The 144,179-nt window shown below is 42.3% G+C and overlaps 8 protein-coding genes across 20 annotated transcripts; 3 read left to right on the forward strand and 5 right to left on the reverse strand.

Annotated features, from left to right (window-relative positions):
• The first annotated feature begins 6,769 nt into the window (after positions 1-6,769).
• LOC123749648 (hexosaminidase D) lies at positions 6,770-33,893 on the forward strand. 4 transcript variants are annotated; one of them, XM_069334512.1, is made up of 12 exons: positions 6,770-6,825; positions 20,674-20,722; positions 22,228-22,282; positions 23,048-23,245; positions 23,738-23,902; positions 25,376-25,559; positions 27,717-27,788; positions 27,977-28,172; positions 29,083-29,247; positions 30,181-30,291; positions 30,561-30,647; positions 31,053-33,893. In XM_069334512.1, exons 2-12 carry the CDS (start codon positions 20,694-20,696, stop codon positions 31,249-31,251), a joined length of 1,461 nt encoding a protein of 486 aa, XP_069190613.1. In that variant the 5' UTR covers positions 6,770-6,825; positions 20,674-20,693; the 3' UTR covers positions 31,252-33,893. The 4 variants fall into 4 exon arrangements, with proteins under 4 accessions (XP_069190613.1, XP_045587727.1, XP_045587742.1 ...); XM_045731771.2 differs by lacking the exon at positions 6,770-6,825 and adding an exon at positions 19,767-20,295; XM_045731786.2 differs by lacking the exon at positions 6,770-6,825 and adding an exon at positions 19,767-19,900.
• Positions 13,253-18,567, reverse strand: LOC138370318 (calcipressin-1-like). Its single transcript, XM_069334503.1, has 4 exons — positions 18,231-18,567; positions 15,794-15,967; positions 15,170-15,344; positions 13,253-14,191 (listed from the first exon to the last, which is right to left on the reverse strand). The coding sequence occupies exons 1-4, from the start codon at positions 18,435-18,437 to the stop codon at positions 14,034-14,036; spliced, it is 714 nt and encodes a 237-aa protein (XP_069190604.1). The 5' UTR covers positions 18,438-18,567; the 3' UTR covers positions 13,253-14,033.
• Positions 33,894-35,513: 1,620 nt separating the features above from the next.
• Positions 35,514-38,505, reverse strand: LOC123749675 (U6 snRNA-associated Sm-like protein LSm6). 2 transcript variants are annotated; one of them, XM_045731804.2, is made up of 3 exons: positions 38,378-38,505; positions 37,235-37,369; positions 35,514-36,547 (listed from the first exon to the last, which is right to left on the reverse strand). In XM_045731804.2, exons 1-3 carry the CDS (start codon positions 38,415-38,417, stop codon positions 36,399-36,401), a joined length of 324 nt encoding a protein of 107 aa, XP_045587760.1. In that variant the 5' UTR covers positions 38,418-38,505; the 3' UTR covers positions 35,514-36,398. The 2 variants fall into 2 exon arrangements, with proteins under 2 accessions (XP_045587760.1, XP_069190633.1); XM_069334532.1 differs by lacking the exon at positions 38,378-38,505 and adding an exon at positions 38,347-38,368.
• A 1,355-nt stretch (positions 38,506-39,860) lies between these two features.
• Positions 39,861-48,712, forward strand: LOC138370323 (probable RNA-binding protein CG14230). Of its 2 annotated transcripts, none has more exons than XM_069334542.1 (8): positions 39,861-39,949; positions 41,567-41,771; positions 42,803-43,458; positions 43,787-43,926; positions 44,887-44,947; positions 45,731-45,860; positions 47,513-47,641; positions 48,300-48,712. In XM_069334542.1, the coding sequence occupies exons 2-8, from the start codon at positions 41,582-41,584 to the stop codon at positions 48,554-48,556; spliced, it is 1,563 nt and encodes a 520-aa protein (XP_069190643.1). In that variant the 5' UTR covers positions 39,861-39,949; positions 41,567-41,581; the 3' UTR covers positions 48,557-48,712. The 2 variants fall into 2 exon arrangements, with proteins under 2 accessions (XP_069190643.1, XP_069190646.1); XM_069334545.1 differs by lacking the exon at positions 39,861-39,949 and adding an exon at positions 40,029-40,306.
• An 872-nt stretch (positions 48,713-49,584) lies between these two features.
• On the forward strand, positions 49,585-61,772 carry LOC138370326 (uncharacterized). The gene is made up of 13 exons (XM_069334553.1): positions 49,585-50,302; positions 50,643-50,741; positions 51,690-51,794; positions 52,074-52,147; positions 52,874-52,995; positions 54,717-54,909; positions 55,033-55,145; positions 56,360-56,490; positions 57,581-57,714; positions 57,986-58,142; positions 59,715-59,829; positions 60,075-60,176; positions 61,511-61,772. Exons 2-13 carry the CDS (start codon positions 50,663-50,665, stop codon positions 61,524-61,526), a joined length of 1,341 nt encoding a protein of 446 aa, XP_069190654.1. The 5' UTR covers positions 49,585-50,302; positions 50,643-50,662; the 3' UTR covers positions 61,527-61,772.
• Positions 59,675-74,314, reverse strand: LOC138370328 (uncharacterized). Of its 3 annotated transcripts, none has more exons than XM_069334559.1 (3): positions 74,181-74,314; positions 62,991-63,798; positions 59,675-62,388 (listed from the first exon to the last, which is right to left on the reverse strand). In XM_069334559.1, exons 1-3 carry the CDS (start codon positions 74,239-74,241, stop codon positions 61,935-61,937), a joined length of 1,323 nt encoding a protein of 440 aa, XP_069190660.1. In that variant the 5' UTR covers positions 74,242-74,314; the 3' UTR covers positions 59,675-61,934. The 3 variants fall into 3 exon arrangements, with proteins under 3 accessions (XP_069190660.1, XP_069190663.1, XP_069190672.1); XM_069334562.1 differs by lacking the exon at positions 74,181-74,314 and adding an exon at positions 64,352-65,389; XM_069334571.1 differs by lacking the exon at positions 74,181-74,314 and adding an exon at positions 64,057-64,299.
• LOC138349569 (apolipoprotein D-like) lies at positions 73,611-120,986 on the reverse strand. 6 transcript variants are annotated; one of them, XM_069334585.1, is made up of 8 exons: positions 120,889-120,962; positions 117,392-117,470; positions 112,495-112,592; positions 76,221-76,356; positions 75,776-75,900; positions 75,522-75,610; positions 74,864-74,974; positions 73,611-74,586 (listed from the first exon to the last, which is right to left on the reverse strand). In XM_069334585.1, exons 1-8 carry the CDS (start codon positions 120,945-120,947, stop codon positions 74,441-74,443), a joined length of 843 nt encoding a protein of 280 aa, XP_069190686.1. In that variant the 5' UTR covers positions 120,948-120,962; the 3' UTR covers positions 73,611-74,440. The 6 variants fall into 6 exon arrangements, with proteins under 6 accessions (XP_069190686.1, XP_069190681.1, XP_069190699.1 ...); XM_069334580.1 differs by having other exon boundaries at positions 76,221-76,359; XM_069334598.1 differs by lacking the exon at positions 117,392-117,470 and having other exon boundaries at positions 120,855-120,986.
• A 19,465-nt stretch (positions 120,987-140,451) lies between these two features.
• Positions 140,452-141,482, reverse strand: LOC138371543 (S-antigen protein-like). The gene is made up of 2 exons (XM_069336423.1): positions 140,939-141,482; positions 140,452-140,576 (listed from the first exon to the last, which is right to left on the reverse strand). Exons 1-2 carry the CDS (start codon positions 141,480-141,482, stop codon positions 140,452-140,454), a joined length of 669 nt encoding a protein of 222 aa, XP_069192524.1.
• Positions 141,483-144,179: the final 2,697 nt, after the last annotated feature.

Here is a 144,179-nt window from a genome sequence, read left to right on the forward strand (position 1 = left end):
GGCGTCCCTAGTAAGCGGAGGCGGACGCCCCTAGTAAGCGGAGGCTGGCGTCCCTAGTAAGCGGAGACTGGCGTCCCTAGTAACCGAAGGCTGGCGTCCCTAGTAAGCGGAGGCTGGCGTCCCTAGTAAGCGGAGGCTGGCGTCCCTAGTATGCGGAGGCTGGCGTCCCTAGTAAGCGGAGGCGGGCCTAGTTGCATACCGGCCAGGGTAACCCTAGCCACTTGCCCTTGACTTTGGTGGTGACCGCTGCCTCCCGCGTCCTTTCTGGCGCTGTTGGGGGGGGGGACGGTCTCCAGGAGGGATAGGTCTGGGAGAGGCAGACCCATCCCAGGGAAGACCCATTAGAGGGTGACCCGTGGTGGGGGGGGGGGATGACCAGGATAGGGAGAGGCCGAGGAGGAAAGGAGAGACCGAGGGTGGAGGACGAACATGGAAAGAAGGGGGGATACCGGGCTAGGGAATAGAAGACCTATTGAACAAATCCACAAGGGCCGTGACGAGGATTCGAACCTACGTCCGAGAGCATTACACACGTGTGTAAAGAAGACCTATTGGTCTAAGACTTCGTCATCTGGTAAGAAATGTGTGGAAAAAAAACACTATGAACGATACCTGATCAACGAGGCTACGATTCATACGTTAGACTGCGAACAGCGGCATCTATAACAACCTGGTTGACCAGACCACCTATCAGAAGGCTTGGATGGTGGTCTGGTCAAGCGAACCGGGCCGCACGGACATTGATTCGCGGAACTATGACAAGATAGTCACAAAATAGGATGCAGTAAGTTATATTTGCAGGATAGAATAGTGTAAGGCTCTCTCCCGACCCTCCACTCCCTGCAGCAGCACAACAAAAGGCTTCTCACCAATATGCATTCCCTCTGGTAGCACTTTTTTGCCGTAAAAACGTTAAATATAATTAGATTAAAACCGTCATTGAAAAGTAAATAGAATATTATATAATTATAAATGGTACTGTAGAGGATTTTTGGCGCCGATTTTTTTATGGAAGAATGCCAGTTTCCAAACGTCAAGTTCAGATTTAGGAACTTAATAACCCTCCAGAGGTTAGTTTAGTTTAGTTCATTTATTATGCACCCCATACCCATCTTGTGAGCGGTAGTGGAAAGGGTTACAGAGGCACATAATGGGCTCAGGGACACCAGAGGTTGATAAGCCTTAAGCCCCATACTATGTGCTGAACCGTTTTCTGTTCACTGATAACAGTTTCTATGAGAGTGTGGGAGAACTTGCAGGTATGACTAAGCTGAGTCGTGTTTGAGTCAGTACTTCTTCCTGCGCTGATGCTCCCTGACAGTGTCTCTCCACTCCCGGCGATCATAAATAATCCACTGACTTTTGCAAATTAAATGTGTCAAGATAAGCACATTTGGGAATTGATTTCGTATGTTAATTTAGTCAGTTGACTGAGTGGATATCCATTTACCTACTGACCTGGCCATTGTGAGACTAAAGTTTTGAAGGGTAAACTACGCTAACTTGTTGATGTTCCATTTAAAGCTTGATACAGTCAAGTACTCATAGCCACACAATGTAATTTATTAAAGCCTCACAATTATTATTTATGAAAGCATTAAAGCATCACAATCGACTTGAGAATGGTCCAGGACGGACCGAAACGTCGTCGTCCCTTCACTTTCTAGTGTGTGGTCTGGTCAACATATTTCAGCCACGTTATTGTGACTCCTCGTCTGCTTATCAAAGCCATTCATATTCAGTGTGTTTCGAGCATAACTTAGGTCGACACGGCATTAACATTGAAAGTTTACATTTAGGAACTTAATAACCCTCCAGAAGTTGATAAGCCTTAAACCCCACACTATGTGCTGAACCGTTTTCTGTTCACTGATGGTAACAGTTTCTATGAGAGTTTGGGAGAAAAGAAAGGAGTAGAAAAAGCCTTCTTTTTATTTGAATAATCAAGGTGGGCATCTCGGAGCATATTGATCATTGGTCTTGACCGTCAGCAATTCTCGCAACACCTCGAAGCTGCCGCACCCAAACTGAACCTATACGAGAGTGTCTGAGGGGTGAGGTAAGAGTGGGGGTGGATAGAAGAGGAGAAATAGGGGAGGGTAAGAGGGGCAGATGGGGAATGGGTGAAGCGTGGAGAGGAGGGAGGCGGTGGGGGGTAGGAGGATATGGAGAGAGGAGGGAAGCTGAGGAGAGAAGGTTTGAAGGAGGTGGTGGTGAAAGACGCGGATAAAGGGGGGAAAAAGGGAAGAGGATGATGAATGGGGAAAGACAAAGAGGGGGATAGTCATTTTGTGCCCCATGTTGTCCTTTTGTTCCTCCATGTAGTCCTTTTATGCCCCAATGTAGATTCTTTTGTGTCCTCTGTTTTTCTACTCCTCACAGAATGTAGCCCGTTCTCCTAAGGTCTCACTACGTCAAGAAACTGTCGTACTAAAGTGCCCTTAACCTAACCTACCAGAGGACCCAAAACAGAAAATGGGACAGAATGCCAATTTCGAGAGCCACATTCATTTTCTAGTACGACGATTATTGCCCTTAGGTAGAGTATACGTCAAAATGCGACGCTCTATCAGCGTCAGGACAGGTTGCAACGGGGGGCACCTTGATAAGCCAAACAGGCTTCTTGTGCCCAAAACCAGGAAGCCGAACCCATAAATAATCCTTAAGGACACTATCGCGAAGGCAGTCTCTACCCCCGTACACCCAGCAGTAATTTGTTACCTGGAAGTAAAACCTATTGACGGGTAAGGTTCCAGGGTAAAATAGTAGGATAAAGCATGACTACTTCTACACACTACACACAGAAATCACAATAACGTGACGCATCAAATGAACTGAGCTACCATGTTGTAGCTTAGTCGATTAAGGCAGCGTCTGGGATGCTCTTGGACGCAGGTTCGAATCCTCGTCACAGCCCTTGTGGATTTGTTCATGACTACTTCTATCATCGTCATTTTTATATATATATATATATATATATATATATATATATATATATATATATATATATATATATACAAGAGTTGTTACATTCTTGTAGAGCCACTAGTACGCGTAGCGTTTCGGGCAGGTCCCTGGAATACGATCCCCGCCGCGAAGAATCGTTGTTACAACCAAGTACACATTTTACTGTTGAGTTAAACAGAGGCTACAGTTAAGGATTTGCGCCCAGTAAATCCTCCCCGGCCAGGATACGAACCCATGACAAAGCGCTCGCGGAACGCCAGGCGAGTGTCTTACCACTGCACCACGGAGACTAGGATCACTCGTCTACAGTGTGGTGGTGGCAATGGTATTGAACCAATTATGAGAGCAAAATTCTCCCAGAAGCACAATCCCAGTGTTTCAGTGTTACCAATGCTAACACTGAAACACAGGTCAAACTTTACCCTTCGGGATACCAGAAATTACAAAACCCGTTTTATTGAATCTGATTATTACAATTTTAATTCAGTATTTGGAAGTAAACATTGGCAAAATATTTTAATCTAGATTATTCTGATGATACGTCAGTCATTGATAATTTTTATATTTTACCTCGAATTGTTTCTGTCAGTTGGCAGTAATGTTGTTCACTAACAACGTACCCTTCCCGTGGGTGGCAGTGGACAGTGTTAGAGGCACATAATGGGCTCAGGGACTGAACCCCACAATTCATTTAGCTAAGCAAGTTACAACCTTGATGAGCTAGTTACAAAATTCAATACACATCATTACATCAACAATGGGCTCGAGACCGATCACAAGTACAGTTTCTAAATTAAGCAACTGACATATGTGGAGAGCTAGTGTCACAATTGATATGTTTGTCCTGCACACCGCCCCCCGTCCAGTGACCAGCGGTGGATAAGTTACACCCTCCCGCCATCCAGTGGGCAGCGGTGGATAGGTTACAATCACTGAAATGAATGGAATCTTTGTTGAAATAATAATAGATACTATATTCAGGCGATGAGTCACAATAACGTGGCTGAATTATGTTGACCAGACCACACACTAGAAAATGAAGGGACGACGATGTTTCGGTCCGTCCTGGACAATGGACTTAAAAATGGTCAAGGACGGACCGAAACGTCGTCGTCCCTTCACTTTCTAGTGTGTGGTCTGGTCAACAATAATAGAGACTAAAAAAAACGAAAGCACACGTACAGGACACAAGATAACACACACACATGGACACGTACAAGATACAAGATAACACATAGGGACGCGTCCATGTCATATGGTAACATATAAGGACACGTATACAATTTCCATCAAACATGGTCAACGAACCTGAAACTTCAACATAGTCAACATTTCTGTTGCCGGAAGAGATCTCTCTACGCCAGTGATTATCGACGAAGTTTGATTATATGTTTTTTTTATTTTATTTTATTTATATATACAAGAGTTGTTACATTCTTGTAAAGCCACTAACATGCATAGCGTGTCGGACAGGTCATTAATTCTAATTTTCCCTGGAATACGACCCGCCAAATCGTTTAACAACCAGGTACCCATTCACTTGGTTGAATGGGTACTTGGTGAATGGTACCATACCATATAGTGAATGGTACCATACTTGGTGAATAGTACCATGGAATGGTACTATTCCATTCACCATTGAATGGAATGGTGAATGTCTCCTTCCCCGTAAATTCACCATTCACCATTCGGGGAATGGTGAATGGTGACAAACATCTTCGAACTTTGTTATCGAATAATATTAAAGTCATCCATGATAAAGTTTTTTATGAAAGCCATTTCATTTTTGAGATATTTTAATGGTAAACTCTTTTAAAAGCTTACATTGCAATACTGTTATATAATAATAATAATAATAATAATAATAATAATAATCTTTTATTTAAGCAAGAGTACACATATACATAGATGCATACATAAGATACATAGTAAGTGGAGGATTTCGCGGCCGACAAGCCACTATTAATTAATTTAAGACGCAGCTTCTATTTATAGAATCAGTCAAGACAAAATTTCCACGTAGCGTTTTAGGAATCTTTACGCGAGTTTACCTGAGAGCCACTAACACTAGTAGCCTCGACGGGGACAGGAAGCTGGCGGCTTGTCGAAGGGCCTCTACCATTTGCCTTGATCTTTTCCAGTTGTACTGTAAATCTGATGAGCAATTTCGGGTTTCAATTTTTTTTAAGCTGACCACGAAATATGGGGTAAAGGCTTCTACATTGAAGTTCTTCCACAGGTTTAGTACATTTTCATGGCTACAAAAGAGAAACTAAATTAATGTAACTATATATATATATAAATTCCTCAAGTGTTACCACACGTGAAGACTGGCAAATGCTTTTCAATGTCAAAAAATGCAAGACCATAAAAATATGCATAACAATGCACATCGCAACTCAGCCCGTCCACCTAAGGTTCCCCAACGTCAAGAAACTGTTGTACTAAAGTGCCCTTATCCTAACCTACCGGAGGACCCAAAACAGAAAACGAGACAGAATGTCAATTTCAGGAGCCGCTACCATTTTCTCGTACAACGATGTTTGCTCTTAGATAAAGTGTATGTCAAAATGCGACGCTCTGTTAGGAGGACGGGTTGCACAACTACCAAATTAACAATATTACTTTGCAGCAGATTGATGAAGAAAAGAACAAATCCACAAGGGCCGTGACGAGGATTCGAAACTGCGTCCGGGAGCGTCCCAGACACTGTTCGAAGGTTCGAGTCCTTGTCACAGCCCTTGTGGATTTGTTCATTTGATGCATCACGTTATTGTGATCTCTGTGTGTGATGAAGAAAAGAAGCTTGGAGTCAGACTTCACCAATCACTGAAAGTTGCACAAGTCAGTTATCACCGCCTCTCCCACTTGTTGTACAAAGCAATCTAAATCCTAGGAATATTCAAAAGAATCTTAGACTTCAAGGAAAAGAAGGTAGTGATTCAACTCTATAAATCTCTGGTGCGTCCCCACTTAGATTATTGTGTCTAAGCATGGAGACCTCATCTTCAGAAAGACATGGCAGCTTTAGAGAAAGTTCAACACCGTATGACGAAAATCATTCCAGAACTACGTCAACTCTCATACAGGACAGGTTGAGGGCCACAGGCCTAACAACACGGCAAACTGGACATGATAGGGTTAATCTCATCGAAACTTTTATAATACTAAGCAATTTGGATGATGATAATCCAGACAACTGCTCCAAAACGTCAGATGCAACACAAACAAGGAGCAATGGTGTCAATTGTTGTTGTTAAAGATTCGCTACCTGGAACAAAGTTCCAAATAGCACGGGCTATGGTGAGCCCGTAGTGCCTTTTAACGGTGTCAAGCTCAACACGCCACAATGTAGGACAGAAAAGAGATGCTTTTCCACCCACAGGGTTATTAACCCATGGAACTGTTTACCCGCCGAAGCCGTAAATGCTCAAACTCTTTTAAATTTTAAAGTACAACTGGAAAAGATCATCAAGGCAAATGTGAGGGACCATCGACAAGCCGCCGACTTCCTGTCCTCATCGAGGCCACTAGTGTTAGTGGCCCTCAATTAAATTCAGCTTGAACTACTGTACTGACCCTTCCCAGGATACAGCCCCACAACAAGCTAACACCTGTGTTCCTATTTAGAACTAGGTGGACAGAGGTATTAGATGACAGAAAATGCGCCCAACTATTTCTGCCTCACCCAGAATTCCGGGATTCGCAACCCAGAACAAACCCACAAACCCACCAGTTTGTTCTCGGGGTTGTCGCCGAGAACTTGGGTTGTTTGAAAGATTTTCCCACAGTTCAGCAAGGAGGAGGCCTGGTCGAGGACCGGGCCGCGAGGACGCTATGCCCCAAAATCATGGCAAGGTAAGGTAACCCTACTGGTGCTACCAAGCTTTCCAACAAGTCCACAAAATATTATTGTACTAGTTACCTGCACTGATGATATCCTTGTACATAACCAAATCCACTATGATATTCAGACAATCTTAATTAAATTGCATACACACAGCTTCATTGCTTGTCTTCAAGATGTTTTTGATCAGTTGCCCTTCATTCAAGAAAGTTTACCTAAGACAAAATTCAGGTAAATTTTGACATTTTCTGTCATTTCTGAACACTTCTGCCATTCGTTTTGCTCCATTTAGGGGCATTCTTTCCCTTCTCATACATACCCATTCTGTAATCGGATACATTTTCTATAATAAGGCCTTTCACTATACAATACAACATTCTCTAGTCTGTTCTTCTGTGACCCCTCTTTATCCTTCTTATTATTTCCGTCTCTTTACATCCAATTATTGTTAGGAGTGTCAATCGACCAAATTTTTTCCTATTTTTGTTTTTAACCAATTCCTTACTATGCTAAGTACCACCTCAATTGAGTCCTTTTATCTGTCCACTAATTTATGTTAGTCTCATTAAGTTAGTTTCCTTGCATTCCTTTATCCCTCTTGAGTGCATGCATGCTTACTTGTGTCATGGGAAGCGAGCGCCACCTCTAGTTTTTCCACATAGCATCTAAAATCTCCTTCCCCCTGTGTGTGTTTGTAGGTGGTGGGGGTTATTGTGGTGGGTGTTTATTTATCAGTGTCTATATGGAGGGGAGGTCTAAGTTTTTATGGCCCGCCTGCTAGACTTCTCGTACCTGGTGTATTTTAATTTTAATAGTCTGACGTTTGAATTCTTTGTTGAATTGGCTCTAAAGTATTGGATGGAGGTGTCTGTGTTTGTGTAGGTCAAGCTAAATTGCAACAAAAATAATATTTAAACAAATGATTTTTTATTAAAAAATGTTAAGTGTGTACATTGCTGGTATTCATATTTTCCATGAAGCTGCTAATCCCATGCAGCTTTTTAGGCCAGCAGGAATAGATTGTGTATGAGCCACTGGCTCCTGTAGTGATGGTCACGGCCCTGAGCACATGCATAAACATTTAAAACGTGGGGAAGGGGCAAAACATGCAAGGGATCAGCGGCACAGCTTTACCTTGGCACTAATGAAATAATTCACTCTAGCAGGGTAACAAGACATAATCCAATATAATGAGTCTTTTAATGTAGTTAAGTAAACCAAGAGCATTGAAAAATAAAATTTGCATAATTTATATTTGACAATAGATGCAATTAAAATACAGAAACCTAACTAGGTAAAAAGGCAGCAACAAACAAAATTAAATTATATTTCTACAAAATGTATGATACAGCATCATCGTTACCAGTTATTCATAATGCAATGTTGGTATTGGTAGTCAATGGTGATGTAGCATCATTGTTACAGACCAGTTACTCATGGTGCAACAGTGGCGTTGATAGTTAATGATGATGCAATGTCAGTTATCATAGAAAATCTTAAAATAAGAACCATTTCAACAAATGTTCTTTTTGAAAAGGCACAACAAAGAAAATTAAATCTTGAAAACAAAAACATGTTTGGCTCCATCAACTCAGTTTGAAGATAAGTAATTTTTTGTAAAAGTTGTCTTGTAAAAAATCTTGTCGTCTTGTAAAAGATCACAAGACGACAGTACATAACAAGGAAAAAATCTTCAACATGCTCAACTTCAAACCAAACTAAAATATTAAAAAAAATAGGCCATTAAAATTACTACCAAATTGGTACAAACTTTTTCTCATAAAGTTCAGTTTTATAGGATTTGAAAATACCTGCTCAGGCTCCTTATTGTGGGCACCCTTAAGCACTCTGGGGCTCCTTATTGTGGGCACTCTGTCTTTTACAGTGCGAGTCTGATCAAATTATATATTTTTGTTTAATGCTATTCATTGATTTATCCCTTAGATTGCTCAATTATTTCACCCTATACACATAATTATTTTTAAAATTCAAACAAACATCTTTTTATGAGTTCACATAAGAATCAAGTAATGAATGAAATGTGATTCCCTCTTCTGGTAGGTTCTTCAGTAATGCAGTGCTGGTCCAGTAGTGCATTAGGGAGTTGCATTAGGCCCCTGAGATTACACTTGCTTACTGGCAGCCAAAGGAAGAGAACTATTAGGAAAAAGTATCAAGGCATTACGACTATATAGAACTTGGAAGGGATCAGGATAAGGATTTGCGATAGGGGAAAGAAATGGTGCCCAACCACTTAAAAACAGGTATTGCATGCACCGACCTGCATGAAGCCAGTCCGTTGCTCTACTGTCCAGCTCAAGTGGTTGGGCTGGAGCCAAGAGCAGAATCTGGCTCTCTACGAGTTGAGGGGAGCTTGGGGATCAGAGATCAACCTAAAACCAAGAAAGAAACCCACCAGAAAGCATTAGCACAACAAAACAACCAAATGTTTGAATAAAATTTGGTACCATAAGATAAAAAGTTGAGTATATCCTGCTGTAATGTAAGTGCTCCATCTGTGTTGCACCTGACCACCCAAGTCTTCCAGAGTTTCTGCCATCTCTCTCTCACAAAAGAGCCACCCAAACCCCAAGGAAAAGAGGGGGCTTACATTAATTAAAAGAACCAATTAGTAAATAGAAAAATACAGCCATGGTTTACCCATGGAATAAGATGGCAGAAGAGAGCAAACATAAGTTTCATGCTAAATGCCCGTGCACAACACAAGTGCAAAGAGGCTGAAGTACATCCAATAAATAGCATAAGGCCAATACCCTGTTGGTGCACCCAAAGCTCAAGCCCTGATATTGTTGTGCACATACTATTGGCAAAGAAAACATCAGAACAACAAACTTCTTGACATCATGAGAATGTGGAAACACAGCTGGCTGGAACCACCTTATAGAAAATCAGCAAGACTCTTGCTTAACAACATGGTAAATACAGATTTTGTAATCCAGGTCTCAAACCTAAGAGCATGAGGAGCATGCAAATGACTCTGTATCACAACAGGATAGAGTATATGGTGAATTCCAGACCCCCTCCTCTGGAAAGTAGAATGATAGAGAATGCTGGAGGCATAGAAATGAATTACAGGGCATAAGACACAAAACCCAAAATTAGTCAAAAAGCACGAAGCTTCCCATCCGAGAGCCACAAGTCGGAAGAAAATTTGTGTTGATAAATGAGTCTTCAATAGAAGACACTACATGAATTTTGAGACCATTTTTGGTATTTTTCTTCATTCACCCACACTTATTTCTGTATTCCCTTAATTGTTCAAGGAATTAAAACAAAAATTTTGATGTAACTTTTTATCCAAATTTCAGGAGCAGGTATCAATATCAGAATTTAATTTGAAATTCTGTATATCCAGGGAAGTAAGCTATACAGTACTGTATATAGAATTTACTTTAATTGTAATTTTTGTTTAAATACCTGTAGTAACTTATCTACAAAAAAATTCAGTTTAACAATATTTTGTTTCTAATATTTATGAGCATTATGGTGATCAAGAGCTGAAAGAATTACAAACTTCAAGGGTAAATACTGCTCTACATGTTGGAAAGATGTTTAATCAATTTAAAGCAAAATTTTATGGTTCATCGTCATTTTGAAAGTAAAATTCTGATATGTACCAAACCTATGATACATATCAGGATGCAAATGCACATAAAATTTGACTTGGCAATGTTAAACCCGGTTCCGATTTCTGTAAGAGAAAATGGTGTTACAGGCTTCTCTTTTTCTGGCTCATCCTAGCTTCCTCATGTCTAGGTATTTGTCACTATTTATATCATGACCTCAGCAGTCATGCTATGTGCCATAGGCGCATCTGTATCACATTCAACAATCTTGGCCATCCTTAAAATTGAAGATAAACTGTTGTTTAATCTTGGCAGTCTTTATTGTTTAAATGTAGGCAAGACATCTCGCTCTTAAGAGATTTGCTTTCACCCTAACTTTTTGTCATGAGAAACTTTCAAAATCAGTGTTCTTGTCATCTGAATTAAACAGATCATCTGAAGTTGAGGGACAACAGTCCATGCAAAACACTCCTTTATGTAGCTGTTTTGGCTAGGCCCCAAGTCACTGAAAGTTCAGTTATTTTTATTAGGTTGAGCTTAAATCTTTTATAAAGACCTAGATCCATGGATTGGCCTGAAGAAGTGGTGCAAGCACAAAGGCAAGCAGCAAAAATCAGGTCGAGTATATATATGTAAGGTTCCTTTTTTAATAGATCACTTGAATGTTCCTTAGATGAGGTCTTGCTGGTCCCATGAATTGAATCACATACAGTCAAGTTAGGTTGACATTCTGCACAAGCGCAAAACGATCTTTTGGAAACCTTCCTATTGAATCGTACTGCAGAAAACTTGATCTGGCCTGGAATAATATTTGAAGAACCTTTCTAGAATAAACTCCAAACTCCTTAATATCTATTTGCCAAGAAACATTCTTGATAATTGCTAGTTGGTCTGTGTGATCATTACCCGACTGCCACCAGATGGCATCGCTACACAATTTCCTGACTATGCGCCTCACATTCTACCTTATACAAAGCCCCTACAAAAAGGTTAGCAGGGACAGATAGAAGGAAACAGTAACAACTAAATGTTCTATTTGGCAAAGAGCTAGTTATATACTGTACAATCAAAGTATGATTTCAGAGCTATGTCATTTGATTGCTCCCTTAGGCAAGAGTTAAACTGGAAGGCCAGTGATTACAAAATATAGAGGGGGATTAGTTCATCTGTGCTGTAGTTTATAACCAGATGGAGCTGCAGGGAAAGAAAGCAACTTGCATTTCAGGAAGGCCAAACATCACGAAACCTAGACCCTTTAATTGTTTAGGTGACAAAAATGCCATCCAAGAACAACACAATGTTGGTGGAAATGTGGAACCTTAAGTAGGTGCCAGGATGCAAGCATACAATTCAACCAACAAACCCTTCAAGCATTGATGTCAGAACAGGATGAATGCCTACTGGATAGTGAAATCAACAGATTAAAAGGATAAGGAAAACATTCATTACCTTGGCTACTGAGCTTAACCTCTCTGTACAGATTACAACCAAACCTTCATACAAGACACCATAGTATGAAGAATTTTATGTGGAATTCAGGAAAAGTGAATCTGAGAAATGATGGGGAACCTAAAATGCAAAATATAAGCCCACAACTAAAATGAGATGATACACAGATGGAATAACAAACCCAACCCAAACCAAGATTTGGCCTCTCTCAACTGAATTTCAGTCTTATGTTTAGCCAAAAATTAGGGATTAGGTGCACAAAAGTGTCCATTCAGACCAAACATGATGAAAGCCAAACTTAAGAGAAGAGCATGAAGCTCAATGACCGCAGTGACAATATATATATATATATTTTTAAGATTGACACATGTTAACTTCCATCTCTAAGTGTTATTAAATTTTAGGATAATATTTAACTAAACACACATTAATTTTAAGGTTTGTCCAAAATGCTGCATATTACTGTATTAGTGGCTTATGTAAAATATAAGTACGTATCTAAGCACTGTAATCAGATCCTATATAATATTTGTTTAAATAAATTATTATTACTGAGAAATACACCCTTAAGCATGAGATCCATGGATGAGGGACGAAGCCACAACAAATGCAGGCAGATAAATTCCAACCTCCTATTGAGAGGCCAGTTGGGCTCCTGGAGGAAATTAGAAGGTGTTGAGGAATGCCTTACCAAATTTCATAAAAAAGAAAGTTACAGAACTAGAAAACAAATGAAGCAGCTCTACAAGAGCCCCATAGAGAAAGTGTCCAGTTAGCAGTGAGCTTCCACTCGGAGAAGAGCTAAGAAAGAAAACGCATAAGAGGAACGGACGAACATAAAGAAACACAGACAAAGCTTGGCAGAGTGCAAGATACCATTGTAAACAGTGACTAGCAGGTAACTGACAACTGGAGTACCACATGAGCCAGTCATTGAGGCAAGCACACACACCAGGAACCAAAATTTCCAAGGAACCACTATGATGAATTTTGAGAAAATCTTGGGAGCCAGATTCAGCCCAGGGACACAAACCATGACTCTGCCACCTGACAAACCAAATAAAATCACAAACATTTTTGGTTATCCAAGATTAAAAAAAAATTCTTAGTCATACTCTCATTCCAATAAATTGAAGATTCTTAAGCAGATGAAGTCATAATAACGTGGCTGAAAAATGTTGACCAAACCACACACTAGAAGTTGAGGAGACGACGACGTTTCGGTCCGTCCTGGACCGTTATCAAGTTAAGATTCTTAAGTAATGTAGAGTATTATTTTCTTCATGAGAACTTTTTAAACTTAAAATGCTCTCCCTCCATTTCTTAGTATCTTATGATGAAAAAACGGGTTTTCAAAACCTGTTATAATTTTCAGTTTTTCTCAGAATATGATAAACTTGAGGACTCATAAATATATATTATTTATATTTACAGCTTTATCTTAAGAACTAGCACATAATACACATTTCTTTACAGCCACACTTACACTTCACATTAAATAAAACAATAGAATTCTAGTAAAAATTATATTGCACTACATATATATTATCTGATATAAATTTAAATAATTTAAACAATTTACAGAATGATAATCATAATAAATATTACAACTATTGCTTCATTAAACTAAAAAATATACTGAGGAGCGAGAAACCCTCACTACTGAAGAGCTCCACATCAGGCACTGATATTGTCAGAGTGATTTGATTCCGGTATTCTACTGTACAGTGCATCAATAACATAAACAGCAAAACTATAGTGATGATAATCCTACTTTGAGTTGACTAATATCCACACAAGCTATATAATATTTATTCAGTTTATTTAGTGGGAAAATATGCCTCTGAATAAAGTTGATTAGTTCATATTTGCAGTAAAAAGCTCTGAGAAATTCATAACACTGAGAGCCCCAAGAAGCCATGGAACAGTGATGAATACAAAATTAAATGCTACATAACCAACAAATAATGAAACAGTCAAGAGGTCAAAGTGATTCAAGCAAGTAACTAATCAAAGTAACAGTCACTTAACAGCCAGCATTGACACTCAACCTACTACAGGACAAAAACAAGTTGGGATTCTATAGACACCACGTGAAGATCCAGAGAGCCAGCCACAGGATTTCATTGTTTTATATGAATCCAGACTAAATGGGATTCAAATGTACCTATACTTCACAGGAATCACTTTTTGCATGTGGGACATGGAGTAGGCCGACGAGATGGTGAAATGCGTCGTCTTGCACCTCCCTGTTCCTCGTCATTGGCTAGACTCTCCTCACAGACATGCACAATAATTCCAGGCTTATCTTCCATGGCTGGATGCAGTTCGTGGGCTTCCCCTAGAAAACATGGAAAGAAATATACAAATTTGTAAGGTGACATCATGGATCACATGCCGAGATTTAACATACATGGGATCTAAGTTGACATACACATAGAGATCACACTAACGTGATCTATCAAATGAACAAATCCACAAGGGCCGTGACGAGGATTCGAACGTCCGATTCGAATCGGACGCAGGTTTGAATCCTCGTCACGGCCCTTGTGGATTTGTACACATGCATCACCTGTGACTATGAAGATCAAGTTTGTCGTGTATCACAAGAACACCATCTTTCCATATCTCCTCCTGTCCATGATAACAATATGTGAAAATGAAGTGTGCAATAAAATGGTGGAGGAAGAAAGGGTAATTGTATAATCTTACATGTGAAATTTAACACAATATGAAAAAAAGTTTCTACATTTGAAAAACTAGACTTTCAACCCAAATAATAAATATAAGGACAACTGGATTATCTATATTACTTTGAACCAGCTCATTGATATTACAAATTGTGTATCTGAAATACAGTAATGTAATAACTAGTTAAAAATAATTACCAGTATGAGTAAAATTGTAATACCTGTATATACATCATATAACAGGATTAATTCCGAAACTATTTAACACTTTCAAAGTATTTTAATTTATAAATCAAAGTGTACTAACATTTAATATTATTTCTACTGATAGACTAGTGAAAAGTATTCAATCTAGAAAATGCAGTACAGGATGTACGCTAATTGTGACAATATAGTTAGCTGAACACATTGTCTATAGCATTTTTTAATAGTCAATACCTGGTGGTTATACACCTGTTATCAGTAGGCTGTAGAGGAAGGCTCAGTCTCCAAACAGTTATGGTATGATCCAGCTAACATTAGGCAACCATTTTGATACACAAATAGCTTATCTCATCATTCTTAAATAAAATACAGAAAACTGCATGGAATTAATTACTATGGAAAGTTCAAACACTTTAAACAATTACCTGGAACAAGTTGGGCCACTGCTGAAATCAGATCATAATTTATGAGAGGTTCAGCCTCATCGATGGGTTCCCAACCCACAGGTGGCGATGCAGGAGGGGATATCAGGAACTGTTTTTCCCGTTTTGGTGGTTTGAGGTGAGGTCCACCTTCTCGATTGCCTCCAAGAATTATTGGCTAATGGAGTGGGAATCACCTTGTTATTGTAGTAACAAATAAATTTTAAAATGCTTCATGAATATTATGGGTAATATTTTGGTTTAAATATTTCAGTATACCAGAACAGTAATGAGATTCCACAAAATCAAAAGACAAGATAAACAATACCTTGTAAATAATACTTTGTTAACAGGGATAATATGCTGAGAATAAGTTGCAATAATGTGGTAACACAACCCACACATATGCGATGAAAGGATAGTGACAGACTGAAACGCTGTCACTTTCCTTTCATGTGTGTTGGTTGGAGTGTCAGAGATGATAATTGTCACTAATATTCACTAGACTTGCATTAAATCTCCATCAATCAATATATCTAAAATCCAAAGAAAGGTGAAAATAAAAATATTTTCTGGCCATTTACATTTAATACTGATTACCTTCCGATGCTAAAGAAGTGATCTCACCTGGGTGAAGTAGCACTTGATGACTTCCCCATTAAACTCTGTCATGTGGAGGTTATCACGTGCGGTAGAAGCTTGTGCATGTGAAGCAAAGTTTACTCTCACTCTTCTGAAGCTCCTGAAGTATTGAAATGTGACACTTTTGTCTACATCATGAAACAACGACTCAAATATAACCTGTGGAATGCAAAAAATGATTTGATCACGTACAAAGAGCAGCATTTTTAGGACATGCAAATAGATATCACATATGGATGTATTTAAAATTTCTGCTTATACAAAATACAATAGATGATTTTAATCGTGCTGAGCACAGACAATTACAGACTGGTGAAGTAGATGTAAAGTATTAAAGAGTTAATCTGTGGGTCGGAAGCACAGTAGAAGACTAGGTGATGAGTGGCAGACTTTGTAAGAAAGTAAAGTTGCAGTGATTACAGTCATGAGGAGTGGTGAGAAACATGGCCACATTGCAGCAGTTTGTGAAGGTAAAGTCAAATATTGACTCATTTGAACTGTAGAATAAATATGCAATCCCTCAGCAACTTTAACTACTTTTATTTAGTTTTTAAAAAGAATAAAAAATAAGTTAAACCATAGATTTTTCTGTAAGTTTAAGTATAAAATAATACCACAATCTAGTCTGCATGTGCAATATTTAGCGAGATTTAAATCAAAGTATGTCAGCCACTGAAGTTACAAGACACACACCTGTCAAGAACGCTGGTTCTGGCAAGAACGCTGGTTCTGGCAAGAACCGGCACTTCAGCTCTAGTGGCACCTTTCTACATGTCTACCATTACAGTATTTCATTCTACAACCCAAAGACCATACACATAAAACATACACCAAGAACTTGCATTAGAAAATAGTTTAATATTATTCCTTCGGCTGAACAAATCTACATTTGTAGTGAAGAGGACAGGTTATTAAACAATTAGAAAAATTAAAGCCAAGCAAGTTCCTAGGGCTAGATGAAGGATTTTATACATAATTCTTTAAACTTGCTGAACAATTTATATATGTTACCTTATTTCTCATTTTGCATCAATTTTTACTCCATTAGACTTAACATTAAATTAACTAAATTATTATAAGTTATGCTCAAAACTCTGTGCATTAGTTTATATATAATATACAAGTTATATACCCAATAATCAACCTTAACATGCTCTATGTATATTTTCTAAGTACAATTATTAAAATTTTATAAATTTTGCCCCGAGGAGCGAGTTTATTGGGCAGCGTCACTCATCCTGTGAGTGGACACACCGCCATAGTGACAGTATTGGGCAGCGTCACTCATCCTGTGAGTGGACACACCACCATAGTGACAGTATTGGGCAGCATCACTCATCCTGTGAGTGGACACACCGCCATAGTGACAGTATTGGGCAGCGTCACTCATCCTGTGAGTGGACACACCGCCATAGTGACAGTATTGGGCAGCGTCACTCATCCTGTGAGTGGACACACCACCATAGTGACAGTATTGGGCAGCATCACTCATCCTGTGAGTGGATACACCGCCATAGTGACAGTATTGGGCAGCGTCACTCATCCTGTGAGTGGACATACCGCCATAGTGACAGTATTGGGCAGCGTCACTCATCCTGTGAGTGGACACACCGCCATAGTGACAGTATTGGGCAGCGTCACTCATCCTGTGAGTGAACACACCGCCATAGTGACAGTATTGGGTAGCACCACTCATCCTGTGAGTGGACACACCGCCATAGCAGCATGTACAACACTCCCCAATAGGAAGAAAACCCGCTGGGTTGTTCATCCTGTGGAGTACAATTATTGTAAATGTAAAGTGGTCATGTTTCTTGGGTAAATATTTCCCACCTTGTTAACAAGCGTGTGGTTCCTACTCCCTGGCTGTAGAGTCTCGTTGCTGTTTAAGATTCAGCTTCTAGGAACAAAAAGTTCCAAGTAGCACGGACTATGGTGAGTCCCTAGTGGACTTACCTGGCACAGGAGTGGGGCAAGTAGCACTGGCTATGGTGAGCCCGTAGTGGACTTACCTGGCACAGGAGCGGGGCAAGTAGCACGGGCTATGGTGAGCCCGTAGTGGACTTACCTGGCACAGGAGCGGGGCAAGTAGCACGGGCTATGGTGAGCCCGTAGTGGACTTACCTGGCACAGGAGCGGGGCAAGTAGCACGGGCTATGGTGAGCCCGTAGTGGACTTACCTGGCACAGGAGCGGGGCAAGTAGCACGGGCTATGGTGAGCGAGCCCGTAGTGGACTTACCTGGCACAGGAGCGGGGCAAGTAGCACGGGCTATGGTGAGCCCGTAGTGGACTTACCTGGCACAGGAGCGGGGCAAGTAGCACGGGCTATGGTGAGCCCGTAGTGGACTTACCTGGCACAGGAGTGGTGAGAGTCTCCTGCAGCAATAATAATAATATAGGCCATGTGTGAGGTGGACTTACTCGGGCTTGAGGGTCGTCGAAGGTGTTGGGGAGGAGGTTGGTGACGATGATGGCGGTAGGAGGCTCCTGTGTGGCCGCCGCCGCCTCCTCCTCCTCCGTCACCGGGTCCTCCACGTTGTATCCGGCTGCCTCACCTCCTTCCTCGTCCTCCTCTTCCTCACACTTGCTCCCCGCCGTGCCTATGTCCTCGATCAACATGTCTTCCATACACTGGTAGGTTCAGCAAGGCACAACAACAACTGGCAGGTGGGAAGGGTCGCTTTCTTCACTACTCCGGCCTCGCCACTCATCACCCCTCACAGAGAACTTCTGCACTAACTATTTCATTTTAGCTTATATGCTTTTTAAATTCTATATTTTACTTTTACCCGAATGTGACCCGTCATTGAGAACTTCTTCTGCACTATTTTATTTTAGCTTATTTGATTTTAAATTCTATATTTTACTTTTACCCGAATTTACCTGAGGTTCACCTCAGGTAACTTCATAAATTTGTCACTAATTCGTCCCCCCTAGAGGTAAATTTACTTCTACTGACCTCGACGGGGGCTTTTCCTTAAACTAAGTCAAGATCCCTTCATGAGATACCATCTCTAATTTACAAAAAAGCCTCCAGATATCTAGCTCCTGCCATTGCATTGCTCTTCAACAAATCACTTGATCTCCAAATCTTTCCGGATATTCTAAAAAAGCGAGAGTAACCCCAGTTCACAAATGTGGTCATCTTACTGATGTCAACAATTACAGATCTATATCAATTCTGCCAACCTTGTCAAAAATATTTGAAAAGCTAATCTACAATCAGCTTTACTCATATCTAGCCAAACTCAATATACTTAACTCTTGCCAATATGGTTTCAGACCCAATAATAGCACTAACGATACACTTATTAGTATGATTAACTTGATACATACAGCTCTTAATAAAAATGAGTTCCCTGTTGGGATATTTGTGGACCTACGTAAGGCTTTTGACACTGTCAACCACCAAAACCTTCTTCTTAAATTACATCATTATGGAGTCAGAGGTCACTCCCTGCAATATCTTCAGTCTTAGCTTACTGACAGGCTCCAGTATGTTTCTGTGAATAATTCCATTTATCCTACACTACCCATAAACATTGGTGTTGCACATGGCAGCATACTTGGTCCTCTCCTCTTTCTCATCTACATTAATGACCTTCCAAATGCCTCTCAACACCTCAAACCAATCATATTTGCTGATGACACAACTTTCATTCTCTCTAGTCCTGACCCTCTTCCTCTAAATGTCACTGTGAATACTGAACTAAATAAAGTCCATCTTTGGCTAACTGCTAAATAAGGATTAGCATGTTCTTTTCATGTTTCCTTTTGCTTCTTTAAATGTACTCTCATAAAAGGAAAGTTTAGCTCTTCATATTATACTGGTAAACATTGATGGGTATCTTTTCACTAGGTCTGACTCTCGGGTAAAATTAGGCCATTCATATTACCATGACAACGAACCACAGAAAACGTCAAGCTTGATATAAAGGAATATAAGCGATCAGCAGACGCCATCAACACAACACCCCCAGAGGGCCAGGCAGGTCTCAGCGGCAAGTGCTCGCTGTAGTGCACTATATTATGGTCCTGTGAGTGACACTGGCAGCCGTAAGTGAGGTGACGGTCCTGTGTCACTGGCAGCAGTAAGTGAGGTGACAGTCCTGTGAGTGACATTGGCATCAGTAAGGGATGTGACGGTCCTGTGAGTGACACTGGCAGCAGTAAGTGAGGTGACAGTCCTGTGAGTGACATTGGCATCAGTAAGGGATGTGACGGTCCTGTGAGTGACACTGGCAGCAGTAAGTGAGGTGACAGTCCTGTGAGTGATATTGGCATCAGTAAGGGATGTGACGGTCCTGTGAGTGACACTGGCAGCAGTGAGGTGATAGTCCTGTGAGTGACACTGGCAGCAGTAAGTGAGGTGACAGTCCTGTGAGTGTCACTGGCAGCTGCAAGTGAGGCGAGTCCTGTGAGTGTCAGGCAGCCACAAGTGAGGTGACGGTCTTGTGAGCAATACTGACTGGCATCTATAAATAAGGTGAAAACGCTTGAGTAATTACCAGACACATTAAGTTCCTCTTTTGGCTAAGGATAGGAGACAAACTATAAAAGTGGCTTATCCCTTGAATTATGCCCTATGGTTCTGTTGGGTTACAGAGCTTTGTCCCCTCCAGTTTGACTGATTTTTGGGAGTCTAATTAAGTGGCAGTCCTAACTCAAATTTTTTTTTTTACAGATGGGGTACTGGAGTAAATGATTTTTGACTCGTATTAGCAGGCTTAGTTTTCCTTTCCATTATTTCATGCTAGATTTGCCTAGTTTTTCCATTGATCGTGAATTGTGTGATTTCAAAGAATGAATAATTTTGAGCATACATTTTCAGAGGATAGTACTATAATTATCTTGTGTTTTCCAGACGGTATACGTCTTTATAAAATGGAGGATCCAGTTGAAAAAACACACAGGTGAGAGCCAATCAATCAGAAATATTGAATTTTAATATTATTCTTTGATTTAAGATTTGTAATACTCTTACTACTTAATACAGCAAAGCTACTTGATACATTACTTCTAGACTCCTTGGCAATGCATTATCATACTTGAATATGTATAAGACATACCTTTGCTTTGCTTAATTTCCACTCCATACTACTGAACTATCATTATTTGTCTTAAGGCCATAGTTAAGTTTAATTGTCAGTATCTATCGTATATATTTTATCTTTTCTGTTATTGAGTCCAGATCTAAACTATATTTTTGTTTCCATCAATTATAGTTATGGATTTTTGTTCTCAGATAACTTTGTGTACAATATTGTCTTAAATTGTTTACCTTCATTATAAGTTGTTTTCGTATCAGTAAATACTTTAGTACAGTACTTTTATTCACTAGAATTCATCTGTTAAGTCCTTTATTTGAGTAAGGCAGCCAGTCTGATGAAGTGGTGCAATGTGAATATTCCAGGGAATTGTGAATGACTTGTAGAGGTTTTGTATCATTCTTTTCTCAAGAACACCACCACATTTTAAAATGTTCCCAGAATTATTGCAGGTGCTTTTTATATCTACAATATTCATTCACAGTACTGTAGTATCTTACTGTGTCAAAGGAAAAATTTACTTTTTGGGTTACACATTAGTATTTGATAAGTGTGAAGTTTCATACAAAACAGTGTATGGCTTTGTCATTATTTAAGTTGATTCGGAACAAAATGCAAATTTGTCATCACTTATCTTCCTGATGAGGTGCATGAGTGATGGACCAGCACATCATCTCTAATCATGTTAGTTTACATACTTAGAGACATCATTGCCAATGGTTGTCGTGCAGTTATCTGTTTGATGCACTTTACCTCACTGGAGGTTTTCTTTTGGGTACCGTGGGTGGCTCTAGATCCCTAGGCTTTCCTGCCTCTGTTAAGGGAGCCAGATTCTTGTTCTGGTCTTCAATAGGCACTTTGGAATCAATGGCACCAGGTGTAGTTCTTAAGTGTGTCAGTTGCCTTGGTAGCTAGGACAGTTACATAGGAATCCACCAGAAAAAAGGAATTTCATTAAGTACACATATTCAAAAGAATATATGTACAAAGAACATAGGAGTAATGTTCAAATTGTAGGGATATCATCATCATATAACCCCATCCACTCTTAAATGATCATGTCACCTTAGCGCGCACATTCAGTCTTGCTAGTTAGCATGTGTATTTCTCAATCAAGTTAGTCATGTTGACCAGACCACACACTAGAAGGTGAAGGGACGACGACGTTTCGGTCCGTCCTGGACCATTCTCAAGTCGATCGGCTTGAGAATGGTCCAGGGCGGACTGAAACGTCGTTGTCCCTTCACCTTCTAGTGTGTGGTCTGGTCAACATACTTCAGCCGCGTTATTGCGACTCATCTTCTGCACATGTTATTCATACACACATTCACTTCACATCTTTCCATAAGAACTCTAATTTCTTATTACAGCTTGGTTCATCTCGACTTGAAAGGAGCTCCACCAAGACTTGGCTACTTTGAACAAGTAAGATGATGTTGATGTTTTTTGCCAGTTATATGCTCAATAAATGGTTTACTATGTATTCACTGTGACGAGTTAAAATTTGTTTGTGGGATGAACTCGCTATTACAAGTTCATCTAAATAGCAAATTCAATAGAAAATAGAATTTGCTATTACAAAGCTATATCTGAGAATGTATTAAATACAAGGTTTCAGCCTTTGTCAGAATTATAAAAAATGAGGTACAGAGGAAACTCGTGAAAAGCTGATTTGCTCTAATAGAACTTAGTTTCTTCTAAATCCTACCTATCTCAAATCCCTTTCCCCGTTTCCACTTGTGCCGGTGGGCCCTAGTGTGTGACCAAGGCATCAGACTGTGTGCCTGGCTGTGCAGGGTTGTGGTGGTAGTGGCATTTTGCCTGTCAGTTCAGTTGCATGGGGTTCTTCTGACCTGGTGCATCTTCCTAAGGCTTTACTGAACCAGCACTAAGCTGCGGAACATTACTGAGGATCCACGAAAAACAACGTTTCATTACAGTCAATGCTTGGTTTTTGTGAAGCAATGATATTATTTGTTTTAAAGAGCTTGTGGATGTTATTAATATGTAAACTGTCACCATAGGGAACAAAGAGCTTGTTTTTCTTGATAAAGAGTTTTAAAGAGTTCTAAATCTGAGCCAGGGGTATATTTTCAATTGCATAATGTTCAGTGGGCTTTGTATAGGGACTACACATTGAAAATGTTTTGATGTTTCAGTTGCTGATGTAGTTCTCTCATCTATTTTCAGCTGTTTCCACTTCTGTCGTCATTTGGTGCCACTGGTTTACTGGTGGAGTATGAAGACATGTTCCCTTACCATGGCCAGCTGGCACACTTAAGAGCACCTCATGCCTACTTCCCTGATGACATTGTTCAGCTACACACCCTCGCAGCAAGAAATAACCTCATTATCATCCCATTGATTCAGACATTTGGACATTTTGAGGTGAGATTTTTTACCCTATGGTTCAGAATTATGGTAATAGATATTGCCAGTAGATGTATACTGTATGGTATTAATTTGTATTTTTAAATGTACAGTCAAGTTTTTAATTAAAAATGTTTGGGATCCAGGACTTCCTGGCACTGGGTTGAGGAGATTCTTTGGCTTAAGGAGCAACTTGGCAACTTGTTCAGAAAATTGCTTTTCCTAATTTTTGTATTGTAGAAAATATAATGGAGTAGAAGGCCAGAGATGCCTTCTTCAATCATTCTGATGTTTTTTATTATTTTGTAGTAGTTTTTATTATTTTGAATCTGTAGCATGTGACTTTCACTCTGAAGCCTATTTATAATAATTAATCTATTAGTAGAGATAGAACCAGTATTGCAGTTCTATTAAATTACTATATCTCGGTTATATTAAAACTTAAATAGTTATTAATGCTCTGAGTGTTAATGCACTTAATTATATTAGCTTTTTGTTGATGTTTTGCAGTTTGTGCTAAAACACGACGAGAACCGAGCTGTTCGGGAAATAGAGCGCTACCCTAATGCTCTTTGTCCAACCCATCCAGATGCTTTCCCATTGGTTTCCAGACTAATTACACAGGTGGTTGAGTTACATCCTAATGATCAATTTTTTCACATAGGAGCTGATGAGGTATGTAATTTAAATACAGTCTTGTTCTTGTATTAATGATTCATTATATTTAAATTTGATTTTGTTTTGTATTTTTATGTTTTGTTTAAATGGCATAAAATAACTAGTTTGTCTGTTAAGTAAATGAGTTTAACTAATATCCCCCACCTTCCCTCATCCTCAAACCACTCTTCCTATGCTATTGCTTGACCTCACAACTGTTTTGGTATTAATGAGTTACTGTGAGTGACTGCTGGAGTGTACTCACCTAGTTGTACTCATCTAGTTGTGTTTGCGGGGGTTGAGCTCTGGCTCTTTGGTCCCGCCTCTCAACCGTCAATCAACTGATGTACAGATTCCTGAGCCTACTGGGCTCTGTCATATATACATTTGAAGCTGTGTATGGAGTCAGCCTCCACCACATCACTTCCTAGTGCATTCTATATACTAACTACTCTGACACGGAAAAAGTTCTTTCTAATGTCTCTGTGGCTTATTTGGGTACTCAGCTTCCACCTGTGTCCCCTTGTGCGTGTGCCACCCGTGTTAAATAATCCATCCTTGTCCACCCTGTCAATTCCGCTTGCTTTTGTGTGGTGGTGCTTGCTTATCTATACTCTATTGCCATATACAGTACAGGTGATTTGCATGCTATTGGATAACAAAAGATTCTGTGGTATATGGGTAAGCAGTTTTATACCAAATTAACAAATTTGAGGATGATTTTTGGCAGTACTGTATACCAATTGAACACGGATAACATGGTTTAACAGATTATCTGCTAGCCTTCTGGGGCCGGATTCAGCAGTTACGCAAGCACTTACGAACGTGTACATCTTTCCTCAATCTTTGACGGCTTTGGTTACATTTATTAAACAGTTTACAAGCATGAAAACTTCCCAATCAACTGTTGTTATTGTTATAAACAGCCTCCTGGTGCTTCGGAGCTCATTAACTGTTTAATAATTGTAAACAAAGCCGCTAAAGATTGAGAAAAGATCGACAGGTTCGTAAGTGCTTGCGTAACTGCTTCATGAATCTGGCCTCTGGTCTGCTGTGTGTTTTATTAAACTACTTAAATTGGCAGTGTTTTTGACTCTCACACACATTATAACTCTTGTATATATATATATATATATATATATATATATATATATATATATATATATATATATATATATATATATATATATATATATATATATATATATATATATATATAAAGAAATAAATACAAAAAGTTTCACTACAATTGGTGCAGTAATAAAGCCAACATGAGGAGGCAGGTGAGACTTAGATACCTTAGTAATTAAGATTATTGGTCTTGACTAATGTCCTCGAGGAAAGAGGCCATGCTGCTACAAAGATGTTTTAATATTAAAAATGTTCATTCCAGAATTAAATCATGTTACATACCATAATAGAATCACAAATGTTCAGATATGCTTATTTTAATGTAATATTAATGGTAGTTACTGAATTTTTACTTCTCAGGTGTGGCATGTTGGTAAGTGCCCAAGGTGCCAGGAGGAGATGGAAACCAGAAAAATGTCCAGCAGTGATTTATTCCTAGCTTGGGTATTCAAAGTGGCTTGCTGGATCAAAAAGGAATACCCGCATCTCACCATTGTTATGTGGGACGACATGATGCGAAACATGCCTCTAGAGAAACTTAAAAGTTAGTGCAGTACACTATTGATTTTTTATGTTATTTGAAGCTTTGCTCAATAGTATTGTTTGCATTTTTTGGAGTGTTTGTATCCTGTGGCCCCCTGAAGTAAGGATTTGGTGTATGGGGCAGGATTCATAAGCAGTAAAGCAGGTTAACATGCTAGGCACTGTGTCACAGGGACCTTTAGAAACATCCCTTCAGGGATTAGGGTGGTGCTAGAGGACAAATTAATCCTGCCCAGGATGACTGTCATAGGGACATCTATAAAGATTCAAAGCCCAATTGTATCCTCACTTGGCATCACAAAGGACTGTCAAGCGAGGCTTTTTAACTGCTTGCTCTGCTTGACCAAACCAGCTGAGAACCCCGGCAATGCCTTGCTCAGAGGTTTGAACAATGCCTTTCTTATGCCTTTGTGTTTGGGCATTGATGGTACTAGAGCTTTCATTCTTCGATCTGCCTCTGTGCCAGGTAAGCATACTGAAACCTACTTCCTTTGGTTTTGTTTATAGCTTCTACTTCCTTGTTCTTGACTCGAGGGCATTTGTTTCCAATACTTAATGTAGGGAATAGCCAGGTGTAATGGCTCAGAAATAGTTTTCATTAATAATTCAAAGTACCTCTCTGAGTATAGTCATCTGGTTGCTTTAAGTGCCACCCAGTATCTTGATTTTCTTCTTGGAGTTGATTTTGTGTTTGCATCGGGAAAAAGATGTGATTTGGGTTTGGGAACCTTGGGTAGACATCAGTGTTGTGTACCAGGGGATTTGGCAAGGCTTGCAAGTGAGCAGTTGTGAAGCCTCGCTTAGGAGTCACTTGTGATGCTAAGTGATGAGTCAGAATAGCTTTGAATCTTTAAAGATGTACCTTTAATGGCCATTCTTGGCTAGATTGTGATTTCTTCTAAAGCTTCCTAACATCTTAACCATTATTTGGCTCTGACTACTTTCTGCAATTTCATCCTGCGATGAAATCGCAATTGGATGTTTAAATAAATATATATATATATATATATATATATATATATATATATATATATATATATATATATATATATATATATATATATATATATATATATATATATATATATATATATATGTATGTATATATATATGTATGTATATATATATGTCGTACCTAGTAGCCAGAACTCACTTTTCAGCCTACTATGCAAGGCCCGATTTGCCTAATAAGCCAAGTTTTCCTGAATTAATATATTTTCTCTATTTTTTTTCTTATGAAATGATAAAGCTACCCATTTCATTATGTATGAGGTCAATTTTTTTTTTATTAGAGTTAAAATTAACGTAGATATATGACCGAACCTAACCAACCCTACCTAACCTAACCTAACCTATCTTTATAGGTTAGGTTGGGTTAGGTAGCGGAAAAAGTTAGGTTAGGTTAGGTTAGGTAGGTTAGGTAGTCGAAAAACCATTAATTCATGAAAACTTGGCTTATTAGGCAAATCGGGCCTTGCATAGTAGGCCAAGAAGTGAGTTCTGGCTATTAGGTACGACATATATATATATATATATATATATATATATACATACATACATATATACATACATACATACATACATACATACATACATACATACACACACACACACACACATACATACATACATACATACATACATACATACATACATACATACAGTACATACATACAGTACATGTGTATGTAATAGTAACAATTGTATAACTAACTTCAAAAGATTGTCACTTGCTTAGCTAAACGAAGTATGGGGTTCAGTTCTTGAACTGATTATGTGCCTCTGTTACCCTTTCCACCACCGTCCATGGGATGGGTATGGGGTGCATAATAAAGAAAGAAATTGAACTAAATCGTGATTGATCCTTACAATGTAGGCCTGTAGAACCTAGAATGTTTTTCTGCCTGACTGCTCATAAATCCTGTTTCTTGAGAACACTTACTCTTACCGTAGGGAGCAACCAGAAGCTATGCTTAAAAAGTGCTTTTCATATCGATTCAAAGTATTATTTATTAATCTCTCCTTATTATACATTAATTTATTGTTTTAACATCTATACAGTATTTCCTTTTGGGAAGTGTAATCTTTATACATTAATCCTTTAAAAACCATTATTACACTGATGATGGCTTTAAATAATTAGCGTGTCCTTCAACAGGCAGTGGGCTCGGTGAGCTTGTTGAGCCCATGGTGTGGCAGTATCAGGCCAAGAGGTTTGATCTACCTTCAGGTATGTGTATGAAGCTCTGGAGGACATATAGTCCTTAATTCATTATGCATCATGCATACTGTGTGATAATCAGATAATCTAGAATGATATCTCCCTGACAAGTGATGCTTCATGAAGGGATGCAGTTTATGATTTTCTCATGATTTCTTGCATTTAATATACAGTACTTAAAAGCTCATTCCTTGCAGATGTATTTAATCGGTATTCAGCGGTGTTTGATGGCATATGGGTGGCTAGTGCATTCAAGGGTGCAACTGGCAGCACTCAGTTCCTACCCCCAATCCAGCACCATATCAACAATCAGCTTACCTGGATCAGTGTTTTATCCGAGTTCAAACATCAGTTTAAGATTTACCGAGGTATAGCTCTCACTGGCTGGCAGAGGTTAGTGATGTACAGTATTAAGACTCATCATTATCACCATCAACCAAGTTTCCATATTCATGTTGTAAGAAAACTTGACAAACTCAAAGTATAAATATTCTATATATTTGGTATGCCTCACATTTTCTGGGCGAAACGTCTCAGTAATTCCATTGATCTTAAACTCTGGTTATCACTGGTTAGAGTAGACAATGTCAAGTACTGTACTTGTAAGACACTGTCTTCTGGGGGATAAGTACCCCTGTAATTGTCCATTGCCCTGTACAAAGCTGGGGGCATATGAAAATCAAAGATAAATGCTATACTGAGACAGACTACCCTGAATGCAGTGAAATACCACAAGACTGTTTTGGTAAAGTACCAAAACCTAGGACTTGACTGAAATAAAGTGCAGGCCTCGGATGATTACGATACAACCTAGTCCCATGCTCTTGTGTTAAGGCCGAGTGAGCATCAAGAAATTCATGCTGCAAATATTCAAATAGTGAATGTTGAAGTGAAGTTTAGGCATATACGAAAGAGACTGGTTGGATATAAATAGAAGTTGCCTCATAAAGGCCAAACTGCCTTCTTTGGTTGTACCATATTTTGTAGTATGTTTATATGTTAAACTCATTATATTCACTGTAATCATTATAACACCATTTACTCAAAACTTCACCCTGAACTCGCTCTCATACCTCATAACTATTACACCTCCTGTACTTATTGCACCAAAGTTTGTATCCTGAGATATGCCTGCTTGAGGAGTTATACATCTCTTATTTGGCTAGGATGAAAACATGTAATTCTCTTTAGTTTAATCTTCCACAGCAATATTATGAAATGATCGTGCTAAGTTTCTGTTAATAGCTATTTATCATTTATTTCACCTTCACCAGGTATAGTAAGATCTCTTGTACACCAACAGATATGATCATTATGCTGTACTGTGCGAGTTATTACCTGTAGCCATACCCTGCTTGTGTTTATGCCTGAGAGTACACACCCATGGATCATTCACAGAGTCTGATCATGACTTTGTCTCCCAGTCGTTGGGTTTTTCCCATCGCATCAATGTCGTGCCATTTCCTAGGTAAGTGGTATTATATTTGGTATTGTGAAATCCCGTGTTTTATTTAAGCACAGCTGGAGGAGAAGTAAAGGGGGTTCTTTTTGTTGTGTTGTGTGTAATATATATTCCAGTACTTGGCCTGGGAGTTTAAACTATATTTTACATATCTTTTGTTGACTTGACAGTTCTTTCATGACAGTTCATATAGCAGCATCGCCGTAGACTTTCACGTGTTTTCAGACTTGACATCTTTCTTTCAATGTTTGCTTTAAACTATTGTGCTTCACTGTTTCTTATTCTTGCACCTTTCTTCCAATTTGTATTAATTTCGTCTTTTCTGCTGTATGTGCTAGTAAAGGAACCCTCGGTCTTACTGCTGACTCATGTTCTGAATGGAAGCAAGAGGGAACAGCAGTGATATGTTAGAGACTAATGTATAAATTTCCTCAATAGCCATTTGCAAAGTGAACTGAAAACCTGGTAACCCCTGTCCCTCCCCTCAAAACTTTATTCTTTAAATGAAGGCCTATAATATTAAAACATTTACATTTGGTTGAATTGCAGGTGGCATAATATTCTGTATATATACGTACATTATCACTACCCCCCTTTTCCACTTCTCTTGACATGGGGAGGCACCTACCCGTAGTAAAAATGAACAGTAATATAGTGGAAATAGGTTATAGATATTAAAGCAAATACAGTATGTATTGCTTGTCCATTCATTATATCATTCACTCTGTAATACTATACCATCACGAATAAACAATATGGAAGACAATAAGGGAAGGAATGTCAATCCCTTTAACATTGGTGACTTGTGTCAAAAACCTATTTTGTAATATATTGAGTAGAAGGTAAAAATAAAACAACACAAGATAAAATAAATCTAATGAGAAATGTTTCTGGTGAAAGAGTGAGCTTCATTTTGTTTTCATATTGTATTTTGTACAGGCCTCAAGTTATAGAGCAGAGTGTGTCCTTCCCCGGTCACAAGATCTTTGTTGGGATACAGATGTGGTCAAACTTCGTGTGCAAGTACCAGGCAATAAGCAACTCTGAAGGGTAAACATTACAAAAATTGTGTTCATAGTCATGCTTATTTAATTTTTCTACTTTGAAATAGCTGTTTTGTTTTTCCCAGATGTCTCAATTACTGTGCTGCCAATTTTCATAATTTATAATGTTTAAATGCTTTGTTATAATTCATAATCCATGATACTTTATTGCTGGATCTGTAGGGGTTTTTCCAGTGTCCCAGACAGCTTTAAAGTGACATTCATGTGTGTGATCAAACTTTATTCCCTATCATGATCAGATCATTTTGATTTCAGAATGCTGGGCTGGTTCAGTGATTATCTGAGAGCCAGGAATTTCACAAATCCTGTCCAAGTGGAAAACATAATGAACTCAATTAACGAGTAAGTTTGTTAAGTACATTGACTGTGTTTAATTTGTTATATTTTAGTTAATAGATGTGTTTTATAAAAAAAAAAATTGTCTTGATTTAGTTCCTTTGGAGTTCTTGTAGATTACATTGAGAAGCATGTGTGTGTCTGTTTATAAGACATATCTAATTTTAAATCCTTTTGCCTAATTTTGGCTCTTGTCAGCATGTTCATTTTTCTTTTTTTCAATTTTCCCTTCTGATATAATACTATTGTAGCATTGTTGTTTTGTGTGTCTTCCAAGTTCTCAATAATGGAAAAACAAAGTCGTGATAATATTTGAAATAAATAAGACAAATCTTTGCAAACGTTTCCCCAAAATGTGACCATATTAAAACACCAACTCAAACCTGAACTTCAAAGTTTTATTTATTTTAGGGTTTATGAAAATCTGAGTGAACTGAGGACTCACCTCATTCCTTGGTTGATGGAAGTGTTTTACAAGGACACGGTGGACGAGTGGATTGGCTCGTTTGTCGACCCGATCCTTGAGAAGCTCAAGAGCGTGATAGACGAGTGCAAGAAGCAAATTATGATTGGTGGCCGAGTCAGAGATTACAAGAAGATTGAATATTAACTGAAAAGCATGTGCTGCTGAATAAGTTTACTTCACGTCTTATATTTACAGTACTGTATTTGCACAAGCAATTACTTAGAAAAACTGCAGTTGGCCATTTAATGCCTGTAACCTTTGATGTAAATGCTTCAATTTTATAATGTAGTTATATCAGGGAGGTGATAGGGATATAGATTGGGAGAAGTATTAGGGATAGGGATATCGGGAAATAAATGTTATTTGATTATAAGGTAATAACTTCATTATTACGGCAGCATTACATGTGTGTGGACCGCACTTGTTAGTGCCATAACATTTGGGTCACTGTGGGTAAAGTGTGCAAATGTTTGGTTAGTGTGACCACCAGTGTTTGGGGGATAGAGTGGCCTTGATCGGAGCAACATTGGAACGAGTCAGTGCCCACTACGACCCTGGATGTTCATATTTATTGAATTTTATGTATTATAATTTAAATACTTGTATTTACAGTAGGGCCTCCCTGAATTAATTTGTGTACTGTACATAATAATAATGTTTACTCAGGTAAAAGTACATACATATAAGATGAGTTACAAACAGAATGTTGGATTTCTAGATAGAGCTAGTATATACTATGCCTAAAGCCACTAGTATGCACATCGTTTCGGGCAAAAATGGTATGACAGTGAGTGGTAGGAAATACATTCCTTGGGAGCTGACGTGTGCATACAGGAACAGGATAGGTTGATCACCCCTTCACAAGTGTGTGTACATACCAAGTATTGCAGCTAGATTGGCTTTCATTATTGTTCCCTTATTCTACATTTGTTCTACTATATTTTCATCAAAATTAAAATAAATGTAATTTTCTAAATGCACTATACAGTACTAGATTTGTTTTGGTCTTTGAGGCACTCAAAGATAAATCCACTTTTCAGGGCTTACCAAAGCACTCAACACTTTTTACTTATTTTTATTGAACTCTCCATCATTTTGTCTAAACATTTATAAGATAAAATTGTTTAATTTTATAATAATAATAATAAAAAAGCACATCCATTGGAAACAGCTCTTTTTATAAATGCTGCAACAGAAGTGTTAATGGAACACAGATCTGCACTTTACTATCAGAATTGTGTTGTTCCATGTTGGATATCCTGATTTCCAGGATGATACAAGATTGTGCAATTACCATTGTTCCTATGTCCCTCAATAAAATCATCGGTGAATTCAACTTTAACATTACAGTACTGTACTGTATAGTGTAGATGATTCAACTAGACTCTTTACAATACTGACAGAAGGACAGTACTGTAGATACAACATAGCAAACAACATATATTTGATATAAATCACACTACATGAAGTATGGCGAGATGGTGTTAAGAGATGTCTGTATGGCCAAGTTGGGGGGGGCAGAGTTGAGAGACAATATGCTAGGTCAGGCTTGGCTCTGTTTACCAGCTAGTCCCCCACTTGCTGATTGATCGAGAAGCAGCAGCAGTTTAAGCCCTGGAAAGTGTGCGGACGTAAGGGTAGTGTTATGGATGCCGATATAGTTGCTACAACATTGATCATATCACATCTGTCTTCACTTGTATTGGCACCCTGAACTCTTGAATATTCTGAATTGAATATATGAATAGGAACTCTTGAATATTCTGTGACACTACATAGCTTTTCAGGGCTTAGCACTTTTTGATAATTACTTATTGTTGTACTGTACCAGTATTTATTTGCTTATCTTTTTGCTTTGCTTGATGGTAAATATTGAAAATTATGAAAATTATGAAGTGTGTGTATTATATATATTTGGTCTGTGTAATATTAAGAATGTAATACAATCAGTGGTTTAATACAGTGCTTAACTAAGGTTGCTTTTAATTAGCTGAATACTTGAATAGGAAAGACATGAGTTCAGTTTACTGCAAACCACTATTCGGGATAAGAAGTATACATGTTTCTTCATTAGCATGTAATTGTGATAAATTCCAGATATGCAAAGGTTCTAGGGCCAAACTAAATAACTTTTGGAGCGAGATGAAAGGATATCGGACAAATAATGACTAAATTTAAAGTTTTTATTCACAGTATTATTAAAGAACCTGATACAAATGAGCATTGACCAACAATGGTGATAGTGATTCATGGTAAGGGTGGATGTAAGTGTAGTGTTAACAAGAAGGGCGAGTGTTGAGAGATGACTCTATTAACAAACAAGATTAAACAGCAGGTTGACGTAGTAGTTGTGTGTGAAAAGCAAATATATCTGGTGACACAAAGGGAAGGTTTTACTGGTATTAGTTTCCCTGCTCTGGGCAGGTTATGCGTGAGTATCTACTGGAAATGTAGCAAACAGAAAACAAAATACTGTACTGTAAATAACATAAAAAGTAGCAAAATTTTAATTTAAGTGCAAAGTGTGGTAATGAAACTAGTTCTGTAACATAATTTGTTCAATAATAGTTATTAATTGTGTATTAAATGTTATATTTATTATATTTAACTTAAACATATTATGTTTAATTATACAGTACATGTATATTAATTGTATTGTACAGGAAAATACTGGTTTGTAAACCGTATGCTTCCTGCCGGTATGAAGATTGTTTTAGTCCACTTTATAAGTGAAGCTCTATAGTATTTCTATTGTTTCACACTGGAACATAAATGTGAATGTGACATTATTTGTTTTATTTTGCCATAGTCTTCCAGGAAGTACCAGACCGACCTGGTTGTAATGGGTGCGAGAGCCTGCAGCCCGCACCAACAAACAGCTATTTAGATAAGTTGTCACAAGACTGACTTGATCCCAGGCATTAATTAATCTTGGGAATTAAAACTCTTGGAAACCCACTTCAGGTACAATATGGTGAAAGTTACAACACAAATTGTGACTGTCAGGTTTCTTAGTGTCATACACAAGTTTCAATATGGTCAGGTAACCTGTCTTGCATCACAGGAACCTCCTGCATGGCATGTTCAGATACCTTAAGCCAAGGGGCGCAGCTATGTCTATTGTTGTCACCAGCCAAATCCAGCAGTGCTTAACCCAACTGTGGGACTATTTCCAGTGACGGATGCATGGTCCTAGGTCTTTTCAGAAAATTATTAACAGAGAAACATTAGTCTCTGAAATTGTTTGATTCAGTCTAGCACCAAAGGCTCCTAGGATACAAATTTGAGAACAAAGCTGGTATAACTGGAGAAGGGCAAGGGTGGGTAATCTCTCTCTTGAGAGGGAGTAGCCAATCTACCTCTTGTATGTAGAAAGTAGTGGATAATGGTGAAAGCAGAAAAATCAGTGATGGTAAGTCACAAATGAGGTACCACAGGAGTTGGTACTGGTACTCATTGTTTGATATACTGTGTGTAAATTATCTGACAAAGGATAGAGGATTATTCATATCCATTTGTAGATGCTGCAAAGCTTAGAGAGAGTTGGAAGCAAGGAAGACAGACTACAGGAAGACCTTGTGTACTGCAGCATTGGTCAAAAAGATGGTAAATAGACTTCACCCTGGACAAATGCAAAGTATTAAGGATAGGGGAGTACAGGCTAAAAAGGAGACAACTACTGGAAACTACAAAAGGAGAAAGATTTGAGTTTATATTGCACTCTAACTCTAAACCTGGTATCTGTGGAACACATCAGTTGAGTAACTCTGTATTTTTATGAACAGTATTGTACCTAGATAAGGCCTTTGGAACATTTATATATCATTCAACTCTGTGACTCCTCCATTTATATATAATTTTTTTTAAAAGTTTTATGTACCGACTCCACAACCCTAAGTGTTACAATTTTATGCAGTTTAAGAATCGGGCAAATATATCTATTGTGACTCGGTGTTGCAACCCAAGAGAGGTGCAATACCTCTGCCCCAGATGTGGAAGTGGAAAGATCAAAAGGTCAGGTTTCTTAGATAGATGGTTAAAATTTGTACTGAATGGGTTGATAAAATAATGTTTTCACTGTATTACACAATCACAGGATGGTAATCAAACTCCTCCAGCTGCATGGTACCAGGCCTATTAAGGTGAGGGTTCTGAAGCTTGGCTACTAACTGTACAGTACTATCAACATTCATCATAATCTGGATAGGTGAGTATATTTCATATAGTACCTATTTGTTGGGCACAAGATGGACTTTATAAGCCACACCTGACTGCCCTTGGAGTTAAAGAGGGCTCGAGCCGCCATGTGGGGAAGGGAGGTGTAAATAATAACATGTAAATTACTATTGGAAATGAGAGGCTATATATGATAAATGCTAATTTAGTATAAAAATTAAAAGGTCAAATAATGCAGCAGTTTATTTCAAACAAATTAAGGTGAGCAAGTGATTCAGTTTTTATCCATTATAGCTTTTAATTACAAAATCATTTTGTAACCACTTGTATCTCAAATGTTACAATAAACAAGTAGCCGAGTTGGGGATTATTGTAAATACAGTATTACAATACTTACTTTCTCACAACTATTACATTTTAAGGTTTCCATATAAATCAAGATGTACAGAACCACTGCTCTATCCTCAATCATTATAACAAAATATGTATGACAGTCTGGTATTATTGTAATATTACAATGATCATTTTTATTTCAAACAAAAATAAATGCTTTTGCATAATGTAAGTAACTCAAGATACAAATGCATGACTTCTTTGGCAATGCATGTACAGTATTCTGATATATACTCAAAAGTATTTTGATTTTCATCAACAACAATGCTGTAACATATATACTGTACAGTATGCTACATTATTCTATAATCAAAATCCTGCAGCCATGACAAAAAATCTCTGAACATGGTTGAGCTGATAATGTCAGATCCTTGATGGAATAATACAATATAGCCAAGGTATAATACAACATCACCAGTGTGTGTGTTGGAAAATGCCAGGAGTACATACTCCAGTATATTAGCAGCCTTTCAGGTCATCAAAAGTAAATAATAATGCTTAATGTAGCTTTAAGCTAAACAACGTTTTAGTTTATTTGGACAAAATACAAATTAAATCCTGAACAAAATGCTTTGATACAAATTTTTTTTTTACTGCCCTTACAGAAAGAGATACTGTAAGCCTGTTTCATTATTTAACATCAAACTTGTGGCTACAAATAAAACACCATTTTGTACCTGTCAAAGTCCATTACAAGCAATGTGAAAATTCTACTCCAATAATCAGCCTCTTCTCTTCTGAGTGGAGATATAAAGGACATTATTGCCTCTAATAAATGCATCACCATACTTGTTCTTCAGTTGACCATTCAGGTATTCTTCACTCTGTTCCAGTGCTATATTCATGTAGCCATCCAGACATGCCAGTACACCTAAATAATGAACAATTAATTATTAGACAGTGTAGAATTACAGCATATATATAATAATATGAGGAGAAAGTGCTAGGCCAATATAACTATACAGCATACCTGAAATCTCTCAGTGAGCATGAAACTCAAGAACAATTTTATTTTCCCCTTGCTCTTTGGATGCAAATGTATCATAAGAATTTTTTTTTTATCATGGCTGCATTTCTGGAATTGTGCCGTACTGTCGATTACTGGTAACCATCTGAGTATGACAACTTTATCCTACCTACAACTTACATGGGTACTAGTCGGGAAAGAATATGGGGGCTCTCGGGAAAATCTGCTGTGGCATGGGTACTGTCACCTTGTGACAATCAAGGGACATGATCAAATGGGTCATCAAGTAATTAAAGATGCCAAGTAGGGTTTGGAAGCACTGTTTATATACAGTATTAATCTTTTATAGGTCATTCCGGCCATGATTGATCATTCTTTACCATCTCCCTGGTACCGGCAGGTATATCTGAAAAGTTTCCTATTGCTCTGATCTGACATGATGACTTGTCATGACAGAGCATGACCCTTCCAATGGGACCAGTAGCATCTTGCTTCACAAAGTAAAACACCGAGTGTGGTTGGAAACAAAAATGTAAATGTTCAATATACATAAATATGAAATCTTCAGTGAAATGCAGTACAATACAGTACCTCGATAATCAACTCCAGAGTTGAGCTTCACTACAACAGGACGGCCAATAATTTGCTGAAGAAATTCATTGGGGGTCTGCCGACGACTCATTATGGCTAGCAGCAAAATTTTCTTTAAACAGAAAATAGTTGTATCTGAAAGAATAAAATTGAAAAATATTTTAACTTAAAGATGTGAAATGATTTTTTTTTTTTTTACTGCAGCTCCAACTTGTGCAACTTTCAACAACTGGTGGATCCTAATTCCTATTTTCTTCACCAATCTGCTGCTTGATACTGTTGTTGATATAAGATGTGTATTGTTATGCCTCGTCTTGCACAATGCAAGACTTGCCTTGTTCAATACTGAACAATGCCAAGTCTTGCAGTGTTCAATGTTGAAAAGCCTTTTCTAGTCTTCTGATCACTCGTGGAGTTCATGTAGAAGGCTTTGCAAGGTCTGATTAATTTTTGCATTATCTGTGAATTTTAATATAATAGGTACAGGGTCTGGAATTTTTAAAGCAGCATTTCTCAAACGTCTTGTACTTTGAAATTATTCAGTTGTACTTTAGATAAACACACTGATTCCATTGCCAGCTGAAAGACGTTTTCTAACTTTGCTCTTGATACTGGTTAAATGAGAACAAAATTATATGCAAAAAGACTCAAAAATAATTTGCATATGGTTAGAATTAGCCTATTTATCACTACCTCTTGCGGAACCTCTAGTTACCTCAGGGGTTCTGGGGAACCCCGGAAGAGAAACGCGGCTCTAAAGTGTTACTTAAATAACTATACCAGGTGAAAGGAAGTAATTAATTATCAATAGATGGCACGAAGCCGTGGAGGCTATGTAGCACCCCAGGTTATCTTGAGATGATTTCGGGGCTTAATGTCCCACTAAGACTACAGTTAAGGATTGGAGCCTAGTCAATCTTCCCCCAACCAGGATACGAACCCCAAGCCAAAGCGCTCGTGAAACACCAGGCGAGTGCTTTACCACTGCGCCACGTGAGTTTGTCTTCCCGCCTCCCAGGGTATGTAAGGGACCCCAGCCATCACCAGAACATACTAACTACTAAACAACAATCAACTAGCCCCGGACACGGACATAACGAGCCAGGCCTAACAGGCACACTTGAGGACACCACCAACACGCACCCAACAGCCACGGAGGTGTAAGCGTTGTAAACAACACCATTCACCACCGGATTTTTGAAACCTTCTTAACCCAACTCAACCTAACTTAACCCAACTAGCCCAATACAGCTTAATCTAAGTTATTACAGCCTAACCTAAGCTAATGGGGCCTAGCATAACAACATATACGGTTTTAACAAACGGAAAACGAGCTACGACGAATCATATCGTGCCCGAAACGACCAATTTAAAGTCCATAATGATAATAATAATACTAAAATTAATAATAATAATAATAATAATGATAATAATAATAATAATAATTTATTTGCAAGAAGGTACAATGAGTTGGCGAGATTACATATGATTGGTATTTTTACATTCGAACAGGAAACGGTCCCTTTTAAAGTAACTAGTCCCGAGAAACTCCACTAATGTCGCTGCAGATCACTTATACACATACACTTAATTCAGTGTATATATCTATACAAGTATAGCCTATAATTCCAGCAAAATATGGCAATTGCCATAAGCCTTATATGTGTATTAAGGCAACATTGTGAAACGTGTATCTATTGTAATATTTGCAATGAATTGTATTAAAATATGAAAGTCATTTGAAATAACAGGATTGTAAACGCGGTCTTTTTTAATATTGTTATGTACTAAATAAATATTTATTTTGAAACGCTGCATCATGTTGATGACGTCACGCTGCCTCCCGCCGTTCAAATTGGGCTACAAGTCGCCCAAATGGGTTTCTTATAGCCGAAATGGGCTCTTTATAGACCAAATGGGCTCATTATAGCCCAAATGGGCTTATTATAGCCCAAATTCGCTCTTTATAGCCCAAATTCGCTCTTTATAGCCCAAATTCGCTCTTTATAGCCCAAATTCGCTCTTTATAGCCCAAATTCGCTCTTTATAGCCCAAATTCGCTCTTTATAGCTTAAATTCGCTCTTTATAGCACAAATTCGCTCTTTATAGCCCAAATGGACTGCTTTGGCCCACTGAAAAAAGCCAGCTGTTTGTCCCTATATGCAATTGCTGGCTTACTTTTAAAACAAGCTGGGTTATGTACTCTATAAAAGCGTATCAACCGCTGAAAAACATATGTGACTACGTTTATTATAAATGATGTACTTTTAGTCCTTAAGCTGGCTATCTTCAGCAATACGGACTGTGCCAACTATAACGTGTGATGCAGAGATATATATGATGCTTAATATTGTAAATATGTGGCCACATTTGTGCTAGAAAATAATAATAATAAAATAAAAAAGTACATAGATCACAGATTGGGCTACTTGTAGCCCAATAGAGTTACCAGATAGAATAATTGTATTGCAATTGAAAAGACTAGAATGTATGTCGCTACTTACTACTCTTTTTCGGCTACTGATAGAATAAGCTGTGTAGTATATTTTGAAAATTGAATCAATCGAAAAAATATATATTTGGTTACTTTTATAGTCAAGTTTGTGACTTTTAGTTCTTCAGCTCGCGATTTGCGGCAACTCAACCCTGGGATCCTTTGGGCTACTGTTGTGGTAGTGAAGCGAGGTGTCCCCTGGTGTGTCCCCTGGTGTGAGGTGTGTCCATCTGGCCCTGTGTCCTCTAGTGTGTTCCCCTGGCCCTGTGTCTCCCTGGCCCTGTGTCCCTCTGGTGTGTCCCCCTGGCAGTGTCCCACCACTGTCCCGTACTCCCCGAGGACATAAGCAAGAAGAAGGACACCAATAACTGTACCAGACAAGAGCGTACACACCTGAAGTGTTGAGGCACATGTGTGGACACGTGTGTGGACACGTGTGTGTGGCCATACAACAGCAACAACAACACTACTCGTGTTGTATTTTGACGGCTTAGTTTTATAAAATATTAGGATAATTTTGTTGTTTTTGGCCAAAGCCAATTGAGGAGCGACTTGTCTTAAAAACATAAGAACAAAGGTAACTGCAGAAGGCCTATTGGCCCATACGAGGCAGCTCCTATTTATAACCACCCAATCCCACTCATAAACATGTCCAACCCGCGCTTGAAACAATCGAGGGACCCCACCTCCACCACGTTACGCAGTAATTGGTTCCACAAATCAACAACCCTGTTACCGAACCAGTATTTACCTAAGTCTTTCCTAAATCTAAACTTATCCAATTTATACCCATTGTTTTGTGTTCTGTCTTGAGTTGATACTTTTAATACCCTATTAATATCCCCTTTGTTATGTCCATTCATCTACTTGTAAACTTCTATCATGTCACCCCTAACTCTTCGTCTTGACAGTGAATGCAATTTAAGCTTTATTAATCTTTCTTCATATGAAAGACTTCTAATTTGGGGAATTAACTTTGTCATCCTACGCTGGACACGTTCAAGTGAATTTATATCCATTCTATAGTACGGCGACATCTTGACATCAAATATCTTCGAGTCATTTCACAAACTTGAATTTGGGTTAGATATGAGTGTATAATTCATTTATTATACACCAAATACAGTATACTCTTCCCTTAAAGCATACGCCATCCTATGGTGTGGTGGTGGACCCCATACTCCATCCTGTGGGGTGGTGGTGGACCCCATACTCCATCCTGTGGGGTGGTGGTGGACCCCATGCCCCATCCTGTGGGTGGTAGTGGTCCCCATACCCCATCCTGTGGGTGGTAGTGGACCCCATACCCCATCCTGTGGGCCAGTAGTGGACCCCATACCTCGTCCTGTGGGTGGTGGTGGACCCCATACCCTATCCTGTGGGCAGTAGTGGACCCCATACCCTATGCTGTGGGCGGTAGTGGACCCCATCCTGTGGGCGGTAGTGGAATGGGTTCGAGGCACACAATGGGCTCAGGGACTGAACCCCATAATTCATTTAGACATGGGGAGAGCTAGTGTCACAATTCAATAAATAAATATTTTTCATCTAGGTGAAAGTAGATACATATTAAGTTACAAGCAAAATGTTGGATTTTTAGATAGTTGCTAGTATATACTATGCTTAAAGCCACTAATACGCACAGCATTTCGGGCAAGATTATTCGGGTAATTGATGCGTTTATCCTGCACTCCCCCCCCCCCGTCCCCTGCCCTTTAATCTGCAAATACTCTACACATGTTGATTGCCCATATGGGATCGAACCATATCTAAAGCAGTTGTAATATGGTGCATGTGAAATATATTATTCATGGGCTAAATTTTGTTTTTGTTGTAGGTACAGAACTTTACGATGCCAAAGACACGTTTGTTTGTCGGAGGTCTGAGTGAGAAAGTTGACGAAGATGCCCTTGGGTCGAGGCTGTCCCGATTTGGCACCGTGTCGGGCATTGATCTAAAGGAGAGAACTGATGCTGATGGAAATGTTATGTTGAAATTTTCATATGTTAATATAGATGCACCTTCATCGAAGATTGATGAATGTAAGTAATACTGCAGCTTTGTTCCTGCTCCTACAACGTAAAGTATTGTGGGTTTTTTCTTGATTTAACTTAATTTTAATATTTCTTATAAAAATACTATGATGGGTACCGTCTTTCTGCCCCTAATCTCCACCTCCTCTCATATCTTTTTCTTCCTATCTCTCTTCCCTTCTCATCTCTTGCTATCTCCTTCCCTGCCCCTCTCTTTTCTACTGTAATGTGGCATTCTTCTCTTCTATGTTGCCTCTATCGGCAAGGGGTACCTAGTCATACATGGAAGTACAGTAGTCACACATCCATCCTTGTCCCCCACGAGGAGTGGGAGAAGACCAACAATTCCCTGTACTGCAATCTCCTCTCAGCACTGCTCAGGGCTCAATACTACTGGCCTAGTCCCCACTAATAATACTCCTCCTGTAAGGCCCACTAATACTACTACGCCTGAAAGGTCGCCAATCTGACAGGCTCACCTGCTGCTGCCACCAGGTAATCTTCTATCGTTCTGTGGTCTAGAGTTTGAGTTCAAGATTAATTGGTTGTACGTATTCATATTCATTCATGATCCTAGGCAAACACTTTAGTAAGTGAAGGTAGGCTAACCAAACACATTGATAAAATATCCAAACATTTACTGAAACAAATGCATACTTGCTAGAGGCCAACAAAATTGAATGACTCAAATTCTTGGAAAACTCGGTGAAATTTGAATGCAAATGACAACACTGCTTGAAGCGCACTCTACTGCACAGTTATACCTTCCTCTAGCAACACATAGATGGTAAACCAAGTTAACACAGGATACTAATTAGTAACTGTGATATAAACACACACATAACTCGTCTCCCAGGCAAGTACTCGAGCAACAAATAACACCAATTTAACGTTATTTTCTGTTTATTTTCCTTATTTTCTTAGTTATAATCCTCATGGTTCCTACTGATTTTCACAAATCATTAAATGATGACAGTATTGTATATTTTGTTTATTAAATTGATATAATTTTTGAAGTACACTACTGTATCTGCTTCCAGGTATAAGGCAGCTGAATGGGTGCTCATGGCTAGGGTCTCAACTAAGAGTAGAACCAGCCAAAGAAAGTTTCTTAGATCGCCTCAGCAGAGAGAGAGCTTCCATTAAACAGCAACAACAAGAGTCTGGTCATAAGGAAAAGATAGATAAATCACCTGCCATCACATTCACAAAGCCGGTTAAGAAAGATGATAGTATTAATGTGAAGAGATCACTAAAAGATTGTGAGGTCGAGAATGATGCATCTTTGGAGGAGGGAATTAAAAAGAAGAAGAAACATAAAACGTCGAATAGGGAAAGTAATGCAAGTGAAATATCGGTGTCGGAAGATGCCGTACCTACCGTTGATGCTCAGGAGGAGAAGAGGAAGAAAAAGAGACGAAGCACAGATCACAGTTCAGCTGCTGAACCTGAGCAGCCAATGTCAGCAAAATGTAAGTCAAAAAAGAAACATAAAGCTGAAGAGGAAATGATGTCCAGCTTTAAAAAGTTTAGCTCGGTGTGGGCCGATTCTGATGACGACACAAATGACCAGAACAAAAGTAACGCTGATGTTGGGGACGTGATGGCTGGCAGTGATGAAGGCTTCTTCATTGATCTGGAACCTGACAAGTTGGAACCAGTTGCATCTGCCAGCAAGAAAGCCAGAAAGAAAGAGGTTAGGCCAGGTTGTACTTAATTTCTTACTTTAAGCATAAAAATGTATTGAAAGTGTAGTTCGTTCTGCTAGAGATTTATCAAGAGATGGTGATTTATGAAAAATATGAACCGCTTGGATTTAACAAAATCCAAGTGTTTCATATTTTTTGTTTATAGTTCTATACTGTATTGCCCATTTTTTATAGCCCTGTAAGCTTCATGTTTTTATGCTGTTCATAGACTATGTAATAGAATTTTCAGTTCGTTTTTTCTGTATTATCACCAGGTACTGTATTTTGGCTTATAATTTTGTCACTAAATTGTCTGCATGCTTGAATTGTTTTCAGAAAAAAGACGAGACCAATATGAGGGTTGGTGAACATGTGAATGATGGCCATAATACAGGGACTGTCCGAGATGATCAACAGGCTCAGGTAGAGAGCTTGGCTGATTTAAAAGCCTCAGATGGTTGCTTCACCAACCTCAAGTAAGTCCTTCACAGCAGTTGGGAAATATACTGTATTTGTATGAGTATAAGCTGCAGCTTTTATTAAAAACAAAATTGGGTTATACTCAGCTCATGAAAATTGTTTAAGCTCTCCCACAACTCCTCAGTAGCCACTTAAAAACGGAAGACCTACACTAACCCACCAGCTCCATAACTTGTACAGCCAGCCCTCCGAGGCTGAAATCCACCATGAAGACCTCCATCCATCCCAGATCTCTAGTATCAGCTATTGGCTCTAGTAATTGCTCGAAAGAGTCTCTACTTACGGGCTATTCATGCCCATACCACCTTTAGGGTGGCTTAATCTTTATCAGTCAATTAATCAATCAATCAGTAGCCACTACTATCAAAATCATTACACCCCCCGCTCATTACCACTTTACAGTAAGTCATCACCTCACCATAAGAACCTGAATCTTGAATTACCACCGCGACGAAAGTTATTTCTTGTTTTGATGTAACTGAACTGATCATTTTTAATAGCTTTTATTCTTTTTTAATTATCCATAAGCTCATTCAAAATATTCACGTTGAATATAGAGCAGGAAGCCTCCTGCCATTGTTTGACCAAGGGCCCCCTCAATTGCTTCCCTGAGCAATTGTACCTTGGTACTATGATACCAATTGGCCTGACAGCTGAGTGGACAGTGTTTCGGATTCTTAGTCCTGAGGTCTCGGGTTCGATCCCCGGTGGAGGCGGAAACAAATGGGCAGGGTTTCTTTCACCCTGATGCTCCTGGGTGTGTGACTTATACTGTAAATGTGACTAATACCTCATAATTTTCAAAGTTTATGATAAAACCTTAAAAAATAATTGCATAAGAAAAATAAACCAAATTTATTTTGATTTAAAATGGACTACTTTTGTAAATACTATATACTGTACTGTATTACTTTATAAGCTGATATTGACATGGCTAAATATTTGAATACTTCCAGACATGATGGTGCTGAGGGCTCTATACCCAATAAACTACTTCCATCATCACAAGAGCAAGAGGTGAGGACTGTTCAGTATGCTATATTATATTTGCTATTCAGTATACGTGATAAATTGTTTATTTAATGATACTTTATGAGCAGATATTGTTTATCGACACTTTTGAAGTTATGCAAGCTAATGCATATATGAGTCAGATGTTACAAGCAAATTTGTGACATTCATAAAATGTGTGTGAGCCAACGCTGATGATATTTATAGACAAATGTACTTTTTAACACTCATACAAGGCTGGAAAATTCTGCAGTTTCTTTTTCATATATTATCGCTTGTAAATACTGTAACTACTGTACATTGTAAATACGATATTTTTCAAACTGTGTTTTTCCTGTGAAAGATTAAAGTTGACAGAAACGCCTTTTGGATAGAAAAATATAGTTAATCTCAAATCATCTCCCATTTTTGTTGTCCCAAAAATATTGGTTTTGTGAGGATTTTTGGTTGTCTGGGAATGCAGGCAACGTTTATAGTATTTAGCCTGTGAAAAATCTTGCTTTGCATTCCGAACAACTGCTTTACGATCGTGCTCTTAGAACGTAACTTGTTTGTCATAAAGGAACTGTCTACACCGTAGTTGTAGATCCACACAACCGCTGCTGGTCCATACCATTGTAGACAAGTGATGCTTTACCATGTCTTGCATTTATGCACATTTCGTATTTACCTATTTTGTCCTGCAAATCGATGCAACTCAGGATTGACTTTAACATTATTTGCAAATTTTATCTTCTGTTTTTCCTGCACATTATTAAAAATCCTTAATGCCTTCATTGAAATTTACAGGCAAAACAAACCATGATAAGTGAAAGAGAGGAAGGGAAAAAGTATGTAAAAGTGGATAAAGATCTCAACTTTGGCAAGAGTTCTTCAGGGTTCAGCTTACTGGCTCAGTTCTCTCAACACATAAGTGAAGGTAAGTTAGCAGAATTAATTGCTTTAAAAATTGCTTCCTCTACAGATTGCTTACTCTTTGATAATTAATTGCTCTATTACTTTAAGCAAACGTTTACAAATGATAACTTTAAGCAAACGTTTACAAATTATAATACTGTATATATGTACAACTTAATTTGTTAGTAAACAAAATAAAAAGTAGAGATACATAGAACATGTATAGATTGTACAGTATATGATAGTAAAAATATATTGACTGGCTGAGTGGGTATAGCTGAAGAATATCTAGGGGAGAGGGATTGCAATCAGTAGAAGAGACAACAGGGCTTGACCCAGCTTGCACGGCGATTCTTGAATTGATTGGCGGTTCAGTGAGCTTGGAGATGTTCAGGGGGCAGTAGTGTAAGTATGCTTCCCTTGTTCTTGTTCAATTGTTCATGCTGCTGCTGCTGCTGCTATCTTCTTTCTTGCTGGTGGAGGTGTCTTTCCGTTCTTCCTCATTGTTGTCCTCCAGGATTGGCTTCTGTATGCTGTAGGCCTCGTTGGCTCTGCCATGAGAGAACTGGTAGTATGCAGGGTCTGTCAGGTCAGGATGTAGTGTGTCGGTGTCGCAATAGTCAAAAACTTGTCTTGGCTGAAACAACTGCATGTTTGGTCGGGTCTTCTAGGATTTTGCAGTGCTGTGGTTATTGTTGCAGGAGCAGTGGGTGGAAGTCTCGGGAGCCTGAGGTGCTGCAGGTTCAATAGGTGCTGTTGCAGAGGTAGTCGGTAAAGTTGGAAAGAAGCTGTAGGTGCGTCTATTGTTTGCAGACCAGTGTGGGCAGTGTACTGCTCTTGCCTGGGGTGGCTGTGGTGGTGCAGTTGGTTGCTGGGTGAGGTCTCTGCTCTGGTCAGTAGGGCAGGGAGTGCTGTCTTTTGGATGTTAAACTTTGGCACTAGTTGTGGTCTGGAGAAGACTTTTCTGACCTCTTCCATTTTCTTGAATTCCTCTTGTCAGAGAGGGCAGTCAGGCAAAATTACAGCATGAGCTTCTTCACAAAGTATGCATCGTTTGTAGTTCGCTGTGCATTCTCTGAAGTTTCTCATGGCATCCTCCCCTCCACTTGAGACTGTGTGTCGAGGGTATGTGATGTTGTCCTCCATCACACTCGGTCATGTTTTTCTGCTATTTACATTAACACTTAAATTACCAAAGATGATTGCTTTGTAAATATGTTTACTATTCTTTTAAAATTATCTACTGGAAAAGTATGAAAGTTATGGTGGTTTTCTTTTTATTGTGATATGCACCGATAATATGTGCAAAGTGTCATGTTTTTTTTACCTTTATTCCGCCTTGACTCCGCCCCTTTTCTAAATCATAATGACATAAAAATGTGAGACAAGTCATTTCCCTTTCCCACCCAAACAATCACCTGACCTGAGCTAATCTTACATGCCACCTCCACCACCACCTCCCTTACACATTCATTCATTTGCCCCATCTACTCACCCTACTACCTCCCTTACACATTCATTCATTTGCCCCATCTCACTCTACTACCTCCCTTACACATTCATTCATCTGCCCCATCTGCTCACCCTACCACCTTCCTTACACTTTCATCTACCCACCACATGCAAGCCCCTTGCTGCCAAGATACAGAACATAAGTTTCATTTTTCTTTTTAGAGAGAGATGAAAGTGAAAGGGAAGAATTACTAGCACCAGTAGTAGTACCCCCTCGACCCAAGATTGTTGCACAACCTCGAGTAAAGACGAAACCTTTCTTCTTGCAACCTGGTGATCGACAGATTGAAGGTTTGTCTTGTTTATTTGATCCTTGTTGTTATTACCTCCGTTTTTAACTTCAATGGAGAGGGGGGGGGGAGCGCATCAACAGCAGCATCTCCACTGTTTCATACAACAGGTGTAAAATGTTTCCAAAGTTGTAATTGAAAAATGTCAGACATTCACTACAGTATCTCAACTTTCCTATAGTTTTATTTGCTAACATTTCTCATGTGTTGTTCACACTTGATTCCTGCTTTCTCTCACATTCACTCACCATCTCTGTCTTGATCTGTCCTATCTTCAACATGCATTACTTCCATATATTTGCCCCTGCATCAGTCAGCAAGATATCTTCATTCTTGTCTGGAGAGCTCTGACCTAATTTTCTAGCTGTGTGATGGGTGTGTTTGTGTTGGTGTGGGCAGAGTGCAGGGGAAATTTTGGTGTAGAATGGGAAATGTGGTGTGGTCTGTGTATGAATGTATGGAGTGTATTAGTGTGATGTGTGAAGAGGTGAATAAGCTGGATACCAAAAGTGAGAAACCTGTTATCTCCATCACTGGACACGGTAGTGTTAATATGAAATGTATTGGTATAAATTCTTGTACAATAACATGAAATATACTTTTATGTATTTAATTTCTGACATGTTCTCTTACATATTCTTTTTATATTACTCTTTTAGCTGCAATAGTCTGGATGGCTCAGTCACTTACAAATGAAGTAGAAAATGAGTTTGCAGAAGTACTACCTCAACTCAGGTCCCTTTACAAGACCAGATCCATTAGAGCTATGAGGGAAGAGAGAAATTTGAGAAGTCGTGGTCGTGGTCGTGGCCGTGGTGTAAAGAGAGGTCGCGGTAGAAGTACGGGGGCAAGAGTCCCATACCGTGATCTCAGGTGGAGGGAGAAAAGACCTAGTGAGAGAATTGTACAAAATTAATGCTTGACATGTACAATACTGTGTTTTTATCAAGCTAATTGTATACAAATTATACTTGCTTTATATGTATATGTTTACTCATAATTTTTTTTCAAGAAAGAGTATTCCAGATTACAATGTTATTGATTTTGACAATAAAACTAAATATTAACAACATTTACGGAAGATTCTTTTTAACTCTCTGGCTATGATAAATGATTGATTATACATCGTAGAATGCAATAAGCATCGTGAAAACACACTAGTGAACTCGATAAGCTTCCTGAGTCCACATACCTAGAAAAATGTTTCTAAATCATGATGTAATTGACCTGGACCTCTGACCTTCAAAAAACCCCACTTGAAATTGGTAAACCCTACCCGGGGCCAGTTTCACAAAGCAGTTACTCAAGTACTTACGAACGTTTACATCTTTCCTCAATCTTTGACGGCTTTGGTTACATTTATTAAACAGTTTACAAGCATGAAAACTTGCCAATCAACTGTTGTTATCATTATAAACAGCCTCCTGGTGCTTTGGAGCTCATTAACTGTAATAATTGTAAACAAAGTGGCTAAAGATTGAGAAAGATGTACAGGTTCGCAAGTGCTTGCGTAACCGCTTCGTGAATTTAGCCCCAAGAGTTGGTGACAAAATCTGGAACTGGTAAACCCTACCAGTAGTTGGTGACAGAATGTAAATTGGTAACTGTTTCTATTAATCCCTCACCACTACACCTCACACCATTGTCTGTGATATATTTTTACACAAGTATAGTATGTTAGGCAAACTTTTGAATGCTGTAATATGCCAAGATCCATATAGGCCAGGGGCTATGCTTAGTTCAGATTGATTGGATATATGCCTAGAGAGGGTATTTAAGTTTCTTTTTTAGCTTCATTTTTTCTAACTATAAAGTGAATAGTACAAAGTTCTACTATTTAATTGCTTAGAATGGCAATCTTTGTACTACGGTGCACATTGTTACGAAAACTATCTGAACAGGAGAATGGGTTGGATCTTGAGAGGGGATGGGAGGGCGGGGTGGTCTACCATGGAGCCTACAAAATTGACTGGGCTGAGGAAGCAGTTGATAAAGGTAATTGTCTGAGTTCCCTGTACAATTAGTAGTCTATTACGATGCCTCTTAAGGATAGCATGTCACTAGCTTAGAGATTGATTAATTTGCATCAGTGAGTCAAGTTACTGTAAATTATTCTCCTGATATTTTATATATTTTCCCTTAATTAATTCTGAGAGTTGGATCTTAAATTGTTTATAAGTAACCTTATCTTCCATCTGGTTTGTAAGAATTGTAAAGATATTTTTAACATCTTGGTCATTTCTCCCCCTCCTCCCCCCTGTTAACTGGATGAGCATTTTCTGCTGCAAGGGCAGACTCTTCCAGTTATTTGGGGTTATATCAGTGCAATTATTGCAGTCTAAAGAGTTACATAAAAGTTAAAGCAACCATTACAGTGAGTGTTACCATAGTTGTACAATAACAACAGTACTTTGTTATCATAAAGGTTACAGTGGTAGCTGCAGTGTTTGTGGCAAATGTTACAATGGCAACATTTCCCTCCAGTGTTACAATGCATACAAACATTATTACACACACTCCTGGAAGTATACACTATAAATTTAAATATGTCATCCAAATGACGTAGTGCCAAGTCCTTATTTGGTGGTGCGTCACACATTATCTCAGTGCCGCTTCAGCTGCTCTCCAAGCAGCACTCGTGCTCCCTCGCTCCACACATTAGGTAAGATAATGAGAATGATTTATATGATACAAATAATTTCACTGTTGATAAATATGTTGGCTCAATAATATCTCATTACTCCAAAGACATTAACATGGTGGAAAATATATATATGTATATACTGTATGTATATTTTTGAGGAATATGACTAGAATTATCCAAGTGCTTAATGAAATAAGATAGCTTCCATAGAATTCCATCCAAAGCAGCATAATATGCTACACTTTGTTTTGTGGTAATTAAATTCAACAAATAGGCCTTCAAATATTAAAATTTTGAGATAGAACAAGTAGCTGCAATTTGGCTTCTCAGTGTGATACATTGCTTAATTTTCCCTCAGACACTTTGGAAATTTGCTCAATGTCAGCAAGGTGGCTGCTGTACCTCTCACTCTTGTGGGCTCTCGATGCATCTAGTGTTACTCAGCAGCCCAAGAAACGTAAGTACTGTACATGTATTATGTATGGTGGGTATTGCTCGATGAATTTTGTTTTTTTGAAAAGCGGAGGAACGTGTTTAGAGAGGAGTAAACCAGATGTTCAGGAGAGAGAGATACATTCCTGAGACACATTATAGACCTTGGGGAGCAGGGTCAGAAGCCACTGTGGTGGGAGGCCGGGTCAGAAGTTACTGTGGTGGGAGGCCGGGTCAGAAGTCACTGTGGTGGGAGGCCGGGTCAGAAGTCACTGTGGTGGGAGGCCGGGTCAAGTCACTGTGGTGGGAGGCCGGGTCAGAAGTCACTGTGGTGGGAGGCCGGGTCAGAAGTCACTGTGGTGGGAGGCCGGGTCAGAAGTTACTGTGGTGGGAGGCCGGGACCAAAGCCACTGTGGTAGACAGCGAGCTAAATTAAGTGTTTGTTTCCATCTCGGGCTTCAATTTTTAACGATTTTTGCTTGATTTTATTTCATAATATAAAATCTTACAGCTCAATATCAAGACTGTTGATATTGAATCTTCCTGTGCCGAGTACTGGATCAGATAAGAAGCTACAGTAAAAATTATAAAATTCTAATATTGTGTGAACTTCCTGTTGAGTGCCACAAGGATGCCGATCTTGTTTCCACACTTCCTGACAACAGGATCATGAGATAAATATATATTTTTTTAGTGCCTGGTAATAAAACTATGGGTGCATTAGTTAATATTTGTTTTCTTTATATGGCATATTGTGTTGTCAACTGGAAGCCACCTTAGAACCTTCATATGTTAACATTGTCTCAATATTCCAATATTTGACATCTTGACGCTAAGAAAGTTTGGAGCCTAGGTTTCTCAGATTCTTTTAGGGGTTAACGTCTTCATATTTTATGACTGTCAATTCCTGAGAAGCGGCTGGTATTAGGGCCGTAATTTGATGCCATTTGGAACACCAGTATCTGTGTTTCAGGGAAGTCTTGCGTGAAGGAGATCAGCATCACAGAGAACAACAGTACCTTCACCTCTGGCTTCTGGTACAGGTTGCACCTACTGGAGGAGCCGAGATGTTCCTTAGGTCTGTTATGTGTCTTGCTTCTATGGTCAAACCAACAACAATAATGCCCTTGCAAAGAAAGCATGCAGTATGGTAAAATTCTAGTCCAGTACTGCATTTAGCAAGCTAAAATTGTGTTTTATATTACTTGCTTGACTCATTAAGTGGGAAATGTTTTACTAGATATTATTATTACTGTTATCATTAATATGTATATATTTTTTAGTTTAATTTCTAGTATTAATAACAGCATTATCATCATTTAAATAAGTGTATAATTAGACATGTTTTATATTTCAGAAAACAAGACATGGAAGGCAAGACTTTTGAGCTGCAAAGATAATAAAGAAGTTGGAACATTCAAATTGAAGGAGGTAGTCTGTAATCCATCTTAATTATGTCTATCATGTCTCCTCTGTCACTCTCCTATTTTCTAGTAATGTTAGCTCTATCATTCTTTATACCCCCATTTATGTAATTCTGGGCAAAATCATGGTGGAAACCTCTGTAACTTCATAATTTTTCTTGTGTGCTTTTTGAGGTGGGGTCCACTGTAGGCGTGGACTCGTGTAGGTGGTGTACAGTGGTCTGAAGGCCTCCTTATTTACCATCCTGAATGACAATCTGACTTGTCAGCATAGAGTATGCTTCTGATCTTATCCTATTTATATGTACCTCCGAAGTTTGCTTTAGTACAAATCCACAGGAGCCTTGATCAATGTTCGAACCTCTGCACCGAGTGTTCTCAGACGCACTCTAGTCAACTGTACCACGACACGACACTTGACCGTGTCGTGGGACAGTTGACTACGGCGCATCTGGGAACACTTGGTGCATAGGTTCGAACCCTCATCAAGGCTCCTGTGGATTTGTTCTTTGATACATTACGTTAATGTGATTTCTCTGTGTAGGTTTGGTATTATATTAACTAGTGGTCTTTTTCTAATTACTGTACCACAGAAAGATAGTTTCCATTCACTGTGTTCCATCCTGATTTGTGTATGGGGTTTGGAGTTGGGTTGGTGAGGATGTGTGGATATGTGAGTGTTCTGTTTGTCTTTCCTCCTGATTTTTATTACTTGGTTGCTGTTGTATTTCAGGTCTCGGGTTTCTTGTGTGCAGTAGCAGGGTGTCAGGTGCTGGAGGTCAGACACACCTTGTCCAAGCAGGTCCTGGGACACGATGACCACATCTCGGTAGAAGTCTTCTTCGATTTATTTGAGTAAGTGTTGCACTGGTTCCAATCTCACCTTGAGCAGTTGGTATGCTTGTTTGAAATTTAGAAATGTAGCATTGTATTCCCTATATTTTTGTCATATTTTGCATTACTGCATCATTAACTGATAATAGGAAACTGAATGGTTCATTTAGATTTGCTTTATGATTGATTTGGAAATCGTGGATCTCTTGTGTGTGAGGATGCAGTAGCTCTGTCGAGTGATCTATTGAGTAGTCTTAATATTTTAATTTTTTATCTTTACTAATTAAAGTAGTTAGGTTATGCTGGCATTCTGTGGCAACAATTCTAAGGAAATTTACGCGTATGAGTCTTTTTAGGCCTGAACTTTACCCGAGTGTGATGAAAGTTTAACCATTGCTTAACGATAAGATTCATAGTTGCCGACCTGATTTTGCCACAAAGTCTGGCAAAAGAAAATGGGAGTCTACCAAGAAGATAACTTATATTTTTATAAGGTTTATCAATACCCGTTGAATAAAATTAGCAGAAAGTTGTGTATAGGTAGGCTAATTAAGATGCTGGAGAAGCAAGCCCATCCCTTGCAGGTAATTCCCAGACCAGGCCTCTTTACAGCTCATTCGAGTACTGTATATTTGTTAGTAAGAATTAAATATCTTCTTTGAGTTTATTAAAAGTCAGTTTGACATGTTGAAGCACCTGATATACACTTGGACACTTGTACACACTAGGATAATGATTAAGATTCACACTAGGACATTATGGGTTACGTTGTGCACTTGGACATTAGCTGCTACAATACACACTTGGACATTGATGGTCACAATACTCTAGGACACTAGCTGTTACAATTCACACTTGGACATTGATGGTCACAATACTCTAGGACATTAGCTGTTACAATACACACTAGGACATTGATGGTCACAATACTCTAGGACATTAGCTGTTACAATACACACTTGGACATTGACGGTCACAATACTCTAGGACATTAGCTGTTACAATTCACACTTGGACATTGACGGTCACAATACTCTAGGACATTAGCTGTTACAATACACACTTGGACATTGACGGTCACAATACTCTAGGACATTAGCTGTTACAATACACACTAGGACATTGATGGTCACAATACTCTAGGACACTAGCTGTTACAATTCATACTTGGACATTGACGGTCACAATACTCTAGGACATTAGCTGTTACAATACACACTTGGACATTGACGGTCACAATACTCTAGGACATTGATGGTCACAATACTCTAGGACATTAGCTGTTACAGTACACACTTGGACATTGACGGACACAATACTCTAGGACATTGATGGTCACAATACTCTAGGACATTAGCTGTTACAATACACACTTGGACATTGACGGTCACAATACTCTAGGACATTAGGGGGGTTAGCATACTCTGGAAAGAATATTAGTTCATAAATTACAGGTGTGTAAACTTATTAATAATAAGTGCAAATAAATGTAAATAATCCCATTACAGTATATTTACTTTGGGTATAGAAGAAGAATTAATTATAACTTAATCAATATGAGCTCTGTTCAACCAGCTTACATTAAGGAGCAGTCCCTTTCATTTAACAGTGATTTAGAACAATGCAAATTTAAATGTATTATACAAGTTGTGTCTGTGCATATTTCTACAATTAAAACCTTTTTCTTATTATGATTACAGGAATATTCTTGAACTAAAACTGATGTAATAATTAACTTTCAGTGTCACAGGTTTGAAACTTGCTCTGAGATCAGACTCCCGAGTACGATCTTGGGATGTGACTATACTACAGTGCCGCTCTGAAGATGAATTCAATCTTCAGCAGTGTAAAGAGACGATTAAGACAGATATTGGGAACAGCACATTTTTGGAGCTTCAAGAGCAGTTCCTTGCTAACAAATGTTACTACTTTCATGTGAGTACTGCCTGAACATGTGTCTTTAGTTCACACTTATCCTCTAAAATGTCATTATTCATTCTGAAACTTTCACCTTTGCAAGAGTGAATTTATCTAAGGTGTTCATTTCTCGTATGGCAGCTCCGCCCCAATGGCTATAATTGCACGCTGCTGGCTGGAGTGAATCTTATTCAAGCTCCGAATGGATGTCATCCAAGTATCATCAACCCAACTGAACTTGCTCATCCAATACGGTGAGTGAAGGTGCAGATCTAACAGCCAGTGTCACGCTGCTACCTCCAAAAATGGTGCTTAGATCTGTCAAATAATACCAGTGTGTAGAAGTGTCGGTCACACAAGCTCATGTGTGGAAGGCTGTATAGTTAGACCAAGTATCCAAATTTGAATGTCCAACCATTTTACAGATATAACCCAGGGTTGAACATATATATCTGTAACTGTGGGTTACACTAGAAATGTGTAGTGTATCCCACTACACTGTGTTCCAGGGGTCCATTGTTCCAGGACAGACCCACTATGTTCCAGGGGTCTGTCCTGGAACATTTACTCATCAAATATATCAAGTTTTAGCTTGGGAAAAAAAATTAGAACTCAAAATTAGCTCAATGAATGACATGTTAAATAGTAGCATGTTATTATTTACATGTTATGTAAGGTACATGTTAGTTTATTCTCTAGCTATCCGAGTCTACATAATACAGTAAAGTAAATGCAATGTTTTTATTTCATGTAGTTTTGCAAATAATGTATAGCAATATAAATAGAAATACAGACTTTCATATTACAAATTTCCATTGATCTGGAAAGCATTTGCTTTTGTAGTTTGCACTTTTGGCCACTATTTATAGAATGGAGATAAATCATCTAGACAAGGATGTCTTAAGATTTTTCCCAGCATCGGGACTCTTCTTTAAGAAGATGAGAGCATTCAGGTTACACTCTCGAGAGGCTAAGAATGAGAGGTGATACGACAGTGTCCAATTGAATGAAAAGCATGGAAACAAAATACACATAAGGTATTAAAAATGTCAAGTTGAGAAATATAGCAATGATTCAAATTTGGTGTCATTGTGGTCATCGTTAGAAATAATACTGAAATAGTGCAGTTTTACCAACTATTGCCTCCAATTTCAGAGTCAGAATCATAGCAATAATTCAAGCCTTGCAAATCAAACAAAAAACACAGTTTTGTCCTGTACACATACACTAAAAGTGTAACCAGAGTGTAAATCAATAAGTTCCAATACACACACACATTAGTACACAAATTCCAGTTCTGTAATGGATTTGTTATACTGGATGTTGTATCTTGGCAATGAAAATACAGTTAATTTCTGCTGTGGTTTCTGCTCATGTGGCTGTTGAGGTAAGAAATCAATATATAATTGTAATTGCACTAAACTTGGTAAACTGTTGACATATTATTGAAGTGAAACAACTGTTGCAGTGAGAACGCACTGGAGGGAATGGTGGTGGTGATGCCGCTGGTGACGGTGGTGGTTGTGGTGGCAGCAGTGGTGATGGCGGGTGTCACCTCTGTTGTTTACAAGAGACGATGCTGGCATTCTGCTTCTGTAGGTGAGTGTGGAAAATGCTTCTCTAATAGTTTATAAGGATATTTGGCCAGGTTTGAAGTGGCCATTTACCATTTACATTTCTGGTGTATAATGGCGGGTGTTGAAACTCATATTTATCTCTGGAGATAGACACAACACACTGGCAGCACTGCTGGTGTATAGTAGTGTTGAATGCACCATGGTGGGCCTGCTGCTGTCATATACCACAGTGTCAGACACAACACCTTGTATGTTTAAGATTCGAAACACATAATGGATTTTGGTGCTGGACCCCATTGATCTTCAAAGTAAACAATTTATATTTGTGGCGATATAATTTTAATTTGCCTATGATGCACCTCGCCTCAATCCAGCAGTATAAAGAACTGTACTGTTCTGCTAACAGTCGATCACCTCCTTGCAAAATGTTGAGATTTTCAGGTTGATCAGATATTTTGCTTTCTCACTGTTCCTTAAAGTTTTATGTCCTTGGATAACATTTTGTGTGGATCCAATTCCTTTGACATCACTCATCTTGTATCTTTATGCTCTTGTTTTGGCAACTCGATTGATATCTAGGAACTTGAATATTCTATAAAATGCACAGTGCTATATAGGCTTCTTGGCTTGGCAAATATTTTCTAGTGTCTTTGTTACTCATCCAGTAGGAAGTGGTGTAAATGGTAGTTATTAGCCTGTTATTATTGAAGAGCAGTTAGACAGCTGCTATGGGCTGCTTCCTGGGGGTTGTAACAAAAAGGAGGCATGGTCGAGGACCGGACCGTGGGGATGCTTAGCCCCCAAATCATCTCTAGATAACCTCAAGATAGATGCTGATGGTTTTAAAAGGTGGTAGTGGAGAGTTAATTCTGAGTGGCGCATTTCCCCATGTGTAATCGTGGAGTGTTGGGCAAGCTAACCCAAGCTTCCTACTTCCTACTTTAGACACTGTCTATTTTCTAGATATAGGTACAGTATTTAGCATCTTACTATGTATTCTAATAGTGTTTAAAACTAAAAAAAATAGTTATTTATTTTATTGAACTTTTGTTATGATAGTAAAAGATATATGAATGTAAATTCTATACGAATGCCATATCATTTCCCGACAGGTATTGGAGGAGTTGTGAGAGGTGGGGCAGAGCATAAGCCACAAGTGCTTGTGTTACGAGCCAGGGACTCGACACCTTCCACACACGATGGTTCAGACTTCGTTACACAGCTGAGAGCACGTCTCCAGTGTCAGGTGAAGGAACTTAAATGTTACAAGTAACTGGAAGCTTAAAAGCTATGTAGAGTGCAACATTAATTATCCTAGCAGCAAAAAGTCATAATACCACACCAAATTTTATAAGAAAAGTTAAATACTTGTATGATGTTGCTCATTAATAGGAAGAAAAGTGATTAGGCATAGATCATCACAGTAGATGATCTTCACGTGGCCTACTTGCAATTGAAGATGGTGTTTATATTACTACTAGTATTGTCTTTGGTTAATAATTTTATTAATATAACAGGTATATGATGTCTTGGAAGGAAATGGCACGGAAATGATAGCCGACCCGAGCCAGTGGCTGCTGCAGGCAATGTCGACCTCCTCCAAAGTGAAAGTGGTACTGCTATTATCCCCAGCAGTATTAGACCTATTTCACACATTATTGGAAGATGAGGCAGGTATGTTTTGGTATTCAGTATATATACAGTATATTTTATTTAATCTGTATAGTATCTATATTCCCAATGCCTTCCCTCAATCATCTTCAGTTTATTGCTCCATCTCTTTGGTTGCTTTATCTTTTCAAGTTAAGACTAGGCATTAACAAGGGTAGTGATGTCCATATTTAAACACTGTTATTTTAACATCAGCTCTTCTGAAGCTTGACTGTAGAAATTTATAATTTTATGATATTAGTGTTTCATTAGGAATAAAACTGGTTTGTTGTTAAATTTGTTGTGTATGGGATGAATCAGGGGTCAGCTGTGTGCCGGAGCCTTCATATGGTTTGTTGACTTGATTCATACATGTCTGCATGTTGAGAGAACATTTTACAAATGCAAGTCAGCCAAGGAATGAATGAATGCTGGAGTGATGTGTTCGAGAATTGCACAGCTGTCGGAATGAGGCTGTTAAAGAGTGAATGCCTCGTGTTGTGGTTACCAACTTCTGGTTGTCCATGAGGTTGGGCCAGGTGTCCACCATAAGAACATTGTTTGAAGGATGAGTTTGGTGAAGAAACAACATTAGGTAATTACATTAGGTAATTACAAGAAGCACAAAGCAATTATGACTATATAGCGCTTGGAAGGTATATGAGGACTAAGATTTAGGGTACCTTGTGGCGATTCCAAGAATTAACGTTCCAGCGGCCCAGTTCTAACCAGGTCTCCTGGTCAACCTGGCTGTTGGATGTGGCAGCCATCTGGCCTGGTTGATCATATATCCTTTGGGGTGTTCATCAAATTCTTTTGAGTACCATGAGAAGCCAGCGAGTTATGTGCAGTGTGTGTTGAAAAGTGTTGGGCTCTTCTTGTTGATAGTTGTGTGTGTACCTATTGCACCTGTGTCTTTCAGTGGGGGGCTGTTTAGCACATGCTGCCATGCCTCCTGGTCTTGTGTGATGTTATAGAGTGGAATCTAACAGTAAAGAATCTTTGTACATTCAGCAATTTCTCTAGCTTTGAATGGGGTTATTATTATGCAACAATTCTCAGCCCTAGAGAGCACTGGTGTCTGCTGAAAGGTGCTCGTTTTCCAACCTGTTTTAATTGTAGTCATGATAGCTACTTTATTGTCTACTTTAATTACTCCCAGATCCTTTATATTTTTTGTTGTTGTATAGTGTTATTTGGCTATTTTGTGGTTTCCATTATAATTTCATGTCTTCCCCAGTGCAGGAGCTGAAAGTTATCTTAATCATAAATGTCTGTCATTGGAAGACATGATTTACATGAGATTGTAGGGTCTTCTATATTGTCTACTCTCATGAAAGTCATAGTGTCAAACAAGGACTGTATCATCCTTTGCATAAGAGAATGGAGTAAAGGATGGTGCTTGACCACTTGAACAGTTTGGGATTGCATGTTGATGTGCAAGAAATGAGGCAGTCGGTCTATACCAGTCCAAGTGGTTGGGGGGGGTGTGTGTGCAGAAGCATGAGTCAGGTGAAGGTGTGTGTATCAAGTAGAATGGTTATGAAATCACAAAGTAATGGACAGGTTTATTTATTTTTATTCTTGCTTCAACAGCACTGGAGGTGAGCAGTGTGGACACAGACTTCAGGACGAGACTTGTAGTTGCAGGACTAAAGCGTCTGCTGGAGTGCGACTTTGTGTACAACTACAGTCGAGTGTTTGTGATCAGGTGAGTGTGTCTGGGTAGACAATTTCACACTACCATGTTATTCTGTTGTTTAATGTCAGTTATTACTATTATTATAAGACTGTCCTAGCCAAATTTGATGGAGCTGGTTTCACTTAGTTACCTAGTTATGTTACAAAAAATATTAATTTGTCTAAAATGTCAGATCTTCCATAAAATCTTCTTTAATTGGCAAAGAAAAAAGTTATTAAGCTGTTATTCCTTTATAATTATTTTTTTTCTGCCAGTTTTATGGAAGTGGAAAGGAATCCTGGTGCTGACCTTCTTGCAAGTTGTCGGCGTTATTGCCTACCTCAACATTGGCCAGAGCTCGTGCTAGCTCTTACAGGGTATGTCAACCCATCCTCAGACCAAGTCCATTCCATCCAGTGCTGGACCCCAAAGACGCATTCATCAGTTTTAACATCCTGTTCATTCTAAACAGGAATTCTCTCGAATATAAATTACGTATTAGCATACTGTATTTTTAAGCATTGGTTAGGCTAGGTGTTCAGATTCTGTTGGCAATTATTTGTACTACTGGTACATGGTTAAAGCATTTACAGCATTGTGGTTTAAACAAAAGTCATCAGCGAAGCACTTATTTGAGAATTGTCTGAACGTCATCAGTTGTGTGTAAACGGTTTCCATTCATAAACAGCGGGTTTGGCGGCTGCATGGAATGTCTTTGGCCGTTGTTTCAGGACAGGCTGCCTCCTAAACAAGGGCCAAAGTCCATTCCCATACATCTGCCAAACCCCCGTGTTTATGAATGAAAAACTGCTAACACACGACTCGACTGAAGACGTTCGGACACTTCTCGGACAAGTATTTCGCTGATGACTTTTGTTCGAACCACAATGCTGTAAATGCTTTAACCATGTACCAGTAGTACAAATAATTGCCAACAGAACCTGAACACCTAGCCTAACCAATGCTTAAAAACACAGTATGCTAATACGTAATTTATTTTTGAGAGAATTCCTGTTTAGAATGAACAGGATGTTAAAACTGATGAAATGCGTCTTTGGGGTCCAGCACTGGATGGAATGGACTTGGTCTGAGGCATAATGTACATGAAAGGAATAGACTAATATTTAATATAGTGTAGTTTTAATATATACTATACAGTTATATATTCTTTTCTTCCATTTTATATGATGAAAATCATTTTGAGGCAATGGAATGATGCATGCTGGTGAGCCCCAGACACGTGCACTAACCGACTCTGCCATGATGGTACAAAAGCAGACCAAACAGGAACTATTGAATTCACTGGAAGGTTTTTGGGTTTGCAGTTGACTCGACCACACACTGCCTATGGTAATGGTGTTCATCATACTCTTATGCCATTCGGATCACAAAGAAAATTTTTGTTCACGCCCACTACACGTGGATGACAAAGAAATTCGATCCGAATGGCGTAAGAGTATGATGAACACCATTACCATAGGCAGTGTGTGATCGAGTCAACTGCAAACCCAAAAACCTTCCAGTGAATTCAATAGTTCCTGTTTGGTATGCTTTTGTACCATCATGGCAGTCGGTTAGGGCACATGTCTGGGGCTCACCAGCATGCAGGCATGAATCACTTCCATTGCCTCAAAATGATTTTCATACATATATCACACCATTGTGATTCCTTTGTTATTACATTATAAATTTCCCTCTCTACTTTTCATAGAGATCAAGACATCTGAAGTATATTGACAGGATACAGATGATGAGTCTTGTCAAATACAAGATGCATTGTGCTTCTAATAAACTGCCCACTGAAGATTTTAACTTCTAAAATGTCTGAGAAACTTATCACCACATGACAAGTCCTAGCAAGATTTGCCTGCTGCCCATCTCAAGTTTCTGCAACAAAGTGTATTGCTAGATACAAGGCAGCATTTAAAGCCTTGTCAAATTTAAAATGGCAAATAAAAGTAAAGAAAAAATGATTCTCGATCTCATTGAACACAAAAAGAGAACTACCACCTAACAATTCTGATTGTACTCTCTCTCCAACTAAAATTATACAGGTCTCACCCCCCTTCCCCCCCCCCCCCTTAAAAGTGTAGGGGGAAAAAATATGGGCACATATTGGTATATTACAAAAATATTCACACCTGTCCTGTTAGGTCACAGACTTCATCAAATATCGACAGAAAACGAAGGTGAAAATTCTTGTATTTCTTGAGCATTGTCAGCATGTTTCTCTGCTGAGTTTGGCAGAAGGCTTCTTGATCAACATAGTTGTCCATGTCTGGGATCTCATCACCTTCTGCGATGATGAATGGCAATTTCCATATGGCTGCAAGCACTCCAAAGAGAAACTTGCATTTGTATTCTTCATGTAGTTCCTTGTAGGTAAAAGGCATAGCTGTGCCACTCGCTTCCAGCACCTCGCTGAACGAGGCATAATAGGTGCTCAGCAAACAATCTAGGTGGGTTTTTCTGTCACTGGCGCCGAGGCAAGTATAGAAGAACTCTGCCAGGTCAGTGGCTAGGGACGCAATGTAACACATTTGGAAGTCCAAAATCCGTACATCTATAGGCTCGCCTCGCTCATTGTACCTGCCGGTATAATACAGAATTAATGTTTCCAGTTTATGGGAACAAACCATTTTTTTTCCAAACTCTTGTCAAGTAAATTGCTGAAATTACTGTATATATATAATTATACCCCTGTAACAATCTATACACACTTGAGAAGTAGTGTATATATTCTCATGTTTTTATATTATTTTACTCTTGACACATTGCACAACAGAATAATTCAATGCATTATTCCATACATAACACATTTCTGTTTTTCTTGCAACTATTTTCTAATTGCTTACACCTCAAAAGATACAGATTGGCCCTTATTCTCCTCAAACATTGCTTGTCCAAGACACCTTAAGTAAGACAAGTTATTTGAAGATCCCTGTACTGTACTTGAAGGCTGCTAATTGCTTATCTAGAGCAGTGACATTGTTCCACAACCTGCTGCTGCTGCCCTTCAGGTATCTTCAAGACATCCTCCCTAACCTGTCTTCGGCAACTTAAAGCCAAGTTTAAGAGAAATAATAGCCATTTTCTATACTATACTTTATGGATAATGTTTTGTGAATACTTATGCATCCAAACAAAAAAACAATACATTATTTTACAAAGTGTAAGAAATTGTCTCTTACCTAAATAGTAAATTATTGTTGACCAAGTCAAGGTGACATATAACAGTAAAAGATGCAGTTGTGGCAGTTTGCTCCTCAAACATACTGAGGACTTGAGGTTTAAGTCTCTCTACCCAATCCGCCGCTCTCTCATAGCCCTCCTCCGTTTGTAACAAAACTCTTACGTTCTCCAGATTATCACTCATAACCACACGATAAGTGTCCCCAGCATCGGCTTTGTAATTGCACCAGTGTTTGCATAGGAAATCATATTTGACCTCAAAATCTGGAATCTGTGTAACTTGCAACATGGAGGCTGCATGAAATCTTGCCATCTCTTGCAAGACTACTGTCGCGTGTGCTATGTCCATTGTCTTTCTACGATCATACTTTCGAAAGCCTTGGCCTCTTAGATCATCAAGAATTATTACTTCTTGGTCCGGCTCCAAGCTAGAGAAAAGACATCGAGGAATTCTAAGTGCATCAAGTCCTCTCTTTTCCAACAGCATCGTCAACATGGGCTCAATTTCCTGGTACAATTTACTTTCCTTATGAAATGCCATATGCATGAAATCACTCCAAGTTTCTCCTCTAAGTGGATTTAATTTGGCTATATAGTTAGTCTTTTCTATTTTGCCATTTTGGGAAAATTCAACTATAACACAAGCCACAAACGCAGTCGCGTTTTCTCCTGCTTCAGTGAACTGTCGCATTGACCATGACTTGAGGTGAGCAGTGTGTCCTCTATCAGCCGTCAGGGCTGCCAGCACATGTTCTCTCTTCAGCAGACTCTCCGGCATCACTGCTTCTTCAGCATCACTATCAGCCACTGAAAGTTAGAACAAAAAATACATAAAATAAAGCACATATTAACATAGAACGTGTAGCAGAGCATTATGTAAATATGTTTTAGCACATGATAAAACACCCATCCACAAACATTTCATCATAAAACATCTACAATACTGAATATTATATTTAAATGGAATACTATGAGACTACAGAATAAAATCGATATCAATTTATTTATTTATATATATACAAGAAGGTTCATTGGGATTGTGAGGATACATAGCATAGTAATTACATTCTTGTGAAGCCACTAGTACGTGCAGCGTTTCGGGCAATTATGTTGATTTTTCTATTGAACTAATGTTCATCTTGCTTGATAATTGGCCTTTGGCCTATGTTAACCTGAGGAGGCTGTCGCACTACCTTACTGCCCTATCAACAGTTATAAAGGTCCCAAACATGTACTACACATCCACCACCACTCACAGCAGGGGCATGAGGGGGGTTCAAAATTTATATACTGTACTGCCAAGTTTCCGAAATGCAAAATGATTTTTAATCTCCATTGTATGCGACTTAAGTCCACTTACTTGAAGTAGCGTGGTGGTAAGTGCCACTGGCTGCGGTATCAGGTGAAACTGGCACTGCACAACTCCAATTATCAAGTAAGACGCACAGTATTACAATTTTCACCTGGCAACATCATCAATATATATATAGCAAAGAGTAAGAGTATAGAAAGGCTCAGTATAGCAGGGAGCACTACAGCTATGAGCAGTACAGTGAGTATAGTCCTGGGAGAGGGGCCGCTCCCGGCGTCGCGCGACCATAGTTGGATAAAAGTGGAACAGGTGTTGCCAGGGGCCGCCAGCCCCGACACCGGTGCAAGGGTCACCTTTGTTTCATAGTGAGCACTGTGTGGTGGTGGTGGTAGTGGTGGTGAGGGTAGTAGTGATGGTGGGGGTGGTGGGGGTCGAGGTGGTAGTAGTGGTGGTGGTAGTGGTGGCCCCGATAATTAAATATGGTTGGACGTCATGAAAACAATGGAGGGAGGCCCGCCCTTACTCCTCACCCTACGAACCGTATAACCTCAATGGAATTTATCCAGAAATAAACCAATATCACAACTTCACAATGATGATAATAATAAGCAGCATACGAATAACTAGGCACAATGTATAATTGTAAGTATCAGGGGTTGCACTTGCTTAACAAGTCGATTTTTCCCGAAATATTACATTTTATTTACATTATTATCTATTGAAACGATTACGTTTTTATTGTATTTCCATGTAAAGGGCGGCGGCATGAGGCTTAATGATGCCCACCAAACATCTACAATAAGAGAATATTGGAAATTAGATCGAGAGTTATTTGGGGTGAAATAATCAAGGGGGATTTAGATCCAACGTGGTAAAAATGATGACCAACCCACACATCAGATGAAACAACGATGTTTCGCTCTGTCCTGGCCCAACCATTTGGGATGGACGGTACGGCGTCGGTCTTGCTTCGTGCAGGTCGGCGTTCAATCCCCGACCGTCCAAGTGGTTGGGCATCATTCCTTCCCTCCGTCCCATCCCTAATCGTTATCCTGATCCCTTTCCAGTGCTATATAGTCGCAATGGCTTGGCGTTTCCTCCTAATAGTCCCCCCCCCCCCCTCGCTCCGTCCTGGTCGAGCTCTGACGCAGCAACGGTCCCTTAGCGAGGGTCGTCCTCTGCGACCCTCTGCCCAGCATAAACAATGAGATTTATACATGCTGCAGACCAGGTTAAGCTTGGATGAAAGTACTTTATGGCCTACAGGGTCCTTTACAGATCAATAAATGCGACACATCTCTTCATGTGTCTCAGTATCACACAACTCTGCCACTCTATATCGGCTTCATCCGGCAGCCGACGTGTCTTGAGTCACCTTCCGGTAGATGGCAGCATAACCATGGCCTCTGGAGGACTTGGAGCCACCGGTATATACTCGGACGGAAATTTCATGTCGTTTGACATGTTCGTTGGACAGATTTCCCATACAATCAGGTACGTCCAGTATCCCTGCGATAGATGTGAGTTACATAGAGCGGTGCAGAAGGATCACCCAAGGAGGAAGTAAACGGTGGTGGAGAAGAAGTATGTCAGGGTCGAAGTGACTGGACGATCACGTAGGTGTGTGCACCCTCCCGGTGCCGCCGCCAAGACGTGCAAATGACGTAAATAATGTATTCTTTCGTATCAAAAAACAAGAAACCTCCGGCCCGTGTAACGATGCGGCCTGACAGCTCCGACAGAGGCTCATAGTACGCGTAGATGTCAATCCTTCCGTATTTATAAGTAATTATCAATAGAAGGCACCAAACCGGAAAGGCTATGTATCCCGTATTAATAAATAAGTAATTATCAATAGAAGGCACCAAACCGGGAAGGCTATGTAGCACCATCAAATGTGCGGGATAATCAGAGGGCCCGAATTAATAAGCCTTAGACCTAAGTAGTCCATTGGGCCAAACATTTTCAAAAGGGTTTTAACCACTGAATAGCAAGCGGGGCACAGGACGCCCAGCTCCAACACTTAGAAAATAATGTAGTCTGAGACACTTTGTCCGAGCAGCACCCCAAACCCTATGTACAGCACCGTACGGTATTGTACAGTGCTGTACAGTATTGTAAGGTACCTGTACGGTGCTGTAAGGTACCTGTACGGTGCTGTAAGGTACCTGTACGGTGCTGTAAGGTACCTGTACGGTGCTGTAAGGTACCTGTACGGTGCTGTAAGGTACCTGTACGGTGCTGTAAGGTACCTGTACGGTGCTGTAGGGTACCTGTACGGTGCTGTAGGGCACCTGTACGGTGCTGTAGGGCACCTGTACGGTGCTGTAGGGCCCCTGTAGGGTGCTGTAGGGCCCCTGTACGGTGCTGTAGGGCCCCTGTACGGTGCTGTAAGGTAATGTACGGTGCTGTAGGGCCCCTGTAGGGTGCTGTAGGGCACCTGTACGGTGCTGTAGGGTACCTGTACGGTGCTGTAAGGTAATGTACGGTGCTGTAGGGCCCTTGTACGGTGCTGAAGGGCCCCTGTACGGTGCTGTAGGGCCCCTGTAGGGCGCTGTAGGGCCCCTGTAGGGCTCCTGTAGGGCGCTGTAAGGTAATGTACGGTGCTGTACGGCCCCTGCACGGCGCTGTAGGGCCCCTGTACGGCGCTGTAGGGCCCCTGTACGGTGCTGTAAGGTAATGTACGGCGCTGTAGGGCCCCTGTACGGTGCTGTAGAGCCCCTGTACGGTGCTGTAAGGTAATGTACGGCGCTGTAGGGCCCCTGTACGGCGCTGTAGGGCCCCTGTAGGGCTGTAGGGCCCCTGTACGGTGCTGTAGGGCCCCTGTAGGGTGCTGTAGGGCCCCTGTACGGTGCTGTAAGGCCCCTGTACGGTGCTGTGAGGTAATGTACGGCGCTGTAGGGCCCCTGTACAGTGCTGTAGGGCCCCTGTACGGCGCTGTAGGGCCCCTGTACGGCGCTGTAGGGCCCCTGTACGGCGCTGTAGGGCCCCTGTACGGCGCTGTAGGGCCCCTGTACGGTGCTGTAGGGCCCCTGTACGGTGCTGTAGGGCCCCTGTACGGTGCTGTAAGGTAATGTACGGTGCTGTAGGGCCCCTGTACGGTGCTGTAAGGTAATGTACGGTGCTGTAGGGCCCCTGTACGGTGCTGTAAGGTAATGTACGGTGCTGTAAGGTAATGTACGGTGCTGTAAGGTAATGTACGGTGCTGTAAGGCCCCTGTAAGGCGCTGTAGGGCCCCTGTACGGTGCTGTAAGGTAATGTACGGCGCTGTAGGGCCCCTGTACGGCGCTGTAGGGCACCTGTACGGTGCTGTAAGGCCCCTGTACGGCGCTGTAGGGCCCCTGTACGGTGCTGTAAGGCACCTGTACGGTGCTGTAGGGCCCCTGTACGGTGCTGTAGGGCCCCTGTACGGTGCTGTAAGGTAATGTACGGTGCTGTAGGGCCCCTGTACGGTGCTGTAAGGCCCCTGTAAGGCGCTGTAGGGCCCCTGTACGGTGCTGTAAGGTAATGTACGGTGCTGTAAGGCCCCTGTACGTTGCTGTAGGGCCCCTGTACGATGCTGTAGGGCCCCTGTACGGTGCTGTAAGGTAATGTACGGTGCTGTAGAGCCCCTGTACGGTGCTGTAAGGTAATGTACAGTGCTGTAAGGTAATGTACGGTGCTGTAAGGCCCCTGTAAGGCGCTGTAGGGCCCCTGTACGGTGCTGTAAGGTAATGTACGGTGCTGTAAGGCCCCTGTACGGCGCTGTAGGGCCCCTGTACGGCGCTGTAGGGCCCCTGTACGGCGCTGTAGGGCCCCTGTACGGCGCTGTAGGGCCCCTGTACGGCGCTGTAGGGCCCCTGTACGGCGCTGTAGGGCCCCTGTACGGCGCTGTAAGGTAATGTACGGCGCTGTAGGGCCCCTGTACGGTGCTGTAGGGCCCCTGTACGGTGCTGTAGGGCCCCTGTACGGTGCTGTAGGGCCCCTGTACGGCGCTGTAAGGTAATGTACGGTGCTGTAGGGCCCCTGTACGGCGCTGTAGGGCCCCTGTACGGCGCTGTAAGGTAATGTAAGGCGCTGTAGGGCCCCTGTACGGCGCTGTAAGGTAATGTACGGTGCTGTAGGGCCCCTGTACGGCGCTGTAGGGCCCCTGTACGGCGCTGTAAGGTAATGCACGGTGCTGTAGGGCCCCTGTACGGTGCTGTAGGGCCCCTGTACGGCGCTGTCGGGCCCCTGTACGGCGCTGTCGGGCCCCTGTACGGTGCTGTAGGGCCCCTGTACGGTGCTGTAGGGCCCCTGTACGGCGCTGTAAGGTAATGTACGGTGCTGTAGGGCCCCTGTACGGCGCTGTAGGGCCCCTGTACGGCGCTGTAGGGCCCCTGTACGGCGCTGTAGGGCCCCTGTACGGCGCTGCAGGGCCCCTGTACGGCGCTGCAGGGCCCCTGTACGGTGCTGTAGGGCCCCTGTACGGTGCTGTAAGGCCTCTGTACGGTGCTGTATGGCCCCTGTACGGCGCTGTAAGGTAATGTACGGTGCTGTAGGGCCCCTGTCCGGTGCTGTAGGGCCCCTGTACGGCGCTGTAGGGCCCCTGTACGGTGCTGCAAAGTAATGTACGGTGCTGTAAGGTAATGTACGGTGCTGTAGGGCCCCTGTACGGTGCTGTAAGGCCCCTGTACGGTGCTGTAAGGTAATGTACGGTGCTGTAAAGCCCCTGTACGGTGCTGTAAGGTAATGTACGGTGCTGTAAGGCCCCTGTACGGTGCTGTAGGGCCCCTGTATGGTGCTGTAAGGTAATGTACGGTGCTGTAAGGCCCCTGTACGGTGTTGTAAGATAATGTACGGTGCTGTAAGGCCCCTGTACGGTGCTGTAGGGCCCCTGTACGGTGCTGTAGGGCCCCTGTACGGTGCTGTAAGGCCCCTGTACGGTGCTGTAAGGCCCCTGTACGGTGCTGTAAGGCCCCTGTACGGTGCTGTAAGGCCCCTGTACGGTGCTGTAAGGTAATGTACGGTGCAGTAGGGCCCCTGTACGGTGCTGTAAGATAATGTACGGTGCTGTAGGGCCCCGGTACGGTGCTGTAAGGCCCCTGTAGGGCGCTGTAGGGCCCCTGTACGGTGCTGTAAGGCCCCTGTACGGTGCTGTAAGGTAATGTACGGTGCTGTAGCGCCCCTGTACGGTGCTGTAAGGTAATGTACGGTGCTGTAAGGTAATGTACGGCGCTGTAAGGTAATGTACGGTGCTGTAAGGCCCCTGTACGGTGCTGTAAGGTAATGTATTGTGCTGTAAGGCCCCTGTACGGTGCTGTAACGTAATGTACGGTGCTGTAGGGCCCCTGTACGGTGCTGTAAGGTAATGTACGGCGGTGTAGGGCCCCTGTACGGTGCTGTAGGGCCCCTGTACGGTGCTGTAAGGTAATGTACGGTGCTGTAGGGCCCCTGTACGGCGCTGTAGGGCCCCTGTACGGTGCTGTAGGGCCCCTGTACGGTAATGTACGGTGCTGTAGGGCCCCTGTACGGTGCTGTAAGGCCCCTGTACGGTGCTGTAAGGCCCCTGTACGGTGCTGTAGGGCCCCTGTACGGTGCTGTAGGGCCCCTGTACGGTGCTGTAGGGCCCCTGTACGGTGCTGTAAGGTAATGTACGGTGCTGTAAGGCCCCTGTACGGTGCTGTAGGGCCCCTGTACGGCGCTGTAGGGCCCCTGTACGGTGCTGTAGGGCCCCTGTACGGTGGTGTAGGGCCCCTGTACGGTGCTGTAAGGTAATGTACGGTGCTGTTGGGGCCCTGTACGGTGCTGTAAGGCCCCTGTACGGTGCTGTAAGGCCCCTGTACGGTGCTGTAGGGCCCCTGTACGGTGCTGTAGGGCTCCTGTACGGTGCTGTAGGGCCCCTGTACGGTGCTGTAAGGTAATGTACGGTGCTGTAAGGCCCCTGTACGGTGCTGTAGGGCCCCTGTACGGCGCTGTAGGGCCCCTGTATGGTGCTGTAGGGCCCCTGTACGGTGCTGTAAGGTAATGTACGGTGCTGTAGGGCCCCTGTACGGTGCTGTAAGACCCCTGTACGGTGCTGTAGGGCCCCTGTACGGTGCTGTAGGGCCCCTGTACGGTGCTGTAGGGCCCCTGTACGGTGCTGTAAGGCCCCAGTACGGTGCTGTAGGGCCCCTGTACGGTGCTGTAGGGCCCCTGTACGGTGCTGTAGGGCCCCTGTACGGTGCTGTAAGGTAATGTACGGTGCTGTAGGGCCCCTGTACGGCGCTGTAGGTCCCCCTGCACGGTGCTGTAAGGCCCCTGTACGGTGCTGTAGGGCCCCTGTACGGTGCTGTAAGGTAATGTACGGTGCTGTAGGGCCCCTGTACGGTGCTGTAAGGCCCCTGTCCGGTGCTGTAGGGCCCCTCTACGGTGCTGTAAGGTAATGTACGGTGCTGTAAGGTAATGTACGGTGCTGTAAGGCCCCTGTACGGTGCTGTAGGGCCCCTGTACGGTGCTGTAGGGCCCCTGTACGGTGCTGTAGGGCCCCTGTACGGTGCTGTAAGGTAATGTACGGTGCTCTAAGGTAATGTACGGTGCTGTAGGGCCCCTGTCCGGTGCTGTAAGGCCCCTGTACGGTGCTGTAAGGCCCCTGTACGGTGCTGTAGGGCCCCTGTATGGTGCTGTAGGGCCCCTGTACGGTGCTGTAGGGTACCTGTACAGTGCTGTAAGGTAATGTACGGTGCTGTAGGGCCCCTGTACGGTGCTGTAAGGTAATGTACGGTGCTGTAGGGCCCCTGTACGGTGCTGTAGGGCCCCTGTACGGTGCTGTAAAGTAATGTACGGTGCTGTAGGGCCCCTGTACGGTGCTGTAGGGCCCCTGTACGGTGCTGTAAAGTAATGTACGGTGCTGTAGGGCCCCTGTACGGTGCTGTAAGGTAATGTACGGTGCTGTAGGGCCCCTGTACGGTGCTTTGGGGCCCCTGTACGGTGCTTTGGGGCCCCTGTACGGCGCTGTAGGGCCCCTGTACGGCGCTGTAGGGCCCCTGTACGGCGCTGTAGGGCCCCTGTAGGGCGCTGTAGGGCCCCTGTACGGCGCTGTAGGGCCCCTGTGCGGCGCTGTAGGGCCACTGTACGGCGCTGTAGGGCCCCTTTACGGCGCTGTAGGGCCCCTTTACGGCGCTGTAGGGCCCCTGTACGTTGCTGTAGGGCCCCTGTACGGTGCTGTAAGGCCCCTGTACGGTGCTGTAAGGCCCCTGTACGGTGCTGTAGGGCCCCTGTACGGCGCTGTAGGGCCCCTGTACGGCGCTGTAGGGCCCCTGTACGGCGCTGTAGGGCCCCTGTACGGCGCTGTAGGGCCCCTGTACGGCGCTGTAGGGCCCCTGTACGGCGCTGTAGGGCCCCTGTACGGCGCTGTAGGGCCCCTGTACGGTGCTGTAAGGTAATGTACGGTGCTGTAGGGCCCCTGTACGGTGCTTTGGGGCCCCTGTACGGTGCTATGGGGCCCCTGTACGGCGCTGTAGGGCCCCTGTACGGCGCTGTAGGGCCCCTGTACGGCGCTGTAGGGCCCCTGTACGGCGCTGTAGGGCCCCTGTACGGCGCTGTAGGGCCCCTGTACGGTGCTGTAGGGCCCCTGTACGGTGCTGTAGGGCCCATGTACGGTGCTGTAGGGCCCCTGTACGGTGCTATAGGGCACCTGTACGGTGCTGTAGGGCCCCTGTACGGTGCTGTAGGGCCCCTGTACGGTGCTGTAGGGCCCCTGTACGGTGCTGTAGGGCCCCTGTACGGTGCTGTAGGGCCCATGTACGGTGCTGTAGGGCCCCTGTACGGTGCTGTAAGGTACCTGTCTGTACAGTGATTTACAGTGCTGTAAGAAATCCTACTAGAAATCATAAGGATACTACTAGAAATCCTGTTGGAAATCCTAGGAATCCTACTGGAAATCCAAGGAATCCCACTATAAATCCTAGAAATCCTACTAGAAATCATAGGAACCCTACTAAAAATCCTTGGAAACTTATTACAAATCCAAGGAATTCTACTAGAAATCCTACCAGAAATCCTAGGAATCCTATTAGGAATCCTACTAGGAATCATACTTGAAATCCAAGGAATCATAATAAGAATCCCACTTGAAATCCTAGGAATCCTACTAGAAATTCTAGGAATTCTAGAAATCCTAGGAATCCTATTAGAAATGCTACTAGAATCCTAGGAATCCTAATAGAAACCCTAGGAATCTTAAATTCTAAGGAATCCTTCTAGAAACCCCACTTGAATTCCTAGGAATCCTACTAGAAAGCCTAGGAATCTTACTAGAACTAGAAATCCTATTAGAAATGCTACTAGAAATCCTAGAAATACTAGGAATCCTACTAGAAACCCTAGGAATCTTACTAAAAATCCAAGGAATCCTTCTAGGAATCCCACTAGAAATCCTAGGAATCCTACTTGAAATCATGGGAATCCTACTAGAAAAACTAGGAATCCTACAAGAAATCCTGGGAATCCTACTAGAAATCCTACTACAAATCCTAGGAATTCTACTATAAATCCTAGAAATCGTACTAGAAATCATAGGAATCCAATTAGAAATCCTTGAAGTCCTATAAATCCTACTAGAAATACTAGGAATCCTGCTAGAATTCCTAGGAATCCTATTAGAATTCCTAGGAATTCTACTAGAAATCCTGGGAAGTTGATTTCTAGGCGATTTCTAGGATTATGTCTAATAGGATTTCTAGGAGATTACTAGTAGGATTTCTAGGAGGATTCACTACACAAGAGAGGTGTAAATCCCGTTACTTAGCGAGGTTTCCTGTGGTCTGCAGTTTGACCACCAAAAAATCACTCGATAAAAAATCTACCACTATATTGATGGGACCTCTTGGGTGGCTTCAGTTACCATAGAGGTGGCTTCTTCAGCTTCACAAGTCAGTCGGTCAGCGGAGTAGTGCCCGTGTTCTTAGTATTGTTTCTGCTGCAGGAATACCTAAACCAACAATGCTACTTGACAATCATTGAATTGTTTTATTCAATGACTGAATAAACACACAGAAATTGGGTTACAATTCACCCAAACAATTTAAGGTCATGTTTAAAATGATTACAATCATTTTATCCTGTACATTATCTGACTGTTCAACAGTTCCTGTTGCAAAATTATCTATATACCCAAGGAAATAGTAATTATCAAAAGAAGGCACCAAGCCGGGAAGGCTATGTAGCACCATCAAATGCGCGGGATAATCAGAGGGCGCTAAATATCACCAAGGACGCCAATACGAGAACAAAAACGCATAAGGCGAACGATATCAAAAGTATCCGAGTCACCAAGAATTCTATTGATAAAGGAATAGTAAAAAACGCATTTAATGGTTATATTAGTTTGTACTGAATACTGTGCACCCATTCACCTCAGATGTAGTTTAATGGACTGTGAGTGGGGAATAATGATAATGATTCGGGAAACTTGTTCTCTGAGGGGACGTGATTGGGTGGAAGAGGGGTTGGGGGAGGGGGGGGGGGAGCTGTGTAATGATTTGTTTAGTAGGTGGGGCGGGGGGGGGGTGAGATATCTGTATGAGACGAGGATACACGCATTGGTGTATGACATACGTATCTAGAGAGATACAATGTGTGTGAGGGAGTATGTGTATGGCGGGGGGTGAAAGAGATGTACATGTAAGGGAGGGGAGGGAATAATGCCCTTAGGTCAGCTGTAGTGCTCCTGGATGTTGTCAAGCGCCTCGTACTACCATTTTAGTGTCTTGGGTCATTAGGAATTCCTGTGATACACAGTCGGGGTTATCAAGGCCAAATCATGTTCGATTCAAATTCTACAATACAATCCATTAATAATGGACTATTACTAGATTTCTACCTCACAAATTCTAATGTTGCCTACAATTTTCAAACAAATTTTACCATTGACGTTTACTTATGTTCGTAGTAGATAAAGATAACATCCTGAAGACCCTTTGGCGAAAGCTGTTGAGCATCTTTGTGGGACTGGGTTGGCCAGTCCGCCACCCTATGCCTGGGGGCAGCACTGTCGACACGTACACTTCTGCCCAAGACGCTGCCTGTCGGAGGAACACCTGTCGGAGGAACACCTGTCGGAGGAACACCTGCCGGAGGAACACCTGCCGGAGGAACTCCTGCCGGAGGAACTCCTGCCGGCCGGCCCTTCTACAGTAGCTAGAGGGGGCGTCTGGGACACCAGTACTCCTGCTTGGTGGGCATGTATTGGCTGGAATCTACGTTCACCGCCTTGAGCCACTCCTTCAACTGGTTCAAGAAGTTCTGGGGTACCGTCGGGTACCGGGAGAGAATCCACGAGAACTCTGAAGAACAATGACAAAATTACTTACAGGAAAATACATTTACTAACATTTTTACAAGTACAAAATAGACTACAATCTAGATATACAAAACCTAACATAATTGTGTTTATGGACGTTACAATCACTCTTCCTCAGAGCTCTTGATAAAGTTCATGTAAACATATGAAGTCTATTGCACTATTGAGCTCATTTTGCTTGCCAAAGGCTTTATAATTATCAAGATCTCGGCACAGATATTCGGGTCAACGACTGATACTCGGCTGAGAACGACACTTGCCATAGTTGGAGCCTGGCGCAAACGACACGCAGGAGTAGACGACGGCGTAGTTGACGTAGTCGGTGATCACCACATTGTAGTTCGGGAGTCCGTCAGTAGTGAAGCTTCCGACTGTGGTAAGATACAAGAGTCAGTTTGGGACACGATTCACAAAACTCTACGTAAATGGGCACCATTTACGAGTCACAAAAACATTACGTGCCCACTTACGAGAGCTTGCACCTCGTAACACTCACGGTGGCGTAATTTATATTTACTTAAGCAGTTCCTGAGAACCCAATTGCTTCGAGGTCCTCTTCAAGAAGTCGTTATTGTTATGGACTAAGTGCGTCAACTCTCGTAAACTTAAGTAAATACCGACTAAGCTGTCGTAATGTGGATAAGAGGAAGTCCTAAGTGGATATGTAGTGTCTCTGAATCCTAACAAGAAGTGAACACGTTTCGAACACGACACATTTTCTACAGGACCTTATCTAATACGTAAAGTTGCTCACATGTAACTGCACAATTTCGCAACAGTAGAATAATGAGCCCGTATGACCGTTCACAAACAGTTATATACAGGAATAATACCGTTCAAGCAGGGACCATTCAAGCTGGACTGCACATACCCTTTAAGCTCAACTAATTCTTACACTTGGTAGTATACGAGTCTTACCAGGCGAGTCGGGGAAGTTTACCACGAGTTTCCCTTCAGTTGGGTCAGGTCCGGGAGTCCCAATGCCACTGAGGGAGTCCAGTCGTCCCCTGTCGAAGAGTTGGAGATACAATGGACCGTTTTCTCGACGGTAAATAATGATATTAAGTTTGATACCGCTGAATTCTGTCGAGACACACACTCCAGGGGCCTGATATTGCCGTTACTGCGTCACAAGCTGCGTGCTGACAACAGGAACAGCCGTTGCTACTTACTTTACCAGCTGGGTGTTGACAACGGAGACGGAGCCGTTAGGTAAGAGGTCGTAGTCAGCCGTTACACAGTCGCCGCTCTGGAAGGGGTTGAAGAATCGCTCGATCTCGTACCATCGTCCAAGGTACTGCCCAGAGGAATAATTATATTTATTACCTGTAGTCATAATCACCGTAGGGCCCAGGCACGCCACCGTAGGGCCCAGGCACGCCACCGTAGGGCCCAGGCACGCCACCGTAGGGCCCAGGCACGCCACCGTAGGGTCCAGGCACGCCACCGTAGTCTTAATAGTGTAGTCTTAATAGTGTAGTCTTAATAGTGTAGTCTTTTTAATCAAATTTCTGTTTAAATAATAACAAGGGAAGACGTATATTCAGTGGAAAATTGTTTGATTATAAACCATCAAAATCGATCTATTATGTTCATTAATGTGTTTGTGGTTCTCACCTGGTGAATATTGAAGTTCCTGATGACGGGAACGATTGGGCAGCCCGAGGGAGGAGGAGTCTGGGACAGTACGCCGCCTACACACACCACCACCACCACCAGGGTCACAAGTCTCGCCACAGGAGCCATAGTATACCTGCTGTGTGAAGTGAGAGAGTAGGTATACTCCCAGAGTCTACTCCTAGTATACCTCCAGCATCCACTCCTGGTATCCAAGTCAAATTTAAGTCGTAATCAAAGAAAATATAATTAGCCTTCTTTACATAAACAAAATCACTTTGAAACTAAATAGCTTGGTATATGTCGAAGAAAACGGGTTAATTTAAATAACTAATTAAATAAAATCACTACCTACAGCTGACCAAGACACACTTGGAAGAAATAGTGAACAAAAACAGTGACGTATTCTTATAACGAATGAAAAGAATGTGATGACACATTCACCAGACAGACAGACAGACAGAGAATTATCAGGGGGAAAGCGCCAAGCCATTATGACTATATAGCACTAGGAAGGGGGTCAGGATAAGGATTTGCGATGGGACGGGGGAAAGGAATGGTACCCAACCACTTATGGACGGTCGGGGATTGAACACCGACCTGCCTGAAGCGAGACCGTCGCTCTACCGTCCACCCCAAGTGGTTGGACACATTCACCCTCGAGTCATCTGTGAGAACTTTCTCCGCCCGCGAGCTCCGTCTGGTGCTCTGGTGACGTTCAAAGCTTCGTGAGTGTGTGTGTAACCGTCTCCAAGCCTGTTACTGTAGAGCCCTAACACCTATACCCAGCGCTAGAGCCTACAAGCCGTCCCAGGAACAGGTTCATCACTAACATGGCCGCAGACTGAGTGTTCCAATATCACTCACCGTCCTTCACGGAGCATACGACAATAATTGTATAGTATCGCGTATGATAATATCTTCAGTTATCTTGGAGTCTGGATGGTGCAGAACGGGAGGATGGGGAGGGATAGGGAGGAGGAGAGACGAAGGAATAGATGAGGGAAGAGGAAGGAGAGAGGGGGGGGGGGAGAGACAGGGAGGGAGGGGGGGGAGAGAAAGGGAGGGAGGGGGGGGAGAGACAGGGAGGGAGGGGGGGGGGAGAGACAAGGAGGGAGGGAGGGGGGGGAGAGACAGGGAGGGAGGGGGGGAGAGAGACAGGGAGGAGGGGCGGAGAGACAGGGAGGGGGGGGGAGAGACAGGGAGAAGGGGAGGAGGGAGAGGGGGGGAAGAGACAGGGAAGGGGGAAAAAGACAGGGAGGGGAGGGGAGGAAGAGACAGGGAGGGGAGGGGAGGAAGAGACACGGAGGGGAGGGGAGGAAGAGACACGGAGGGGAGGGGGGGGGAAGAGACAGGGAGGGGGGGAGAGACAGGGAGGGGGGGGGAGAGACAGGGAGGGGGGGGAGAGACAGGGAGGGGAGGGGAGAGACAGGGAGGGGGGGGAGAGACAGGGAGGGGGGGGGAGAGACAGGGAGGGGGGGGGAGAGACAGGGAGGAGGGGGGAGAGACAGGGAGGGGGGGGAGAGACAGGGAGGGGGGAAGAGACAGGGAGGGGGGAAGAGACAGGGAGGGGGGAAGAGACAGGGAGGGGGGAGGGGAAGAGACAGGGAGGGGGGAGGGGAAGAGACAGGGAGGGGGGAGGGGAAGAGACAGGGAGGGGGGAGGGGAAGAGACAGGGAGGGAGGGGGGGAAGAGACAGGGAGGGAGGGGGGGAAGAGACAGGGAGGGGGGAAGAGACAGGGAGGGAGGGGGGGGGAAGAGACAGGGAGGGAGGGGGGGGGGAAGAGACAGGGAGGGAGGGAGGGGGGAAGAGACAGGGAGGGAGGGAGGGGGGGGAAGAGACAGGGAGGGAGGGGGGGAAGAGACAGGGAGGGAGGGGTGGGGGAAGAGACAGGGAGGGGTGGGGGAAGAGACAGGGAGGGGTGGGGGAAGAGACAGGGAGGGGTGGGGGAAGAGATTTACTTCCATCACCACCCATTAGAAGACAAGGGGGGATGGCTAACAAACTAAACAGGTGAAAGATGGAAATGTCTAGGATAGGCTTTGGATAGGAGTAAGATTAATGGATAGGGTGGAGATGGGGAGAAACGATAGACTGGGATGGAGGAGGGACCTTGGGGTTGGTGGATAGACGGAGGTGTAAACATTTTGCAAGGACGGAACATGTTGGTTGGAATAGCCTTGAGCGTAGTAGTTACCTTCAGTGCGGAGAAGGAAGGGGGGGGGGGAGTATGACCTTCAATAGGTGGGGGGAGAGTGGGGATTGCTTTCAGTGAAGGCAATATTATTATGTTCAGTTTACTGTTCAGTTTGCGAGGCTGTTTGTCTGTCCAGTCGTGGTTTAAACTTGTGAGGTGCTCTTCCTTCCCGTGAAACCTTAACAGCTTAATACAGCGCACTGTTGTCCCCCTCTGACGATATATAATTCCAGGAAGCTTAAGCCCTGCTAATAGGTACTTCACGTGTACTAGTTAACTACATAATTTAGCAGTGATTAACTTTAATACAAACAAAACACATAGTCTTGGGAGTCACGCTAATACTCGCACGAAACTTAGAATCCCAAAACACATGAGATTTGAGAGGCACAAACCACAAATATATTAGTCAAGAGAGGCAAGGCGCGCACCTCGGCTCACTACCTACCTTGCGACAGCGCGTTGAAGTCTCCAGGTGGCTGGCCGCCTCGCTGCCTTTTGTACACTCCTGCTTATCTAACTCCCACGATGCCAGTTATGGCTTTTGTGGACGCTGTGTTTTGTCAAATTATACAAGACTTATATGACAAACATTTACGATAATGCATTACTGAAGCTACAATTGTATTTGAGGTTATGGATTAACATTTTTAAAATAGCTGAAAAATTCATACACTATTATTACACACGTTGACAAGCGGCTTAAATATATACAGCTTAAAGACTGGAACTCCAAATATATGCAGTTTCTTTATTAGAAAACTAAATTAAGTTATATTTGAGATAAAACATTAATAATGCAGATATAAAATTCGTTAGGACTTCCTCGGTTCCTGGTTCGCAAGACTAACATGAGTCGCAGATTACGTGATCAGGGAGCTGTTATACCAGTCAACTGATGGTTTAGTGGTGTCACCACTTAACCAGGCGAGCGCGCGTACTCAAACATCCTCATGCACTAAGCTTGCGTGAACACACACACACAAACACACCCACTGTAATTTTGTGGAGAGGGTTCGATTCCCGCACAAGGCAGAAACAAATGGGCAAAGTTTCTTTCACCCTGAATGCCCCTGTTACCTAGCAGTAAATAGGTACCTGGGAGTTAGTCAGCTGTTACGGGCTGCTTCCTGGGGTGTGTGTGTGTGGTGTGGAAAAAAAATAGTGGTTAGCAAACAGTTGATAGACAGTTGAGAGGCGGGCCGAAAGAGCAAAGCTCAACCCCCGCAAACACAACTAGGTGAATACAACTACCGATAAACCCAAGTTACCAACCCCTTCCTTGGGCAAAACACCCCCCAACACCACCCCCCACACAACACCCACCCCAACACCACCCCCCACACAACACCACCCCCCCACACAACACCCACCCCAACACCACCCCCCACACAACACCCACCCCAACACCACCCCCCACACAACACCCACCCCAACACCACCCCCACACAACACCCACCCCAACACCACCCCCCACACAACACCCACCCCAACACCACCCCCCACACAACACCCACCCAACACCACCCCCACACAACACCCACCCCAACACCACCCCCCACACAACACCCACCCCAACACCACCCCCCACACAACACCACCCCCCACATAACACCCACCCCAACACCACCCCCCACACAACACCACCCCCCACATAACACCCACCCCAACACCACCCCCCACACAACACCCACCCCAACACCACCCCCCACACAACATCCACCCCAACACCACCCCCCACACAACACCCACCCCAACACCACCCCCCACACAACACCCACCCAACACCACCCCCCACACAACACCCACCCCCACACAACACCCACCCCCACACAACACCCACCCCAACACCACCCCCCCACACAACACCCACCCCAACACCACCCCCCACACAACACCCACCCCAACACCACCCCCCACACAACACCCACCCCCACACAACACCCACCCAACACCACCCCCACACAACACCCACCCCCACACAACACCCACCCCCACACAACACCCACCCCAACACCCCCCCCCACACAACACCCACCCCAACACCACCCCCCACACAACACCCACCCCAACACCACCCCCCACACAACACCCACCCCCACACAACACCCACCCAACACCACCCCCCACACAACACCCACCCCCACACAACACCCACCCAACACCACCCCCACACAACACCCACCCAACACTATCCTCACACAAACACCAACAAGCCAGGCATGTTTAAGCATCAACTCAGCTTGGCATTACAGCGCCCTCATATCAGTCCCCACATGCAAGCTCTCGTCTTGAATCCCACCACAAAGTTTACTAAGTCCCGAACACGCATGCACAGCTAATTTACAACATTAAGTAAGGCTGGTACCTGCTCAACCAGACTGTGATTCATACGTCAGGCTGCGAGCACCCGCGTCCAACAGCCCGGTTGACCATTCCAGCAACCAAGAGACCTGGTCGAGGACTGGGCTAGGCACACACACATAAGAGGGAGGACATGACACACAAGGACCAACACAAGCTTCTCTCCACAAACACTCAAGCTGGAGACGAGAGATGGAACATAATGGATGTTCTTTGTAGTACCAGCGAGGCCAGAAGTTATGAAGCTTTACCGCAACCAGTTACGAAACCTGTCCATCTTAAGTCGATTGTCTTGAGAATGGTCCAGGACGGACCGAAACGTCGTCGTCCCTTCACCTTCTAGTGTGTGGTCTGGTCAACATACTTCAGCCTCGTTATTGTGACTCATCGCCTGTCCATCTTAATTCAATCATGGAGGCTTTGTGAACATTTATAAAACAGTTATGAACTCTGGCACTACGAGCTTGTTCACAACAATAATAACCTTGGGTTGTGGAGTCGTGATGCTCGTAAACTGTTTAATCAATTTAAAAAAAACCTGCTATGATCGAGAAAGATGAAGAGGTTTCGTAAGTAGACTTGTAAATGCCTAACGCATCCTGACTACCGAGAACCGTGATTACAGCAAGTACAAAAACCTTGGTTGAAGTTTCACTCGTTATCGAGCCCAGCGTCCCGTCTTGTGCGCAGTGCGGTGGTGTGGAGGAGCAGTGCGCAGTGGGGAGCGACGTGGAGCGGTGCGCAGCGTGGCGGTGCGCAGGTCAAGATCACACAAGAAGGGTCAATTACAGGTTGAGTGACAAGGTTGACGGCGAGACCTCCAGCTGTGCTCCATGGCATCATAACATTGAGTAACTTCTCTAACCTGCCGCTGCTTGCAGGCGCTGGTGCTGCCGGAGATCTCACACGCACGCTACTCTCCTCCTGCAGTGTTGCAAGAACTCCACTTCGCTGTGTTGAGGACCGATGATGACATCGTGCGAGGTTACCACTCTCGCTTGTGTTGCTTTTTTAATATGAATGTTGAGATTTTGCAAGCGTGCAGCTATGATTGTGTGCACGCAGCAGGGTTCAGTGCCTGCACGCCGCGAGGCTCCGTGCCTGCACGCCGCGATTTAATGATTTAATATGCAATTTCTGCAAGAACTAGTTAACCGCTGAATTATATCCTATAATCATAATCACAATCGACCTGATAATGGTCCAGGACGGACCGAAACATTGTCGTGTCTTCACCTTCTAGTGTGTGGTCTGGTCACCATATCTTCAGCCACGTTATTGTGACTCATCGTCTGCACGTTCTGTATATTTGTAAATAAAATGATTAATCTTTTGTGTTACTGCTACGGTAATGACTCTGGCGGCGCGCTTCGTAAGTAGTTATTGTTGTTTAAGATATACTACTTGGTACAAAAAAGTTCGAAGTAGCACGAGCTATGGTGAGCCCGTAGTATCTGATATCATCAGTTCTAACCTAAGAGTATTGTGACTGCTGACCTTCAGCGGCCACTACGCAATTATCCTAATTTGGACTTATTTTCTGATAATTAATTATACGCTATCGCCAGCTCTTCCAGGCATTTTTAATAAATTTTGACGATATCTTTCATTGTAAAAATAGACTACGGTGAACTTTAGTCAAGGACATGAAGGCTGATAGGCTTCTCGAGGTCCACCTGGCCAGCGACTGTCCATCCCGGGATGTCAGTTCAGGTACGTCCATTGAGACAATAAGATACGTCTCAAAAGGACAGAATAGCTTGGGCTATTTCTTATGATGATCAGTAACAGATGATCAGTTACTCTCGTCAGGTAATCAGAGGGTTCGCTTGAAAACATGCCCAATCGTCTCGCCCTTCCCGGGGGCGAGGGCGAGCTTTCCCGTCCCTGAAAATGGGAAACCCAGGACAGCACAATATAGCACAGACGCATAGCCAACCAGGCTGTGACTCGTGTATCAGGCTGCGAGCAGCCGCGTCCAACAGCCTGGCTGACCAGTCCAGCAACGAGGAGGCTTCGTCGACGACCGGGCCTCGGGGACGCTAATCCTCGAAATCATCAAGGGAATGCCTGTCCCTTAAGGTAAGGATAGGGAAGGGGAGGAACGCCACACTCCCGTCCGGCCGGACCCGTCTACAGGCTAGGTGACCTTGTCCAGTCCACAACACACTATCCTTCCTGGCTCATGTGGCTTAAAGAGTACCACCAGCCCCTTCCATCCCCCCTGTCTATCCATGGGGTTGGACGGTAGAGCGGCCGTCTCGCTTCATGCAGGTCGACGTTCAGTCCCCGACCGTCCACAAGTGGTTGGGCACCATTCCTTCCCCCCCGTCCCATCCCAAATCCAGACCCCCCTTAGTGCTATATAGTCGTAATGACTTGGCGCTTTTCCCCTGATAATTCCCTCCCTCCCTCCCTGCCTCACCTCACTGGGGTGCTACTCTAAGGCGGGTTGTTCACTGAGTACATCTGCTCAGCTTCCTGCTCAGGTACAATAGCACTGGAACAATCAGTCGTGAGGCTGAGTCTCCTCACCACGCTGAGCCCAAGAGGCTCAGGAACCTATACATCAGTTGACTGACAGTTGAGAGGCGGGACCAAAGAGCCAGAGCTCAACCCCCACAACCACAACTAGGTGAGCACTGGCTGTATCTCAAGGTCACGTCGGTGTTATTAAACATTTACCTTCAGTACAGTCAAGGTCAGGAACACTACCACCACACACAGGAAACAAAATATAATAGGGGGTTCTACCTCTAATATATATAATGGTGGTGACACCAGAGTTAAGACTATGGTAGTGGTCCTGTGGGGGCTGTAAAACTATGGTAGTGGTCCTGTGGGGGCTGTAAGACTATGGTAGTGGACCTGTGGGGGCTGTAAGACTATGGTAGTGGTCCTGTGGGGGCTGTAAGACTATGGTAGTGGTCCTGTGGGGGCTGTAAGACTATGGTAGTGGTCCTGTGGGGGCTGTAAAACTATGGTAGTGGTCCTGTGGGGGCTGTAAGACTATGGCAGTGGACCTGTGGGGGCTGTAAGACTATGGTAGTGGTCCTGTGGGGGCTGTAAGACTATGGTAGTGGTCCTGTGGGGGCTGTAAAACTATGGTAGTGGTCCTGTGGGGGCTGTAAGACTATGGCAGTGGACCTGTGGGGGCTGTAAGACTATGGTAGTGGTCCTGTGGGGGCTGTAAGACTATGGTAGTGGTCCTGTGGGGGATGTAAGACTATGGTAGTGGTCCTGTGGGGGCTGTAAGACTATGGTAGTGGTCCTGTGGGGGATGTAAGACTATGGTAGTGGTCCTGTGGGGGCTGTAAGACTATGGTAGTGGTCCTGTGGGGGCTGTAAGACTATGGTAGTGGTCCTGTGGGGGATGTAAGACTATGGTAGTGGTCCTGTGGGGGCTGTAAGACTATGGTAGTGGTCCTGTGGGGGATGTAAGACTATGGTAGTGGTCCTGTGGGGGCTGTAAGACTATGGTAGTGGTCCTGTGGGGGCTGTAAGACTATGGTAGTGGTCCTGTGGGGGATGTAAGACTATGGTAGTGGTCCTGTGGGGGCTGTAAGACTATGGCAGTGGTCCTGTGGGGGCTGTAAGACTATGGTAGTGGTCCTGTGGGGGATGTAAGACTATGGTAGTGGTCCTGTGGGGGCTGTAAGACTACGGTAGTGGTCCTGTGGGGGCTGTAAGACTATGGTAGTGGTCCTGTGGGGGCTGTAAGACTATGGTAGTGGTCCTGTGGGGGATGTAAGACTATGGTAGTGGTCCTGTGGGGGCTGTAAGACTATGGTAGTGGTCCTGTGGGGGCTGTAAGACTATGGTAGTGGTCCTGTGGGGGCTGTAAGACTATGGTAGTGGTCCTGTGGGGGATGTAAGACTATGGTAGTGGTCCTGTGGGGGCTGTAAGACTATGGTAGTGGTCCTGTGGGGGCTGTAAGACTATGGTAGTGGTCCTGTGGGGGCTGTAAGACTATGGTAGTGGTCCTGTGGGGGCTGTAAGACTATGGTAGTGGTCCTGTGGGGGATGTAAGACTATGGTAGTGGTCCTGTGGGGGATGTAAGACTATGGTAGTGGTCCTGTGGGGGCTGTAAGACTATGGCAGTGGTCCTGTGGGGGCTGTAAGACTATGGTAGTGGTCCTGTGGGGGATGTAAGACTATGGTAGTGGTCCTGTGGGGGCTGTAAGACTACGGTAGTGGTCCTGTGGGGGCTGTAAGACTATGGTAGTGGACCTGTGGGGGCTGTAAGACTATGGTAGTGGTCCTGTGGGGGTTGTAAGACTATGGGGGCTAAGACCTGTGAGAGCTGAGGCAGGATGAACGGTGTTGACTCAGTTCACCAGTGGAAGTGTAGGTGAAGGCTGTCTCCTCTACCATGACCAGCTCCTCCCTCTCTTCCTCCACTCTTTATATCTATTCTATCCCCTTATCTATCGCGGTCAATCCCTCCTCCCACCGTACTCTCTCACTTCACTCCTCTACCATCTCCTTCCTTCCTCTGCCTCAATCTCTGATCGCACTCAACTATCCTCATCTCTTCCTAATTCCACTCTTTATTTATCGCCATACTCTCTCAGTCCACTACACGCTCAGTCCCCGTACCGAGCCCAGACACACTCAGTCCTTATTACCTCTCACTCACCCAATCCTCTCGCACGACCCCAATCCTCTCACAAGCACCCAATCCTCCCCTCCCCAAGCGTCTGTTCTTGTACTCATATTTACTGTCACCTTCTCGAGACTTGATCCAGTTACTTTCAGTCCCGACGTCTCAACACTGTTTCCCCCTTACCTGCTCTTTCTACAAGCCTCGAACTCAAAACAAACGACTTCGGTCGGACGTAAAGTACATAAGCTTCCCGGAAGCTATCTTGAGATTTGATTTGATTTTCTCATGTACTTCGTAGCTCATGTACTTCAAGGTGTCACATGAAAGTGACAAGGAAATTACAAAAACATGGAATAAATGGTGAATTACGAGAATGATTAAAACAATAGTTGAAACAAAGAAATCAAGGTGTCTTAAATGAAAGAACATTTTACTGGAAAAGTGTTGAGAGTGGAGTACCGCAAGGTCCAATCTTGGGTCCAACCTTTTATGTCATTACATTTACAGTCTCCGTTATTTTCATTACATTACATTTACAGTCTCCGTGGTGTAGTGGTAAGACACTCGCCTGGCGTTCCGCGAGCGCTATGTCATGGGTTCGTATCCTGGCCGGGGAGGATTTACTGGGCGCAATTCCTTAACTGTAGCCTCTGTTTAACGCAACAGTAAAATGTGTACTTGGATGAAAAAACGATTCTTCGCGGCAGGGGATCGTATTCCAGGGACCATAGGATTAAGGACTTGCCCGAAACGCTACGCGTACTAGTGGCTGTACAAGAATGTAACAACTCTTGTATATATCTCAAAAAAAAAAAAAATTGATGTGATAAAAATTATTAAATTAGCCGGTGACACATCTATGGTCAAATATGAAGCGAAAACAGTATTGAGGACTTCTAAAGATATCTACACGAGCTCTACAAATTGTCAGAAGACTGGCAAAACTTGTTAATATTGAACAATGCAAGAGTGTGTGTGTCCAAATATCTAGTGCATCGCCATTACGACTATTGTGTCTAAGCAGGGAGACCTCACCCTCAAAGGGACATACTTGCTTTGAAAAAAGTTCAACTCGGATACAAAAATCGTCTCCGAACTAAATGATCGCTGATCTCGTCTAAATGATCGCTGATCTCGTCTAAATGATCGCTGATCTCGTCTAAATGATCGCTGATCTCGTCTAAATGATCGCTGATCTCGTCTAAATGATCGCTGATCTCGTCTAAATGATCGCTGATCTCGTCTAAATGATCGCTGATCTCGTCTAAATGATCGCTGATCTCGTCTAAATGATCGCTGATCTCGTCTAAATGATCGCTGATCTCGTCTAAACTTGTAAAAATACTGAGCAATTTGGAATATGTTCATTCAGACAACTTCTTTAAAAAGGTCAAATGTAACACACACAAGTTGCAACAGCCACAAGCCACAATGTAGGACAGAAAACTGGAGTTGCTTTCTCACCCACAGGTTTATAAACCAATGGAACTGCCTACCCGCAGGAACCGTAAATGCCAAGATATTGCTGCAGTTCAAAATCCAGTTTGAACAAATCCTGAGTAAAAATTGTAGGGGGGGATATTTGACAAGCCACCGGTTTCCTGTCCCTGCCGAGGCCACTTTCAGGTAAATCATGAATTTAGGTAAATAATGAATATCACCTATAACACAACCAAGCAGCCGATTTTTTTCTCAACACAATTTATACTTTAAGTTAGTATTAAGTTTTAGTCTTAGTGTTTTTCCTGCCCGAAACACACTGCGTAATAGTGGCTTTAGGCTCCGTATGTACTAGCGCTATCTATAAATCCATCAACTTTTGTATTTCACCTTGTGTGCATGTACTTTACCTGAATAAATATTTGTATTTGTATTTAAAGGAGAATGACTCTTGGAGTTATGATTCGCCAGTCCTTGGTAGCTGCTTAGCAAGTCTGGAGCAGTGGTAAACATGGAAACGAAAACTAATGAATCATCAACCTCTCTTGTGTGGCAAGATAATTATAATAGTTTCCCTTAACACATTCTCTTTTTCAAATCATATGTATCATTTTCTTTTTCATAATTTTGTGGGGGGACTAATTAAATTGTTCTGAAAATTATAATTGTCAAGATGCGGTTCTGCACATTGCCAGAAAATGGACCGTAAATAGAACAGCTCTCTTTCTCCGGGTTAACAGAATAGTCGTGTGAATAAACACCCTTAAAACCCATCACCTTGGTATAGATGTGACCTTCCTAAAACCCACCAGCAACGGTTGGGCCCTCCACCTGGAGAACCACAGGGCTAACAACAATTGTTTCGGTAGTACAGTCGGGTTTGTTCTCGACTTACAATCGAAAATTCCGGGTTCGAAGCCCGGGCGGGACAAAAATGGTTGAGAGCGTTTACCCAATGCTCCTGTTCACCTAGCAGTAAGTAGGTACCCAGGAGTTAGTCAGTTTTTTGTGGGGTTGCATCCTGGGAAGGGTCAGTAATTCGACCTTGAGGTGGGGGGAGGGGAGGACCCCGATATAAGCCTAAAATGTAAAAATGGTGACTACCTGTCCCTACACAATGAATTATACAAGTTATATTATACTAAAGGGGGGGGGGGGGGGTAACCCGGCGTTGCCCGGGTCTGTGTGCCTACCATCTATCTCACTTCTACCTATCCAGCTATCCCCTCTACCCATCAACTATCCATCCATTTACTCGTACATCTATCCATCTTTCCCCCCCTATCCCCTACCCCCCATCGTCCCTCACCCCGTCCTCCACTCACCAAGGTGATTCCCCTTTCTATAAGAAAAAATAGGGGTTGAAATTTTGTTCTTTAACTTTTTTTTCGTAAGTACAGTGGTGGGTGGTAGCAAAAATCGTGGTGGTGGTCTGAATGCGACACTGGCACGCTGTTTCCCCTTGTAATTCTGTGGACCCAAACCAGTCCAAGTTCACACCGGACCCCAGGCCATTATCTCTGTCAATTTGGATGAAGCTAAGCCCTAACGTTTGGCTTCCAACGTTGAACAGACATTATCTCTCAAGGACATAGGCAAGTTCAGCAGGAAAGTACCAACCAATTAGCCTAATCTCACAGACCTGCAAGCCCAAGGAGAGAATCCTGAGGAAATCATTCACCATTCCAGTCAACAAAATTGTAAAATCAACACGAACAAAATATCCTGCCTTACTAACCTACTTACATTTTGTTAAACCGTAACCAACTACTCTGACAAAGGACTTCCAGACGTAATGTTCATGGACTAGGAAGCGAGAAACGCCTAACAAAGAAATCCTCACGAACTCCACAGATGGTCGGAAGACTGCAAATACTGTTCATTGCCGGAAAATGCAACACTTTACAGATGTAGGCGCAACAACAATACTTATCATAAAATGGGGAAATTGATGATAAAGTGAACCCAGCACAAACGGGGATTTTTGTTTAACAAAATTTTAACACACGAAAGTGAACCTAGAAGTTCTGTTCCACCAAATGTCAGAAATAAAACAACCTTTGCATTCCAGGGGAAACAAAGTGGTTATTCAGCTGTACAAGTGTCTGGTGCTGACTAACACAAGGACAACAATAATTATAGCAAGTGAATGCGAGGCGAGCACGAATGGGAACCTAACAACAGGCAACAACAGTCAAAAGGATTACAGATCAGTCTTAGAAAAACATAAAACTAAAAATATTGAAGCATTATTATATAAATTATATAAAGCCTTCCCGGGGAAATGAATGTGTGTGTATATATATATATATATATATATATTATATATATATATATATATATATATATATATATATATATATTATATATTATATATATATATATATATATATATATGAATATCAAAGGCTGAGTCACAAGGGGGAGGTTGAGACAGACAGGAAGACAAAGAGGTCCTCCACCGTAGGGTAAAACCGCGGGAGATGATCTCCTCCTTTTGTCCCGTCTCAGTGTGATGTCACTTGATCCTACTCCACTCCCCCGATTACCGATGACCAATTAGGTCCTCTGCCTTCTGCAGCAGTGACCAATTAGTCCAGCCAATTTTGATTCATTAGCTGCCGGACTGGTCATTCTAGTGTCCGGACACTGGTGACCTTGGGCGGGTGTCCGTGGGGGAGGGCAGTATATGGTCATTACGAAGACAGTAGGAGACTGGGAACAAATACACAAGAGCCGTGACGAGGCTTCGAACCTACGTCTGTGAGCATTCCTGACGCTGTGTGTAGTGTTAGGAGACGGGGACCAAGGAGAGGGGGTAGGTAAGGTACCATGAGGACGGGGTGGTAGCCTTAATGTTCCAGGCGACGGTCGCAGAGCAGGGCAAGTTACAGCCCCACTCCTGTGCCAGGTAAGTCCACTACGGGCTCACCATAGCCCGTGCTACTTGGAACTTTTCGTTCCCAGTAGCTGAATCTTTAAAACAACGGCTGCAGAGAAAACATTACGAGAATGAATGCCACGATGTAAACAGTTCTATGAACTGCATATTATTTTGTCTTAGAACGATCAATCTTACGATGTTATTGTTTAATTACGAAATCTGTCATTTTCGAGGCTATCATATTCATGTTCACATATGACTTTCTTCGGTATTAGGTAATTAAACTTTTACATTTGTCATCACTTGATTTAGCAATTGATATATTTAGCTTGTCACTTTGACTGGTCGGTAGAGCGAGGGTTGCGCTTCTTGCAGTTCGCCGTTCGATCCCCAGTGATCCAACAGCTTTGTCACCATTCACCAAGGCGGGGTCCAAGAGCTGAGCGCGAGCCTTCAGGCAGATACACACGTGCAATTGCGCGAAATGAGTCGTCCAGGTTTGGCAGCCAGAGTTTGGTGAATATACTTGTAAAATTGTATTGAGTAAGGCAGTGTGCCGTCTGGTAATAGTTGGTCCCTCCTGGTGCCTCTGTCACTCTTCCTCATGTTGACTTTTGGTGATGGTGGGACCAGTAGTTAGTGATGGTGGTGGTAGTTAGTGATGGTGGTGGTTGGTAGTGGTGGTGTGAGCAGCAGTTAGTGGTTATCTTGAGAGGTTATCTCGAGATGATTTTGAGACTTTAGTGTCCCCGCGGCCCGGTCCTCGACCAGGCCTCCACCCCCAGGAGGCAGCCCGTGACAGCTGACTAACACCCAGGTACCTATTTTACTATTATAAGATAACAGGGGCATAGTGTGAAAGAAACTCTGCCCATTGTTTCTCGCCGGCGCCCGGGATAGAACCCGGGACCACAGGATCACAAGTCCAGCGTGCTGTCCGCTCGGCCGATCGGCTCCTTACCGGCGAGGGAGAGTACAGTTAGCTGTGGTAGTAGTTACTGGTGGTCGAAATGTGAATGTGGCGAATTGTCTACATTGTCGACTCGTGTCGTTGTGGTGTGACGTCACTACACCAGCCCGGGCTCACGGCTCAGCCTGACCAGACACATTTGAACCTCAGGCAGCCCACCCGACCTCTCGAAGCCTAGGTTCTATAGGCCTAGGAAGCGTCAATATCGCGGCGCTTTCATCCCATGCACCGGAGTTGCGACGCTCAGGTCAATAACTACTACCAGGAGGACAGGATGAAAACAGAAAAAATCTGAATTATAAAAATGTTTAATGCACATTGTTGCCATATTATGTTACCCCTTTTATGCCTCACCTGTGCACGCGTGTGCCTCTGAGTGTGCGCGTGTGTACGTACTTGCGTGTGCGTGAGTGGTAATTACCTATCAGTACCTTCCTATCCGTGACTACGGGAAAGTGACGCCTAGCTCCTGGTGACCCGCCTAACTCTTGTACCTGTAGCGGAATAATTTAACTATTTCGGAAAGTTCCCACGAAGAGCCAAAATTACATGGGAGAAAAACCATGATACTAACGCAACATGTCCTCTATATTGGACTCGAGGTATCAACTTAAATTTAGACACGCATCTCTTATAGCTAACGTATAGTTAACTATGTATACTATACAATAACTTTTTCTTATGTAAACTGATGCTGAATAATGCTTATGGATCTTAATAACAGTCCACGAATTATATTTAAACAGGAATATTTAACAAAAAAATGTGTCAACTGAAATAACATCCTGACAACTATTACAACATATTCTTGTGATAAGTTATTTATTTAATTCACATAAAATTAACAAAACTTAGCAAAAGTGTACAGCTATTAGCAATAAACTGTGTAAACCAAATAAAATTATTTTCGCTAAGCATTTAATGCTTCGCAAGGTACAATATCCAGACCGGTGCTACATATTACAGAATTGATCTAAGAAAGGCTATGTAGATTGCATTGAAGAAGCGTTCCTATTTAGATTTCTAAATGACGTTCTAATTTTTGCCAGCGTCCCATATGCTGCTGCTGTTGCTCTGTTGTTGTTTTAGATACAGCTGCTTGGAACACACAATTCTAAGTAGCACGGGCTATGATAAGCCCGTAGTGGACTGGAGAATGTTGTAATTATATCTACAACAACAGCGAGAGAGAGTAAGCAAGAAAGCAAGCAAGCACGAGAGAGCAAGCAAGCACGAGAGAGCAAGCAAGCAAAAGACTGCAAGCCAGCGAGAGAGCACCAGCAAGCAAGCCAGCGAGAGAGCACCAGCAAGCAAGCCAGCGAGAGAGCACCAGCAAGCAAGCCAGCGAGAGAGCACGAACAAGCAAGAGAGCAAGAACAAGCAAGAGAGCGCGGGTTTGAGCGGGTTCCCCCTCGCATCACCAGGGGGTCGCTGTCATCAACATCAGCCCACAGTCAGATATCGTTACGTCCTGGCGGTGGTGATCTGCAACATCCAACCAACGGCAGGAATTTTATATTTTAGCAGAGTTGTTTGTGTTGGCCAAGAGCAATGTTGTTGTTTTATCGGGTTATATATTAAATAATGTTGTGATGGTCCAAGTATAATTAAGATTGGTATGACTATTTTAGCCTGGCAAGGCTGGCTTTATGTCTACAGTCAGAGCGATTTTGTATATTTTTTGTTTAAACAAATTAAAAAGCTTAGAGAGATAAGTTACTTTTTGGTTCTAATTAATAAGTAATGCCATTTTGCATGATATAAAGAAACAATATTCAATTTAAGACAATTGTTGACATATTATATCTATGAAATCAGATGTCTTTCTTCGAGGTTAGTGGCCAGATGTTTGGGTCTAGTCTCGCTAAACTTTGCAAGATGAATCATGATGGGTTGCAGCAGTTGGGTAGTGTCATAGGGCAGTTGAAGTGACCCAAGCTCAGCCCCTCCTAGCCTCAGCTGGGGGCTGAGACTGCTGAGGTTGGGGCTGAGGCAGATAGGTTCTTGAATTAGGACGTAATGACCGTGGGGTTCCGAGCGCCACTTGACGGCACGACTGATTGCAAGAGATGACTTGACACCATCCATGATTGCAGAGTGTTGCAACCGTTTCTGATTGCACGAGGAGATAATCACCCACTGGAGCTGTGCGATTCAAGAGTCAAGAATTTTATATTACTGTTGGATCTTCGGTGGAAATTTCCTTCAAATTTGTTTGATTTTTCAACAGCTCCGAGGTTGAGTAAACACAGTTCTTACGCAGCCTCTTCTCTCTCTCTCTATTTATCTCAAAAATATTATTTTTTCCTACCCAGAAATGCACTAACCTCAGCAACCCGCCTAAACTATACACGGAAAAGTTAATATTACGGTGATATCATTTGTACTACCGCGACGCATTTTAAAGGAATTGGTAGATTCCTTCAAAAAAAAAGGTGACGTATTCGGAGAGGGTTGTCTTATTAATCAGGAAAATAAATTGTTGCATAATAACGCAGCGGGGTGTGGGAGGCACCCTGTTGAGACGCCAGCACCAATAACCTCGTGGAATGGACTCTGCAACACTGTCGTTGTGTCCCGGATATATGATGAAACATTACTTTTGTATACGATTATATCTTAAAGCCGCACTGAGAAGAAGAATACAAGACACTCACTGTAGGAGACGTCTACTAATTGCACGATTGCAAACCCATAATTAATAACGATTTTGTGCCATCATTAACAAGGATCGCCTGAGGACTTGGTGGTGATGAGCGCGAGGAGAATTCCAGTTGTTTACGCCTGGGGGGATAAGTTCCCCTGCCTGGGGGTAGGGCTCCGTTGGGGACCCATGGGGTCCTTACATGGGGATCCTCCTATGGGGGAGGAGTTTGGGGTAGTGGGGGCGGGTTGAACATTAGGATATCCTCCCAGGGGGGCGTCTGAAGGGTTAAGGCAGCCGCCGTGCAACAGAAAATTATTTTTTTCTCGAAGGGAAACACTGGAATTTTCGACACCACATTTATCATCATTCGCATTAGTGTTTTGTTCACTTTACATTAATAGTAATATCACAATCATTACTGATACAGTTGATACAACTATATGCTTTATACATAACGCTAACAAAGCTCCTAAGAACTAAGTTATCAACGACATATTGGGCACAGAAGAAGTGACTGAATAAGCATATTTAGAGGCGCCTTTTGTAATGTTATGAAAAATGTGAGTACGGATTCAATGGCATGCTGATGCACATTTTATATAGTGTTACATGCGCACTTTACGCAGATGTACTCATCCAAGTTATTATGACACGCTTCGTTAATTATTTATCCATTCTTGTGTTTGTTGAGTACCTGCTTGCCAGCCCTACCGTAACTTCGTTTAGTGTTGGGCTTTATGCCTGTCAACCACACCCACTCCTGTGCCAGGTAAGTTACAGGCTCACCATAGCCCGTGCTACTTGGAACTTGTTCCAAGTAGCTGAATCTCTAAAAACAAACAACAGCCTGTCAACCTCTGTAAGGTTTAGGCAATCAAATCCTCACCGACTGTTCAGGAAGAATACTTTAATCCTGAACATAATACAGGACTACAGTTAACTCAGTATGTATACACCGAAAAGCTGGGTACAACGTGTATTTGTACCCGCTTCTCAGCCCTACTATACACAATACAATGAGTATTATTCAAAGTTTTATAAAAATACAATATTAAATTATGATTTATTAATTATATTGCTGTTATTTAGTGAACTGGACATTCTCACACGCATATTTTTATTACCACATCAATGACAATCTCTATAGCATCAATTACCATCATTATAATGCTGCTATTAATATATAACCGATTATTGTTATTGTAATTATCATTAATTCTATAATAATGTCATTAAATTATTACTAGATATACATATCTACAAGTATTATTTATTCAATTACATAAATATATAGATTATTTTTATCTGTGATAGACACACTTCAGAATTGAATGAATGATTTTAGTTCCAAGTATTAATTGTACTAATGATCATTAATATTTTATTTTTTATTTTCAGAAACTGAGAATCAAAGGGAGATCCCGACCAGGACAACAAAGGCAGCAGGAAACATGGCTCTTGACAAAGTCGCATAACAAAGTCACTTAACACTGCTACGCGCACGATCATGCAATTGTTCGTTGGCAACAATGGGGAAGGGGGGGGGTTGAGCGGCTGGCGGGGAGGTTCCTCTGCTTGTACTGACCGTGCTTGTGGCATGGGGGAGGCTTGGGGAGCAGGCTTGGGGAGCAGGCTTGGGGTGGGGCGTAACGGGGGTGGGGGTTCATTTAGCTGTGTGAGGGTAGGGGAAGTTTGGAGGGGAGTGGGGAGGGTAGGGGAAGTTTGGAGGGGAGTGGGGAGGGAGGAAGGTCCCAGTGCGCCCCCAGACACATTTCATGCCTAGTTTCATTTATACATTTTTCCGTCCAACATTTACTCATCTGTCATAACTTGATCTTGTGTTTTTTCGTATGTATTTCCTTCCCCCTCGCCCTCGTCCTCTCCACTAAAAAAAAAAATCGACAATACGAGATCTATTTGTTAGGATTATCATGTAGCCTGATGAAGCGTCAGTGTGAGCGTCCGCACTGAAAACTGCTAAATCTCTATAGATAACAAATTTTCAATTTTAGACTTAATGAAAATCGCAGCGGATCGCTATAAATGTCGATATTTCTTGAAGGGTGGAACTGGAGCCAATTGCGATTGGCCTGTGACGCACCCATACCACCTATGTGTCATCTTGGATAGTCAGGCGAGGCTCTTCGCAGGATTTAAATTCAACAACGGGATCATTGGTCCTGTCGGACGCCAGATTGTATTTGAATGTCGTATTCAAAAAGGACAGGAAGCTTCTTTAGCTCATCGAGGTCCTCACATTTATAGAGATCTTTATCTACGGGAAAGCATACATGTTGGAGGTTGTAGGCCAGATGCTTGTGGCTAGCTTCACCAAACTTTGCATGACGAGCTGTAATTCTATGACGAGTATCGTATAGTGGCTGAACATTAGCCCCAAGCCTTTGCACTGGGAGATTTTAGGGAGCAGCAAAAACATGTTGACCAAACCACACACTTGAAAGTAAAGGGACGACGACGTTTCGGTCCGTCCTGGACCATTCTCAATCGACTTGAGAATGGTCCAGGACGGACCGAAACGTCTTCGTCTCTTCACTTTCTAATGTGTGGTTTGGTCAACATATTTCAGCCACGTTATTGTGACTCCTCGCCTGAAGCAAAAACATGTTTACAATATTTGTCATGACCCGATAACTTTCCTCCAGAAAAACGTCTCACCTCGAGTGACCAACTGTGACCCTTAGCGCGAATAAGGTAAAATAAGACATTTTGGAGTGACCTCAGCTTGTAGTCTCTGTCACTATTGTCTAGTTCATCACCTGCATGTACTACGAACACTGGGGGTGCTAGCACTAGTCCCTGTAGACTCCATTTACCCATTTACAAAATGTAGTCCCCCATTTTGCTGGGTAATTTCCCACGCAGTTTAGTTCTATCAGATTCTCGACTCTCACTCAGGGATCCTTGGGTTTATTCCCATGCGGGACAAATAGTTGGCCAAATTTCCTTTCCCCTAATGGCTCTGTTCACCTAACGGTAAATGGTTACCAGGGAGTTGGACAACTGTTGTGGGTTGCCTCCTGCAGGTCAGTAGTTGACCTTGGGGGAGGGGGGGCCCGTCATCGATATAAGCATACATGCAGTATATATATATAAATACATATATCACTAAGAACATATGATCCGACCAGGATTCTAGCCCATGACGTAAAGGTTAACAAGTACTGTGTACGTTTGGGGGTGATCCTGGACGTCATGGGTTCGAATCCTAGTCGGGTCATATAGAATTCTTAGTTGTCTATGGCTTGCGTGTTCATGCAGCCTCTCACATATTTTGTACACAAAACGGAGGATTGAAGCTTTGCGGGAACCAAGTTGTGAATATAAAACCGTAAGTATGGCGTAAAATCAATTGCTATATAAAATCCAACCCATCTTCCCGTTTAGATAGTACCTTTTGTAACTATGTGGTCCTTCGAACACACATTGCCGTAATGGACAATCAGATATTAGAATCTGGTACTATTCACTTTATAGAGTCCGGAAAAACGAAGCTAAAACCAAACTTAAATATTCCTAGGCCTAATTAGGACTATTAACTAGAACTAATATGTACTATATTAGGCCAATTATTAGGCATCAGATAGCGTGTGTTATCCCTAAGATGGTTAGGGTTTTATTAGCAATATAAATACAGAACATTTTCCAGTTTGTCTAAATTCAATAGTACCAAATTCTACTTTCTAATTGTCCATTACGTCAATATATGTACGATGGTCCACATAGTTACTATAAGTACTATATAAAGAGGAGAGGACTAATATAATCCTGAACAAAGATTTTTCGCTTATTCAGTCTCCCTAAACTATTAGCCAAGTATTTACCCCAATAACAATATCTACACTCTAGCATTAATACATCATGACCAGGGTGATGACCCCTGCATACTGCAGCTTACATATCAATTTATTTCAATAACACACACGTAACGATCCCTTTGTCAGAGATGCAGTCGTATCGATTGTTGGGATTTTTTTGAGAAATTATCCCCACTGCGATTCCCAAATAGTCGGCGAGGTCTTCAATGACATGACCGATGTCAATATGATCTTTTTTCTGTTATTAATTATCTTTTTGGGGGGTTTCTCGTCATCAGGGAAAGTCGTTGATTATTCCAGTCCAACGAACAGCATAATTTTCTGCAAGACTGAGGACTTGAAGTGGGCCCCACGAGGCCCTGGAGTGGCGCCACGCGGCAATATTTGCAGGATATTTATACACATTTTCTGGTTCTCATTTCATGTCTTGTACAACTACCACACACTGGCTCAACGGGCTTTTTAGTTTAATTGCCAGATTTGGTTTGATTTTAGGCTTGAGACCTAACAATCTCTGGAGGTTGTGGCCACCACAATTGCTTCCTGGTCAACCAGAAAATATATTTTAGTCCTGAACTAAACTCTAAAGGGAATATATATACCAAAAAGCGTACCATGTCTTCCTGTATATATATGCCCCTGTCATTACTTGGATCAACAGCTAATCTTTAATATACCTTGCTTAACTCAAAAATTCATCTGGGAAGTTAGATATATAAATATAAATGAATATATAAATATATTCAGAAACATAAACACAGTATTAAACTAATATATAAAAATGATTTTAAGAAATCGTTAACAAAAAATCTGGAACATGAACGACTACGCCAATGGAGCGCGCGGTGGGAATATATATCACTGAGGACCAGTGGGCAGCGACGACCATTAATCACAGTGTTTGTGGCGTTTTCACGGGATCGCAAAACTGCGTCACGCGTCCATGGCCGATCACTGCCACCAACATTGACGTTTTCTCCTGTACCACTTGTGGCGGCTACACTGACGACTAGGCTGAGTAGGGGAGTGGCCTCGCCCACCAGGCCGGGGAGAGGGGGGGGGGGTGGTTGGCCATTCCAACTAGGCCGGGGGGGGGGGTTCTAGCAGATAACAGAATAGTTGCAATATTATTACCAGCAAACAACAACAGACCTTAACATCAATAACAATGAGTGCCACCTTATGAAACAACCATCGCACAGGTCCATAAAACAATTAGAGGTGTCAAGAACAAGGCGCTGAACAATGACAGAAGAAATAAAAGTAATGGTAAGGTCTTCTCACAGACATAACATTGGCTAAAACCCCACACTTGTGTATTTGTGAATGTTATGTAAAGATTTACGCCAAGTCTTTTGCACACTCGTGAGTGCTTTATCAAGGTCTGAGTATGTGGTGAGGACGAGACTTACGTCTTAACGACTAATGGGATGGAGTATTGTACTTGGTGAGATTGGAAATTTATATAATTTGCCATTTCATTCAAATGGATAGGGGGGGGGGGAGAGGAGATCACAACCTACCCACGACCGTCTCAAACCACGAGTTTTGGCGAGGCTAGCCAAAATCCCAAACTAACCAAATCTTGGTTAGATCAAGTTAATCATAGTTAAGTCAAAATCTTGGTTTATTATCTGGAATAGAGAAAAACGCTCATATATATATTATATATATATATATATATATATATATATATATATATATATATATATATATATATATATATATATATATATATATATATATATATATATATAGAAATAAACTGTGGCTATCCTGGCTTGATCTCGGTATCAAAGGGTGGTTTTGAATTTTGCTTCTTTATAACTTCTCTGTTGCTTCCTGATTCACTTTCTATTCTCTTCTAAATATCTTTTCCTCCTCCATTTCTAATTTTCACCATTCGCCCAAATTTTGTATAAAGCATTACTTTCTCTCCACCAACCCCCCCCCCCCCCCCCATGCACGGCCCTAAAAGTGCCTCCAACCCCCCTCCCTCAAATTCCGCACGTGGCTTCCTACCCAGTTCTTCCCACTCCTCAACCTCTCCCACCCGGGCGATTCCTCACCCATTCACCCCACGAGCCTTCCTCAGAGGGAAGGGTGGGGGAGGAGCAGGGAACCTCCAGCAAACGGGACTGTGGGAAACTTGGTTCTTCACTAAACGTGATAATACGTCCCTTCGACCCACGCTGCAAATCCCTCTTGACGAATTCTTGGGTAATCAGCGATTCCAATAGGCCTATTAATGCCTAGTATTGGAACCGGTATAAGTAGGATCTGGGTACATTTAAGACCGACTGAAATGTTTCCTAACACGGCACCACAATTTGAAAGTTACATAAATGTTATAATAAAAAAAATATTTCAGCTTATCCTAAGCAAACAATTTGTTCTTGTTATAAAATCAATGTTAATATAATATCTACCAAGGTAAAATGTGTGGTGGTGACAGCCAGCAGTCGTGGCCAGCGAACTTGACATGTAGGAGTATGTCTGCAGCGAGATGATTAACTGATGTTTACCAAAAGGAAGTTAATATGTTAATAAAGACAGTTCACTGCCAGCATCACTGTTTAGTCAATTTCTCGCCGTGTTAAAATCATTACTTGGTACTGCTGTAGCAAGACAAATGCAGCTCGTATAGAGTAATCGTTTGATCTTTAAACCTTGTTACATTTGGCTTTACATCCTGGGTGTAACCAGAACCTTGTTAGTTTTGCGTAACCGATGACAATATCAGGCTTCTAATATAGTTTGTTTGCTTTACAAGTAAATGCTACGTGTCTACTGCAGGTATAGGTGTACTTGGTTAGTGTCTTGACTTTCCCCGCGGAGAGTCAACCTGTGGTGTGATCTGGCTCTTTTTTAAGAAGGGAAATAAATCAAGATATGTTTAATATAGTAGTTTAGGAGGTATCAATGAATTGTGTAGATCACAACAATACTCCCCCCCCCAACCTAGATACGTTCAAATTCAAGTTAAATATATTTATTAAATACATTAATATATATTAATTTCTGTCTATTGGTTTAGTCCAATACATGGCAAAATATTTCCACATTTCTCATACCGTTTTCCAAGTTCACACAGTTATGATGGTTGCCATAGGTCTTCCATATTTCACATTTCTCATTAATACGTTTCTAACCCCTAACCTCTTCCAGTTCCATATCTTTCCTATCCTTAAATCCACATAAATAATTTGATTTGAACACAACCTTGTAAGCAACACCACGAACACACTGCAACAAAAGCAAGCATAACGATTATGAGCCGTGTGACGATACAGGGGCGTGGGAATATCGTAAATGAGATCCTCTTAGACAAGACATATGGGAGTGTGTGTTGAGAGTGGATTATGTAGATGGAGGAGAAGGGGAGACTTAAGTAGATGGACAGAGGGCATTGGTGAGAGGAAAGATCAGAAGGGGGACTATGAAGGAAAGACCTGTTGAGGTCTATGAAGGGAAGACCAAAGAAGTGGTTGGATGTTGGCTGGTATAAGCTGTACAATCCCTCGCTCCTTTAGTTAGTAATTTGTATTGAATTCTAGAATTGCTGCTAATACATATTTATCTATTATGGATTCCCGTAATTCAAAATGCATTTGAGTAAGTTTGCTATTGTTGTGATGTTTTTATTATACAAGTTTTGTGTAATATATAATTATAGGCAAATTATCTTTACAATAACTTTTTTTTTTACTAATCCAAGTATAGTAAAGTTGTATTTTTAAAGACTAGGTCTATGGCAACCATAAATGTACAATGCTAAGGACAAATTCTGAATTATTACTTTATTTCTATTATTATATATTAAATTACTTATTTTTCACGGGAGTGCATAGCCATTATTTTAATACCTAAATGATTTCTAATTCCTCTTGTTTTAATTATCATTCGTTAATAAATAATTTCGTGAATTTTGTAAGCTAAACAATTTATATAACGTTATTTTATTATCGGTTGATAAGCACCAACAGTAGTTGTGATTCCTAATTATAACTAGCTGATATATGTACTGTTTTATTTACCAATTTTTATATATCAATTTTACGTATAAATCGTCTATGAAATCTTTGAAACATTGATTTTCCTGCTAACTTTTAAGGTCTTGAAATTTTGATATTACTCAAGTAGATTAAATATTCTTTTATCAAGTATATATTCAGCCTCTTAGATGTTTTAATTAAGAGATCAAAGGGGTATAAAGTAATTAAAAGTGCTCCGTAGCCCCAGGGATTACTGCGGACGTACCTGCAAGCGTATTCGAGGCCCAACTCATTAATACAGATTTTCTCGTTTCATTTAACACGTTCAGTCACAAATTAAATTGAAGATAAAGGAATACCCGGATTAAGACATACAGCATTTTTAATACAACAAAAACATAACAGATCATTGTATACTATATCTTACTGAGTACATAGCAAAATAATATTTTTGCACTGCGGGAGCGGTATACCTGTTGACGACCTGGTAGTGACACCCTCTTATATAAAGTATATTTTGTTCATTAAGAACGTGCTTTTTTGTAAAGAAAGAAAAAATAAGGAGATAGAACAAAGAAGCTGGATATACTCAGCGTCTCTTACACGAAGGGCGAAAATTTTCTTTAAATTCAAAAATAAATTGCTACTTTCAGAATTAGTTAATGACTGACTTTGCTGTTAATTGACTAATGAACGTTGGGTATTAGGTATAATTTGGAAACATATTACTGGTGATGCGCGCTTCCCCCCCGCCCCCCTGTCCTCCTCCGTGTGTCCGTTGCCCTTTCTCCAGTTCAAGTACAGTACGTCTATCAAGACAATAAAATATATCTCAAAGGGATAGAATAGTTTAGGCTATTTCTACTCCCCACTTCCCCTATCTTCCCTACCAGTATGCATCTTTAACAGGAATTAAAGTAATGACTAACGAAGTGCATTACAGATTAATCTAACTAGTTGACGAGGCCTAATAACACTAGATAACATTATCAAGCGAAAAAATGTAATATTGAATTGAAAAACCTTTATTCCTGATATGTCTGATCTGGTAACGGTGTTGGGCTTAATGCCTTATTTATATTACTCCTAAGCTGCATCACTTATGAACCCATCCCTGCCCTTGTGTGGCAGTGCACAATAGAAAGTTGTTTTCACATATTAAAACATTGATTGTAACCATGATATACATGTGCTTCAGTCTACAGTTTAGACCTATTGTCTTGTGTATTACCCTCTGTCCCTGCGTGACAGTGAATACCAGCATAATCCTCACTTTAATACGACTTAATTGAAATATCAGATTAGGCAAAATTGTAATTAATTTTATCAATAAAGATGTTAATAATGTTAATAATATCATCCTCCGGTGGGTTAAGGCCACAAATGCTGACTGACTAATCAGCATAATTATTTAAACCCTAAATATTGCATATAATTACAGTAACCTCTCACTGCATATAACAGACTAGGTGCTATCATCAAAAATATATATTCCCGTAACTCACTAATCAGGGCTTTAAGAATAAATATGTTAATACTGCTGCCCTGAGTAGATCAGAAGACAAGCACAGGAACAAGGAACCGGGTTTTCTGACTACAGGAATGGTTAAGCTTGAAGGTTAAGAGAGAGAGGTGGTTATCTTGAGATGATTTCGGGGCTTTAATGTCCCCGCGGCCCCGGTCCTCGACCAGGCTTCCACCCCCAGGAAGCAGCCCGTAGCAGCTGTCTAACTCCCAGGTACCTATTTACTCCTAGGTAACAGGGGCATCAGGGTGAAAAACATTTTGCCCATTTGTCTCCACCTCCACCGGGGATCGAACCCGGAACCTCAGGATTACGAATCCGAAGCGCTGTAGACCCAGCTGACAGGCGCCCACGTTTTCCTAATAGAGCGTCGCATTTTGCCACATACCCAAGCCAAAAATTGTCGTACTAGAAAATGTAAGCGGTTCGTGAAATTGACATTGTCCCGTTTTCTGTTTTGGGTGCTCTGGAAGGTTAGGATAAGGGCACTTTAGTACGACAGTTCTTGACGTTGGGGAACCTCAGGTGGACGGGCTGGGTAATGAGGCCTTTAAACTTAGCTCTAAATATGTAATGATCAAATTCATAAAAATGCATAACTCCTAAAAGCACTTGCATGATAAAATAATTTTGATTCATTATTTAGAAGCAAATAGAAACTCAAAAAATCTTCATCCTTCCCTGCGCACAAATTCTAATTTAATGATTAGTCGACGAGGCGAGAGAAAACGGCCAATGAAGCAAATTAGAATCTCACTTTGAGGCTTGTGATTGGTCTTGACACTAATGACATTATTACCGCTCCTGTCTTCATTGTAGAGGAGGAGGAGGGGGTGACGGGGGGAGATAGCTGTGATGAAGTTGGGAGATATGAGAGAAGTCAGAGGATGGTAGTAGAGGGGAGGAATGGCGAGACCAAGTGAGCGGTAATCTAGACACAACCATGGATGACGATCTAATAATAGAAGAGACGGTGTTTAATGAGGAACAACAGTGAGGAGAGAGGTTTTAGAGAAGTTGTTTATGAGGAGAAGGGAGGAGGAGAAAGGCCAGGAAGTCTCTGCTGCTCGCTCTGGTAAACACACCCCTTTCCCTTCATCCTATTTATTTTTTACACGAGTCTACCTCTCATTTCAGGCAGATTGATATGAAATATTTAATTGCATCAGTAGCTCATATAAGGTTGGTTTTAAGAGGTTTTCTTGTATTTAGGTGATAAGGTATAAATGGGGCTGTAATTATGATGATTGGTCATGGGTTTTTGAACATTTTCACAGGGCACCACATCCCCTCTTCCACCGTCCACCATCCATATCCTGCCTCCGTACTAAATTACTAGCCATACCGAATACTACCACCGCTGTTTACCATCATGTGAGGGGCACCACGCCCCCCTTACAGCTAATCACGCTCATCGAGGACTACTTGAATCATTATTATTCTGTGACACGAGTGTGGGGATGAAGGTCAGTCTCTGGTCGAGAGGACACGAGTGGCCGACATGAGGACCTACAGGTCTGGGACCCTGCCACACACCCCCTGTCTCCCCCACACACCCGTCTCCCCCCCACACACCCCCCCGTCTCCCCCACACACCCCCGTCTCCCCCACACACCCGTGTCTCCCCCCCCCCCCCCACTGTCAAGCACGCAGACTACCAATAACAAAAACACGCTCAACCACACAGACCTGAACATACACCACACGATTCTACAGTTGATGGACAGTTGAGAGGCGGGATCAAAGAACCGAAGCTCAACCCTCGCAAGCACAAATAGGTGAGTACACCAAGACAGGAAGAAGCGCGCGCACAAAAGAACGCATTTGCGGGAAGAACACGTGAACTATACCTATCTTTTATAGGTTTCTTTCCCTAAATTCTCCTCCATGTATCTCCTCCTCTCTCCACTATTCTTTCCTATCTCTCATATTTAAATTCTTTCCATTTTTACTATTCTCATCGCTACTGTCTTTCCCATTTTGCTATTCTTCTTTCCATATCATTTTTTCTTTTTCATCACCTACGGTTCTACCAATAATTCATCTATAATACTAAAACATTCAACATTAATATCCTTGGAGCTATCAGACTGTTGGCTTGGACAACCTGTCCTCTTAAAAAGAACGTCGCTTTTGGCCGTTTACCCGTATGGCCGAATTTGGACGTAATTTGAAAATAAAAAATAAAATGAAAATAAATTTGGGATTTTTTTTTTCAACAACAGTAAGTTAAGGGTCCTCTGATAGGTTAGGTGGGCAGGAAATTTTCATAAAGTTTCAAAACGTTATGAAAAACATGAATTTAAAGTGTCCTCTTATAACCTCTGCGCGTACGCCGGACGACTCAAATAGAAAACGGAACAGAACGTCACTTTTGTGAGTTGATTTCATTTCAAATTACGTCCAAATTTGGCCATAGTGCGCATACCAGCCAAAAGTGACGTTCTTTTTAAGAGGACGGGTTGGGTGGAGTGTGCAGGTTTGCGCTCTACGCAAATCATAAAATCAAGCCGCTCACGGGACCTGCCTCAAACCCTCAACTTTGTTTGAATGTTCAAATCGCAGTTTTATTTGTTGGCTAATTCTAATTATTAATCATAGGCTACTACTAATATTACTCATAAATCTACTATTACTTCCAGGTCTACCACCATTAACGATGAGGAAACAATGACGAATATCCATGAGATTATTTCAACGATAACACAGAAAATCGAATTTTCCCACACCACTGGACGTTCAATACACAAAAAGTGTGGTCATACGCTCGCAGTACTTTCCACAATGGCGTAATGTCCCACACTCAAGGGACCGGCCCATGTTTCTGCGTGGTTTTCTGTTATTTGTGGTCTGCAGCTGCTTGTTATGGCCACAGAATATGGAAAACAATCCGAGGGAGAACAAGGGCAAAAAATAGGGAGAGGGCGAAAAAGAAAAACACGTGTAGTGGACAGAAGAGTATCGTTGGGAGAGGACAATTATCAAGGATATAGAGCAGAATAGCTAAGCTCTCCCCCCACCCCAAACCACACGGCAAAAAACATCAATATGATAATATGGTTAATGTCTTTGTGACTCGGAAATGTGCCTCATTTGACACATTTTATATTATTTCATATATATATACATATTATATATAATGGGGTTACCACCACTGGTTGCGTTTGTAAGGACTCTCAACCTCGAAGAAGACGATATGTAGCATCCAGGGGAGCCTTGTGGGACACCCTCGTATACTCACACATTGTCTTCCACCACACCACTATATATATTGTGAATTTTGTCATTAAAAATTCATTGCACAAAATGGGTTACAACACTGGTTTTATTTATATATATATATATATATATATTATATATATATATATATATATATTTATATATATTATATATATATATATATATATATATATAAATATCCATGTATATGGATTTTATTTTGTTCTCCGTTTGTCACTTTCGTTGGACGTTTGCCGTTTTTGTTGTGCATTTTGGATTTTATTTTTTTGTGTTGGGCGTTGACCCACCAACAAAAAAATTCCAACTCTTCCAAAACAAAAATATACATTTCTTATCTTTAAATTCCGAATCGTTGTGCCCAGCATGGGAGACTACACAGGAATGTTATCTATCGACCTTCTGTGCTCTCTGAAATACTTTTTTGCGCTACGGCTCACAGGATGAGCATCTGGCGCGCAATAATCAGCAAATCTGGGCACCGAGAATATGTTCTCACCAATTAAAATGATTAAAAGTTAAAATTAACTTAGGAATCTGGAAAATATAAAATTATGAATACTTAATGATTGTGTTAGTAAAATCTATATAATTACGATCTAAATTCCCTTCATTCAGGCAGGTGTTTTCGTTTAATACCTTCGTAAAACACGTGCACAAGCGACTGTTTGTCAGTGCCGAGGCCCCTAGTCACCTCCCGTATGGATGATGAATAAAAAATAACACCGCAAATAGAACACATTTGTTCTCCATAATGACGTGGATAACTCCCTGCGGACCCGTCGGGGGGCAGGTCGCTCACCTCGCCAGGGCTGCGTAATACGTGATAACTCGGAATTAACACAGAGTCGAGAAGGAACTCTGATTAGAAAACTTCCGTCGAATCGTACCCGAGACGGTCGTTCCCCTCCTGGAGTGAGAGAGGCCCTGGCAGTTTTCTGTGAATATGGGTGTCGAGCGAAAAATTTATAGGGAGAGAGAAAATGAACTTCCTCTTGTGAAAGGGAAGGTGAGCTCCGTTTTCTGTTCCTTTGAGTAGTAAGGATAATAGAAAACGATATTTTCCAGTGATAACTTAAAAAAATATGTCACTGAAAACACGTGTAATGAGAAAATCTTTGGAGCAGAATGGAATCGATCCTGTCGTCCTGCTCCAAATATTTTCCCTCTCACAGCAGTTGTCTAACTCCAGGGATTTCTGTTCCGGCCGGTGATCGAACCCAGGATCTTCAATTGTTAGTCGAAAGTGTAGTCAGTGTACATTCACGCTTCTCGCTGTACACACACTCAAAATCACCTCAATACTGACATTTCTGGTTAGGTAAAACCACCGAATTTTTGACGGTTTGACAATCTATAGAGCGGACTACTCAACAGTGGACCTTCTCTCAAGCGTATCTGAAGCTTATAATTTGAAATTGTAATTTTTGTATAAGCTTTACAAATACAGCTTAGGAAGCATTTATTTATGGAATAAGCCGAGATAAATACACCACTACTGCTCAAAGTTCGTTCAGCAGTTCTCATGCTGCGTCAACTATCAATGTTGAACTGGTGGTGTGGGCGTGGTGAAGATGCCCATCCTGTGGGCATGGGTGGGTGGGGGGGGGGGGGCAAGGATGATCATCCTGTGAGCCGGGTAGGGGTAAGGATGCCCATCCTTACATTTCCTTCATGATCTGATTGTTGCTGCTAGAGGAGGGGGGCTAGTTTATTGTGCACTCCATACTCGTTCTGTGAGCGGTGGCGCAAAAAGGATTACAGAGGGCACAAAAGGTCTTTATCACTTCATGAACCTCTCAATCTTTTTTTCACATGTTACAGCCCCGCTCCTGTGCCAGGTAAGTCCACTACGGGCTCACCATAGCCCGTGCTACTTTGAATATTTTGTTCCCAGTAGCTGAATATAAAACAACTCAATCTTTTCCCTCCGTCTCCTCCCTTGTCTCCCAATCATTGTCTCCTGCGCGCGGTTTTCCCGCTCAACGATTAAATTATCCATCTAACTGGATCTGGCAGCTCATTCGTAGAGTTTCCGGCTAGTAAATATGATCGAATAAAACATGCGCCAAAGTAAAAAAATCGATCTACTTAAACCATGATTGGCGGATCATATCCCGTAACGACCCAACTGTGACTTCATGATGGAAACAATTCCTCACGGGTGGAAACACTTGCGAGGACTGAGGTGGTCACGAGAGACTTATGAAGTTGATAATAAATACGGATTAGTAATACAAGATAAAGAGAAGAGACGAGAAATAACGGAAGGAAGGAATAACAGAAGTCGGAAAATGTTGATAAGGTTCGGTTTGGGATTAAGGTAGTGAGGACAGGAACCCTATTAGGCATATCAAGGTTCCAATAGGCTACCGGACCTATTTACTACTATATTGTTTGTTACTAGATTGCTAGTTTTCTACCCGAAACGCTATGCGTACTAGTGACTTTAGGTATTACATGTACTATCTCTAAATCCCATCATTATGTAACTCAATGGATGTACCTTTACCTAAATAAAGAATCTTTATCTGATGAACAGATTCATCAGGCTAGAGAAAACGGAGCCCAAATATTTCTGGCCTGCCGGGGTACTAAAGCCTTGACCTCTCGACAGAGTGTTCCTAAATCACAGTATTCCTGCAGAAATCGCTTTACAAAAAGTAGAATAAATCACATTTACACCAGACCTGCAACTATCTGTTACTCTACCCATGTTCGCTAGGCTACCATACACTGCCAAGCACCGGGTCGGACGCGGCCTCAAGAGGAAGACAAAAAGCCCGCGAAATACATATAGAAACAAGACTTAGAAACTTCACAATGAAGGTAAAATACAGAACCTGGATATTATTAAAATTGATTCCTTCTGAAGTGTTTATTAAACAAGATTTACAATACTACAAATAATCATTATATAAATTTACATTAACATTGGAGGAATTTGGGACATGGGAGTGTGCCATGTTGTGTATTTAGCTAGTTGTGCTTGCGGGGGTTGAGCTCTGGCTCTTTGGTCCAGCCTCTCAACTGTGTGTGTGTGTGTGTGTGTGTGTTGTGGTGTGTGTGTGTGGTGTGTGTGTGTGTGTGTGTGTGTTTGGTGTGTGTGTGTGTGGCGCCGCGCGCGCGCGCGTGCGGGGGGGGGGGGGGAGGGGGTAATGGAGGGAGGGTTGGAAGTTCAACCCAGCAATTAATTTATTAGTTAGAGGGCTGCAAGATCAGGCCGCCACCTTCTTCCTGGCCTTGATGAGTAAGGTGGCCGCCACCTTCTTCCTGGCCTTGATGAGTAAGGTGTCCGTCACAGTCTTCTTGGGGTTGATGAGTAAGGTGTCCGTCACAGTCTTCTTGGGGTTGATGAGTAAGGTGTCCGTCACAGTCTTCTTGGGGTTGATGAGTAAGGTGTCCGTCACAGTCTTCTTGGGGTTGATGAGTAAGGTGTCCGTCACAGTCTTCTTGGGGTTGATGAGTAAGGTGGCCGCCACAGTCTTCTTGGGGTTGATGAGTAAGGTGGCCACCACCGTCTTCATGGCCTTGATGAGTAAGGTGGCCGCCACCGTCTTCATGGCCTTGAGTAAGGTGGCCGCCACCGTCTTCATGGCCTTGATGAGTAAGGTGGCCGCCACCGTCTTCATGGCCTTGATGAGTAAGGTGGCCGCCACAGTCTTCCTGGTCTTGATGAGTAAGGTGGCCGCCACCGTCTTCATGGCCTTGATGAGTAAGGTGTCCGTCACAGTCTTCTTGGGGTTGATGAGTAAGGTGGCCGCCACCGTCTTCCTGGCCTTGATGAGTAAGGTGGCCGCCACAGTCTTCCTGGTCTTGATGAGTAAGGTGGCCGCCACTGTCTTCATGGCCTTGATGAGTAAGGTGGCCGCCACCTTCTTCCTGGCCTTGAGAGTAAGGTGGCCACCACCACCTTCCTGGCCTTGATGAGTAAGGTGGCCACCCTCCACCTTCCTGGCCTTGATGAGTAAGGTGGCCACCTCCACCTTCCTGGCCTTGATGAGTAAGGTGGCCGCCACCACCTTCATGGTCTTGATGAGTAAGGTGGCCGCCACAGTCTTCTTGGGGTTGATGAGTAAGGTGGCCGACATATTCTTCCTGGCCTTGATGAGTAAGGTGGCCGCCACACCTTCATGGTCTTGATGAGTAAGGTGGCCGCCAACCTTCTTCCTGGCCTTGATGAGTAAGAGGGCTGTCAGCCTCCTCACCTTGAGCAACAGGGCAGCTAGGAAAAGCCCTAACCAGCACCAGACCAATCAGAACGAGCCATGGATGGCCTGAGAAGGCCAGACCAACGAGGGCAAGCCTCGTATGGCCTGAAACAACCAAACCAACCATTGTCAGCCACGGATACCCTGAGAACAGCAGACCTGATATGACGAGCCAGATATGACCCGAGAACACCAGCCCAGCCAACACAAGCCAGGTGTGACCCAAGCATATCAGGCCAGCCATGGCCAGCCAGGTGTGACCCAAGTACACCAGGCCAGCTATTGCAAGCTGAGGATGGCCCGAGTACGCAAGCCCGGCCAACGCGAACCATGGATGAACAGCCTCCCCGGACCAGCCAGCGCTCGCTAAGTTAGACCTGAGAGTACCCGACCAGCCATCGCGGGCCAGTAGCGATTTAAAACAATATACCAGATATCGTGAGCCGGGGATCATTTGGGATATCAATCCAGCTATCGACAGCATGGGATGTTCCGTAATTCTGCGAGTCACACATGACCCGATGTTGTAGAATAGCCGTTTCGAGCCAGGTATGACTGAAATGAGTATCAGACCAGCGAGACAAAGCCAGGGATGATTAGAGACAAGAGACCAAGCATCACTTGTCACTGCTGTTTTCTAGACGAGACATGAGCCATCGTGAACCGGGCAGGCTAGCTAGAGCCATGAGTAAACACCCCTAACAAACACGAAATACAAAATAGGATTGCCGATACCGTTTAAGATACATGTAGGCTCAATGTCTACTCTCTGTAAATTACATTCAGTGATAAGCTTCTCAGCTCAAAGCAGAGAAAATTACTCTGGTTTCTCCAAGCCTCCGGCGACGCAGATCTTGGTCAGGTACTCTTGGTTTAAGTCTGTGGTGTTGGGTGCTGCCTCAGTCTCTGGTGATGAAAGTCTTCAGCGACCCGCCTTGTAACGTCTGTCTGTTGACGCGAGACCTTCGGTCAGTCCTAAACAGAAAAACATTCATGTTGACTTCCATACCTGCCCTCACACGCATGCCTTATTTCCCAATCTTCTGTTTATGTAAGACAATGTATGCGTTACAAGAGAATTTATATATCACCCATCCCGTTTGCCTGTAAATTTAAATTTGACGTAAAACTGTTTACACACAGGCTTATTTGTCTATGTGACGGGAAAGCCATCGCAGACTCGACAAAAAGTTAAATTTAGAAAATGTTATATTGTGGTGAATATACATTACCTAAGCCATGGTGTTTGAAAATATTTGATAGATTTTACTAAAAGGAGATTTTTTGGAACATGGCGGTAAGGTTTCCAACCAGGGGGGATGCCTGTACCCAACAGCGAATGCAAGATTGATGGCATTTCAGGGGTGCGACAAAGAGATAGGCTGCGTCGCGATTCGCCAAAAATGATCCATTGGGATTTAAGTAAAAGATACTATAGAATGCTATCTTGAAATATGATACTGCATTACTTTGGTATGTTATGTAAACTTAAATCAAACATTTTCCATTGGTACGGGCATAGAAAAGGTTGGGAACACCTGGAAAATGGGTGATAAATAACCCTTAAACCTATGCAGTCAAACGCAGGAATTATCATTCTTGGTCAAGACATTTGGTACCTGAATAATATTACAAACTAATCGTTTCTTCCTCAGGCTATTTTGTTAAAAATTGGTAGTTGTAAATGACCGAGTAAGAATCATTCCGTAGCTAAGAATTATCCCTAACTAAAACTATCTCCAGTGCCCTCAACAGGTAAACAAGAAATTTATAAATTTAGATTCTAATTTAGCAAATTGGTGGAACGAATAGGAATCTATTCAAATAATTAGTTCCTGAGAGCCAGCTGCACTTTGCTATTTTGGTCGAGTGAATAAAAACTATCGTGATGCTGTTTAACTTTTGATCTTATGATATATAAATCATTGTATACAGCCTATTTAGTTTCATAGTATAAGACATCATCATGCTTCTAGCTTAGTCTGTGTGATCTAGTAGCTCAAGAGCCTTATTTGATCAATATAATTACAGTGAATTCCGTATATTAATCCTAAGCTTCTACATCCCAGTTTCATATTTCCGTCGCTTTTAAAGCATGTTATATATAAGCTAACTTCCACCTTGTTTACAGTTAATCTTCCTGTTCTATTAATCCAGAGTTTGCTCAAGGGTTATAGTGAAGGGATTCTCAACGTTAAAAATCTCAATTATAGTTTTAGCATAATGCTTCGGATATCTGTATAACAACGTAATGTCAGCAGTTCAAGCAAATGTACATTTCGTTTGCTACTAATCTACACAAGATTACTAATCCCATCTCTAATTCCCAAAACAAATTATCCGTCAGTCTGTACTTTACCATAGGATAGACCATCCAAAGACGTCCCGTTCTGATGTAATAAGCTTATCGCTGGTCTTGCCAGTCCACGATTCTTCCGTTTTGCGAAGCAGAGCAATCTGAAAGAAAATAAAAGCTGTGACAATGAATAGGAAAGAATCAGTAGGAGAGAAATAAAAGCGTAAATTATATGACCGTCCCCGAACTGTTATTAAGGCAGCAGCAGGGAGGGAAGACGCGCCCTGATCACTATCACCAGGACCCGTCCATCACCAGGGTCGGGCTCAGGTGCTACTGGACACTGCCACTATCCCTCTTTTCTGATTTCCTTATAAACATTTTCCGCTACAGACCAAGCGACCCACCCTGATTGTCACTGTTCAACGAGTGCCAGGCGATACCCACCTCCTCCTCACGGCACCGTTCAATGAATAATGAAAAGTAAATATAATATAAGCCGTTTAGACGAGTTATCAAGCAAGTCATCCACGTATAATCGGCCACTGTTACAGGCCTTCAGTATAGCGCACCAGGACACTTCTTGCTCGCGTTTTCTACTGTATCAACGACTTTGAAATTCATTTTGCCCAGCTTGGTGTGGCGTTTAAGGCCTGATAATATCTGGGAGATTATTAAGGCCACCTATAGTGGTTTGACCAACCTGTAAGAATGGGCGTAGTTTAGAACAAAAGTAAACTATGTATTATGAGAAGCGATTTGGTTTGGCGTTGGGCTTAACTTCTCTCAACCTATGGGGAAGTTATGAAGAAAAGAGCAGCAGCTTACTGACCGACAAGCAAGAATATTTTTCCCCTGAGCATAGTCCATAACTAAAGAAAACTCTCAGTGCACTATATATACACCGATAAGGGTATATCCCCTTATAAGAATACCCGAGTATATATACCCCTGTAAGAAGCGAAATACCCATTTCAGTACAAATATTCATTGTTACTGTAGTGAAGGAAACTGACTTCGATTTGAACATAGAAAACGGGACGGAAATTCGCATAGCTTCGCTATTTCCGTAATCGATTGATAAAAAGTAGGAGTTAAACTAAGTTATATAATTACATAACATTCACATCGTACATTTTCAGTTTGATAAATCTTGAGAAAAGCGCTATATAAACGTTTATTGTTAAAATTAGAGATATAGTAAATAGTAATGATTAAATTATATATACAGCACCCTCCCAGGAGGATGGTGAAGGTCTAGCTATCTCCAGGACCCGTCCATCACAAGGGGAGGAGACCCAACGCGACCTCCATACTAACACTATAATGCATTTGTTGGCAGTCCTCAGTAGCGTTTATATCTTCAACCTGCCTGAGATCAGCACATACACCGGAAGTAATATTAATACTCTTTGCAGGCGAGGAGTCACAATAACGTGGCTAAAGTATGTTGACCAGACCACACACTAGAAGGTGAAGGAACGACGACGTTTCGGTCCGTCCTGGACCATTCTCAAGTCGATTGAGAATGGTCCAGGACGGACCGAAACGTTGTCGTCCTTTCACCTTCTAGTGTGTGGTCTGGTCAACATATTTTAATACTCTGCTTTCATTTCTTGTAAAGCGTTGATGTTGAAAAAATCAATTTACCCCCCCCCCCCCCGTGCGACATATATAAATCAATGTCCCAGGTGCAAAACAATATGCCAATTACAGGTGAAAAAATTAATTTTTTATCCAGTGTCAAAAGCTTCATCCCCTCAAAGAAAGTCCGGTTTACAAGACATCCCAAAATAATTAGTTGACACAACTACTTACCACCTGAGAAAACAATGCTGCTGTACACACAGTGTGTGGAGTGATCAAGTAATCTGTTTGATCAGCTGCAAAATACTTGATAATGATTCGTGTACACTGTCCTGATGTTGATGCCCGTTTTCTTTAGAATCAAAATGATGGGAAAGACTAAATTATTTTTATAGAGGCGTATTTTTCAATGACGATAGTAATATTCAAACTTATATTTTATATTTGTTTAATATTGTGTACTTTATTACCCGAGATTATTTTTTTACATTTCGGTAGACTTGGTTTGGCAAAATATTCTATTTCACAAACGGATTTTTCACACCAAAATGATACTATTTAACGAAACAACGAACACAGACAAATTATATGATCGCTGCATATGCCAACTTCGTTATATATATATATATATATATATATATATATATATATATATATATATATATATATATATATATATATATATATATATATATATATATATATATATATATATATATATATATATATATATATACATACAATTTCCTTAAGCACTGAACAATGTTCAGTGCTAAAGTATACTTTGTTGCCTAATAAGATATTGAAGTCTTAACTCTCGCTAACAAAAGAAGCGCGCACACTGCGTACGAAGACGCCCTCAATCACTTCAACTGGTCAATAACAACAACATGGTGATCCTCCGGACCCGCAACTGGTCAATGGTGATCCTCCGGACCCGCAACTAGCCAGCTATACCGTCACCCACTGTGAGTTCTGACAGTGTCTGGCCTCCGGCTACCCAAGACCAGATGGACCTGCTTGGTGCCAGGCGCGGACGGGGAAAAGTCTCTCTTCAACACTGTACTACTGGCCCAGGTGTTAGGCTTGGCACCTAAAAACAAGGCCTAATACTTGGCTTCAGCAGTAACCAGATAAAGTCGAAAATTCCTGGAAAATATGATAGGTTTCCGAGAAGCCGATGATGATGGCATCCTTTGGCAGCAGGAAGCTGCTTCTGGAAACTACTCAATAGCTCGATCGATATAGCTTCGCCCTTACACACGTGGGGTCACCGGTTCGAATCTCCTAGAACCCAGGTAACTGGGATGGATTGACACCTAGCTCGCACATGGAAAAATAATGAAGTGACAACTTGATCCTTGCTAGACGCGGTTGTGTAATGGTCCAGGACGGACCCAACCCGGACGGACGGACCACAACGTCGTCACCTTTATTTTCAGATAAAGGTGAAATTAGGTGCAGTGAAATTTAGAATGTTTTTGCATCCACTTCATATACGGCTACAATTAACTGTATCAGCTATATGATTAACATTCCCTGTCAATATAATCGAAGCTAACAACAAATAATTACCCGGTACATTTGAACTATTAACATTGTTGTTGTTGTTGTTTTAGATTCAACTACTCGGAACAAAATGTTCCAAGTAGCACGGGTTATGGTGAGCCCGTAGGAGACCACGATTAATAATAGTTAATAGACCGGCAATGGGACCTACTGAGGACTATGGGGTGTAACGAGGAAGCGCCTTGTACAATAGTATTCACCACACTGACAACCGATAGTTAAAAATCTGTCAATTGCTTCTTAAATTTCCTCGTGGTATTCAATGCATCTGACATTGCATGGTCCCACGCTTGTAACCTATGGGCATATTAAATACATGTTGTGCTATATGTTATTATGTAAAAGAAAACACACTAGTCAACTCGAATCCCATTTTAAAATATTTAATCTCATTCAATAAACGATGTGGTAGAGTTGAAGGCATCCACTGACGCGTTTGGGTCATTTTAGGGGAATTATACACGCTCTATTGACTCTTACTGGTCCCATGTGTTCCTTAATTAGGTCCCTTACTGCTGTCAGCAAGGCCTGTCTCTGCCTTGGGTGGAGGTCAGTCTGACGGGCCCTCAGATGATCACTCACTATTTACAGTTATGTTATTATACTACAATGATTTGTTTATTATTGGAAACAACGTCATTGTTAGAATACTTTTAATAATATACTTTAGTTTAATAAATAACAAAACTCGCTCCTGAACCACGAAAATTATATTCTGAAATTAACCTCACCCTCAATAGAAAACAAACCAAACTAAAAAAATGTTAACGGGGCAACTATTATATTGTGTAAGTGACTTTTTTTTTTTAGTTTTATAAGGACAGTTACATTTGCTCTTATTATGCTATTAATAATATTGGAAGATAAAGATAGGGAAGTGGAGGTAAACGGGGGGGTAGGGGGAGATGACGAGGGAGGGGTGGGAGGGAGGAGTGTGCACTCTCCTACACTCTTCCGAGAGAGAGATTGAGTGTAAATCTGGTAGACAGATGAGCTAGAAGGGAATGAGACAGGACAGACAGGCCGGCAGACAGCTGGGAGAGATGAACCGATATACAGAGGGGGTAAAAATATGAACACGTGACGCCACAGGTGGAGGGTCGACCTACCGTCCCTTCCTGTCACAGGTGGGAGGGGAGGGTTGACCTCTCCTCGTTTCCCCTCACTGACCAGGTGACTGACGGGTGACGGTGATGATTGGGGAAAACAAGGGGGAAGAATGGACAGGGATAGAAGGGATAAAGCCTGCGAGTGGAGAGGGGGGGGGGCGGGAAGTAGGGGGGAAGCGGGAGACGTGGGTACAGCAGAGAGTAGGGGTAGACGAAGGAACGGGGGCATACGAATGGGGGGAAAAGGTACAAAGAGAGGGGAGGGGGGGGGGGAATAGTGGAACGAATGGTAACCGCTACCATTTTCTCTGACAAGTATTGACCTTAGGTAAAGTGTACGTCAACGCGACATGCTATAACGAAAACAGGTTGTACGAGAATTCACGTTTCGACCAATGACTTCACGTTGTCTCACCGACTCTTATACGGTGGACCGTGAGGCAAGATCACTATTTATTGTGACCTTGTATGGCAGTCTTGACCTTGAGTTCACCTCAGACTCAATGGCCGTAGACACGTTCCTGGTAACGTCTCAGACATTTTTAGATTTAGTTCTAACGGGGAAAAAAATAAAATGGAAACAATAGGAGTGAGGTAAAGAATTCTCAAAACCACTCAGGGAAACACAAGGGAACACAGGGAGGACTAGGAAACACTGGGGGAACACAGGGGAGACTAAGAAACATTAACCTTACTTTGGTGTTTTCGGGGCTTAGCGTCCCCGCGGCACGGTCGTCGACCAGGCCTCCTGGTTGCTGGACTAGTCGACTAACACTATGGAACACAGGGAGGACAAGATTTAATACGGCATGCAAGAGTCGCGTTGAAGAAAACGGTAAATATGCCAGATTTCCGAGAAGCTGATGATGGACTAAGGAATGTGAGGATACACGTGGGTGACGTTAACATGGGAGGTGAGCTAGTGGTGGGTGACGTGACAAGAGATTACTATCTATAATAAAATTACAAATATTCTTAGTAAAGCCCAGGGACGTAGTATACCATAAAGACCAGGTGGTATAACAGTACCCCCAATTGAACAATTGGGACTAAAGAACATTCTCGGTAAAAAGAAAGCTTGGTACAAAAGAAACAAGGATGGGAAATTAATGTAAAAAAAAATTGTCAAACTAGTAATTAATGTTACAAAATATATAGGCAAAAAAAAAAATTATAAAATACATACAGTAAAAACAAATCCTAATTGTTTTCACACATCAAAGATAGATTAACGAGTATACTGGACTAGGCCCCATATAACAAATGAGTAGTATTTCAGATAAATACTTTGTATTTACTAGAGAAAAACTTAATATACTGCCTGCAGCTGAACAAATATTTATAGGTGGAGAGAGTAAAGTACTATAATGATAACCAATGAGAAAGTTATTAAACAAAGATACATTAAAGTCAATTATGTCCCTATGGCCAAACTACTTCCCAGGACGCTTAACGATTGTAAAAAGCAGGTTATTGACTTTAGCCCTTAAGATCATAATTTATTGCTAATGCTTTATATGTACTTAAAGCAACATTAATCAACGAAATACAAAATATTGATCAATATAAAACATAAGAGAAATAGTCATTACTTCAGTTACCAAAACATTGAGGAAAAATTTAATGTTAGACAAAGAATGTTTACATTTCCGAGCGCGTAATTAATGTTTCCAAGTGACCAATCTCGCCTGGAGGGTAAGGCGAGTTTTTCTAATTTGTGTTGCGATACAAACCTCGCATTAACAGGAAAAATAATAATGTTAAGTGTTCCTTGAGCTTCCAGGCAAATATGGCATCAAACACATAAGAAAATTAAAAAGTCATCAGTGGAAGTAAGACCGTTATTGACCGTTCTCAGGAGCTTTCATAATTGTGTTTTGTTTTACAAGAAAAAATATGTATTTTTTGACGATTTTATTACACAAGTTAATTTTCACCAAAAGCTGTAGGTAGTTTACGAGTTCCTATAACCGTTTTGAAGCAGTTATAATGTACAGCTGAAATGTTAACATTTCCAATTGTAGCTGTTATCAGGATGCATTGTTAGGATCTCGTTAACAGGCGTCACAAACCTACAGAATCCGGTACACTAAACATTTCCTGGATACGACCTTTGCCTGCCTTTTATCCTCTATACCTGTCCCCCAAGGTAGTTATCAGTGCTCCCTTCTAGCACAGCGTTTGATTTACAATCGTTGTTACTAGGCATAATAAAGACCAAGTTATAATACAGAGGTGGTAAAGGAGCTCTGGATATCGAGTCTCTTTAATGCTTGAAGGTGCAGGAAACTTAAGTGTTGTCCAAACCACACACTAGAAAGTGAAGGGACGACGACGTTTCGGTCCGTCCTGGACCATTCTCAAGTCGATTGTGCACTATTAAGTACACTATTAAGTGTACTTCCATGTCATCCATTTGCATGTGTAACCTATGTTGATACTAACACCCTAAGACTTAAATAATGGGGCTATAGAAACATTTTAACTACCTATATACCATTAAGTGAAACTCGGTAGTAATCTCTCACGGAATTAACAACGAAAGCAAAGACATGCTTAGAACAAAAGTAAATTTAGATAATTACAAGTTTAAAACGTTAATATCAATTAACTAATTATCAAAAAGCACCAAGCCGGGAAGATTATGTAGCATATAAATTAAAACCTGTATAAACTATTAACTCAAGTACGAAATACACAACACTTGTCCTCGACACACAAGAACAAGTATATACACAGTTCGGCTCCTGCTCACATGTGCCACTATGCCGAGGTCAAAGCAAAACGCGGGAACAAAAAAGTAATTTCCGATATTAAGTGAACACCTGTTAAGAGCCACAGATATATTTACTACAGCAATGAATACCATACTTAGAGAAATCACATTAACATGCAACCCGTCCTCAACAAGTCCATTACATCCAGCTGTCGACCCCACAGACGCATTCATAAATTTTAACATGCGGTTCATTCAAAACGGGAATTTTCAAGAATAAATTAATATTATAATATATTGGCATATTGTTTATATATAGGCATAGGATAGGTTAGGTTAGGTGTTTAGGTTCTGTTGGCGATTATTTGTATTTGTAGTACGTGGGTGAAGCATTTATAGCGTTGCGATTCGAACAAAATTCGTCAGTGAAACACTTGTTCCGGATATGTTCGAACGTCAGCAGTTGTGAGTCAGCCCGTCCTCCAAACAAAGATCCAAAAGTGATTCCATGCACCCGCCAAACCCCCTGTTTATGAATTAAAAGCTGTTTACACACGACTCAACTGCTGACGTTCGAACATATCCGGAACAAGTGCTTCACTGACGAATTTTGTTCGAATCACAACGCTGAAAATGCTTCACCCACGTACTACAAATACAAATAATCGCCAACAGAACCTAAACACCTAACCTAACCTATACCTATATATGCACAATATGCTAATATATTATAATATTAATTTATAATTGCGAAAATTCCCGTTTTGAATGAACAGCATGTTAAAATTTATGAATGCGTCTGTGGGGTTGACCGCTGAATGTAATGGACTTGAGTCGAGGACGGGTTGTGTGAGTAGTGTGTAAACCGCTTTTCATTCATAAACAGGGGGTTTGGCGGGTGTATGGAATCACTTTTGGATCTTTGTTTGGAGGACGGGCTAGAGCCCGTCCGAGAGAACGTTGCCCGTTGCGAGCCCGTTGCGAGAACGGGTTGGAGCATTTACAGCGTTGTGGTTCGAACAAAATTCGTCAGTGAAGCACTTGTTCCGGAAGTGTTCGAACGAAATTAGCTGCGAGTCGTGTGTAAACTTTTTCATTCATAAACAAGGGGTTTGGCGGGCGCATGGAATAACTTTTGGGTTTTTGTTTGGAGGACGGGCTGTATGGTTTAGTTGACAAGAGCGCGTCTGGGAAAACACACTGTATAGGTTCGAACCCTCATGAAGGCTCCTGAGGATTCATTAAATACCAAATTAAAAAATAAAGAAAAATACGAATTGGTTTACTGGTAAGTGCATCAAGCCAGAATTAAGATGGAACAATGCACACACATTCATTGCATTATGGAAAACGGGGAATGAAGGAAAATTTGTAAATAAAGTAACGAGGAAATGTCATTAGCCAAACTTTTGGTAAACAGAACGCAAGAACATGCAACTGACCGTCATTAGACTGATTCCAATATCTGCCACTCACCAGTCTCTACGCACCAGTAAGTACACTCCACACACTAGTCTCCGCTCTATGACTGTCATCTCCACAGTACAGCAACTTGACCACTCGACTCTTTGAGTGGCAGAGATATTGTCGCGTGACAATCTTATCACACAATTACCTCGTGTCGGTGAATCATTAAGTTATATTCGAGGATTCTGCAGTGTACAGTCATAACTTTTCTACATAAACATCTAGAACAGATATTACCAGCATCTAAAAGTACAAATTCTGGCAATAAAATATTACTACTCGCCTGGTCACATTTATGTGAGACTAAGTACATTACACTTCAGTTTACCCTCCGACACAAACACGTCGCTCATTTTCTTAAATACTTAATATAATTGTGTAAGCAATTACAGTCTTGTAGCTTTCCTAAAGACCCCTACTGAAATGTGTAACTCTGGTGGCCTCACCTCTGGATCTCCAAGCTTTTTCGTTACACCAGATTTTCAGATATATAAATTTATCTGGTTAACTATTTTTCCTGGTCATTCAGGAGGCCTGGTCGACGACCGGGCCGCGGGGACGCTAAGCCCCGGAAGCACCTCAAGGTAGGTAACCTCCAGACAATTAAGGTAATGGTGATCGTCTATCTAGGTTAACCCTGCAACATGCAAGCTTGCAATCACATTTAAAGGCGCAACATTCCGTTTTTCAGGAAATTGTTCAATGTCACGGTGTCATTACAATGATTGACACTTGAATGTCATAAATTTATGAGCATTTTAAAATTTTTGCTACGAATAATATAATCATTTCCTATCAAGAAATAGGAAATGAAAGTTCAGAAACGTGTTAGTTGGTCTCACCGTAAGGTGTACAAAAACGTAAGATCACCATTAACGGTCAACATTATCATAGTTATCCCAGACATGACATAGAAAACGGTGATTATTATTATTATTTTGCGAAACGTTAAATTATATAAAACACTAAAACATGTTGTTTAGGGTTTTATATACAATAATTTTATATAACAAAATTATATAATACACCAAAACATTAAACTATAAAATATTTGGAAGTAAATTCTGTCAATCAAGAGAGACGTCTCAGCAGACATGTCAACTACCAGATATTGCTAATAAGACATACTTATTTATGTAATAAATCTTATTCTGGTGGTTGCCAGGCACTCCACCTTACCCTACTAACGACTACCACGTAAATCTAAAAACACGTCAATATATAAAGAAAAAATCACGAAACATTTAGAAAATACGAAACACTAAACGCCCAGCAAAAAGGTTGGCATCACTGAGGGTATACGAGATGCCAGCGTATACTAGCATTATTATATTAAGGTAAACTAGTATACATTGCCAGCACTAGTATACCTTAAGGTCACAGGCTGACTGAGATTATGCTTGTAATGGGCGCACTCGAAGCTTTTAGCTCTCTAACACGACCCGAAAACCATTGATAACTTGTAACATGAGGAAGAACACCTACTTGTCGCTAGCCAAGTGATGAGACACACACACACACGTTAGTGAAAACTTGTAGAAAATCCTGTATCAAAATCTTGCTAAATAAACATTCTTCAAGGCTCCCGAGAGACAGCACCGCACACCTGTGAGTCTACCCTTACACTGAGCTCCTTCCTGGTGTGGCAGAGGTGAATAGATATATGTGAAACAATGGCAATTAAGCGTTGGGTCATTTCTAATGTGAGAGTGATCGAGAATTTACACTCAAATACCAGATGGCGTTTTTGCCAATCTTGACCAAAACAATATTTTCTGAGCTGTGATGTTAACTTTTAGTCAAGACTTATTTCACGTATTTCACTTACACTTATTCTTGGTTCAAGTTAAAATTTATTTAATGCATATTCTGAAATACTTATTGCTTAAAGAAATGAGCAATAATATCCAGGGTTTAGCAACCAATTATTTTGCTATGTTAAAATTTTTAAAAATTCTTTGGACTGATAATACGTTCAGTAATACAATTAAAAATAACAAAATATAATAAAGTAAAATATAAAGTGTGTAATTATAATAGAAGATAAAAATGAAGATCAAAATATTGATAAATATACGATTTTGTGATTAAAGTTACAATATATTTGTTAATAAAATAATTTAACTATTTAGAACATGATTAATTAGACGTTGTATATATATGGCGCCGCAGCATCAACAGAGCATCAAGCCTAAAGGAAGAAGGTCATCTGATAAGGACGTCAATACAGCAGCCTCCCAGCATCTGAGGAACTGATCTCCTTAAAGGCTTGCAAGATGGAACACTGAATGCTGATCTTCAGATTGGATCGGACCGCCTATGTAGCTCCTCTAAGGTCTTAGTGATACGATCTTCATAAAGAGTTTGATCTTACAAGAAGCCTAAACTTGTAGAATGAAAGGCTTAGGCTTTGAGGATTTAGATACAACGCTCGTAAAATGGATAAGAGACAGACTAATTTCTTCGTCAAGATCCACGGTGAGGAACATTTATTTCTTCCATAGTAAGATCACGAATTGAATTATCATATTTGTCGTATAATTACTTGAATACCAGAATGATTTTCTGGTGAATATGCGTTTGATAGTATTATATATCTGATAATTATATGCATCTGATAATTATATTGTTATACAACGACTAACTACTAATGACTTTGAAAATATTATATTTACACACAGTGTTCAGAATTCGAAATCCATATACCCGGGTTCGATTTCCGGCCTAGAAAGAAACAAATGGGAAGAGTTTCTTTCACCTGATGCCTTTGTTCCCCTAGCAGTAAAAAAGAGCGTGTTTAGGTCATTTACAATGAAAATCTTAGCCCAAATGTGTAGTGAGAATCACTCAGGTTCCTCAAGCACTTAAGTGTACACGTAAGTATGCACTTACGCTGCATCGTGTGTGTCAGCCATTGGTCTAGGCCTCTAGGTGGACCGCAATAGGCCTAAAAGGCTTGCAGTCCCCCGACAATAGGAAGCCTAAAAAATGTTACAGAATTCGCGGGTCGCAAAACGAGGCTCAGGCGACCACAACAGCCATACTCCAACAGCCCATTATGGTCGATGAAAAGTACAAAAGCCTTTTATCATCTCCCTCACACCCTGAAAATCACACAAGCTTGAAGAGCGCATAAAAAAGGGGATTTTTACGACGGGGATTCACTGTTTTATAACCCGTTCTAATGCCACAACTCGACCGAGTTTTGAAATATCACTTTTTACAGGGTTGGCAGTTGCCACCGTGAGCTGTTATGTTGTTTCATTCGAACGAGGCAGTTCTCGAACTCTGAATATTCGTCTGCATTTTATCAACGTATTGAGAAATACAAATGAAGTATAATTTAAAATAGTATTGAATGTATTATAAAATTTCTGAAGGTGGTAATATCTATTTTTTTTTTAGCATATTTCGTGTTTTTTTTTCTGCATTGTTAGTTCGTATACTTGTGTGAATGAAAGAATATGAACATACACGTTTGCATGTGTGTACTCATCTATTTGTACTCACCTAATTGTGCTTGCGGGGATTGGGCTCTGGCTCTTTGGTCCCGCCTCTCAACTGTTAATCAACTGGTGTATAGGTTCCTGAGCCTATTGGGCTCTATCATATCTACACTTGAAACTGTGTATGGAGTCAGCCTCCACCACATATGGAGCATACCACATATGTTCGGATACATGTGAGTTTATGTATGTGGGTGTGTATGTATTTTACCGTTTGTATTTACTATTTGTGCCTGCAGGATCGAGCTGTTAGCTCTTGGACCCCGTCTTTATAAGCGTCAGTTGTCTCTGCCTTTCAATTGTCAGTCAACTGTTACTAACTACTAACTAATATTTTTTCCACACACACACACCCAGGGAGCAACCCGTAACAGCTGTCTTAACTCCCAGGTACCTATTTACTGCTAGGTAACAGGGGCATTAAGGGTGAAAGAAACTTTGCCCATTTGTTTCTGCCTGGTCCGGGAATCGAACTCGGGCCACAGAATTTCGACTCCTGCGCGCTGTCTACTCAGCTACCAAACCCCTGGTAGCGTGCACATGAACTTTAACGTGTTGCCTACCAGATCATCATCAGGGATATCTTGAGATCTTGAGGTTTATCTTGAGATGATTTCGGGGCTTTAGTGTCCCCGCGGCCCGGTCCTCGACCAGGCCTCCACCCCCAGGAAGCAGCCCGTGACAGCTGACTAACACCCAGGTACCTATTTTACTGTGAAAGAAACTCTGCCCATTGTTTCTCGCCGGCGCCTGGGATCGAACCCAGGACCACAGGATCACAAGCCCCGCGTGCTGTCCGCTCGGCCGACCGGCTCCGTTTGTGACTATTGTTTAAGTCACGGCATCTACGAGACCAGCACAGAACTGGCGGGTCACCTACTGGCCCACCGTACAGTGGGAAGGTGGGACAAGGTCACATAATCCACTTGTCTGGTGACACCTCACCTCATTCTACTAGGATTATATATACTGTTATAATTTGCTAATTTGTTTTGTTCCGAGTAGCCGAATCTTAAACGACAACAAAATAATCAGCCATCAGTTACAGCTCCGCTCCTGCGCCAGATAAGTCCACTACGGGCTCACCATAGCCCGTGCTACTTGAAACTTTTTGTTCTAAGTAACTGAATATTAAACAACAACAACTTCTATTTTGTGAGTGTATATATATACCAGAAGGGGGACCCGGAATAGCGGTTTCTCCCTCAACCCTCTCTCTCCTGCCCCTCATCCTCAATATTCCTCACCTTGTCCCTTTCTCCCATTCCCCTCATTTTCTACCTTCTCATCTCCAACACTTTACCCCCTCTCACCCTCAACCCATCCATTCCTTTTCCCCTCTCAGCTCCATTTATTCCCCCTCTATCCCTCTCTCCCCTTCTCCTTCCTTCTTACCTAACATCTCTCATCTCCTTCGCTGCACAAACCACTTCTCTCCTCCATCTCTCTCTGTTTTAGAAAATGTAATTCTGAATTCACTTTTTCTTATTAATGCATTTAGGTACATTTGGATGGATTTTTTTTATTAATACATTAGGTACATCTGCATTAGTCCAGCTGCCCTAGACTATATGAAGGAGAGTACAGTGTCAAAAAGCATGCTACGTGATGCTAAAAAATCCCCATCACACAGGATGGTTAGTCATACAGAGGCATGTGATAAGCGGTCTGCACTGGCAGACTCCAGAAGCATTTTGAGGATATCATCAACACAAGATTGAATAAGGTAGCAGTGGTAATACAAGTCCCCATCTCGCAGGATGGTTAGTCATACAGAGCCATATGTTTAGTAGCCTGCACTGGCAAATTTTGGGTACACTGTGAGGATATCTTCAAGAATACGAGAATGAATATGGTTTCATTACTTTTCTTTAAAAGTCTAGGGATTCGGTAAGCCACCTTTTACTGATTACTTGGTGTAAAAATATTGGGAATAAAGTCATTGAATGTTTATATTAGTCCTTTAAATTGTATTCTCATCGACAAACATTCGTGTTATGCTGTTTTTAAGCATTTCTCTGAGGTCAGTAATTTACTGTAAACTTTTATAAACTAACCCAACTATAAATGTACTATGCACACTGAGGAGGCCTGGACGGAGATTTGGCCGCGGGGGACGTTGAGCCCCGAAATCATCGCAAAGGTAAGGTACACACATATATGAATACAACATTTGTACTGTATTATTTGGCCCGTCCTTGTTGTAGTTACGAGTTTTATGGTACTATGGCGAAAGTATGAATATCAGAAAATGTGTTAATTTTTACGACATCAAACGTTTGCCTCAATATATATATATATATATATATATATATATATATATATATATATATATATATATATATATATATATATATATAATATATATATATATATATATATATATATATATATATATATATATATATATATATATATATATTGAAGCGGGCCAAGAGGCGTCCCTGGTTGCCATGGCAACCCGGATGTAAACAACGCCCTGGAGACAGCTAGAGACGGGCGTAAAACTGCCTAATCTGCTCCGTAATTCGTCGATATTGTGGGCAGAGAATATTGGCCGATTAGATGATGCGGTCATTTAGAAGCAAAAGGGATTGGCCGCTCACGCACGCCATTGGTCGACGACGCATGAAGGGCATCGCGAATTTAATTAATGGATTTAGAGAACAGTAAACTTGGAAGATGCTCAGTTGGTGATGGAGCTTGAGATGTGTGGGAGATGTTAAGGTGATGCTGCAGCTTGAGATGTGAGATATTAAGTGATGCTGCACCTTGAGATGTGTGGGAGATGCACAGCTGATGCTGCAGCTTGAGATGTGAGGGAGATGCACAGCTGATGCTGCAGCTTGAGATGTGAGGGAGATGCACAGCTGATGCTGCAGCTTGAGATGTGAGATATTAAGTGATGCTGCACCTTGAGATGTGAGATATTACTCTGATGCTGCAGCTTGAGATGTGAGATATTAAGTGATGCTGCATCTTGAGATGTGAGATATTAAGTGATGCAGCTTGAGATGTGAGATATCAAGTGATGCTGCAGCTTGAGATGTGAGATATTAAGCTGATGCTGCACCTTGAGATGTGTGGCGTGGATGCTGCCACACGGCTCCTGAGACACACTAGGGGGGGGGGGGGGGCGGGGGTAAGGAACACAATGTTACTTTTGTGTTGCAATATTGTGGTGGTATGTTGCTAAGTGTTTGCTGGGCTACGTTCACTAGGTAGGGATCTTCTTGAGGAAGATCTTGAGGATCTTTGATCAAGATTTTCTTGGAAGGGAGACCTGACTACCCAAACACATCGCTGCTTCCAAAGGGACGCTTGGGTGGAGGGAGAGTCTCTTAGTGGCACAGTGGTAAGACACTCGCCCCGCACTACGCGAGCGATTTGGCTCAGGTTCGTATCCTAGCCGGGGAGGTTTGACGCCTCTGTTCACCCAGCAGTGATTGGGTACCTGGAGCCAGATTCACGAAGCAGTTACGCAAGCACTTACGAACCTGTACATCTTTTCTCAATCTTTGGCGGCTTTGTTTACAATTATTAAACAGTTAATGAGCTCCGAAGCACCAGGAGGCTGTTTATAACAATAACAACAGTTGATTGGCAAGTTTTCATGCTTGTAAACTGTTTAATAAATGTAACCAAAGCCGTCAAAGATTGTGGAAAGATGTACACGTTCGTCAGTACTTGCGTAACTGCTTCGCGAATCTGGCCCCAGGTTCGTAACTGCTTGCGTAACTGCTTCGTGAATCTGGCCCCAGGTTTGTAACTGCTTGCGTAACTGCTTCGTGAATCTGGTCCCTGGTTGTTAAACAGTTGGAGAGTCGTTTTCCCGGGTAAACTAGTGAGGTAAAGCTTACCTTGAACCATCCTAAAGAAACTGTCTGCTAACAGGAGTCAGCAGTCAACTACTCCTATACCTTCCTGTGTAAACAACAGTAAGGAGCTTATGAACAAATCCACAAGGGCCGTGACGAGGATTCGAACCTGCGTTCGGGAGCATCCCAGACACTGCCTTAATCGACTGAGCTACGACAGTGTTAAAAAGGGTAGAAACCGAAGTTCTACTGAACTTACTGGATTCCGTAGCCTCTCCGAGGCACAAACCAGGATGCTCCCGGACGCAGGTTCGAATCCTCGTCACGGCCCTTGTGGATGTGTTCATTTGATGCATCACGTTAGTGTGATCTCTGTGTGTAGTGCGGAGCTTACCTAACAGCGGCGACCGTGAAGTAAGACCCAGCTCCTAACTCCTCGTCTACTAGCCTAGTATACCTGGTGCGTTTGCAACTTACCATAGAATTCTTTGTGAATTCTACCGGACGGAGACGGCAGGTGGCTTCCACAGCGGCTTGAATTTGAGGATGGAGGTGGCTTCCGCAGCGTCCTCTTTCTGAGAGGCTGTAAATAACGAGCCAAGAAGTGCTCTCAGTATATTTCTTGATGTGTGAAAGGTATTGATGATGTTGGTAATATTGCAAACATGTGAGACTAAAGAGAAGAGATTTAATTTAATAAATCTTATTCTTTAAACTTTATTTTTAATAATATTTAATTATATTTTTAATATTATTTTATAAAAGAAATTAATATTACATTTTTTAAATAATTTTTTAATAATATTTAAAACAGAATATTAAATAACAAAAAAAAAAACAATTATCAAAACGAAAAGACATTGCTAAAAATATTTACTGAGAATCAAAGATTGCAACTCTTGTGTTGAGACAATCTTGCAATTACAAACTCTGCAAGTGTGCAACATATAGACCTCTCTCTCTCTCTCTCTCTCTCTCTCTCTCTCTCTCTCTCTCTCTCTCTCTCTCTCTCTCTCTCTCTCTCTCACTTCGCCAGGGCGTGCCACAAGTCTCACTCTGAGACTTAATTGAATAAATAATCCATCATGGCCGCCACGGCTTCCATCTTGGGGGGATTACTGGTGTTGCTGGATTTATTTCACTCCGCTCCGGGATTTACTTTTACGGCTACATTAGTAAGTCATAAACTGAGGGGAACCGGTTGTGCAGCCGTGGGGGGCGGAGGTGTGGTGAGGGGGGGAAGGGGTGAGGAAAGAGGGGGATTTATGGTGAAAGGGAGAAAGGAAAGATTGCTTTGAAAGGGAAAAAGGGAGATTATGATGAGAGGGATATTCCTGTGAGTGGGAGGAGAGGGGATAGGGATGTATGAGAGAGATAGAGAGAGAGAGAGAGAGAGAGAGAGAGAGAGAGAGAGAGAGAGAGAGAGAGAGAGAGAGAGAGAGAGATTGTTGTGAGAGAGAGAGAGGGCTCTAAGAGAGGAAAAAAAAACGGGATTGTGGTGAGAGAGAAGAAAATGGGAAAGCCATGACTAGGTTAAAGGGGGGGACAACGACCCCTCACATGGGGGCAGGCCCCCGAGCTTCGGGGGCCCTCAGGGGGGCCTTCAGGGCCCTTGTGATCACCACCACAGGGAAAGCCTCCAAGCACCTGATGCCTCTGTTCACCCCCAGGCAGTAAATATGCACCCTGGAGTTAGGGAACTGGTGTGTGCTGCTTCTCCCTTACACCGGGAAAGTTGTCTGATGGGCGAGGCCGGCTGGATGGCCTGATGGGCGAGGCCGGCTGGATGGCCTGATGGGCGAGGCCGGCTGGAAGGCCTGATGGGCGAGGCCTGGCTGGGAGGCCTGATGGGCGAGGCCGGCTGGAAGGCCGGATGGGCGAGGCCGGCTGGAAGGCCTGATGGGCGAGGCCGGCTGGAAGGCCGGATGGGCGAGGCCGGCTGGAAGAGACTTGCCGGAACAGCCGCTCATCAGGTAATTGTGTTGGCAATGTAATTAAAATCTTTACACCCGTCTCGATGGTTCCTAATTGTTCCGTTGCGGTCAATTTGGCGCGAACAGAGAGCGGCTCGTGGCGCAGGTCTGGCAGGTGTGGTGGTGGTGGTTATGCTAGTAGTGGTGGTGGTGGTGGTTGTGGTAGTAGAAGGAGGTACTATTAGTAGTAGTTGTTGGGGTGGTGGGGGGGGGGGGGAGGGAGGGAGAGGGAGAGGGAGAGGGAGGGAGAGAGAGAGAGAGAGAGAGAGAGAGAGAGAGAGAGAGAGAGAGAGAGAGAGAGAGAGAGAGAGAGAGAGAGAGAGAGAGAGAGAGAGAGGGGGGGAGAGGGAGAGAGAGAGAGGGGGGGGGAGGGGCCTAAACCTGAGTGCCTGATACATCACATCATGTATGTGTGCTCACCTACAGGTGCTTAACGGGTTGTTATCTTGGGATAACAAGGTGGTGGTAATCTTGGTGAGGTGTTTAATTAGGTTGTCCTGCCTCCACCACCACCATTCTCCTCTAATACAAGTCCTCTGGCCCAACCTCACCCAAGTCACAACTCGTATACAAATTTCTGCTCCAACTTCACCACAATCTTACATATTAAGTTCTTAATCCCACTATTTCCCTCCTGGAATCTACCACACACCCCCTCCTAGACCCTCCCCCACTACCATACTCATCCTGGACCCCCACCATACTCATCCTGGACCCCCACCATACTCATCTTGGACCCCCACCATACTCATCCTGGACCCCCACCATACTCATCCTGGACCACCACCATACTCATCCTTGACCCCACCATACTCATCCTGGACCACCACCATACTCATCCTGGACCCCACCATACTCATCCTAGACCCCACCATACTCATCCTAGACCCCACCATACTCATCCTGGACCCCACCATACTCATCCTAGACCCCACCATACTCATCCTAGACCCCACCATACTCATCCTGGACCCCACCATACTCATCCTGGACCCCACCATACTCATCCTGGTCCCCACCATACTCATCCTGGTCCCCACCATACTCACCCTGGACCACCACCATACTCATCCTGGACCCCGCCATACTCATCCTGGACCCCCACCATACTCATCCTGGACCTCCACCATACTCATCCTGGACCCCCACCATACTCATCCTGGACCCCACCATACTCATCCTGGACCCCCACCATACTCATCCTGGACCTCCACCATACTCATCCTGGACCCCCACCATACTCATCCTGGACCCCACCATACTCATCCTGGACCCCACCATACTCATCCTGGACCCCCACCATACTCATCCTGGACCCGCACCATACTCATCCTGGACCACCACCATACTCATCCTGGACCCCCACCATACTCATCCTGGACCCCCACCATACTCATCCTGGACCCCCACCATACTCATCCCGGACCCCACCATACTCATCCTGGACCACCACCATACTCACCCTTGAGGCTCACATAACAGAAACATTGTACCGTGTGCTCCTCTCCTCCTCCTGCACGTCAGTTTATGTCCAATCTGATCACAACTTTAGCTCCTAATCTCTCTCCAACGTCACACAGTTTGACCTCACCTTGTCCGATGTAAAAAACTCACGTCCGCAGTAAGAAGCTGCTGGGCTCATCTTCCCACTCAGACGACTAAGAATTGCGTCCATCTCAACCACATATTCTTCTAATGGGTGGAGGAGAACCTTCTAGGTCCACTAGACCTCTCTCACCACCAAAAACCTGCCGCCGCCCACTACACCAGCCCGACAAAGCCCAATAAGTGCTACGTAACGATTTCCTGTCACAACTTCCATTCTTGCTAACCAGCCGCCGACTGACTGGGGCTGCCAGTTCAACAAAAGACACTTCCGCCCTCGAGTTTTTCCTACTTACTTTGATTTAATTCCATTTGTTGGTCTCGGGGAGTCAATGGGCCGCCACAGAGAGCTCTCTGGGCGGCGGCTTCTTCAATGTTTTTTTGTTTCCGTCTGCATTAAGTACTCATTTGTGTTTTGTGTCTTTGATCTGATACTTCGTTGTTACTTTTCAATGTGTCCTCAACGCGACTTGGAACAAAGGAGGTCTCAGTCGGCATGTTTGTGTAGATTTTATTATTTCTTTTAATAGTTAATTTGTAAATCTGTATTTGTGTTTTCGCACGAGGTGGTTTTAGTCGTTTGTAGCCACACGACCAATTATTTACATAGTTGATGTGTGAGCTTCCTAGTGTCGTTGGAGGTTAGACCTAATATTTGTTCTACACGAAGTGAACCTTTCTTGATATTGCTTTACAGATATGCGCTAGTATAAATTATGTATAAATTGGTAAAAACTATGCTTAAATTGGTATCAATTATCGAATAACTACAACATCCTACTTTAATGGATCGCATTCACTCACATTCTTAACCACACAACAGAAAATGGGAAGTCCACAAGGAAGCCGGCACACATAGATAAGTACAATGCCACGTCAAGAAAAACTTATTTATTTTCTTTGCGTCTTATTTAAGTTGACAAACACGAGTCTTAGGTTGGACTCTTGATCAGACCTGCAAGTTTCCTGGCAATGTTTCACGTTCACAAGACCGCACAAATGTTCACATGTTCACTGACCAAACGAAGGATATCAGAAGCCATCTTCACAACTAAAATTAAATACCTGACAACAGGATAGACGAAGTTCAAGATGAAGCTCCGTCCTGTAGGCAATAAACACACACCTGTAGGCTACCTCCATCCTGTAGGATGGAATTTTTTTCAGGAACAAGGACCTGAAGCTCAACCCCCGCAAGTACAACTAGGTGAATACACACACACACACACACACACACACACACACACACACACACACACACACACACACACACACACACACACACACTTTGGGGGCCTCGCGGTTGAGTGGAGAATAAAGGAATCCAAATATTATGTACTAAATGGAAAGGGAAACCACCCTGGAAATATTTGGACTGATATCCCACCGATTCTGTCGTTTAAGGTACACCTATACTGAACATCATCAGCTGCATATGCAAGTGTGGCCAACATGAAGGCTGCTTTCAGGAACCTGAAGAAGGAAGTGTTCAGTAATCTTTATATACTACACAAGTCAGACCAAATCTGTAATATGTGGAATGGAATGGAAAGAAATTATCAGGAGAAAGTGCCAAGCCATTGCGACTATATAGCACTTGGAAGGGGAACAGGATAAGGATTTGGGATGGGACGGGGGGAAGGAATGGCCTTGACCTCGTCAAACAAACCTACGCTGGAGAAAAATGGAAAAGGATGACACCAGGTAAGTCCCCGAAGTTAGAGGCATGAGTTATGAGGAACGACTAAAGAAAAACTAAGCCTCCACGTCTCTGGAATAGTGACGAAACAGGGGAGACATGGTCACAACATAAAAAATACAGATATGAATATTGGAGCAAAGATGGATGCAGGTAAGTACTCGAATGAGACACAGATGTTGCTTCAGATTCATCTACTCGGAACAAAAGTTCTAAGTAGCACGGGCTATGGTGAACCCGTAATCGACTTGACACACAGACGACGTCAGACAAATATTTAGTACTTGACTGAGTACACTTGCGTTTACCCGTCAGAATGGTGAAAGGGCATGAGAGGGGTGTGTGGGCAGCAGTGACTTACAGCACCTAGCTAGCTGTAAGATAAACACTCAAACATTCTCTGTATTAATCTTTCCGTATCTCGATTTGCATTTATTTCACTCAATTTGCACGTGTCGTTACTGCATCCTCTGAAAAAGAAATTCCTAATATGAAAACTGGTGTTTAGCGAATCTATAGGAAGAGTTTGTACCTTAAAAAGCAAAATATAACTTGGTATATACCACATATGTACTTATTAATCAACCAAATAGTGACTACAAGCAATAAGTCATATATGTAGTCTTGTGCGAGAGCGGGTTGCCTCACCACCTCTCACCTTCCATCTGTCTCACTCCTTCCATCCCCCCCTTCCAAAATCCCTCCTCCGCCTCCATTTCCCTTTCTCTCTCTCATTCCCACTTCAGTGAAGGGGAAACTAAGAACATTCCTCGGAGCTTCTCGCATCTTGAAGTTCGCTCACGGGAGTTACTGTTCCTGGGCTTTATGACCCTTGAGGGATTGTGGTTGTGGGATTACTTGTTCTTGGAGGATTGTGGTTGTGGGGTTACTTGTTCTCGTGGGATTGTGGTTGTGGGATTACTTGTTCTTGAGTATTTTCGGCATGTTCTTTGGGGTCAATTTACTCATTATTTTAAATGTTTACTGTTGTATGAAGACGGATGAAGGAAGGAATAAATGGAAGATGTCGAGGAATGGAGGAGACATTAGAAACAGAAGGACATGGTGAGGGCTTCCTGTCCCCCCACCTCTGTTCATCCGTCCTCTTATAGCCTGTTAAGATTCCTCTACGCCTCTACGGTCTGGTCCATTAACTCGCTTTGCATTCTCCTGTGTGTTGTCTTCCCGCGCGCGTGCACACTCACACTCACACACACACACACACACACACACACACACACACACACACACGCGCGCGCGCGCACACACACACACACACACACACACACACACACACACACACACACACACACACACACACACACACACACACACACACACACAGAAATAACTTTTTCAGTGTCAGAGTAGTTAGTAAATCGAATGCATTAGGAAGTGATGTGGTGGAGGCTGACTCCATACACAGTTTCAAGTGTAGATATGATAGAGCCCAGTAGGCTCAGGAACCTGTACACCAGTTGATTGACAGTTGAGAGGCGGGACCAAAGAGCCAGAGCTTAACCCCCGCAAGCACAAATAGGTGAGTACACACACACGCTAAAACTTCTGCAATTTCAAAGCCTTAAACGACAAAGAGTACTGGGAAGACGGGACTCCACGAGCGTATATAGCTCTCATCCTGTAACTACGCGTAGTTACATCCTGTAACTACACGTAGGTAATTACACCGGTAAATATTTAGCTGTTTCTCGTCTTCTAAACAAAATAAAAACCAGTTTCATAATTTGACAAAGCGTCGACTTGATTTACGCTTCAAGATAAAACTGTCTGGTAATGGGAGAGTTTGGCAACAATTCCATTAAGCAAATAGGTTCCTTCCCCCTTAGTTCGTCGCTGCCAATTATAACTTGACCATAATAATGCTGCCTTGTGTGGCTGGCCTCACTCAGAGATGTGGCTAGGCCACACCTCGCCCTACTCAGAGATGTGGCTAGGCCACACCTCGTCCCACTCAGAGATGTGGCTAGGCCACACCTCGCCCTACTCAGAGATGTGGCTAGGCCACACCTCGTCCCACTCAGAGATGTGGCTAGGCCACACCTCGTCCCACTCAGAGATGTGGCTAGGCCACACCTCGTCCCACTCAAGAGATGTGGCTAGGCCTCACCTCGTCCCACTCACAGATGTGGCTAGGCCACACCTCGTCCCACTCAGAGATGTGGCTAGGCCACACCTCGCTGCTCACCACAGAAGTGTGTGAATCTTTCTGACAGTCCAGACACCATCAGAACTTCCTCCTACCCACTACATCAGCGCTATACACTCTACATCACACGCTACATGACGATCAAGAGTGTGTTGACCAGACCACCACACTAGAAGGTGAAGGGACGACGACGTTTCGGTCCGTCGTGGACCATTCTCAAGTCGATTGTAACGTCCACAATCGACTTGAGAATGGTCCACGACGGACCGAAACGTCGTCGTCCCTTCACTTTCTAGTGTGTGGTCTGGTCAACATATTTCAGCCACGTTATTGTGACTCCTCGTCTGCGTCAAGAGTGTATAGCACTGTCATAACGCTGTCTCAGACGCATCTCACACAGGGAATTAGTTGAATGCCGGGTATTACTTGATGATAACAACCCGTGTATTCACGTATTTGTACTCATCTAGTTGTGTTTGCGGAGGTTGAGCTCTGGCTCTTTGGTCCCACCTCTCGACTGTCAATCAACCGGGTGATGCCGTGACCGAGCACACAGGTCATGGTCATCCACCTGAAATCATTCACTAACATTACAGCTTGTTTCTATTGTTTTCCTATACACATTCTCCCTTTTGCTTTGTGACATAGATTGTCAAACCTCCGGACACGCTCTCGGCCATACTGAGCACCCTGAGAGACTCTATGACACACTGAGCACCCTGAGAGACTCTATGACACACTGAGCACCCTGAGACACTCTATGCCATACTGAGCACCCTGAGAGACTCTATGACACACTGAGCACCCTGAGACACTCTATGCCATATTGAGCACCCTGAGAGACTCTATGCCACACTGAGCACCCTGAGAAACTCTATGCCACACTGAGAACCCTGAGAGACTCTATGCCACACTGAGCACCCTGAGAAACTCTATGCCACACTGAGAACCCTGAGAGACTCTATGCCACACTGAGCACCTTGAGAGACTCTATGCCACACTGAGCGTCTTGAGACACTATGCCACACCCTGGTGCTCTACACCAGCTCAAAACTAACTCTTCCCGCAAGCACAGAACAGCTACGAAGACATCACTCTGGCCTCCAGTTTCTGGGTTCCGCGAAGATCTGTGTATATACTGGGTTTATACACCTCTTTTGGTGGCACTAATAAACCTTCAGAGGTTGATAGGCCTCAGCCCAATACCATTATAATTTACACTGTTGTACTGGAATTTCAATAGCAGCAAGTCATCAGTAACAAGCCTACAAGAGGTACCAAAATAGGTTTATTTTAGTACCTCTTGTATATATTAATTTTCAGAGGTTGATAGGCCTCTGCCAAATATCATTTTAATTCATATTGTTGTACTGGAATTACCATAGCAGCAAGTCATCAGTAACACGCCTACAAGAGGTATACTAAGTCCCAATGTTGCACCAACAAGCTATGATATACAACACATTTAAGGTTCATTATCTGAATTCAATAGGACAAGAAAAAAGTCCCCCCAAAACAGGTGTTGTGGCAGGTGGTGCGTCCGCAGGAATTATATTTATGACTGAGCAATTAAAAGCCAGCAGGTGCTAATTAAGCCGACCGGGCGCCGATTACCGCCAAGCTCTCTTTATAAATAAGTAATGCGATCCTTCCAAGTTAGCTTTATTAGCTCGGAGTTAGAAACAATATTTTTAAGACGTTGGTTCTGGCATTAATGTACCACTGGTCATTGTACCACGCGAACAGTGGGTCGTAGATATGAGAGGGTGCACAAAGAACTCATATTTAACGTAATATATCAAAGAACAAATCCACATGAGCCTTGAAAAGGATTCGAACCTAAGCACGGAGTGTTCACAGACAGGTTCTAGTAGAGGTGTTGCCATATACTAGAGCAGGAGGCCACCCTTTCATAACCGTCCTCTCTTAACTGTATCTTGAACACCCAGTTAACTCAGATTAAGTTAAAATGACTGAATATATATACTGGCAAACTGTTTTGTGTCAGCTTTGTGTAAACAACAGAAGGTGTTTGTAACAAGTATGATAAATATATTAAAGACAAATATCGTAACGACAAAGTTAATGAGTCAGAACAGTCATTAATAAAGCATTAATTCAAAGTGTTATGAACACTTGTGTTATCAAGTCTTTTTATCTAAGTGTTATCAAGTCTTTTATCAAAGTGTTATCAAGTCTTTTATCAAAGTGTTATCAGGTCTTTTATCAAAGTGGTATTAAGTCTTTATCAAGTCTTTTATCAGTGTTATTAAGTCTTAAGTTCAGCGCCGTGGAGAGGGGGGGACCTGCTGCCTGGGTAACAGCTTCTCCCCCGTATCAACCTACCCTGGCTTTGCGCCCTGGAGAGGCCACTCCAGACCGACAACCAGAGCACAACTCCATAGTCTCCTGAGACTGATGGAGGCCTACTACCTATATGCCATTAGAGGGTGTTGGAGTACTCGAGAGGTCATTGATAAACAATGATCTAATAATATAGTTTGAAGATCATTCAAACTAGTCCACGTTACCCTGAGTGACCTCACCGTGCTCAGCACCCCACGTGCTCAGCACCCCACGTGCTCAGCACATCAACAGTTGCACAGGTGCAACACATAAGGCATGCACAGGTGCACGCCTCACTACCATAGCTTATCTGAAGGACTAATAGACGGTGCTCTTTTTAGCCATAAATTGAGGTCCGTCCTGGACGCCCACACCCTAAATCAGGCTGTTCTATAGTTATTAATGCTTGCCTGGTAGTAATTACGCCAGCAATTATGTAATTATCCAGTAATTACTGTGGATGATAGACAAGAGAGGCTTACGCTAAATATTTGATCGGTTATTAAGAGTTCTGTAAAGGGAGAATGTGTAGTTGGGTAGTGATGTTGATTTAAATGTTCAGTACACAGTATCCTGGCCTCCCTGACCAGGATACGAACCCAGGTCAAATCGTTAGCGAAGCGCGGGGCGAGTGTCTTACTACTGTGCCACGGGGACTGCTAAAGTCTCTTGCAAATTGTCTATACAGTATAACTAGGTCATAAAAGTATTTGTGTGTACGTCTGATACCATACTACTTGTGAAGGAAGAAATGTACATGTTTATCTCTCAGAATGTTTGGTAACAGGTTTATTGTTTGTGATGTGTGTCTATGTATGTACTAACACGTTGTACTGAACGGGGTGAGAATAGCTTGAGCTACCTCATCCCTTTGTGTGTATTTTACCTCAATAAACTTATTTCAATTTCAATTTCAAGTCTCTCCTGTCGATACATTAAGCAGACACGACGGGAAAAAGACTTCATCGTTGTGGAAGATTCAGCTACTCGGAACAAGAGTTCCAAGTAGCACGGGCTATGGTAAGCCCGTAGAAAATAAGGAACGTTCTACACACTCTCCTGTAATTAATATGTCGGGCACCATGGATATATTGTCGATCTCAGACGGGGAGTTTTTTTTTTATTATTATTTTCTACCACAGACGTGGCCACACATTTACAATGCTAATCAGCCTATATACATTTTCTTCTGTCCTCCATGGACAGGGTTAGAGAAGTGTTAAACATATAGTTCAAGGGTTTATTGAACACTCAACCACAGAAGGTGATTCGGTGCTTTTAAAATGCCAAGCTAACCTACATACGTAAATACATAGATACACAGATTTACGTATGCCCTACATAAAGTGTTTGATGTGTCTTTTACATAGTGTCATTAATGTACATTCACAAAGGTGAAATGTAATTCTGATCAGCTTCCATATATACTTTATACCCATACATATACATACACACACACATATATATACATATACACACACATGCATTCACATACATTTGTCTCATTTACTCTGACAGGGTGTGATAGCTGATAAAGAAACTAGTGTGCAATTAAGCACTTAATCACTGAAGGTGATGAAGGTGCTCTTTCTCTCTCTCTCTCTCTCTCTCTCTCTCTCTCTCTCTCTCTCTCTCTCTCTCTCTCTCTCTCTCTCTCTCTCTCTCTCTTATTCGGACAGTGGGCCTATAGCATCCCTACTCTTTCTCTCAATCGGGCAAGGTAAGGAAAGGTAATTATGGTGAGAAAGAGCTCCCTATAATCACCTTATCTTCCCCTACTGAGAGAGAGAGAGAGGGTGGCAATAGATCCAAAGTTCTGGGTCGGGGATTCCACCCTTGTATCACTCTCTCCTTCAGATGGCGACCTGACCTTTCAACACCCGTTTTGTTCCGTCTACCTGCGGGTCCCTTGGGGATCAGCCTCACTGGGGCCCTCGTCTCCACTCTCAGTCGGTTGGGGCACAGGTCCGTTCCGGTCCACTCTACTCCTGAGCCCAGCTGAAGGACCACTCAGAAACCTTTCATCTCTGGGGATTTCGGTCCATTTAGACCTCTTCTTTTTCTCACTCTGGCCTTTGACAAATTTTTCATATATTGTTTTTCGTTCCGTTGGAAAACAACAGCTTCGTTTAGACGGTTTTTCTTCCTCAGTCTGGGAGTCGAACCAGGCTGTCATCTTCTCCTTCTCAGGCGAGGAGTCGAACCAGGCTGTCACATTCTCTTCCTCTGTCGAGGAGTCGAACTCATCTATCCAGCTCTTTCGTCTTTATTTCTTAGGGTATTGGCTCCCTCTCTATGCCCTTTTCTTCCCTCGGGACCTTCTTTTGTTCGTTTGAGCCATTTCTTTATTCTCTTTCTGTTCTTCTTTCTTCTTCTGTCGTTCCTTTATCTTCTCTATCTTCTCCTCTAGTCTCTTCAACAACTTTTGTTCCTGTTTCTTCTTTTGTATCTTCCTTTGCTACTCCTTCTCTTCAGCCTTTCTCTTCTGTTTCTCCATCATCATTTTATATTTCTCCTCTCTCTTTCTCTGCTTCTCCTCCTCATTCTTCTTTTTAATTTCTTGCTTCTTTCTTCTGTTCTCCTCTTAAATTTGTTGTAATAGTTGCAAATCCCTTTAATACTGTTCCTCTTTTATTCTCTTATTTTCCTCTTTTATTCTCTTATTTTCCTCTTTCATTTGTTTTAGTCTCTGTAAGTTATCCCTTTACCGCTCCTTCTCCTTCCTCGCCTCTTCCATCTTCCTTATCTCTTCCTCATTCACTTTTGACGCAGATGTTTTCTTCTGATTCAATATTTTAGTTATAAGTTCCACCTGCTTCTTCCAGAGGTCGTGAGCTTCTTGCTCTTGCTCTAAGAACTCTTACAGGAACTTCCTGGCCGCATTCTCTTCTTGTGCCCTGTAGACCTACCCTGATAGACCTCGGTCTGCCGGCCTGTAGACCTACCCTGATAGACCTCGGTCTCCCGGCCTGTAGACCTAACCTGATAGACCTTAGTCTCCTGGCCTGTAGGTCTACCCTGATAGACCTCGGTCTCCCGGCCTGTAGACCTACCCTGATAGACCTTGGTCTCCCGGCCTGTAGACCTACCCTGATAGACCTTGGTCTCCCGGCCTGTAGACCTACCCTGATAGACCTTGGTCTCCCGGCCTGTAGACCTACCCTGATAGACCTTGGTCTCCCGGCCTGTAGACCTACCCTGATAGACCTTGGTCTCCCGGCCTGTAGACCTACCCTGATAGACCTTGGTCTCCCGGCCTGTAGACCTACCCTGATAGACCTCGGTCTCCCGGCCTGTAGACCTAACCTGATAAACCTTGGTCTCCCGCTCTGTAGACTTACCCTGATAGACCTTGGTCTCCTGCTCTGTAGACTTACCCTGATAGACCTTGGTCTCCCGCTCTGTAGACTTACCCTGATAGACCTTGGTCTCCTGGCCTGTAGGTCTACTCTGGCAGGCCGCGGTCTCTATGCCACTGTTCAGAGCCATCTTCCTAAGAGCTCAAGGTCTATTCCGGTAGATCTTCGTAGTTTCTTTACCTCTTAGCTTCACAATCTTAACATAAACATTGTAGTGTCCTCTGTTGCCCTCTACAGTGTGTACAAGAACAGTCGACCGGATTCAACAGATTTTATCCGCTCTTGTTTCTCATGTCTCTACACTGTTTAGAAGAGCATAGAGCCGAGCATAGAGCCGGATATTGCAGCTTTTCTCCGCCTGTCTTCTGCTCGGGTCGACAGGGACCACAAGGATATTGAAATGAATGAAATTATCGGGGTGGATAAGGACATTGAGGTGGATACTAGCCGTCCTCAGTCGCCTCCTTACGATTAAATTTTGGTATCTTCTCATTTTGGTACATGCCATATGTCTCCTGCTTCCTCTACCTCTACTCTATCATCGTCCGCTCTATCTACTGTATGTCCATGTAATATTAATTTGTGAATATTGCCTCTAGTGGGCGCGTATCGGCTCCTTCGTGGAAAACAGGAGATATTTGTCACTGGGTTTCGTTTCTGGATGTGAGGTATTTTAATGTTTAAATTATATTTTATATCAATTATGTACAAAATTTGAGTGACCTTGGAATGTTATTATATATGGAGTGGGTGTGAGAGTTTGTGTGTAGATTAGTACTTATTATGATGTACTCACTCATTTGTACTCACCCACATCGGCCGGTCGGCCGAGCGGACAGCACGCTGGACTTGTGATCCTGTGGTCCCGGGTTCGATCCCGGGCGCCGGCGAGAAACAATGGGCAGAGTTTCTTTCACCCTATGCCCCTGTTACCTAGCAGTAAAATAGGTACCTGGGTGTTAGTCAGCTGTCACGGGCTGCTTCTTGGGGGTGGAGGCCTGGTCGAGGACCGGGTCGCGGGGACACTAAAAAAGCCCCGAAATCATCTCAAGATAACCAAGATAACCCAGATGTACTCACCTAGAGTGACGACGACTACGGGCTCACCATAGCCCGTGCTACTTGGAACTTTTTGTTCCAGGTAGCGAATCTTAAACAACAACAACAAACTCGCCTAGATATATTATACCTCTCATATAGTATACCTCTTCTCCCCACTTCCGCCTGTGCTGGTATAATTCTTATTTTGCGTTTTGAGTCATGTGTTTAAACACACATTTACAGTTAACTTGGTGAAGCAGGTTTGGCCTCGTGCCGCCGCCTCGTTGAGCACTGTTCCAACATGACAAAGTAATCACAAGAATGTCACTTTGTAACCATTTAGTCTTATTTATTATTTTCTTCCAATCCTCAACTATGGACATGATTAGATTTCTACGGTTTAATGACCGTGGAGAGGAGGGACCTGCTGCATGGGTAACAGCTTCTCTGTATCAACCTACCGAGGCTTTGCGCCCTGGAGAGGCGACTCCATAGTCTCCTGAGACTGATGAATGCCTACTACTACTTCTATATACAGAGAGAGAGAGAGAGAGAGAGAGAGAGAGAGAGAGAGAGAGAGAGAGAGAGAGAGAGAGAGAGAGAGAGAGAGAGAGAGAGAGAGAGAGAGAGAGAGAGACATCGGAAGCAATCAACATATTACAGAATATTCTGAGTGACAGATATACATGTTTCTTAGTGTTTGCAGCAGTCAAGTACACATCGTTTTCCCTGGGGGTCATTAGCCAGTTCCTTCGAGTAGTCTGACTGTTTACTGGAGACTTGGGCGTCACTCCAGCACGTCAGAACGTTTAGAAATAGCTCGCGTAGTTATGGTTGGTATTGTGGTGAGGTTGGTCGTGTGTAGTGAAGATGGTTGCAGTGTGTAGTGAAGATGGTTGCAGTGTGTAGTGAAGATGGTTGCAGTGTGTAGTGAAGATGGTTGCAGTGTGTAGTGAAGATGGTTGCAGTGTGTAGTGAAGATGGTTGCAGTGTGTAGTGAAGATGGTTGCAGTGTGTAGTGAAGATGGTTGCAGTGTGTAGTGAAGATGGTTGCAGTGTGTAGTGAAGATGGTTGCAGTGTGTAGTGAAGATGGTTGCAGTGTGTAGTGAAGATGGTTGCAGTGTGTAGTGAAGATGGTTGCAGTGTGTAGTGAAGATGGTTGCAGTGTGTAGTGAAGATGGTTGCAGTGTGTAGTGAAGATGGTTGCAGTGTGTAGTGAAGATGGTTGCAGTGTGTAGTGAAGATGGTTGCAGTGTGTAGTGAAGATGGTTGCAGTGTGTAGTGAAGATGGTTGCAGTGTGTAGTGAAGATGGTTACAGTGTGTAGTGAAGATGGTTACAGTGTGTAGTGAAGATGGTTACAGTGTGTAGTGAAGATGGTTACAGTGTGTAGTGAAGATGGTTACAGTGTGTAGTGAAGATGGTTACAGTGTGTAGTGAAGATGGTTACAGTGTGTAGTGAAGATGGTTACAGTGTGTAGTGAAGATGGTTACAGTGTGTAGTGAAGATGGTTACAGTGTGTAGTGAAGATGGTTACAGTGTGTAGTGAAGATGGTTACAGTGTGTAGTGAAGATGGTTACAGTGTGTAGTGAAGATAGTTACAGTGTGTAGTGAAGATGGTTACAGTGTGTAGTGAAGATGGTTACAGTGTGTAGTGAAGATGGTTACAGTGTGTAGTGAAGATGGTTACAGTGTGTAGTGAAGATGGTTACAGTGTGTAGTGAAGATGGTTACAGTGTGTAGTGAAGATGGTTACAGGGTGTAGTGAAGATGTGACCTCCTCC

This window comes from Procambarus clarkii, chromosome 4 (genome assembly GCF_040958095.1).
Source record: "Procambarus clarkii isolate CNS0578487 chromosome 4, FALCON_Pclarkii_2.0, whole genome shotgun sequence".
Classification (NCBI taxonomy): Eukaryota; Metazoa; Arthropoda; class Malacostraca; order Decapoda; family Cambaridae; genus Procambarus; species Procambarus clarkii.

Coding starts and splice junctions, on each gene's coding strand:
- LOC138370326 (XM_069334553.1), top strand. CDS start 50,663: ATGTCAGCAAGGTGGCTGCTGTACCTCTCACTCTTGTGGGCTCTCGAT. Junction 55,146..56,359: donor GAACTTGCTCATCCAATACG/GTGAGTGAAGGT, acceptor CAACTGTTGCAG/TGAGAACGCACTGGAGGGAA. Junction 56,491..57,580: donor CTGGCATTCTGCTTCTGTAG/GTGAGTGTGGAA, acceptor ATTTCCCGACAG/GTATTGGAGGAGTTGTGAGA.
- LOC138370323 (XM_069334542.1), top strand. CDS start 41,582: ATGCCAAAGACACGTTTGTTTGTCGGAGGTCTGAGTGAGAAAGTTGAC. Junction 41,772..42,802: donor TTCATCGAAGATTGATGAAT/GTAAGTAATACT, acceptor ATCTGCTTCCAG/GTATAAGGCAGCTGAATGGG. Junction 44,948..45,730: donor CATCATCACAAGAGCAAGAG/GTGAGGACTGTT, acceptor TGAAATTTACAG/GCAAAACAAACCATGATAAG.
- LOC138370328 (XM_069334559.1), bottom strand. CDS start 74,241: ATGCTCAACAGCTTTCGCCAAAGGGTCTTCAGGATGTTATCTTTATCT. Junction 63,799..74,180: donor TTTATCTACTACGAACATAA/GTAAACGTCAAT, acceptor TCTAACTTTCAG/TGGCTGATAGTGATGCTGAA. Junction 62,389..62,990: donor AACAATAATTTACTATTTAG/GTAAGAGACAAT, acceptor TTATACCGGCAG/GTACAATGAGCGAGGCGAGC.
- LOC138349569 (XM_069334580.1), bottom strand. CDS start 120,947: ATGACAGTCATAGAGCGGAGACTAGTGTGTGGAGTGTACTTACTGGTG. Junction 76,360..112,494: donor TTTGGATGGTCTATCCTATG/GTAAAGTACAGA, acceptor CACTTCACACAG/CAGGTATACTATGGCTCCTG. Junction 74,587..74,863: donor TGCGCCAGGCTCCAACTATG/GCAAGTGTCGTT, acceptor ATTGTTCTTCAG/AGTTCTCGTGGATTCTCTCC.
- LOC123749648 (XM_069334512.1), top strand. CDS start 20,694: ATGGAGGATCCAGTTGAAAAAACACACAG. Junction 29,248..30,180: donor AATGTCGTGCCATTTCCTAG/GTAAGTGGTATT, acceptor TATTTTGTACAG/GCCTCAAGTTATAGAGCAGA. Junction 30,292..30,560: donor GCAATAAGCAACTCTGAAGG/GTAAACATTACA, acceptor TTTTGATTTCAG/AATGCTGGGCTGGTTCAGTG.
- LOC138370318 (XM_069334503.1), bottom strand. CDS start 18,437: ATGGAAGACATGTTGATCGAGGACATAGGCACGGCGGGGAGCAAGTGT. Junction 15,345..15,793: donor TCAAGTGCTACTTCACCCAG/GTGAGATCACTT, acceptor CCACTCCATTAG/CCAATAATTCTTGGAGGCAA. Junction 14,192..15,169: donor AGTGGCCCAACTTGTTCCAG/GTAATTGTTTAA, acceptor CATGTTTTCTAG/GGGAAGCCCACGAACTGCAT.
- LOC138371543 (XM_069336423.1), bottom strand. CDS start 141,482: ATGGCTCTGAACAGTGGCATAGAGACCGCGGCCTGCCAGAGTAGACCT. Junction 140,577..140,938: donor GGAGACCGAGGTCTATCAGG/GTAGGTCTACAG, acceptor AACAAATTTAAG/AGGAGAACAGAAGAAAGAAG.
- LOC123749675 (XM_045731804.2), bottom strand. CDS start 38,417: ATGGTGTTGTTTACAACGCTTACACCTCCGTGGCTGTTGG. Junction 37,370..38,377: donor TACACCTCCGTGGCTGTTGG/GTGCGTGTTGGT, acceptor TTATTCTTTCAG/ATACAACTATTTTCTGTTTA. Junction 36,548..37,234: donor CTCTGGAGTTGATTATCGAG/GTACTGTATTGT, acceptor TTCATTATTTAG/GTGTACTGGCATGTCTGGAT.